General features: G+C 41.9%; 2 protein-coding genes across 3 annotated transcripts in view; both read right to left on the minus strand.

Moving 5' to 3' along the window:
- METAP1D (methionyl aminopeptidase type 1D, mitochondrial) overlaps window positions 1-29,264 on the minus strand; it is a 284,813-nt gene extending 255,549 nt beyond the window's left edge. For both annotated transcript variants that reach the window (XM_089690510.1, XM_089690509.1), the window contains exon 1: window positions 29,185-29,264. In XM_089690510.1, coding sequence (XP_089546636.1) covers window positions 29,185-29,224 — 40 coding nt within the window. In that variant the 5' untranslated portion in view covers window positions 29,225-29,264. The remainder of the gene's footprint in view (window positions 1-29,184) is intronic.
- Window positions 29,265-47,319: 18,055 nt separating this feature from the next.
- Window positions 47,320-113,349, minus strand: HAT1 (histone acetyltransferase 1). Its single transcript, XM_089690511.1, has 11 exons — window positions 113,266-113,349; window positions 102,497-102,568; window positions 99,717-99,792; window positions 97,621-97,741; window positions 84,830-85,009; window positions 80,694-80,815; window positions 80,083-80,187; window positions 77,166-77,272; window positions 52,992-53,143; window positions 50,162-50,278; window positions 47,320-48,008 (listed from the first exon to the last, which is right to left on the minus strand). Exons 1-11 carry the CDS (start codon window positions 113,270-113,272, stop codon window positions 47,841-47,843), a joined length of 1,227 nt encoding a protein of 408 aa, XP_089546637.1. The 5' UTR covers window positions 113,273-113,349; the 3' UTR covers window positions 47,320-47,840.
- Between the last annotated feature and the right edge of the window lie 8,547 nt (window positions 113,350-121,896).

Consider the following 121,896-nt stretch of genomic DNA (forward strand, 5'->3'; position numbering starts at 1 on the left):
TGGAAAATAAGGATTTGGTCACCTACAAACAAGCAAGATTTCTGGCTCTCATAGACCTGTACCTTCTTCTTTAAGAGGCTCCTCTGTCCTGCACTCATTACCTGTATCAATGGCACCTGTTTGAACTTGTTATCAGTAAAAAAAGACACCTGTCCACAACCTTAAAAGTCACACTCCAAACTCCACTATGGTGAAGACCAACTAGCTGTCGAAGGACACCAGAAACAAAATTGTAGACCTGCACTAGGCTGCAAAGACTGAATCTGCAATAGGCAAGCAGCTTGGTGTGAACAAATCAACTGTGGGAGCAATAATTAGAAAATGGAAGACATACAAGACCACTGATAATCTCCCTCGATCTGGGGCTCCACGCAAGATCTCACCCCGTGGGGTCAAAATGATCACAAGAACGGTGAGCAAAAATCCCAGGACCACACGGGGGGACCTAGTGAATGACCTGCAGAGAGCTGGGACCAACATAACAAAGGCTACCATCAGTATTACACTACGCCGCCAGGGACTCAGATCCTGCAGTGCCAGACGTGTCCCCCTGCTTAAGCCAGTACATGTCCGAGCTCGTCTGAAGTTTGCTAGAGAGCATTTGGATGATCCAGAAGAGGATTGGGAGAATGTCATATGGTCAGATGAAACCAAAATAGAACTGTTTGGTAGAAACACAACTCGTCATGTTTGGAGGAGAGAGAATGCTGAGTTGCATCCACAGAACACCATACCTACTGTGAAGCATGGGGGTGGCAACACCATGCTTTGGGGCTGTTTCTCCACAAAGGGACCAGGGCGACTGATCCATGTACAGGACAGAATGAATGGGGCATGTATCGTGAGATTTTGAGTGCAAACCTCCTTCCATCAGCAAGGGCATTGAAGATGAAACGTGGCTGGGTCTTCCAACATGACAATGATCTCAAACATACCACCCGGGCAATGAAGGAGTGGCTTCGTAAGAAGCATTTCAAGGTCCTGGAGTGGCCTAGCCAGTCTCCAGATCTCAACCCCATAGAAAACCTTTGGAGGGAGTTGAAAGTCCGTGTTGCCCAGCGACAGCCCCAAAACATTACTGCTCTAGAGGAGATCTGCATGGAGGAATGGGCCAACATACCAGCAACAGTGTGTACCAACCTTGTGAAGACTTACAGGAAACGTTTGACCTCTGTCATTGCCAACAAAGGATATATAACAAAGTATTGAGATGAACTTTTGATATTGACCAAATCCTTATTTTCCACCATAATTTGCAAATAAATTCTTTCCAAATCAGCAAATGTGATTGTCTGGATTTTTTTTTCTCATTTTGTCTCTCATAGCTGAGGTCTACCTATGATGCCAATTACAGGCCTCTCTCATCTTTTTAAGTGGGAGAACTTGCACAATTGCTGGCTGACTAAATACTTTTTTGCCCCACTGTAGCTCACATCCAAAGTCAAAATAGCTATAATTAATAAGAAAAGAGAATTTAAAAAATATAAAAGCAAAAAGGAACACTATCATCATGTAAAGTTACGAAGAATATAAGAGTATGTAAAAAAGGTAATCAAGGCTGCAAACACTGAAAACAAACAACAGGTTGCAAAAGAGAGTACGACAAAGCCCAAAAAATATCCAAATATATTACCAGTAAAAAGGTCAGGTCTGACCATTTAGGCCCTTTACTAGATCATTTTAAGATGGTGATTGGGGACATAGAGAAGGCAAATGTATTAAATACTTTCATCAGCTCTGTGTATATGATGAGAAATGGGTAAGCTCAAGTCCTTAATGGGGATAATAGTGATATAGCGCTTAATGATCCACAATGGCTCAAAATTGACATCATCTAGATACATTTAGGCAAAATAAAGGTGAATAAGGCACATCCAAGGACCCTCAAAGAGCTGAGCTCTTTTATATCCAAGCCATTGTTTTTAATTTTTAGAGACTCTTTAATGACTGGCATGCTACCACTGGATTGGCATAAGGCCAATGTGGTGCCTATATTTAAAAAGGGATCAAATTCTTTACCAAGTAACTACAGAAAAGTTAAACTTCTATAGTTGGGAAAATAATGGAGAGTTTAATAAAAGAACACATAGAAGAGCTTATGGTAGAAAATATTATTTTAAGTAATAGTCAGCATGGATTCACAAAAGACCGAAGTTGTCAAACAAATCTAATTTCTTTTTATGAGGAGGTAAGCAAAAACTTAGACAAAGGAGTTGATGTGGATATAGTATCCTCTTTAACCACTTGCCTACCGGGCACTTATACTCCCTTCCTGCCCAGGCCAATTTTCAGATTTCAGTGCTGTCGCATTTTGAATGACAATTGCGCGGTTATGCAACACTGCACCCATATGAAATTTTTAGCATTTTTTTCACACAAATAGAGCTTTCTTTTGGTGGTATGTACTCGCCACTGGGTGTTTTATTTTTTGCGCGATAAACATAAAAATAGAAAACATTTTGGAAAAAAAAGTTTTTCTTGTTTCTATTATGAAATTTTGCAAACAGGTAATTTTTCTCTGATATATATATATATATATATATATATATATATATATATTTGGGGATTCTAAGTAATTTTCTAGCAAAAAAATACAGATTTTTACATATAAACAAAAAGTGTCAGAATAGGCCTGGTCCTTAAGTGGGTATACTTGGATTTTGCCAAAGCGTTTGACACTATTCTCCACACATGGCTAATGTATATCAAAGTCTACAGGCATAGAAAATTCAGTTCGTAAATGGATAGAAAACTGGCTAAAAGACCATCTTCAGAGTGTAGTAATTCATGATTCATACTCTGAAAGGTTATTCCAAGGTCCAGTGTTCAGATCCTTACTTGTAATGTACAGATGGCAGAGTTTGGGATTAAAAGTACCATTTCAGTCTTTGCAGATGACACCAAGCTATGTAGTGGAATAACATCCTTACTCCAACTTGCAAGCCGATCTCAATGCACTATTAAAAATGGTTCTAAAGCCTAAACCTTTTTTTTACCTTAATTTAATCCTTAAGGTAAAAAGTGTTTAGGCATCAGTATTGACCCGTCACCCCACCCCATACGAGGACAGGGCCGAGTCCCAGTGTCTGTGTCAATGGACGCAGCAGCAGGGGTTTGGGAGTGAGCCCGCATGGGAAGCAGCTTCCTATCGGAGGCACTAGTCAGAGCTGGGAAGTCAGGCATGACAGGGGGGACCCGAAGAAATTCGGGGCTGCTCTGTGCAATTCTATTTCATAAAGCAGATAAGTATATACATGTTTGTTATTTAAGAAAAAAAATCCTTTACAACCACTTTAACTGGGAAACTACTGTATGTGGCAAATGAGGTTTAATGTTGATAAATGTAGTTATGCACTTGGGGACTAAACACATGCATGCATCATATATTATAGAAGAAGAACAGCTGGAGTCAGTGGTGGAGAAGGATCTGGGTGTTCTGGTAGGTCATAGATTTAATATTAGCATTCAATGCCAAGCTGCAGTTTCTAAAGCTGGCAAAAGTCTTTCTTGTATTAAAAGAGGGAGAGGAGGGAGAGAGAGAGGGGGGAGAGGGGAGAGAGAGAGAGGGGGAGAGAGAGGGGGAGGGAGAGAGAGAGGGGGGGGGAGGGGAGAGAGGGGGGAGAGAGAGAGAGACACACACACATCATTTTCCCCCTGTACACATCATTAGTAATACCTCATCTGGAATATGCAGTTCAGTTTTGGGCACCAATTCACAAAAAGAAAATTGGGGAACTGGAGGATGTATAGAGAAGGGCAACCAAACTGATAAGAGGCATGGAGGAGCTCAGCTATGAGGAAAGATTTACTTTCACATCAGTTCTGGGCAGATCAGTTGTTTAAAAAAAAAAAAAAGAGTTGGATGACAGTATTAAAAACCTGACAAAGATTCTAACTCTTTTATATACTAACCAAAATACACACACAAAAAGGCATTGGCTTTTTTCCTACTTAAAGGGCCAACAAATCACTGAAAGAGAATAATGCTTAACCATACACTAAACAATTTAAACACCCTCCCTATGCTGAGTTGGCTAAGCACTGTACTCAAGCTGAAATTCTGAATAATGAAGGGGGCAGTGGAAAAGGTAAAATACTTGGTCTATGCACAATAAAATATGGGCATCTATTTTCCTTTCTTCTCACTTGATATCTAATACACGTAGCGGTTGATTACTAAAACTGAAGAGTGCAAAATCTGGATGGTAGCCAATTCAGCTTGTTCAGTTAAAGGTGTTGTAAACCTCAGAAATTAAATATAAGCAAAGCATATCCCTCTATACTGTGTACTTGTCTCAATTAAGAGCACTAAGTGTCATCTCTGTCTACTGACTGGTTCCTCTGTTATCAGTATGAATCACTTCTGAAAAGTTTTCCTGACATTAAGTGAAAAATGGTGACAGGGGAGGGACCTACAGTAAACTGACAGCCTCAATTCTGTTCCTGTAAGTTATGTGGGGGGGGGGGGTCTCTTCCCTCCAATCAGCTCTCAGAGCTCTCCTCACTGAGCTCTGCAGTGTGTAATTTTAGTTCTCCACCGTTTTCTGAACTCTCAGATAAGCTGTAACAATTCTGCACTCTGAATGGCTGTAGAGAAGAGAATACTGCAGATAAACAGGTACAACCTATGTAAGAGAATATGTTTCATCTCTGTGTATCACCTGAGGCCAGTCAGTTTACTGGGTCTATGTAAGAGTTTACAACCACATTAAGCTTGGACAAAAAAACCTGGAAGCTAATTGGTCTCTTTGCAGAGCTGCACCAGATTTTGCACTCTCCAGTTTTAGTAAATCAACCCCATGACGTCAATACTTAAATTGAATACAGAAGACTTAAATGGACAAATGGTTTATTTTTGTGCTAGGAGTGCTGTGCTATTTTTTAGGTCCATGCTTCAATTCAGATGTTTTTGATGACAACTCCCATAAAATATCTCTCTAATCTGGGAGCTTCTCAGGCTCCATCCTGCGACCATAAAAACAAGAAAGTAAAAGAAAATTTAGAGAAAGTTCCAATAACCATTCTTGCAAAATAAAGTCACTAGTAAACGTCCGGTCAGATCAGCTGGGTATTCTATCAATGACATGACCTATGTTCTGGGAATTCTAACCTCTTCAGCGACACAAAGGAGCCAAGATTTATTGCTGAGCAGTTCTCATAAAATCGCAGCAGGCATGTAGCAATGATTGCGTTGCTGATTGACTAGACACAGCAAATCTGTTCTGAGAGGGTATCAATAGCAGGATTGGGACTGTGCTGAAAGATGCAGGCTCTAACAAAGCTCATCCCTGCTAGCGATGGAATGCTAGCAGATATGTAACTGATGGAATCTTCACCAGCCTGGCAATGGTTTCATAATAAATACAGCGTTAACCCAAAACCCTAAAGTGTATTATAGTGAACTAATAACCTCTGTAATCAAACATGTCCATAAAAAATCTTAATACCATAAAGTGTTTAGTTCAAATATAATTTCATAATATATCAGTAAAAAGAGCATAACATATTTTCTAAAAATTCCAAATGCTATTAAAGAAATCTGTATAAACAAGCAGGCAGTATTTTTGCAGCAATGAGTAAAGAACTTCCATCAAAGTGACTGGTTCTCTTACAAACTAAAAGTGGTTGTAAACCTCAGACACAAAATATTATCAAAGCATATCCCTCTAGTGTGTACTTGTTGCAATCATTTTTCTCAATTCTGACAGGTTTTCCTGACACCAAGAGAAAAATGGTGCCAGGGAAGGGAACGTCTGTGATTGACAGCCTCACCATTGTCCCTGTGAGATGTGTGAAAGGGGGAGGGGGGGTGTCCCTTCCCTCCAATCAGCTCTCATACCTCTCCTCACTGATGTAACTTCATGTCCCTGCTCCCTGCTTTTCAGAGGTGAAAGACCCTTTGAAAATTCTGCACTTTGAATGGATGTAGGGGAAAGATCGTTGTAGATAAACCGGTACAACTTATGTAAAAAGATTTGATTCATCTCTGTGTATTATTTGAAGCCAGTCACTTCACTGGGTATTTGTAAGGGTTTACACTCACTTCAGTCTAGCTATACACCACTGGATCAAGTTATATAGACCAGGTTGGTGCCGATATGGCCACCCACAGTTCAGTTTTCAGCCAATTCAGCAGCAAGCAGTGTACAGCCAATTTCAGTGTTAGTGTGATACCACTACACTTTTGATCAACCCACTCACCAGATTGTAATGACTCCCATTCGTTAAGAAGGTCTGATAGGCTGTGTGTTATACCTTGTTGTTTCCCAAATGCAGAATCTCAGCAACTCACATAGGAATATAAAAGGATCCTTGCATAGTATAAAACCTTTTTAATTTGCTAGGAAAATCCCAGTAAGACAAATAAACATGAGTGCTCTCATAGCACTAAGAATCGATAAACAGCATTGGTAAGAACTACCATTCACTTATGTCTGTATCTGCTTAGCTTGTGTGATGACATCACAGCGCTTAACCCCACTCCACGCATTTGGTTATATGCCAGACTTCATCAGAAATGATAAAGTCCTGATGAAGTCTGGCATATGATGAAGCACGTTGAGTGGAGTTTGGTGTAATGTCATCATGCAAGCCAAGCATGTACAGTCATAGGATATTCTTAGTGAAAAGGGGTCATTATAATCTGATGAGTGGAACTTTGGTGGAGGTTGTTTGCTCAGAGTATTGATACTGTATAAAGAAAAAATGATTGCAGTTTATAGAGATTTCTTTATTAGCACTTTGACTTAGTAGCACATCTTACTGATATATTATAGAAATTATGATTTTTTTAAAAAAAAAGTTTCTTATTTTGAACATAAAAATTAAGTAAAGCATTTTAACTAATTTTAAACAAAAATGGCTAAAACTGCCCCACGCTACCTCAAAAATCAGAATCAAATTTGACATTCCTGGAAATTAAAAGCACATTCTGAGATTTTCAGATCAACCTAATTCCATAAATATGTTATTAAAAGCACAGCCAGATAGTTTGAATGCTTTTTATTTTAAATACTCTTAGCTAACAATTTAGTCTTTTACAAGAGATAGTAATTGTCACGAGGGCTGGAGCTGGTGGAAGGAGAAGATGAATGGGACCATTGTATGGGCTGGGATGGCAGTCAGCGCTAAAGAGACAAGCAACAGTGGCCAGCGATGGATTAGAGGCCAGGTACAGTTATATCAAAGCACTGACTTGGAACAATGCCCCCTCCCCCTCAACTCTGATAATTAAAAGATAAGAAACATCTCTGATCCAAAAAGATCTTTCTGAGCCAATGAAAATATTTGCACACACATTTATCTGCAAAGAAGAGGAAAAAACTGATCCAAGCGGAAGTTCAGACAAATATAAACAAATGTCTTTTGATACTTAAAGAATATAAAAGTGTAACTTTTTTTTAATGCTAATTGTATAACTCTATGAAATGTATATCTATGTTCAGCAACCTGAATCCTCTGTACACCAGAAATCAGGTAAAGTGTGGGACAGGCATAAAAGTAACCCAGTCACATAAAACAAATTATCATTCTAACATGTTTCAGTCATTGGGGCTTTAGGTGTATAAGGCAGTTGACAGGAGGGGAGAATTGATTTATAGTTTAACCACTTGCCGCCCAGCTTTTGTATACGTACACTATATTGCCAAAAGTATTGAAACTCTTGCCTGTACACACACAAAAACTTTAATGGCATCCCAGTCATAGTCCGTAGGGTTCAATATTGAGTTGGCCACCCTTTGCAGCTATAACAGCTTCAACTCTTCTGAGAAGGCTGTCCACAGGGTTTAGGAGTGTGTCTACGGAATGTTTGACCATTCTTCTAGAAGCGTATTTGTGAGGTCAGGCACTGATGTTGGACAAGTAGGCCTGGCTAGCAGTCTCCACTTGAATTTATCTCAAAGGTATTCTATCGGGTTGAGGACAGTCAAGTTCCTCCACCCCAAACTCGCTCATCCATGTCTTTATGGACCTTGCTTTGTGCACTGGTGCGCAGTCATGTTGAAACAGAAAGGGGCCATTCCCAAACTGTTCATACAAAGCTGGGAGCATGAAATTGTCCAAAATGTCTTGGTATGCTGACGCCTTAAGAGTCCCCTTCACTGGAACTAAGGGGCCAAGCCCAACCCCCTGAAAAGCAACCCCACACGATAATTCCCCCCTCCACCAAACTTAACACTTGGCACAATGCAGTCAGGCAAGTACGGTTCTCCTGGCAACCGCCAAACCCATACACTTCCATCTGATTGCCAGACAGAGAAGCGTGATTTGTCACTCCAGAGAACATGTCTCCACTGCTCTAGAGTCCAGCGGCGGCGTGCTTTACACCACTGCATCCAACACTTTTCATTGCACTTGTTGATGTAAGGCTTGGATACAGCTTCTCACTCATGGAAACCCATTTCATGAAGCGCTCTACACTGTTATTGTGCTAATCTGAAGGCCACATGAAGTTTGGAGGTCTTTAGCTATTGACTCTGCAGACAGTTGGCGACTTCTACGCACTGAGCGCTTCAGCATGTGCTGACCCTGCTCTGTCATTTTACGAGGCCTACCACTTCGTGGCTGAGTTACTGTTGTTCCCAGTTGCTTCCACTTTGTTATAATACCACTAACAGTTGACCCTGGAATATTTAGTAACAAGGAAATTTCATGGATGGACTTATTGCACAGTTGGCAACCTATCACGGTACCACGCTTGAATTCACTGAGCTCCGGATAGTGACCCATTCTTTCACAAATGTTTGTAGCAGCAGTCAACAAACCTAGGTGCATTTTTTACACCTGTGGCCATAGAGGTGATTGGAATACCTGAATCCAATGATTTAGAGGGATGTCCCATTACATTTGGCATTATAGTGTATATCCTGGACAGCAGATAGTTATACCAGGCTCACAGCTCCAGAGGCATCGGCTATACTGTATATACAGTGCTCAGCATAAATGAGTACACCCCAACAGATTTGTCAGAAAACCTTTACTCTCTTTTCAGAATCAACATTTTCTATGGGACACTATACTACAAAAAACACTCCCACAAATGTGGGCAATTGATTGCAAACACAATTTGTTAATTTGCACATGCAAAAAAGTATTTTTCCTAACAAATTCATTCAAGACCATGTTGCAAAAATGAATACACCCCAATGAAAGTCTTAGGAGCAAAGCTAAATTTTAGACAGCAAAATCCTAATTAACAAGAATTCAACTACAGGTGAGTCTAATTATTCATTAAACAGGTGTCCAGCAAACAGTTGATTATAAAAAGGAGTTACTTAAAGAAAACCCTTTCCCATTTCATGCTGTCAGCAATGTCACCACATGGAAGAGATGTGTCACAAGGCCTGAGAGAGAACATTTCTTTACACAAGAAAGGTGAAGGCTACAAGATCAGCAAAGCTTTACTTATTAGTCAGCATACTGTAGCAAAAGTGACACAAAAATTTAACAAAGATGGAACTGCAACCATCTCATAGAGATGTCCAGGCTGTCCACGGAAGTTAACGCCTCAACAGGAGCGTCTTCTGATGACAAGGGTTGAGGAAAATTGCCATGCAAGTTCACAGCAGTTAGCTAAAGAAGTAGAAAGCCAAACTGGGGTGATTGTTTCCTGTGACACAATACGCATACTTTGCGGAGGAATGGCATGCAATGGTGTTGTCCATGAAAGTAGCCTCTCTTAACCACTTCCCGACCGGCCGTTGTATATAAACGGCCGGACGGTGGCACTGCAGGGTCGGGTGGCCGTCTATAAACGGCCTCCCCGCACCCTACTTGTGCGCGCTCCCTGGGAGCGCGCAGCACCGCGATCCGGTGCCCGCTGTGTCCTCCGGACACAGTGAAACACCGATCGTCGGACGGGACCTCTGTACGAGGTCCCGATCATGTGATCACTGATTGGCCAATCAGTGATCACATGCAAAGTAGTAAGCAAGATGTCACTTCTGACATCATTGCTTACTATGTGTGAAATCTGTGAATGATCACAGAGGTCACATGGTACAAGGCTATTCACAAAAGCCTTGTACCATGTGACAAGCTGTGACCAATCACAGCTCACTCTGTATTTCTCAATGAGTGCAGGAATGCACACAGAGAGAAAGAGAAATGATTGCTTTTACATCCTATATGGGTGTAAAAGCAATCAGTGTAAAAAAAAAAAAAAAAAATCTTTATCACCCCTCACAAGTAGTACAGTGTCACCATGGTGACACTGTACTCCTAGGGTGACAGTATGTAAAAAAAATAAAATAAAAATAAAAAATAATAATATAAAAAAATAAAATAAAAATGTAAAAAAAAATGTTTAAAAATTATAATTTTTGCTTATAAACTAATTTGGATTTTTTTTTTTTTTACTAAAAAGATAACGGAATAAATTTTGGCTAAGATTTATGATGAAATATTATTTATTTGCAAAATTTTATAAAAAAAACACTTTTTAAAAATTTTTTTGGACATTTCATTTACATAGCAAAAAAAATACAAATCCCAGTGGTGAATAAATACCACCAAAATAAAGCTTTATCTATCTAAAAAAAATGGTAAAAAATTAATTTGGGTACAGTGTTGCATGACCGCGCAATTGTCATTCAAAGTGTGATAGCGCTAAAAGCTGAAAATTGCCCTGGTCAGGAAGGGGGTAAAAGTGTCCGGTCTGGAAGTGGTTAAAGCCCATGCACAAAAAATACCACCTAGAATTTCCCAGGGCCCATGCTGAAAAAGAAGAATACTGTGACTCTGTACTCTAGAGTGATGAGACCAAGATAAATGTTTTTGGTACTGATGGCTTCAAAACTGTATGGCATCGCATAGGTGAGGAGTACAAAAAAATGCATGGTGCCTACAGTGAAACATGGTGGTGGCAGTGTCCTTCTGTGGGGCTGCATGAGTGCTGCTGGTGACAGGGAGATGCATTTCATTGATGGGATCATGAATTCACAGATGTACTGCTCTATATTGAAAGAGAAGATGCTACCATCATTCCATGCCCTTGGTTGTCTTGCACTTTTCCAACATGACAATGATCAAAACACACATCTAAAGGCCACTGTTGCATTTCTGAAGACGAACAGGGTGAAAGTGACTCAGTGGCCAAGTATGTCTCCTGATCTGAACACCTATGAGCAATTCTGAAGAGAGAAGTTGAGCATCACTCTCCATCCAGCATCCAGGCTTTAAAAGAGGTTGTTCTTGATGAATGGAAAAAGATAGATGTTGCAATATGTCACCAACTTGTTCATTCCATGCCTCGAAGACTTGGTGCTGTCCTTACAAATCATGGAGGTCATACAAAATACTAGATGTAGTAGTTTTCGTTGGGGTATATTCATTTTTGCAACAACTAATTTGAGTAAAACTGAAGATTTTGTAATCCAAGTTATATTATTAACCTTAGTTTCATGTAACGAGCTAAACAATCGTTCTATAAAACTCAGTTTTGTCAAGAATTTGGAAATTATTCTTGTGTTCATTGAGATATTGATTAAAATCTTACTTTTCAAAAGTGGCGTAATCATTTATGCTGAGCATTGTATATGGCAGATGCCTCTGAAACCTGAAAATCACTGCCGTAAACACCCCTATGCCAGTGATCTCCACTTGCTTCCGGGTCCCATGCTCAGCCTCCAGTCAGATGCATTGTGAATACAAGAGGTCAACTGCTCTACACGGGCACCAATCAGAGAATGCTTTGCATTTTCTGAATGAATACAAAGCATTCTCTGATTGGACAATGTGAAGAGGCAGGATAGTGATGTCACCCTCTCCACCTCACCCAACCTGAGAATGCTTTGCATTCATTCAGAAAATTATCTGAACGACGCATATGCTGAGCATCCGACCTTCTATGTTCACAATGCAGAAGAGCAGCTGCTTGGAGCAGGACCCAGAAGCAAGTGGAGGTCATTGGAGTAGCAGTGGCTACTTCAGTGATTTTCAGCTTCTAGGGGCATTGACAAGGTATGGTATATACATAGTTACATTGATCCAAACTAGGCCAATGTAACTAAGACATACATGCTGATGCATGGAATTCTTCATTAATAAAAATCAGACTGCTTTTAATTTTTGATTCAACAGACCCTTAACCTAATATTTTGTTGCACAATCACAGCAAAGCAGGTCCAAAACATAACCAAGCCTCCTCCATGTTTCACATGTTAGGCATAGTGTTTGTCAGGAAAGAACAAACAAATCTAAGCAACTCTGCCTGTGGTGAGATTGTGGGAGCATGAGCACATTGGTGCCAGAAGGGCTATTTAAACTTCACTAGTGCAGTGTGTCAGTGCCGTTTGGTCTATTAAATTCCTGAGTTCCTGTTATCAGTTCCTGTTTCACCTTTTGTCGGCTTCTAATTCTGCCTGAACGCCTCCTGTACTGACCCGTGGCTTGTCCCTGGATTGCGCTTCTGCCTGTTCCTTCTGCTCATCCATCCTGCTGTTACTAACCTCAGCCTAACTCCTGACTACTCTCCCACCTGCCCTATGAACCTGATCTGCTTGCTAGTTGCCAACTCAGACTGTGTGCCTGACGCCTTATTGCCATTCTGCTCCTGTACTAGCCGATCTGCACTCTTCACTAGCTCCAGTCCTTCTGTCAGTGTGTTTGTGTTTTGCCATCCCTGAGTTCCAGATGCATGCCAGCGGGAGAATTATAAGGCACTCGTGCCACTCTGTGCCCTGGCATTCCCTGTCACCTTCAGAGCTCCAGAGCCAAAGCTGTAAGAGAGGCCTTCCCCATCGCTTCAGGCTCCACCACCAAGTACGTTACAGTGTTCTTACCTTTGAAAGCTTAATTTTCTTTATCTGTGAACATAGAGCTGGATGTGACTTTCCAAAAAGCTCTGGCTTTGTCTCATCTATCCAAAAGATATCACACCTGTAGCATTGTAGTTTTCCAATATGCATTTTAGAAAATTTCAGTCTGGCTTTTTTGATTTTTTAATCAACAATGACATCCTGCTTGGTCTTACTCCTATGAGCCTACTATCACTCAAAAAAATGATGGATGGTGTGGTCAGATCAATAACTAGACATTGAAGTTCAGCTTGTATCTCTTTGGAAGTTTTCCTTGGCTCTTTCTACCATTTGTAATATCCATCTGTTCAATCTGGGTCAGTTTTCCTCTTGTGGCCATGTCCAGGGAGGTTGTCTAAACTCTTATGGACCTCAAATATCCTATATTATTTGCACCTGTAATCACAGAACCATTGGCTGCTTGGAGAAAGTTTTACAAACTTCACCTTTGACATGAAACATAGGGGGGCATGATCTAGCACGCACCCTTTATGGACTCTTAAAAGCCCAGTTCTGCCATAAATAGGAGATTAAGAGCACCTAGTGATCACTGTTTAAACCAAATATGAGCAAAATTGAGTGCAACCCACCAGCAATCAAGCCCTCCATCGACCCTGGAAGTCAGTTAAGCAGCAACATACAGGATATTTTCAGAACACAACAACCAGAGCCCCCAGTGCTTTCTCAAGCCTCTCAGGCCTCCATAGCATTTTACTTCTCGGAGACCGCACACACAAATGTTGTCCTGACACAGACATCAAGCTATTCTGGCTCTGCAGACCAAGTAAACTACCTACCTCGTATGTTGGATCATTTATCCATGGCACCTGACATTAAAAACAGTCTGACCATGGTGATAGTGGATCTCAGAGAAGACCTGCAAGCCATTTCTTCCCACCTCCACATAGTGGAACAAGTTGGCCATTGACAGGACACAGCTCTTCAGACCTTTCATGAGGTCTTCTGCTCCTAATGGACATGTATTATTGCACTAAAGACCTGGACAATAGGAGCAGAAGATGAAACCCATGGGTGCGGGGTCTCCCTGAATCAGTGGAGTCAGAAGCAACTCTAATCTGTTCCTTGGAGTCCCCCTTTGACATGGAGCAGTATCACAGAGCACTCTGACCACAAGGACAGGATAGTGAGCTGTCAAGAGATGTCATCTACTACCTCCTGACCTTTTAACTCAAAGCAGAGACCCCAAGGAAAGCAATAAGGCAAGACCATCTATCATACAATGGAGCGATGATCTAGATCTACCACGACCTGTCACAAATCACCTTGCAACATAGAAGATCACTGCAACCCTTGCTAGTATTCCTGAGGGAATGCAATATCAACCACTGTCTGGCAATCCTCCTCTCTGGGTCCCTGAATACGCTCCACGCAAGTTGCAGTTACTCCTCTTCATTACCCAATTTCAACAGGAACACTTCTAGACATCAGCTACGTACTGAGTGTGATCCTTACTGTTTTTTTTCTCTCTGTTTTACAATTTGCCACCCAAGCCATACATGTGCTTTTTAAAAGATTTGCGCCCTCACCATACTGTGCAAATGTAATGTTTAGTGTTATCTTTTTGCTCTCCGTAAACCCTAATAATAGTTTGTCCTTCTGGCCAGTTTTCCAACAATGATGTCAATATGATCACGGAGCCTTTACCTGCCCTGTGTGTTTTTATTCCAAACATGAAAGGACTGGAATGCTTCTCTAATATCATAATGTCATGTTATGCATTTTGCATTAGTGCATAGCCAGGCAATGCCCACCCTGCGGGAATTCCCACATTGGCTAAGCTACTTAACCCCTTTCTCTCTATCTCTTGGACTATCCCTCAGGCTAAATTTTAGAAGTCCCACCTTCAAGCAGCATCACTTGATCTTGGCATATTGTTAGAATTACCTGGCCCAGAGTATGATGAGATATCGTCATGCCTTCAGTAACCATATCTACCACCTACCAGACTGGCAGGTGCCTATTGGACTTCCTAGTACTATAACTGGACTTAGGTGTTCAAACTGCCTACCCATCGCATATCTGCGGCACAACACTGTGAGGTTATATAACCACTGAATACAGGCGACTAGATACTCCCCATTCTGAGGGGATGATTCACCTTGTTTGAGCTGCTCCAAACATCTGAAACCCTTGTTTTTTCATTAGCTACCACTCTGCTGAGGCACACCCCTCATGGCAGTTCTGCCGATACCTACTCACCCTATGTAAGCCACCTACTATAGTACCCTATTTCTACACCTTTTGGCTTTTACTGCCACCTAAGCTGGCTATGCTTCTTGCCTGCGGTACGGGTGTACCTGGGTACAAACTGTTCTCCCCTGATACTGATATATACAATTAGATGTTTGAGATTTACTTGACCTGATATCTCCAGGTTCTCAGCAACCACACCCCCACCCCCACATGCTCTTTCCTAAACTATTGTGCCTGACGACAACATATTTCGGTTTTTGAGGCAGTATGTCTCCCTGTACTGACTCATTAGCTTCACTGAGCAATCTGACTACCCTTTGACATTTTAAGATCTTATCCTTTACTGGCTGCCTTTTTAGAGATACAATGTTATTTCTTATACTAGTTTTTTGTGGTTATATCTAGCCTAACTCTTCCAGTTCCTCCCAGACCTTAGCATTACCTGTAGTATTACTTCTTTACATCAAGCCTCAGAGAAAATCTTATTATCTGATTTGCTTATTTACGTGCGATGTGTTATTCAACCAAAGCCTCATTATATACAGTACGTCACCCTGTCATATGCTTTAGTCATTTTTCTCTTAAACAGCTTTACTTTAGTGACTGCACTATGCATTTCTCAAACCTTATTTCTCATATTTGCCATACTGTTTTCTCTTGGATAAGAATAGATCACACCTTCTGCCTCAATTGAACCATAACAGGCTGGCTGACATCCTCTGGGCCCTGTATCTTGGTGCTTTTTGTTCAATGGTTATGTCTCACTGGGGTTCCCTTATAACAACTGCACTGCTTTCTTTTCTCCTTCCTATTAACCTTCTCCTTTTTCTTACTCCCTCCCTATTTTCACTCCCCCCCCCCCCCCCATCTCCCTTATTTCCTACCATTTCTCCTCCCCTGGAGCGGGAACTCCCAAGAGCATCTAAACTATTTTCCACTCACCCTTCACCACCTGATCTTGGTACACCATTATGCCTTTGCTACCTCATCCTTTCTCCATCTACAAAAGCTCCCTGGAAGCCTTTCTCTTTAAATGTCTGGGGCCTAAATACCCCCCAAAAAATCTCATCTCTGAGAAATTACACAAGGCACAAGTAGCTTTCACACAGGAGACATTTTAAATCATCTGCTAGCCCTACACTCTCAAACCCTTGCTATATTGTACCAAATCACATGACAAATGTGGTCAGTAAAGCTAAAGGTGTCTCTATTATCTTCTCCAAACATGCCTGTTTCCAGAAAAAAGATCAGCTAGCCAACCCGAACTGCCCCAACTCCAAGCAAGCTATTTTTTCTGCAGCATTAAGGCTTAACTACAAGGATTTGCGTCAGGGATCATCATCCTCGGAGGTGACTTTAATGTTCCAATTAACCCATTACTTAACTGCTCTAATGGGAAGTCCTTGCTTCCTTACTGCCTCCTTCGACAAATTAAACAGGGGCTATCACAATTAGCTCTCCATGATACCTGGCGTTTTCCTAATCCAAATATAAAAGATTTTAAAAGATTTTCAGTGACACATATCAAATACATATGGTTGGACTACTACTTATTCACAACAAGACTTACCAAAAATCCACTATATCACCATAGAAGCTAGGACACTTTTGTACCATGTCCTAGCAACACTGTCTCTTGCCCACTCCCACCCTGACCCTGTTTCGAAGGTATGAAGACTGAACCCAACCCTGTTAGCAGACTTGACATATCTCACACATAACACGAATTGGTTAAATATTTTCAACTTAAAAATACACCGGAAATAACACCCCTTACACTATGGGAAGCATGCAAAAAGTGTAATTAGAGAGGAGCTTAACAAACTGCAAGCCCATAGCAAAGCGGAGAATCAAAAACAAATTACATCTCTCCTGACGCAAATCATTCACTATGAATCTCTACATAAGCAATCACTACTACAACGGCACTTGGCAGTCCTCGTAGAGCTTTGACAAGAATTGCTCCGTCTTTCAGGCCAACAAATCAAGCGAGCCTACACCCTCCGCAGTATGCTCCTCTACGAGCACAGCAACAAAAGTGGTAAATACATGGCTCGATCGCAAATCAGTTAAGGTGCTACTATGATTTGCGATAGTCACCAGATTCAATGCCCTCCACCCAACATAGACTTGACAGGATAATGGCTTTTCTCACAATATGGCCCCCCAAACTTTCAGATTCTACTGTGAAAGCATTGGAAGTACTTTTTATCCATGAAGTTAAGTTTGCGGTCTTGCAACTCGAACTCAAAGTAGAGAAAAGCCCGGGCCCTGATGGCAACACCTCCCTACTGCTAAAAGACCTTTGTAGACATCCTTATACCCAAATGTATAACAGCATCATTTTCCCTACACTGCCAGACACTTACTTGAAGCCCACATTTCAGGTATAGTGAAAGAAGGCAAAGATCCTGCCCTTTGTTTGAGCAATAAACCAATTGCTTTATTAAACATAAATGTGAAACTCCATGCAAATACCCTTGTCGACAGACTGCTACTTCTGATCCCCACCTTTATACCCCTCAACTAAGTAGGCTTTGCCTGGGTCAGCAATCAAGGGACAATACCATTAAAGCTATTAATCTTAACCACTAGGCATCTACCAAGGGCATACCCAGCTTTTTCCTTTCCACTGACGCAAGAGTTTGATAGAGTGGCCTGGGACTATAGGTGCCTAACTTTACAGGATCTAGGTTTTCTACCCAAAATGCTTTCTTGCAATGACACTCTAAAAACAAACCCTACCACCAGAGTAAGGGTTAACAGCCACCAGATGCAATAGCACCAGGCAAGGGTGTCTGTTATTCCCATTTATTTTATTATTACATTGGAACTATTAAGAAAGATACAACTAAACCCTGATATCCATGGCATTCGAACTTCAGCCATACAATATAAAACATCTGCTTACGCAGATGACTTATTTTCACTCAACAAACCCCTGACCTTTATTCCCAACCTGCTCAAAGCCTTTGAAAAATTCCATTATATTTCCAATTTCAAATTCAACTACTCAAAATCATTTGCCTTGAATATCTTCCTTCCTCCCGAGGTAGTAACACGGTGAAAAGAAAATTTTCCCTTCACTTGGGCTTCAAGGTCCATTAAATACCTTGGGATTTATTTACCCAATGCCTTGACAGATTTATATGCGCTCAGCTGCTCTCACATTCACTCCTTCAGTTCATATTTGAAGACCTGGGACAAAACACAATTCACCTGGTTCAGCAGAGTGGCTATGTTAAATATGAATGTTTTGCCAAGGTTATTATATCTTTTCCAAACCATTCCAATACTACTCCCTCGCCACTTTTTCATTTCAGTTCAAAGATTATGCACCTTCCTCTGGCATAACAAGCAACCTAGAATAAGGAACAAAACTCTCACCCTTCCAAAATCCTGCAGGAGCATAGGTCTCCCTGATATCCAGAAGTATTACTGGGCCTGCCACCTTTCTTGAGTTGCCAAATGGTCTGTTCAGTTTTAGCTGAAATATTGGACAGGCCTCAGACAAGCTCTCTTTTATACTCCTCTTTATAACTGGCCCTGGTTTAGGAAGATCAACATATCCCACAAGCTTGACTCCCACCTCCTAATTAAAATCACCCTTCACATCTAGAGCACTGCAGCTTAAAATTGCCCTGGCCACTGAATACCTACCATTGACCCCTATGTGATATAATTTTTTTTATTTTTTGGAGTATAGATTTGTTTATCCCATACATATTTCAATCCACTTACTGTTAACTGACTCACCTCTGCTGAAAGTCTATTCCAAGCATCAACAACCTTTTTGGTAAAATAATATTTTCAAAAGATTAGTTTTTTGTCCTGCTAGTTTGAGGACACGTCTCCATGTTCTTGATCCTTAGCTTCATATTTAAAATACTACCCCCAACCTGAACCTCATTCACACCAGTCTAAAATTTTCTTTCTAATCTCATCAGACAACTCTCTCCTTTGTCTTCTCTAGTCCATGTTCACTGTGGTGTAAATTATGTTGTCAAACAACAGTGACTAATTTTCACCATCTAAATAGACTGTCCGATTACAAGAGGGAAAACATGTAATACTAATTTTAGAAAAGTTTGTTTGAAATTTCATTATGATGCAATTAATTATAACCTTTTCTAGGGGTACCAACATATGTAAGCCATTTTAGAATATCTTTGTACACTAAGCAATAATGTATCTCTTTTCACACTTTCATTGCTTTACTCTATGATATATGGATAGTTTAAACTATCATAACGATCCATTTTTTCAAATTTGTTGGGCTACCAACAAATATGTCCAATTCATCTTAGAATAGCTTTGTACATTAAAGTGATACTAAACCCAGGACCCTGCATTCAGTATATCTGGACTCCCACAGTACACAGAACATGGACATGCAATTATTTTAGTAAATATAAACTGATAAATTCCTTCTCTCATCAGCAGTATATAGCAGTCTTGTGACTTATATCAGTGTTTGGCTGAGCACTGGTTAATCCTGCAGGAGGAGTTTTCATTCTCCTCTAAATGTCCTATGAGGTTGCATGACCCCTGACCCTCCATCTGGACAGTGCTGATTGGCCCTGTGCTGATCACATGCACCCCCCCCCCCAAAAAAAAAATCTCTAGCAATACACACCAAACTGAGCATGCACAGAGTGCCTCCTAGGGCCCTGTACTATCAGCAGATGGATTGGGGACTGTGGAAGAAGGAGAGAATAAGGGAAGACAGGATCAAACAATGGATTTAGGTTCCACAGTGATTATAACAAGCATGCTTTACTGCATATACAAACTGATTTTACTGTTGTGGGTTTAGTAACACTTTAAACAATTTATATCTTTTCACACTTTCTTGGCTTTACCTTGACATACCAAAGGCATAAGACAATTGTTTTTAATGTCATTCTTTTCCAGAGGAACTGAATATTATTTCAAACAGCAGTAAGAATACCAACAAATTTGTCCATTTCTCTATACACACACATATACTATACACAGACACACATAGTAGAAAGAGAGTATGGAAACTGTATTGACATTGACCTCTAAAAAGAAAAAAAATTAAACATGGCAAAAAAAAAAACCCAGTCCCAATTAATCAAATGCCTTTCCAATAATATCCTATTGAACAGCCAAAATGTAGCAGATTTAGGCAGCACTGGAAAAGGACACAGACATTCATCATTTGAGACATGCTGTTACAGCCCAGAATGATCATGAAGATATAAAAGAACTCCAGAATAAACTTTAGGCTCCATTCACATTTGTAGGACTCCAAAGCTGTGTAACTTTGAAGTACAACTTTGACTCATTCAAGTAGAACTTTCATGCAACTTTTGAAGGTTAACATTGAAGTCTATCGTTGAATAAAAGTTGGACCAAAGTAATGCATGAACTACTTTGAAGTTGCTGCAACTTTAAGTATCACATAAATTAATGGTTATCACTGGAAAGCATTGGGTACGACTTGTCATGCAACTTTGATGTCCAGAGTCGCATGACAAGTTGCACAAGATGTGCTGAGGGGAGCCAACTGTGAAGCCACAAGGAATCACAGCCAGCTTCTGTAGATCATGCAAGAACTGGCCTGGGTGAGGACAGTGCTGGATCCCTGGACAAGTAAGGTTCCTTTTAATACACTACCTCCCTGTATCAGGAAAGCATGGAAAGTGAAGGGTTAACTCCACTGTAAAATGTATTTCCTCTCACTTTTATTCCATGCGACAATGGTCACTAGAGCAAATCGTGAAAGTAAATGCAGATGCCATACAAAGCAGTGTGCAGGAACTGACAGGGAAGAGATCTGTATTGTTTACATAGAGGTCTCTCCCCCATTGTAGATACCTGGTTATCACCGGGTTCCAGCGAGTAATCACTGGCCAGGACACGGTGATTGACAGCCAAGGATGTGAACGGTGGCGTGGGTAGGTCGCACGCATGCCCCACCCGGAACTGCAAAATCATGTATATATACGTGATTTTGCGCACCTGTTCCACCCCATAGCAGTATTTCTGCTATAGGGCAGCAGGGAACTGGTTAAAGAGTAAGGTCACCTTTTCACAAAAAATGAAAAGGTGAAATAACCCCAAATATCCACGATGGCTCACAATGGCAAGCGCTCATTGGTAAGTTAACCACATGACCGTGCTGACCAATGAGCAGCGCTTATTTATTCTGGGATACCTTACCAGAAGTAGTCTGCACTGACTAATGATTTCTTGCCATTGCAAGCATCATGATGGATAATCACTCCGGGGCTCTGTATTGTGGTGTATGGACTGCTGCTATGTGGATATCATGGCTGCTATGTGGATATCATGGCTGCTATGTCTGGAGCGGTGGATGGGATATTTGGAGTTTTTTTTTACTTTTTCATGAAAAGGTGAACTTATTCCTTCAGTATATCTGTATTTACAGTTTTCTCTTAGTTCCCCTGCAAAGTCTCACAAGAAGCTGTCAATCCTTCTGGTAAAACCAAGCTCAAGCATCTTCCTTTGATGGGGTCATAATGCTGATCTGAATTCAGAAGCAGTGCAGCAGTGTTGTCACCACATCACAGGAAGCATGAGGTTGACTTCAGCAGCAAGACAAACAGGCATTTGACTTAGTAGCCATTAAAAGAAACAACAGGCCACCATGAGGGAGCAGATATTTAACATACTCAACAGTTTAGGATAGCTGCAGAGGACAGAGATTTGTAAGATACGGACCTCTAGGGAAAGGGGTGTATATACATCATGTTCTCTTTTGGGGTGTCTTTGGTGTAGCTGGCTGCCTTTATTGACATTATTGCTTTAAAGATACTTTATATTTCATGGATCACCCATATTATTGATGAGGAAATTTCATATTTCCTTATCAAAGTTGTCTCACAATATCTAAGAAAGCCTCCAATATCCTAATGATCTTAGCTGACTTCATACCAAAGGAATGTCATTACAAACTACCCGTGTACTTGAAAGCTCATGTTGCTTGCAAGGGGAGATTGCCAGGGGTTGGCCATTTCCTTACACACAAGTCCTATATACTACAGCTATAACTTGGAATATTCAGTCACATCTCCAGAGCTGCATCATACATGCGTCTGGTCCGAATGGCTGTGCCATGCCGCGCAAGTGGGCGGGACTCCATGGCAAAAAGGCATCTTTAGTTAAGTATTTTTGTTATATTTTCTAGTATTATCTGTATCTGTCATTACTTAATTAAATGTTATACAGTGGGGATCAAAAGTTTGGGCACCCCAGCTAAAAATTTGTATTAATGTGCATAAAGAAGCCAAGGAAAGATGGAAAAATCTCCAAAAGGCATCAAATTACAGATTAGACATTCTTATAATATGTCAACAAAAGTTAGATTTTATTTCCATCATTTATACTTTCAAAATAACAGAAAACAAAAAAATGGCATCTGCAAAAGTTTGGGCACCCTGCAGAATTTATAGCATGCACTGCCCCCTTTGCCAAGCTGAGACCTGCCAGTGTCATGGATTGTTCTCAATCATCGTCTGGGAGGACCAGGTTATGTCAATCTCAAAGGTTTTAAATGCCCAGACTCATCTGACCTTGCCCCAACAATCAGCACCATGGGTTCTTCTAAGCAGTTGTCTAGAAAACTGAAACTGAAAATAGTTGACGCTCACAAAGCTGGAGGCTATAAGAAGATAGCAAAGCGTTTTCAGATGTCAATATCCTCTGTTCGGAATGTAATTAAGAAATGGCAGTCATCAGGAACAGTGGAAATTAAAGCAAGATCTGGAAGACCAAGAAAAATATCAGACAGAACAGCTTGCAGGATTGTGAGAAAAACAATTCAAAACCCACGTTTGACTGCACGATCCCTCCAGAAAGATCTGGCAGACACTGGAGTTGTGGTACACTATTCCACTATAAAGAGATACTTGTACAAATATGGTCTTCATGGAAGAGTCATCAGAAGAAAACCTCTTCTATGTCCTCACCACAAAAATCATCGTTTGAACTTTGCAAATGAACATATAGACAAGCCTGATGCATTTTGGAAACAAGTTCTGTGGACCGATGAGGTTAAAATTGAACTTTTTGGCCGGAATGAGCAAAGGTACGTTTGGAGAAGAAGGGGCACAGAATTTAATGAAAAGAACCTCTGTCCAACTGTTAAGCATGGGGTTGGATCAATCATGCTTTGGGGTTGTGTTGCAGCCAGTGGCACAGGGAACATCTCATGAGTAGAAGGAAAAATGGATTCAATAAAATTTCAGCAAATTTTGGATGGTAACTTGATGCCATCTGTGAAAAAGCTGAAGTTAAAGAGAGGATGGCTTCTACAAATGGATAATGATCCTAAACACACCTCGAAATCCACGGGGGATTAAATCAAGAGGCGTAAACTGAAGGTTTTGCCATGGCCTTCACAATCTCCTGACCTCAACATAATTGAAAATCTATGGATAGACCTTAAAAGAGCAGTGCGTGACAGACAGCCCAGAAATCTCAAAGAACTGGAAGACTTTTGTAAGGAAGAATGGGCAAAGATACCTCAAACAAGAATTGAAAGACTCTTGGCTGGCTACAAAAAGCGCTTACAAGCTGTGATACTTGCCAAAGGGGGCAGTACAAGATATTAACTCTGCAGGGTGCCCAAACTTTTGCAGACGCCATTTTTTTGTTTTCTGTTATTTTGAAAGTGTAAATGATGGAAATAAAATCTAACTTTTGTTGACATATTATACGAATTTCTAATCTGTAATTTGATGCCTTTTGGAGATTTTTCCATCTTTCCTTGGCTTCTTTATGCACATTAATACAAATTTTTAGCTGGGGTGCCCAAACTTTCGATCCCCACTGTACCTTTGCACAACTCAAAAAAACCTAAAAAATTAAAACTATCATGTAACCGTGATAAAGCAACTATGCATACTGGGTGTTTAGTGCCGAGCATGAAATCCCGGTGTTTAGGTGTGAGCGAAAACCACAGGAACACTGTCCAGCCCCGCTATCGGCAGCCTGTTAAACTCTACGGCAGGATGAAAGCTGTGTGGCTGGACAGGGGACCGCAGCAGTACTAACATTTAGTGCCTGTTCACGTGTATACGGATTGGATGCAACTTGAACAGTATCCAATCTGCATGATGTTAAAAAACATTGCTTCCTATGGTTCCTGTTCACATATGTCTGGTGCACTGGCAGTGTAGATTCAGTGCGGTTTTAAAAAGAGTCATGTACAATTTCTGAGCAGTGCAGTTCGGTTCAGGTCTGGATTTCAGGCTACGACTTCTACTTCTAAACCGCTTATGTGTAGGATTAGCTCTGAAGAAGTCCCGGAAGTAGGTGGGACGAAACGCGTCAGGTTGGTCACTTGCCCCCTCTCCTCCATTTTCCGCACGCCATCCCGCATGGTGTTTCGCTGGACCCCAACAGAACTTTATTAGCATGGAGACGACAACTTGTCCAATTTGTGTAGCCGGCAGCCATTCTGGGATCACAGTAGGAGCCTTCACAGGATCGGGCTACCACACAGGGACTATCAGCCGCAGTTTTTCCTACAAGACCTTGATGGTCCCACCATAGTGTGAGTACTGGCGACCCTGAGCTGTCACCTAGGTCATATCAGCTGTGCAGGCTGGACAGGTCACACACACTGAGGTTGCTGTGGCAGGTACTCATATTTACCGCACTTTAACTGCAGGCTGCCTGGGAATACACACCGCTTGATTTTGGCAACATCTTTGGTCACAGTGGACTTTACTACTGGATTACAATACAGACACACCCTCCTTTGCACTTGGTCTGGTTATACCAGACTATACCTGAACACATGTACCTGATTGTTGGATTGGATTTTGAGGCTGTGGCCCTATATACCACATACATGACCCTCGGGTCTTGATTGGGTTGTGATACATGCAATTAGGTTTTGACTCCTTTACCGTCTGGTTTATACTCTCTGGTGCATTCCAGGGTCATACACAGGTATATTGTTAGATGGAACTTATCATCTAGCGGGATCTGGAGGGTAGGGGGGCGATATAGGGTCAGTGGCTCACCTCAGCTCCTTTCTCTCCAATAGGCAGGGGGGTGGTTGGATTCCTGGGGAGTCACTGTGGGAGGAGCAGGGGGGCACCCTGTTAGCCATCATAGGGGGATTTTCTGTTAGTTTATGTTTTTTCTGTTTTTGGTTTGTTTAGTTTTTAGTTTTTATACCTCTGGGAGGTATAGGTGTGATCAGAACCCAGGGGACACTCCTAGTTATTACTGGTGTCTGTCACGGAAGGGTTCCCCATGCCGGGGGTGGGGGGTACTTGCGACTGTGTATGTACACCAGGTCTCTGATGCAATGTTTTTACTGTACTTGTGCTTCATGAATAAATCTGTAGTTGAGGTTAGCCTTCTAGGTGTGCAGCCTATTTTCTTTTCTCTTGGTTTTATGTTTTAGGTAGCACCCTTCCAGAATACTCTGGTGGCACCTCATAACCCTTTTCTGTATTTTTGTGGACTCCCCAGCTTTCCCCTTCCTTCTTTCTATTATTGAACAGGATAAGATCCTAAGCTGATCCTGTCCTGAACCTGATGTAAACCTGATATGAACCTGTGAACAGCTACTGTATCAATTAGCTGTGAAACCTCAGCTTCAATCCGCACCGCACATGTGTAAATCAGCTCTTAGGGCAGTATGCGCCCAGGGACAAAAGCCTGGAAAGGAGACATCTTGTCTTCTGGGCATTCGTCTGAGAGCATCCTGCCTCAAATGTTAGTTCCGTTCAGCACACCATCCACTTACAGCAGCTGTCAGCCTCTCATAGAGTTTAATGTAGAATTTAAGGATAACCCTGACTAATCTTAAAAATTGTCCCTATCCCCTCCTAACACCTAGTCTGACTAATCTGTGTAGGAAAGGTGTGTATACCTACCTATTCTTAGCCTGCTCCCGTCCAGTCACATGATCTCCCCTGTGTCAGCCAGAGGCAGCTGCAGGGGAGAAGAGAAAGTGCTCGAAAATGACTGGTAAACCCTGGGAGTGGTGATTTCACTCATTGGCTTCAATGGTTCATCTGTTGTCGACAATCCCTCTTCTCCCCTGCAGTGCTGCTGGCTGACACAGGGGAGTGGGGACTGAGATCACAAGACTGGACGGAAGCAGAGTTAAAATAGGTAAGTATATACAGGCGTACCTCGGTTTACGAATTTAATTCGTTCTGCGGGACTTTTCGTATTGCGAAAAATTTGTAAACCGAAGGGCAGTTTCCCATAGGAATGCATTGAAAACCAATTAATTCATTCCGGAGCTCAGAAAAAAGTTTTAAAAAGTCTTATCTGTTCAAAACTCTTTATAAAGTGCACTTTAAAGGCATAAATACTGTACAGGGACATGATTAAAGAAAATATTTGTAAATGCATTGAAAACCAATTAATCCGTTCGTATTGCGAAACAAATTTGTAAACCAAGCTTTTATTTTCAATGGATTTTCATTCGTATACCGAAAATTACGTTAACCGAGGCATTCGTAAACCAAGCTACACCTGTACATCTTTCTTACGCAAGTTAGTCAGAATAAGTGCTAGGGGGGGGGGAGGAGTGTTTTTTAAGATTCATTCGGGTTATCCCAGAATTCTTTAGCAGACTGCTGGCATTGAAGCTGAAAGAAGCACCCGTGCTTTCCATATGAACCTGAATATCGGGATCTCATGCAGCGGGGCTAAATGCCCAGTATGTATGGGGGAGAACAAGAAGCATGGTTTCATACACCTGCCCCCCCTCCCCCATTATTCAAATTGCGGGGTGCTTCTTGCTCTTCATAGGATTTTTTAAACTCATATGCATAGACCTGGCATCCATACACAAATACCCATCAATGAACATACTACAAGTCCCATCTGCCACTGCGGGGCATGTCATCTGCAGGGTTGGTTAATGTCACCACACTTCTAGTCCAGTCCAAACTTCCTCCAGCCCCATAACTTAAAACAGAACTTCACTCTCTCAATCAGCATTGATTATTCTTAATCCTCATGCTGCTAGCATTAGTAAATAGATGGGAGAGTATATTATATTTGCCTATGCCTAGTCAAATTATGTTATACATCCCAGGAGTCTTCAGAAGGAGAGGAGGATATTTCTCAGCTAAGGAAGTTGGAGTGCAAATGCCAGGGAGTAAATTAATCTGCCCTTACTCAAGATGGCCGCGGCCAGAAATGCCAGGAGCCATTTTTCAAAGTGATTTCTCAGCAAAATAAAAAATGAAGACATGGGTGAATGAATGGGTGAGTTTGCTTTGAATGTTAAAAATGAATTACAGTGTTTTTGGTTTGTGATGCTTAGATGCAGTGTAGTTCTTCTTTAACCACTTGCCCTCCTGAGGATTTACCCCGCTTCCTAAAAAAAATCCCAATATGTGTAAATGAATTGGTTTACGTGAAAGTTATAGCGTTTACAAAAGGCGGTACATAGATACTGGAATTTTGTTTTTTATTTTTACTAGTAATGGCGGCTATCAGTGACTTATAGCAGGACTGCGGCAGGCATATTGACACTGGGGGGAACTGACTTGGTGTCACTGACATCCCCAGTGACACCAATACAGTGATCAGTGCTAAAACAAAAGCACTGACACTGTACTAATGGCACTGGGCAGGAAGGGGTTAACATGAGGGGCGGTCAAAGGGTTAACTGTGTGCTGTTTAACTTGTTTCTGTGTGCTCCACTGTAAGCACACTGTGCTGTGCACAGCCATCCAAAGTAGTCTGGACGCACTGATGGAGAACTGTCTTGTTTACAAACAGTTCTCCTCCGTCGGAGATGCTCAGCAAACACCGGGCGGGACCTGGTGAATGACAGCCAAGGCTGCGAACGGCAGAGCGGGTAGGGCGCGCATGAACCCCCTACTCGGACATGCAAAATCACATATATACACGTGATTTGGCGCACCCGTGCCGCCCTGTAGCAGTATTTCTGCTATAAGGCGGTCGGAAAGCGGTTAATGTGTTACTAAACCCACAACAGTAAAATCAGTCTGTATATGCAGTAAAGCATGCTTGTTATACTTGCTGTGTAACCTAAGGAGTTAATCCTCTGCATTGTGTAAAAAGGCCATTTGATCCTGACTTCTCTGCTCCCCCTCTCGTTCAAATGTCCCCCTCTTATCTCCTAAGACAGACTGAACCCATAGCCACATGCACATGCTCAGTTTAGTGTATATTGCTAGAGAGGTTTTTTTTTTTGTTCTTGGGAGGGCACATGTGATCAGCACAGGGCCAATCAGCCCTGTCCAGACAGAGGTCAGGGGTTTTGCATCCTCCTAGAGCAGAAAGTAAACTCCTCCTACAAGCTTTAACCAGTGCTCTGCTGAAGTCACAAGACTGCTATGTACTGCTGATGAGAAAAGGTATTTAGCAGTTTATATTTACTACAATAATTGCATTTCCATGTTGTGTGTACTGTAAGAGACCAGCTATAGTGAATGCAGGATCCTGGGTGTAGTATCACTGTAAGGTCTGCAGGGGCGGGTGCACATGAACGTTATCGTGCGTTCCCACATGGCACATTTTTCATAGCCTGAATACTTCAATGGGCTGCCCTTTGTGTGAGAATATGCAGACTTTTCACATCATGGTGCACCAAACCTGCATGCTGCTGCGGTACCACGTGTTTTGGTGGCCGCATCACACGCTCAGTTTCTAGATGCATTTGAGGTGCAACAATGGCACTCGTACCCATCTAATGAGGGCTGTATGCTTCTATGTGGTGCAGGAAATATGCCCAGGAACACGCAGTTTGCGCACTGCACTTGCTGTGAACGTACCCGACCTCTGTACAGAGCTGGGCCTGAGGGTACACAATGCACACGCCTGTACACTGCATTTATCCTACCTATTCTGCAGGCCTGAGTGCAAACATCATAAACACACATTTCTGACGTCATCACTGGTGCACATATGACACTATCTGAGGTGGAGCACGCCTTGCAGCTGCACTCATACTTTCCTTTTATTGAACACTTCCATACACACTGGAGACATTCAACAAAATGATGTCTGCACACAGCAAGAGTGCCCGATAGTCGGGTATAAAATACATGAACAGTAAAGCACCAGCATGCAGCAAGTGTCTGACGTGTGTGTGGCGTGTGCACACAGCCGGTGTCCTTTCCGCTCTGCTGGCACTATTTCCCCAGCGTCTGACCCTTCCGCCGCCTCTTACCTCTCTGCACAATGCAGCGGAGGGCTCTATACGCCGGCATCGTGATCAGCGCCTCCAGTCAGGTGTGGTCACATGCTACAGACGCGCGCACACCGATTGGCTATTAACTCACTGGCGGAAAACGTGTCTCCGACGCTGGTTGCCGCCTACAAGTGGGCAAATCTGGCGCCAGCGACGGAGCGAAGCTGAACCAAAAATAAATAAAGCGCACAGCTTATCTGTTGTCTCAGTGATGGGATGTATGATTGGTTATGTAAAATCTAGGAGCTATCTTGAAAGTCTTAACCATAGGCCTATTGAGGGAAGGACACTGCTGACATGAGGAGATATCTATTTTGAGTACATTCTCATCTAAATCCCTGTAGGAAGGGCGTCCGAAGATCCAGCACCTTGAAAGGAAACAAACATTTAATACTAACCCCTTCGTGCCTAAGGGTAAAACAAATCTTAATGCCTAAGCACAATTTTGCAAGTTGACATGAGTTAGGAAAGCCGTACATATCATCACAACTACTTTGTGCTTCCGGGTGGATTATACCTTGTTTATTTTCAGGACAAATTGGGATTTCATTTGGTGGTAAATGGTAATGGATATCTCCTGATTTTTTTTTAGTACCAAAGGAAAATTGGCCCAAAATAGTAAAAAAAAACCCAAATTTTAAAAAATTTAGCTGTATACTTTTTGCTACTACCATAATCTACCACTAAATAACAACCTAAAATCATTTCTCCTGCTCCCAACGATTGCAGCGATGCCACATGTGTGTATCTTAGTTGTTTTTACCTGTAGTACAGCCCAGAAACAATAGTGCACAATTTGCTTTTTTCATACTGACACTGATACTAATTTAAATATGTAAAAAAAAAAAAACTGACCAAAAAAACAAAAACCCTGACCCAAACATTAACCATGATCAAACCTTGATCTAGGTATTTGTTTATTTTTTTATTATGATGTTTATTTATTCATTTTTAACACACTTTGGGGGGTTTTTTCTCTCTGAAAGGACAGAGAGAGATACAATGTACAATATATTGCCAAAAGTGTTGGGACACCCCTCCAAACATTGGCTTCAGGTGTTCCAATCACCTCCATGGTCACAGGTGTATAAAATCAAGCCCCGAGGCATGCAGACTGCTTCTACAAACATTTGTGAAAGAATTGGTCGCTCTCCGGAGCTCAGTGAATTCAGGCGTGGTACTGTGATAGGTTACCACCTGTGCAATAAATCCATCTATGAAATTTCCTTGCTAATAAATATTCCACGGTCAGCTGTTAGTGGTATTATAACAAATTGGAAGCAACTGGGAACAACAGCAACTCAGCCACGAAGTGGTAGGCCACGTAAAATGACAGAGCGGGGTCAGCGTATGCTGAAGTGCAAAGTGCGCAGAAGTCGCCAACTGCAGAGTCAATAGCTAAAGACATCCAAAGATGGTGTGGCCTTCAGATTAGCACAACATCAGAGCTTCATAGAATGGGTTTCCATGGCCGAGCAGCTGCATCCGAGGCTTACATCACCAAGTGCAATGCAAAGCGTCGGATGCAGTGGTGTAAAGCACACAGCCACTGGACTCTAGAGCAGTGGAGACATGTTCTCTGGACTGACCAATCATGCTTCTCAGTCTAACAATCCGATGGACATGTGTAAGGGACCGCCCGGCAGTACCACTAGCACTCCACTGAATAGGCGTCCCCAGCGCACGGAGTCTAAGTCCCAGGGTGCTTGTTCACCAGGGCCCCTGATGGTGGGGATGGACTTGGAGCCCCCTGAGACCAGGTCGTGGCTACTGGGTGCGTCCGTCAGTGGTAGTGGTATGCGCCAAGGGCTCCCACGGGAGAGAGTCTGATATGAGGAGGTCAGAAGACCCCACTGCGAGGGATGGGCGGATGGATGAGCAAGGTCAGACGGGCCGGGTCGGTAACAGAGAGGACGGTAAGGTACAAGGCAGCGGGCATAGAATGGTCGGGTCACACGCCAGGTCAGCAACAGCAGGTCAAATCCAATAGGGGGCATTCAGGAGAGAGGTCAGGCAAAGCAAGGGTCTGGGCAGGAGAATACAGCAGTGGTCAGGCACAATCCGGGTCAGCAACTTACTAGAACAGGTTCAGGTACAGGATACAGGATGCAGGGTAGGATAAGACCAGAAGGCACCAAATGACAGCTCAGGGCCGTTTAAATATCGCGCCCTGCGCTGCCATTGGTGCCCAGCGGGCGGCCGCGGCTTCTACTGCGCATGCGCGAACTCGCGCGCCGCGGCCGGCCCGGACCTCGAGCTCGCGTCCCTGCACAGGGCGGCATACTGCACCTGCGCCGGGACCATCGCGACGGGAATCGTGGCGATCCCTGACAACATGTCTGGGTTTGGTGGTTTCCAGGAGAATGGTTCTTCTCTGACTGCATTGTGCCAAGTACAAAGTTTGGTGGAGGGGGATTATGGTGTGGGGTTGTTTTTCAGGGGTTGTTCTTGGCCCCCCAGTTCCAGTGAAGGGAACTCTTAAGGCATCAGCATACCAAGACATTTTGGACAATTTCATGCTCCCAACTTTCTGGGAACAGTTTGGGGATGGCCCCTTCCTATTCCAACACGACTGCGCACCAGTGCACAAAGCAAGGTCCATAAAGACATGGATGAGTGAGTTTGGGGTGGAGGAACCTGACTGGCCTCAACTTGATAGGACACCTTTGGGATGACTTTGAGCGGAGACTGTGAGCCAGGCCTTCTCGTCGTGCCTGACCCCACAAATGCACTTCTGGAAGAATGGTCAAACATTCCCATAGACACACTCCTAAACTTTACGGACAGCCTTCCCAGAAGTGGTAAAGCTGTTATAGTTGCAAAGGGTGGGCCAACTCAATATTGAACCTTGTGGACTAAGACTGGGATGCCATTAAAGTTCAAGTGCGTGTAAAGGCAGGCGTCCCAATACTTTTGGCAATATAGTGTATCTCTCTCCTCCATTCAGAGAGAGAAAACAAGGGGGGCAGGCTGCACAGTGTCTGATCACTGTGATAGCCAATCAGAGGCTACCACAGCGATCAGGTGACCCGGAATTGGGAGTGACATTGCAGTCTTTGTGCTGGGAGCATGCCATGCGGTGTGCTCCCAGCAGAAAGACAGGTGCGCAAATTAGCGGTCCCATGGAAAAAAGCCCAGTTCTGTGAGGCCGCTAATTTGCATGTGGTCAGCGTGAGGGGGTTAAAATGATTCTAAAGGCCTATATATATATATATATATATATATACAGTTGTGTTCAAAATAATAGCAGTGTGTTGAAGAAAGTGACTAAAGCTCAAAATCCCTCTAATAGCTTTTATTTCCATACACACATGCATTGGGAACACTACACATTCTATTCCACATCAAAACATGAAGAAAAATATATCAAATTTGTGTTGTTCTTCTAAAAAAATTTAAGAAAAGTGAATATTAGACTGCTCAAAAAAATAGCAGTGTTTGTATTCTTCTTTACGAACTCAAACATTCACTATATAAACTGAAAAATGTTTGAAGATTTTGCTTTCCTTTGAATCACTTAATTAATATTTGGTTGTATAAGCACTGTTTCTGAGAACTGCTGTACATCTGTGTTGCATGGAGTCAACTAACTTCTGGCACCTGTGAACAGGTACTCCAGCCCAGGATGATTGGACTACATTCCACAGTTCTTCTCTATTTCTTGGTTTTGCCTCAGAAACTGCATTTTTGATGACACCCCACAAGTTTGCTATTGGATTAAGATCCGGGGATTGGGCTGGCCACTCCATAACGTCAATCTTGTTGGTCTGGAACCAAGATGTTGCACGATTACTGGTGTTTTTGGAGTCGTTGTCTTGTTGGAACACCCATTTCAAGGGCATTTCCTCTTCAGCATAAGACAGCATGACCTCTTCAAGTATTTTGATGTATTCAAACTGATCCGTGATTCCCGGTATGCGATAAATAGGCCCAACACCGTAGTATGAGAAACATCCCCATATCATGATGCTTGCGCAACCATGCTTCACTGTCTTCACAGTGTACTGTGGCTTGAATTCAGTGTTTGGGGGTCGTCTGACAAACTGTCTCCGGCCACTAGACCCAAAAAGAACAATCTTACTTTCATCAGTCCACAAAATGTTGCGCCATTTCTCTTTAGGCCAGTCAATGTGCTCTTTGGCAAATTGTAACCTCTTCAGCATGTGTTTTTTTTAACAGTGGGACTTTGCGGGGGCTTCTTGCAGATAGCTTGGCTTCACATAGGGGTCTTCTAATTGTAAGCGTACTCACAGGTAACTTTACACCTTCTTTGATCTTCCTGGAGCTGATTGTGATGTGAGGTATTTTCCAGGCTTTAGTGATAGTCTGTTTTGCATGGTTGAGCAGTCAGGATTCACGTTTAGCACAGGTGGACAGATATATGTTTAGGAGGGCTGCCCAAGGGCAATTCTCAAGGACACATGCTGGTAAAGTTTAGGTGATACGAACTTCAAAATTGTTTGCTTACAGGATAAGCCCACCAAATGTGAGGGTAACATCACCATTTTCCGTACAACCCCTGAAACAATGTGGACAAACAAGGACTCCAGCAGCACTTGATCTATGTGGATTGGCAAAAGTTACTCTCGTAACACAAGCTTATAGTTCATTTCAGAGACAGTGACATTAGTCAAGCACTCTCAGGTAGCTAGCCACATATCTTCCTAAACAGCAGGTGTCATCATAAAGTCCAGGTCATCTTCCTATTTCCATAGTTACAATATGTGGGAGAGGCAGAGGAGGTGGCAGAAATTATATATACAGTATAATGATGTAATTATACTTGGAAAGTGTGGGTCACTGATGAAAATTGTCTCAAAGGGGGTTAGTGTGAGTGGGGATTTCATATTCTGTGTAGAGACAAAGTTTTTTATCCGACTTTTTTAAAAGTTTCCAAAGATCTAACCCCTTGGAGGGTGAAATGGTCATAGGCTCTGCTAAAGTTGGCAGTATACCACTATCAGAGTTGGGATTCAATGTTATGTGATGGAGTTTGTAAAGTGTTGTCTATGGTAGGGCGGAAGTCAGAGGATAGTAGTGGCGTTGAACGGTGTTGTCAAGAAGGCTTCGAGGCTCACCCAAAGAGAAACATTGGATGTGGCATGGATAAGGGAAAGTTGGACAATTTGATCTTGTGGGCAATCCAAGATCTATGCGATCCCCAGACTTCAGGCTTTTACTCTGCAGTATACGTATATGTGGAGGAACCAAGATCGGGAGGACCCAAAATAAATATAAAGGCTTGGGAATAAAAGTCACATTAATTGCAGTCACACAGCCAAGCCAGGCAAAAGTTCCAGATAAGGAGGAGTTTTCCTATGTGACAAATGAGAGGAGGAGAATTATCACTGTAAATAGTTTTATACAGTGGGGAAACAAAATTTGATCCCCGAAAGATTTTGTAAGTTTGCCCAAGGGTCTGTCATTTTTATCATAGGTATATTTTAATCAGAACATCAATCAAAAATCCAGACAAAAACACACAATATGTGAATGAAATGTTATAAATTGAGTTGCAGTTCAGTGAGTAATATAAGTATTTAATCCTCAAGCAAAACATAACTTAGTACTTGATGGAGAAATCCTTGTTTGCAAGCACAGAGGTAAGACGTTTCTTATATTTGGTTATCAGGTGTGCATACATCTCAGGAGGTATTTTGGTCCGCTCTTCTTTACAGATCTTCTCTAAATCTTTAGGGTTTCTTGGCTGTTGCTTGGCAACTCAGACTTTCAGCTCCCTCCATAAATTTTCAATAGTATTAAGGTCTGGGGACTGGCTAGGCTACTCCATGACCTTAATGTGCTCCTTCTTGAGCCACTCCTTTGTTGCGTTGGCAGTATGTTTTGGGTCATTGTCATGCTGGAAGACCCATCCACGACCCATCTTCAGTGTTCTGGCTGAGGGAAGAAGGTTGTCATCCAAGATTGGCCCCTCAATGTGGCAAAGTCAACCTGTACTTTTAGCAGAGAAACAGCCCCAAAGCAGAATGTTTCCACCTCAATGCTTGACTGTAGGGATGGTGTTTTTAAGGTCATAGTCAACATTTTTCTTCCTCCAAACACGGCTAGTCAAGTTAATGCCAAAGAGCTAAATTTTGGTCTCATATGACCACAGCACTTTTTCCAAATCCTTCTCTGAATCATTTAGATGTTCATCGGCAAACTTCAGATGGGCCTGTACATGTGCCTTCTTGAGGAGAGGGACCTTGCGGGCACTGCAGGATTTCAGTCCATGGCTGCATATTGTGTTACCAATGGTTTGTTTGGTGACTGTGGTCCCAACTGTCTTGAGATCATTCACAAGCTCCTCTCGTGTAGTTCTGGGCTGATCCCTCTTTTCTCATGATCATCTTTACCCCATGAGGCGAAATCTTGCATGGTGCTCCAGACCGAGGGCGATTGATGGTTATTTTGTGTTTTTTCCATTTGCGAATAATCGCTCCAACAGCTGTTTCCTTCTCATCAAGCTTCTTGCTGATGGTCTTGTAGTTTACTCCAGCCTACTGCAGGTCTACAATCTTGTCACTGATGTCCATTGACAGCTCTTTGGTCTTGCCCATTATGGTGAGGTTTGAATGGAAGAAAGAGATTCTGTGGACATGTGTCTTATATACACATAACGAGTTGTCGTTAGGAGCACTTTCTTAAACAGACAGGACTAATCTGTGTACCACATGAGCACATAGCCAGTCTGTAGGAACCAGAATTATTGTTGGTTGGTAGGGGATCAAAAACTTATTTTACTCACTGAACTGCAACTCAATTAATAACATTTGTATCATGTGTTTTTCTGGATTTTTGGCTGATATTCTGTCTATCATTTAACATACACCTATGATAAAAATTATTGACCCTTCATTTCTTTGTAAGTGGGCAAACTTACAAAATCTGCAGGGGATCAAATTATTTTCACCACTGTAAGAGTCGGCTAAGATTGAATCCCAGGTAGGGAAGTTAACTGGGTACTCATTGAAATTCATAGGATTGTGATTGAATTAGGCTGGTAAGGATATACAGCATCACAAAGACTTTTACCTTTTTATACAGACACTGAATAGGGAGGCAAAGTTATGAAGTTGTATAAGATGTTTGAGGAGGTAAGTGGTAGGATTGGCAAGGAACTTAATGAGGTCATCAGCAAAATGAAATGCTTATAATGATGGCAAACACAACCGTTGAACTGAGTTTGGGGAGTTTTAAAGAGGTTGTAAAGCTTAATTTTTAAAAATAAACCTGTTATACTTACCTGCTCTGTGCAATGGTATATTGCACCTCTATACTCACAAGATTTGATTGAGAGCAGCAGGAGTCAATGCCTCCAGCTGCTGCCTCTCTGTCCTGTGAATGCAGGGAGAGAGCTACTACAGACTGGCACAGCACTGGATCGAGTAAGGACTAAGTATTTATGGGTGTGGCATACAAACAATGGGAAAGTTAACTTATTGCAGGGAATGCCTTAAAGCAAAACATGTTTAGCCTTTACAACCAGTTTACTGTTTTTCCATTGTGTGGTCATCTGGATGTAATACAAAGTTACCCTACCAGTGTTTAGAGTGAAGTATTTTTGTAGGGTCATGGTCAGCCAAAAAGAAGAGTCACTAAGTAGTAAGTCATTTACAGACCAACAATACACAGCTCAAAAAAATTAAAGGAACACTTTGAAAACACATCAGATCTCAATGGGGAAAAATATCATGCTGGATATCTATACTGATATGGACTGGGTAATGTGTTAGGAACATAAGGATGCCCCATCGTTTGATGGAAATGAAAATGATCATCCTACAGAGGACTGAATTCAAAGACACCCCAAAAATCAAAGTGAAAAAATGATGTAGCAGGCTAGTCCATTTTGCTGAAATTTCATTGCAGCAAATCAAAATGGTTGCAAAAAATAGCTTGTATGGCCCCATGTGCTTGCATACATGCCTGTCAACATCGGGGAATGCTCCGAATGAGACGACGGATGGTGTCCTGGGGTATTTCCTCCCAAATGTGGACCAGGACATCACTGAGCTCCTGGACAGTCTGAGGTGCAACCTGGCAGCGTCAGATGGACCGAAACATGATATCCCAGAGGTGTTCTATTGGATTTAGGTCAGGCAAGTGTGGGGGCCATTCAATGGTATCAATTCCTTCATCCTCCAGGAACTGACTGCATACTCTCGGCACATGAGGCTGGGCATTGTCGTGCACCAGGAGGAACCCAGGACCCACTGCACCAGCGTAGGATCAATGGGTCCAAGGATTTCATCCCGCTACCTAATGGCAGTCAGGGTGCCATTGTCTAGCCTGTAGAGGTCTGTGCGTCCCCTCCATGGATATGTCTCCCCAGACCATCACTGACCCACTACTAAAATGGTCATGCTGAACGATGTTACAGGCAGCATAAAATTCTCCATGGCTTCTCAAGACCCTTTCACGTCTGTCACATGTGCTCAGGGTGAACCTGCTCTCATCTGTGAAAAGCACGCAGCGCCAGTGGCGGACCTGCCAATTCTGGTGTTCAATGGCAAATGGCAATCGAGCTCTATGGTACCTGGCATTGAGCACATGGCCCATTAGAGGACGTCAGGCCCTCAGGCCACCCTCATGAAGTTTGTTACTAATTGTTTGGTCAGAGACATTTACACCAGTGGCCTGCTGGAGGTCATTTCTTAGAGCTCTGGCAATGCTCATCCTGTTCCTCCTTGCACAAGGGAGCAGATACCGGTACTGCTGATAAGTTAAGGACCTTTTACGGCCCTGTCCAGCTCTCCTAGAGTAACTGCCTGTCTCCTGGAATCTCCTCCATGCTCTTGAGACTGTGCTGGGAGACACAGCAATCCTTCTGGCAATGTGGCACAGATTTATGTGCCATCCTGGAGGAGTTGGACTGTCTCTGCAACCTCTCTAGGATCCAGGTATCGCCTCATGCTACCAGTAGTGACACTGATCCTAGTGAAATGCACGGCTAGTGAAAAACAGTCAGAAAAGATGAGTAGGAAAAAAAATGTAAGTGGCCTCCACCTGTAAAACCATTACCTGTTTTGGAGGTCATCTCATTGTTGCCCATCTAGTGCACCTGTTTTTAATTTCATGAACACTAAAGCAGCTGAAACTCATTAACAACCCTCTCTGCTTCTTAACTAACCAGATCAATATCCCACGAGTTTAACTGATTTGATGATATACAAGTAATGCAACATATGTCCACTGAAGAGATAGTGGGGAGGGACAAATAAGGAAGAAAGATATCGTCGATGTTAGAGAACAGTTGATGAGAGTGTGAGAAATCGGTGTAATCACCACGTCATTCAGGCCATGTTGAGTAAAGAGGTGTTTGGAAGGTGCATAGTTGAAGCTAGAGGACTGATGAACAGATTTGTCTCCTTTATCCAGGGAAGGATGCAGGGTAAGACTGGAGTCACCATACAGATGTAATCAGCCATGTGTGGGGGAGAAAAGTCTGAAGGAAATGAGTAAAGAAGTAGGGCTGGTCTAAGTGTGGGGTGTAGTACGTTGCAGTGGTGATCACCATACCTTGGATTGTACCAATTAGGATAAATCGTCTGGAGGGGTTTCAGATTGCTTTTTGACAAGATTTTTGAATGCTATTAATTTTCCTCTCTGTTTAGTGTCTGAAATGGTCATATAAAACCATGGATAGGAGAAATGAAGGAAGCAAGGGGCTGAGGTAGAGGATTAATGCAGCGTTTTTCAACCACTGTGCCGCGGCACACTAGTGTGCCGTGAGATATTGTCTGGTGTGCCGTGGGAAAAATTGCAATTTCATCCGTAACATGTGGCCTCGGCTCACAAATAGACCAATCATTAGAACAGCAATGGGCAAACTACAGCCCGCGGGCCATATACGGCCCGGCGGACCTTTTAATCCGGCCCGCGGAGCGTGATACTGTCAGGATGATCTGTCCCCCTCGACGTATCTGCGCATGTGCCGGAGATCGCCGATCGGCTGCTAATGCCTGAAACTGGCACATGCGCAGATACGTCGAGGGGGACAGATCCTCATGGGAGACAGATTTTCATGCTACACCGGAACGGCGAGAGGAACGCGCGGAGCAAAGGTAAGTGAATTGACACAGGGGGGGGCTTGGGGACTTAATATGGGGGATGAATTACTATGGGAGATGAATTACTATGGGGGATGAATTACTATATGGGGGATGAATTACTATGGGGGATGAATTACTATATGGGGGATGAATTACTATGGGGGATGAATTACTATATGGGGGATTAATTATTATAGGGGGGATGAATTACTATATGAGGGATGAATTACTATATGGGGGGTGAATTACTATATGGGGGGTGAATTACTATGGGGGATTAATTACTATATGGGGGATGTATTACTATATGGGGGATGAATTACTATATGGGGGATTAATTATTCGATTCCTGCCGGAATATCAGCTTTGTGTTCAGCCAAACAGGCCCAGGTTTCGCACTGAGTAAGTAAACAGAAATATGAACAATTATAAAATACTTTATTATTTCATAATAAAGTAATTATAAAATAATTTCTTTGTGTTTGATTCCTATTCAAGAGAATTACTTTATATATAGTCAATATAGGCACAGAGGTAAATTTTTTTAACATTTTCTAATGGTGGTGTGCCTCGTGATTTTTTTCATGAAAAAAGTGTGCCTTTGCACAAAAAAGGTTGAAAAACACTGGATTAATGGATCTCCTGTAAACACATCACAACAACCTGCAAAGTCCTGAAGTGGTGGTCTGTTTTGGTGGGGTATTAAGGTGGGACATTTAAGGATACCACCCAATCTGTCTTCAAGCATCCTCCAGCTTTTTTCTAAGAATCAAGTTTTTGGTCTTAAACTGTACTTTTCCCCACTCATGGCTTTCAAAATCTGTGGAATGACAGACATGATTCTAGTTTGGCAATTATGCAGTCCAAGTCTTGAATTTCCCTTTGAGATGTGTGTTATATATTGGACATACAGTATAATCCAGGGCCCATTGCAATAACATCTCAAACTTGTACAGGATCAAAGGGTGGACAAAGTGTGAGGACTGAGGAATTTGGCATCCAGCAAGCTCTTTAGGGAAGGCAGAATATTTTGGGGGTTTGCAGCAGCCATCCTTGTGGTAGGTTGTGCAAGGGCCTCCTTGATGGATTCATAACCTGTTTTCTCCTTAGCCTTCAAGCTGGTGTGAACAAAGTGTTTAACTTTTCTTGTTTTTCTTTTGCCTCCATGAGTTGTGATAAAGGCATCCCTTATTTATCCTAGATTGTAAGCTCCAAGGATCAGGGCCCTCCTTTCCCTCTTGTATTGAACTGTATTATTGCTGTATTGTCTCCCGTTATATTGTAAAGCGCTGAGCAAACTGTTGGCGCTATATAAACCCTGTATAATAATAAAAATGATTTTGCCTTAAAAGTTGGGAGATATGAATGGAGTATCACTTAATATGACCCTGTCACTTCTTTAAAAACTTTGAGCAGCTGCACCCTGTAATATGAGCAAGATAACGTTTCCTCTGTAGGTGAGACTTCAATCTTTTTCTCTCTTCCATCACTGCTGCTACCTTATACTCCTGTGTGTATTATAAAACAAGGTCCCTGCTTGGTGTCTCTTCCTGCCGGCTGCTGTATCACTACAGGACTTAGCAACAGGAGGAACCACTGAAGGGTTCCTTATGTCACAACTGGAAGTGTAGTATAGCAGTGGAGTGTTGCAGGCTGCTGAGGAGTTACATAATCATTGATCACCAGAGAAAGCTAGACATCATTTATCAGTCATTTAACCCAATCAGACCCCTCTCCTTGTGGAGACAGCTGTTTGAAACCCAGAGAAAAGGAAGTTTCAAGGTAAACCTGTCAGAGGCATTGCAGGCTCTTTCACCTTGGTCAAACTTGCAGGAGAGGTCATCAGAGGATAGACCGCATCTAGGTGGGCAATTGTTGGGTTGGTGAGCGGTCTTCTTGGCCACCTTTATGTGTGCTGAGATTTGATAACTATCTGAGAACATTACTGCTGGGAAGGGAATTAAAGGGAACCATTTGCCGATTTAGTAGCTGCTGGATTGAGACACTTTTACTCATGTGGGTTACAAATGCCTTCAGTTTGAAGGCTGAGCCCACTGCAAATTTGGAATTAAAGGGCCCAACACCAGCAGACTCTGAGATAGGCTTACGCACAAGCCAGTGGATAGTTAGGGCTAGTAGATTGTTGCTAGGCCCCTCTAGTTTATCTGAACCCTCCGCAACATACACCTATGTATACCAGCATATTCTACATTTGTTTTTCTTTTTTGCGGCTTAGAGTATCATCTCTTCTTCCCTAGCATGTTTGAGGAAAGGTTTCTCACAGGTGGCCAAGAGAATGAAAGCTCATCGTTCTCACTTCATCATGTACTTGTACTGCACTGCTATCATTGTCTTGTTGCAATTATTTCTACCATTGCTTTGGTATTATTTATCTGTAGGGGGTCATTCCTGTTTTAATAAACCCCAGATATCTGCTATTGGTGTGTCAGTATAATACTGGGTCCAGTTACAGGGTGAGTTATCACTAGAAATGGAAGCATTTCTAGCAGCTCCTTCATGGGTATTTCTGCAGTTAAAACTGTCAGATTTTTTTCTTTATTGAGGTTTTCCCTTTTAACTATTCTGGTGACTAGTGCCACCTGCGAGAGAAGTGATAAATTCAGAAACAGACAACAATCCATATCTAAATTAAGTTCCCAAGGAATTTCATACCATCACTGCAAATGTAGTTTTTCAAGGGAAGGGCATACATTATCAAATTTGATCATGCATGTAAAAATTCACACACTGGGTATCACACTGGGGAAATCAGAACAAGAAGGGACATTTTTTTCAGGTCTGGGAGTGGGGATCATGACAAAACTCCAAGAGTGTTTTTCAAGAACCCTTGGTATGGACCTGAGAATCACCCAAGGAATATTAGAAGACGAAGTTCCTGTGGATACTATCAATATGGGGGGAACCCCCATTTTAGGACAAATGACAGGAGTAGTCATCCCCCTTATGCTTAGTCTAAAGGCAATAATATGCCATGTAGAAGACCTTCAGTAGGAAGACATTTGGAAGGGAATATGCAACAGAAGTGAAGATTTTCGAATGGACAATACAGTAATCAGGGGAGACTTTCGAATGGCCAATGGGGGAATCAGGGACATTTTTTATGGGTAGGACCATCAAGAAAAAGACGCATCCATACAGAGGAACCCAAGGGGGGAAGAGGGTTCATAGGCCCCAAAAAAACACAAGTTTAGAAGCTAATGTATGTATGTATGGGGACTCTTCCTCCTCATTGGCTGAGACAGCAGCAGGTGCCCATTGGGTCTTAAAGAGCAGCGGCTCGGGAGCAAGCACACAGCAGTGCCACCAGGGCAAGCAGCTTTCTCTGGGGCACAGCTCAAGGGGTAGGAGCCAGAAGCGTCGACGGGGGACCTGAAAAGAAGAGGATCGGGGCAGCTGTGTGCAAAACTATTGCACAGAGCAGGTAAGTATGAAAATTATCTTAAAAGGTACAATGAGTCCTGACGGGTGTCTAGGTGAGTAATAACCCACACCCCAAGATTCACAGGATCATGCCTATGGATATAAGCAGAATCACATAATTTGGGAGCTGCTACTATTAAACTGCTGTAAAAATTAATATAAACTGTGACATAATTATACAAAATGACATAAAATAACCACAAATAATAGCGCTACCCTTAAGTAGAATAAATACAAGAATCATTGAATCCACCACCAAATAAGTGCATAAATGTGATAAGACATATATCAAATTAAGGGTCCTCATAGAGTCCATGCGCAAAAAATTGCTTATGAGCCTCAACAAATGAAGCCTTCCTTCACTGAAAATTCAGTGTGTTAACACCCCATCAAATTGAACACTCACCAAAAGCTGGTGATAAACCAGCATATCAATGTAAACCAGCACTCCTCTGCTCAGCTCCACCTTATGGATATCCAAACAGCTCAAAGCTGGTGATAGACCAGCGTATCTCTATTAGCCCAGCACTCCACAACTCAGCTCCAGCATAGAAATATCCACACAGCTCCATATAGTACATGCAGATATAAAGGATACTCGCCATAGTGCAATAACGTATAACAAAATTTATTCAAATACTCCCCCCATAAAATACACTCACATTGAGTACAAAAATATCCAGCATTTGGACTCCCTAAGATGAAGCCGGTGAAGGAAGACTTCATAGCTTCATTTGTTGAGGTTCATAAGCAATTTTTTGCGCATGGACTTTATTGAATGGACTCTATGAGGACCCTTAATTTGATATATGTCTTATCACATTTATGCACTTATTTGGTGGTGGATTTAATGATTTATGTATTTATTTATTCTACTTAAGGGTAACGCTATTTGTGGTTATTTTATATGTCATTTTGTATAATTATATCACAGTTTATATTAAGTATGAAAATTATTTTTTAAAACTAAAATAACGAAGCTTTAGTATCACTTTAGGTCGATTTTTTCACACACAATATATAAACAAAATTATTTCAGGCTTTTCTTTAATAAGAAATTGTGTATGTTTGAAGAAAAAGCTTACACAGCATTAAGTGAAGGCATGTTTTCAGAAGGCATTTAACAGCCAGTGAGGAGGCAATGGGGTTTATTTACTAAAGCTGGAGAGTCCAAAATCAGACTCCCTTCTGCATAGAAACCAATCAGCTTCCAGGTTTCATTGCCAAAGCTTCATTGAACAAGCTGAGGTTAGAAGCTGATTGGTTTCTATGCAGAAGGGAGTCTGATTTTGGACTCTCCAGCTTTAGTAAATAAACCCCAATATGTCTGTGTTAAAGGAGAAGTACAGCCAAAGCTCTTTGCACTCCTATGCACACCGCTGTTGGCTGACACTCAGCAGGTCCAGGCTGGGGAAGGATTCCAACTTAAAAGCCGGGATCCGCCCGAGTCCGGGAGTGGCCGAGGTGACTGACAGTCACCACTCTCAGCTCATAGCAGCTGTGAGAACTCAGCAATCAGTGGTCATGTGATCGCTAAGTTCTTACCCTTCGAGACGGCGGAGGACAAATGCATCATTGGACTGATGTTGCATCCACCTAGGTAAGTATAACCCCTATGGCCATGGCTCACTTGAATGGGTTGCGTTCAATAGGTGATAGAATTCCTGCCGCAAAGCAAACAGCGTGTCTGTGCTAATATACAACTTCCTCTGGCTGCTGTTGAGCGCAGAACTAAACTGTATCTGAGCACCACAAACTGAAAACACCATTTAATTCATTTTAAATATTCAAAGCAAACTCATTCATGTCTCCAAACTTTATTTTGTTGAGAAATCACTTTGAAAAACCAACTCCTAGCATTTCTAGCTGTGGCCATCTTGAGTAAAGGCAGATGACTCATATAGCATTTTTTGGAATCCATCTGTCCTTAGCTAAAAATATAAAAATAGGTAATGTTAACAGAGAGTTTACATCCACTTTAATGAGGGGCGGTAAAAGCACAACTCAGCCCCCCCCCCAAGTGGAAACGTAGCCATAAGTGAGAAGATCCAGCAATAGGCCTAATTAGCGAATATCAGCAATAGAGAAGCATCATGCTACAAATCAGCAGAATAATAAGCCTCTGCGACTTTATTGGAATCTTGGAGCATACAGTAAATGGTAGCCCTCTGGCTTTACACCAATTTAGAAAATATTGTTTTCTGATTGGCCAAAATTAACTAACCATTCATTCAGATTTTATTTCATAATAGTCAGTGAATATAGTGAGTTAATCAGTAAAATATTTACTCAGATTGGCTCATATGGGTTTCTGCACAGCATAATCCACTTTACCTTAATAAATGGGTCAATTTGAGCGTAAAGTAAAGAAAATAAAATTACCATTCCTGTCCCTCCAAATTGACACTTTACAACCAGAATGTACAATATACTAAGCCTTTTTTTTTTTTCCTCAAAGCCCTCAGTCAACCAAACGGCCAGTAAAGCAAGGTATACAGTAGTAGAATTTCCTTCCCACGATTTTTTGTTGTAAGAACGTTTGTTTATTTTTCTATTCATTAGTGGGGTCAAATCTACATTCGTTTTTAACCGCAGTGACAAGAAAATATGAAGGAGCAGCATGGAAAATTGTTCTTGAATATACGAATTTCTAATAAGGTATGTGATTTTTGTTCTGAAAGTCCATTCATTGCAAAATTGAATATTAAAAGCAAACAAAATCTTAAACTATTTTAGAACGACATTTGAATGAATTTTCCTTTGAAATTCTGCTAGCGTATAATCAGCTTTGGAGAATACTCTAGTATCTACCAAAAATGTGGAATAAAGAGACGCTGTCACTACAGTGTCAAAACTAAAATGAAGCCAACCTGTAAAACAAGATACCACATACCTACTTTCCAGTGACCTATGTGTGTACAATCTGCTGTGGTGCCGATTTCCAGCCACTGCTGGTATCCGACACTTCTGGGTGTGTTAAATACCTGCTCCCCTGCCACACACTGTGGATTCTTCCATCAGCTCATACATCTTATCTTGTAACAATAAAGCCACAGTGTGTGGCGGGAGAAGCAGGTTGTTCCCACCCACATCAGAAGTGTCAGGTACCTGCAGCAGCATGGGATCAGAAGTAGGAGCAGAGTTCTAACACAGACAGCTGGAAAGGCAAGTATTTCACATTTTGTTTTACAGGTAGCGTTTATTTTAGTTTCAAATTTATGGTGACTTAAGCACTTTCAACATTATCCGATAGAGTACTAATGGGGTTCAAGGATGTACTGAGGGTAGTAAATGATAGCAACCAGATTTTGGTTTACAAGAAGCCCGCTGCTATGGATTACTGCACTTTGTGCATAATCATGGCTCTGCACTGCCTAGGTGCTTTTCTTGTCCGCATTATATGACTTCTGGGAAGAATGTCACCGAGTACCATTCTAAATTACCCTTTTAAACAGCAAGAAAGCATTTACTTCTGTAAAATAACCCTAAGCAACCCTATTCACTCCTGGGCAAGTTATCTTCCTGCTGCTTCTCTCCTATGGTGTGTCTCCCTCCTATAGCCTTGAGAACTCCCACCATCGGGAGTCAGGATTAAAGGAAGACAGTGATAGCTCTGCCCAACAGTCCCACCTTCTGCAAAATTGTAATTAATGCACTCACATTAGTACATTAAGGCTGCATTTACAACTTTTTTTTCTATATTTAAGGATCTGAACACTGCTGCATTGTTTTCAACGGAGGCATTTACACAGGTGCATAAATATAAGCTACATTCAGATCCTTAACAGAAAATCCAACAAATGTGTCTGAGGACATGCGTATGCATTCTGATATTGAATAAAACAGGACAATTATACACATAAAAAAAAAATACGGCCGTGTGAATGTAGCCTTAACATTTATCAAATTTTTGCATTGAAGCCTGCAAAGATTTACAATTGCTATCAGGTGGAATGCACAGACTTTTGCACTGTTCACACCCCAGCCACATACGGAGGTACAGACCTACCGTTATGCGGCTGGAGGAAGTAAACAATGCACTACAAGTATGGCGACACCACCATACACTTGTGCTTCCCTGAGATCCTACCTCTCTGCTGCTTTGGCAGATGGGAGCCGCACACAGCCCTGCCAAATCTAAAATCAGAAGGATAAAGGGAGTAGCATCCCACTATTCAAGTAAATGGGTGGGGGGAGATGGAGAAAGTGAACATAGACACAAAGATGAGCTAAACCTTTAAGGCAGCACAATAATTTAAATGAATTGCCAATGGACCATAAAACGCACCTGCACCATTTTTCCCTGACACGAGGCACCACAAGGCATTACTGTACATTGTGGTGCACTTCAATATAGATGCATTCCTTTAGTGTGCTTGGGTGCCATTTAAAATGAATAGCACCGTGGCATTGACAATGTAATGCACAGGTATAAACCAGCCTTCGTGCCCATGAATATTAGTATGTAATCTAATTTGGAGAAAGTAAATGTCTACAGACAACTACTGTATGTATATTCTGAAGTGAGAATTTATATTCTGAGGTGAAAATTTTACCTCATCTATAAATCTGTAATTTAGAAAAAAAAGTTTTACAAAGACTACACAAATGCATAAAATAGCATTTCTTCTTTTATTTATAGTTTTAAGTGCTACTAAGTAAATATGGACTTTTGAATTCAGTCATCTAGAAAAATAAAACAATTGATAAGCACAGAAAACCAGAGAACTGTATTTATAGGAAACATGACCCGGGCAGGTAGTACATGGTATATTTACATGTGAAAATTGTTAATAATGATAAATGAATAACCTCAGAATTATACAAAAATCGCCAAAAACGCATAAAGATCAACTTTGCATCTTCAAAGCAAAGGCACCCACCAGATAATGCAATCTTCAACAAGTGGTGTTTGAACCAATAATGTGTTGGTTTATAGACTTTGTTTAAGCAGCAAACACAAACACTTTATTGCTGTTGTCTTTAACAGGTTACAATTGAATGCCACACGTCAATTTAATGTCCGCAATACAACAACAGTACTTCTAACAGTACTCAGTGGGCTTTGTATGTATTAGACTGCTGGGCAACATCAGGCTGTAAAGTAGTTGAGACAAGTTTAAAGAGCACTGACAAGATCTATACTTGGGCAAGCCTTTCCACTGTCCTCCTGTACTCTGTCACCAGCTCCTGATAGCTCTCCTCAAGCTGTTCATGCTGTGTTTTCAGATCTATTTGGTTCATCTGGTTTGTAAGCTCCTCTGGTTTTAAGCATCTCCTCATCTTAGCCATTTCTCTCTGATTTTTCTGTTAAAACACAAACAGAATATGAAGAACCACAAAATATAAAACAGATCTTGGAATCTGGTGCATCTGATTTAGATGTGGATGATGATATATTTGCAACACAAGAAGAACAGTAATAAAAGGCTCTCCACTCCAATTTCCTCCTCCCCAACTGCCAGGGATAAACCAAGCTGTCCTCACTCACAGATCCTATGCAGAAATAATACAGGCACCTTACACTGGAGGGATTACTATAATCCATGTTGTTTGTATACAACATCCACAGGTACTGTAATGACCTTAAGACAGCCCCCCTCTAAAGTGCTTCACCCAATGAGACTTAGGCTAGCCACAGTTTGAATCTCGGCTGGTGATTCGAACTATGTGTGTGCAGGCTGAATGTAAAAAGTCGATCGATCAACTTGGGTACAACCAGCCTGTCGGATTCACTCGTGATTATCACTAGTGTCTGCTATAGCCACTAGCAATAATCACTGTCTTCTTCCGGCGGGGGCCGCTTCCCCCACCTGGAGAAGACAACAGCTCGGCAGGAGTATGTCAGTACTGTCTGTGCTAATGGGGCAATTCTGCAAAGTTCTTTCCTGCAACCCAAGGCTGCTGAAAGAAATTTGCACCCTGAATGGCCTGCCTTAGTCATAGAGGTGGGTTCCTTTATACACATTACAACAAACAGACTCAAAGGCACCTGATCACATCTCAAAGCACAGTTCATCTCCTAAAGAAGTACTGAATGTGTTGGCAGTATTAACGGAGGGTCTTCGTGGTATACTGCCCATACAAAGCAAATATATAAAAACCTAACTTTTTATTAAGCCGCAATGTAAAGCCATTAATGCCTGAACGGCTATTTGCATCATATACTAAAGTTCTTTTTTTACCATGTTATAGTTTGGAATAAAACAAGATAAGAGGATCACTCTTATCACCATTCACCCTTTGTATATGGTGATAAGGACACAAGAAAAATGTTAACACCAGGTGTCCAGTTTGTGGAAAGATGAGCCCCTACCTAGGTAATAATGTTATCTCCAAGTATGTCTACCTCCAGGACAAGTGTTGGTACCTGGCTGAGTATTACAGGGATGTACAGGTGTGGACATTTTCAATACTCAAGTTGTGTTTACCTTGGGCGAGGACTACCAATACAATGGCTGTGGATGTGCTATACAACAAACATAGACCTTTGAAGATCCCTCTGCTGTGTTTTCTGCACAGGAAGAGTAGTAGTTCACACAATTCACCTAACTAAAGCTGGCCACAGATGGGTAGAATTTCAAACGAAAATTCCTAGAAAAAAATGTTCTAAGAAAGTTTGTTCGTTTTTCTAATCATTAGTGGGTCAAATCGATGTTCGTTTTTGATCATAGCAAGCAGAAAACCTGAAGGCACAGAATGGAAAATTTTTCACAAACCAATGTCTAAAGGTGTATGGAGTTTTTGCTCATTAAAGTTCATTGGAACCAAAATGAAAAGCAAAAAATCTTTCAACCAACTGTTGAATATTTTGAGAATTTTCATACAAATGTTCCTGAGACTTTTCCTAAGAACTTTCGTTCAAAATTATATCCATGACCAGCTTAAGCTACATTAATTTTTTTTTTTGGCACTGATAAAAAGGTTACAGTTGGTTTGAATATATTTTTAACATATAAAATGGCTTACGTAACATTTTTTTTACGAATGTGGAAATACACATCTAAAACAGGTTGTTTTAATTGTAATTTAATTTTTTTAACTTAACAAATATGGTTCCTTTAACGGTGAAGGGGTGAAGGGTGTATAATCAACTATGGACTGGAAACAACAGGAGTCCAAACAATACCACTTGGCAGTAAATAAGAATAGCATGGAACATATGCTCTGTGATACCAGCTATTGATTTTATTACCATGTATCTCCAGAAGTATGTATGGATAGAAGGTGTACATGTAATCTCCTAGATTGTAAGCTCTAACAAGCAGGGCCCTTTGTTTCCTCTTGTACCAAATTGTATTGTAACTGTTATGTCTACCTTCATTTTGTAAAGCGCTGCGCAAACTGTTGGCACTATATCAATCCTGTATAATAATCTACAATGGTAATACTCCTGGAGAAAAAGTTCACATTAGGCTTCCATCAAAGCCGCTATGATAGAGATTGCAAAACAGCCATACCTTATATGGGCCAACAAGTCTCTTTTTGATGTCTAGTCTGTAAGCCCTGGATTTTTCAGGATCACTCATGTCTGTTGCACGAAGCCGAAGAATTTCATAAACACGTCTTGCATGTTGCTAGTGATTAAAATAGGCAAATAATACAACAGAACAATGTTACAATCTTGTCTATTCACAACAGCATTAAAAAAGGACCTTAGTAAAAAAAAACAAAATAGAGCTTCAGAATCTATACAGAAAACTGAAAGAGTTTTAGGGATTCTGGAAATAACTTACTAGTAATGTTTTTCTCAGTGTCTGGAACTATAAATTTACTTCTAGTGGTACTTGTCACTGTAGGCAACACGCAGCAAAGCTTTGTGTTTATGTGAATGAAAGGCTTGAGAAAGAATATAATTGCACAAATCCTAAAGCTATGGATTGCACCCAACCTTCCTTCCCTAAAGAAACTTAGTTCACACACTGATGTTGCTTTACTACAGGAGTAGAAGCTGTTCACTGAAAAGTATGGAAGCTTTGCAAAGTGAATGACCGTACATAAAAGTAATAATTTTACTTGTGTACAGTCTAAATACCCATTCTGAATACATCATGTACAAGGGAAAATTTGTTATATTCTATGATTTTCCTAGCACATGACTGGCTGAGTTAAGCGATTATAGCTTCATCTTATTTACCATACTCAATGAACATTCACTTTGCAAAGTAAACGATCTCTAATCCTATATTAGATAAACCCAATCCTGTGGTTCCCCGAGATTAATATCTATGATAATATTTTCTCTCAGGAACCTTCCACAGTGCAGTTCACAAGGGGATGGATTTTAGGAACTTTTTGGAAGGCATAAAGACCCTTGCTTGTGGGTAGTTTTGGGTAGCAATGTGCAAAGTACTGTTGTTGCATGCAACTTAAAAAATAAGTTCACCTTTTAGAGACTGTTACACATTACACCCACATTTAGGGCGTAACTTGCTCCAGTACATGCTCCCCCACCCAAATCTCCCCCATGTGGAAGCAGGCGAGGGTTCCTCTCCCCACACCCACTGTCAAATTTCAAAATCAGCACAGCTGTGCTGGGCTCCACTGCACACATTGCTGACCTGTAAATGGATAGACTGTTTGCAGTTCTCAATGACCTGCGATGATGCCGATGAGCAGCCTTGTAGTTCATTCACAAGCCTTGCAGCTTTCAAATGGACAGAAATCTGAAAGACTTGTCTGCAGGAGCCTGACATTGCACCTGTGATTCACTGTCCATAGGTGCAATGCTCTGCAGGCTCCTGGGGGAAAAACAAATAAATGAACATATTTTTTTTTCTGCACAAATATGTGCGATTATTTATTTTTTCCCCAAATATGAACTTGACCTTTAAAGAATATATGTCAAGGCAAGAAATAAAATAAGACAAAAGCAAATGCAGTACACGTCTCTGTAATGCATGCACATTTTCCCTATGCTTTATCTTGCAAGCATAGAAAATACCTTTTGATTTGCCAGAAAAGCACTCCGCTCTTAAATCCTGATGTGAGCCGACAACACAGCATTTTTGCGGACTGAGAGGTGTCATCCCTACCCAGTTGCCTTTTGCTAATCTACTCAACTACTCCTGTTCTCAGATTTCCACAACATAAAGGCTAATCATTCTGTAGTCCATTTATAAAAGGAGGGCTATTTGAGATTACATAGGCAGTGCACACAGGACAGCTCTGAATTTCTGACAAGATATTTTGTTCTCTGCATTTATCCTACAGATGTATTTAACAGACAAAAAGAGAGCAAATAAGACCATTTCAGTGTAAGGCTTTACATGCACTTTAACAAAACCCTGTCACCACCCATTCATATTACTATGCCATGCACAGTTAACATGCCAGTCCGGGGATAGACGCCAGGAAATGGGGTGAGCACACCGCTGGATCGTGGGATAGGTGTGTGTCTGTTAAATTAAAAGTCAGCAACTACAATTCACACTTAAAGTGACATTAAAAGGCAATTTAAAAAGAAAACAACAAACATGTTATACTTACCTGCTCTGTGCAGTGGTTTTGCACAAAGCAGCCCAATTATCTTCTCAGGTCCCCTACTGATGCTCCTGAACCCCCCCAAACCCAGTTCCCCCAGAGCAAGTAGCTTGCTATAGACACCCCCAAGCAGGCTCGCATCCAAGCGGCTTCTCTGCATGTCCAATCACACACAGAGCCTCGTCTTGGCCTCACCCTCCCCCTTCTCTCTTCATTGGCTCACTGGCTGTGATTGACAGCAGCAGGAGCCATTGGTTCCTGCTGCTGTCTCATCTAATGAAAGAGTCCTTGGAGAGCTGAAGCTCTTGTGCACTTCCCTGGATCGCAATGGAGCTCAGATAGAATACATGAAGATAAAAACCTTAAGCATTTACGACCACTTAAAGTACACCCCATAACTGCATATCAGCTAGAGAGCTAAAATGGATGTTATTGTCTTATTCTTTAATGCTTGCAAATATGGCAGCTTCTACCACAGAGCATATTATAATCCCGCAGGTATAGAATGTGCACAGTGTACTCCCTTCAGCTTTTCTATCCATTTAAGGAAATTTAAAAAGTACATAATGTATATTTGTATCAGAATTGAAAGTTCATGCTTTTCCCACTATATGTCAGCATTTCAAGGAGAGTCGGCTAAATTCCCAGGAAAGCCAGATAATCATATGGAATAGTCTGCAGCATTCATGTCAGGAAGAAGGGGGAAATGTTCAGGGTTTAGGAATTTTTCCGAGTCAACAGCATGTCAATGTAAAGAGTAATATTGTGCTCACCAAGTCATCACAGGGAATGCTATAGCTAAAGTACCTTATTTATCTTGAGTTTCTGTTGAGCTTCTGTCACCATTTCTTGACTGAACCCTTCAAGAAGTTTTTCAGTAGAAAAACATGGCAGATTCTGGCAAAGCTTTGCAAGAACAAAGTCTCGGAGCCTGACAAAGTTTTCTGATGGATCTTCAGCTGGACAAAAGAAAAAAGAAATAAAACTTTCAAATATCTTTTTTTTCTTCCAAAATCGTATTATTCCTGTGTCTTACATTCTGTCAACAAATAGCTACACAAATAAGGAAAAGGCTTGAATGTAGCAATCATTATTGGTACAGCCAAAAAAACAATCCTCTGGGTGATCAATGTAATTTGCATGGATTTTAGAGTGTAAGTTAAAGCAATTTTTTTTAGTTTTGGATAAAGTGGAGGGATTAGAACACGTCACCTTTAGAATTAACCCTTTGTGAGTAAATCACCAAAAATAAAATTTTTATTGCAGAGGATGCTTAAAGTGGAAGTCTTTTTTTTAACTTGTACCTACAGGTAAGCTTATAATAAAGCACCTCCAGCACTGAATGTATTTAACAGAAAGGGAGGGTTGGATGGATGGATGTGCTGGAGGGTCTATTGTTGTTGGCTACTGGGGGTTCTATTGTCATAGGGAGGGATCTATTGTTGCTGGTGGGGGATATGTTGTTTCTGTGGGGTCTTATACTGTTGAGAGGGCTCTATTGTTGGTGGCTGCTGGAGATTCTATTGATGCCTGCTTCTGGAGGTTCTATTGTTGCTGATGGGGTTTATTGTTGCTGGTGTACATCTATCATTACGGGGGGTTATTTTGTTGTAGGAGAGCTATTTTTGCTGGGGCAATCTATTGTTACTGGCTGCAGGGGATTTTACTGCTTTTCCTATCATATATAATAAATTCCATACAAATTATGCACCACAAAATGAATGGTTCTGTATTCTCTAAAAGGTGCAGTACTGGGAGGTGGGTAGGGGGTGGAACCGAGGGATGGTGCTCAGAGTTGGGTAGGGGTGCTGGGACAAGGGGTGACTCGAAAGGGAGGAGTACCTATTCTCTGAGGGGAAAAAAGCTCTGCCTGTAGGTACAGTGAATATCTCCTAAACTTTCACTGTTTGGGAGATATTCACAGTGCATGCAATTGATGACATCACCAGCTCATGCGCTCTGAAGGAATGCATACCTGTACTGTTTCTTCAAAACTCCATGCAGCAGGAGTGACTTCAACGTGGCACAGCCAGTTAGAACCAGTAAAACCGGGTGAAGATAGATGCCCTGTCAGTGGTGAAAGTGCGCTGCTGGAGGGCTTCATTCTAAGGTGAATACTTCATAATCTGCTAGTATGCAATGTATACTAGAACATTATGCCATTGTCTTGCAGGTTTTTGTGGGGATTTACTACCGCTTTTTTTTTTGGAGGATGTGGTTTACTACCACTTTAAAATCTTGTATCTTAGTGCAGACTTTTGGTAAAAATCAGCGAGCCAATCACACATGCAGGAAATGACATTTCTGGGGAAGTTTTGTATACCGTGTACAGAAGGCCTCCAGGTTGCAGTATAGCACTAAATTTTACAGAAAGTGACAGTGCTACAGACTTAAAAGGAAAGGTAATTTTAGTAACATTCAATTACAATATCGTGTATGCAAAATGGTTTGCCATTTTTTTCCACGAAGTGGAATTACACCAAGTTTATTCTGTCTGTGTGTGTAAAACATACACACACACACACACACACACACACACACACACACACACACACTTTATCTCATATTTATATACATGTACACAGTACTACTATTCTAGGCACTTCTGACAAGTGAGAATGCTTTCAATAATAATAAAATAACTGTTTTAACCAACTGACCTCCGGCAGGTTTCACCCACTTCATGACCAAGTAATTTTTTGTTATTCAAGGGGTTAACTGTGTGCCTAACAATGTATAATGTATGTAATATGTGCGGCTTTTACTTTAATATATGGCTGTTTTTTCTCCCTGCCCAATGTGAATACCAGAATACAAATATAGAGACAAGCGAGAGAACAAATGTTGTTTTAAAAGGCAAAAGGTAAACACACCAAACTGATTTGATTACGTTTTTTAAGCTTTGATCATTAAATAAATATAATATATATTATTAAAATGGGTGAATAGAATGATGGGTAAATGAAGACAAAGTGAATGCTAGAGGACGGACAATTAAGAGCGAAGAGAATTGGCCCTGTGTAAGCTCTGACTGGAGATCTGACCTGGATTGGCACTAGGCCTTCTTTCTTCACTCCCTGTAGCTGAATATAGTGATAAAGAATATATATTTGTTGGAGGGGAGGAGGGACATTAAAGTAAACCTACTGCTTTGTCCTGCACTGGTAAAAGCACACGTTTGGATAACTTTGGGTGGAACCTGAACCTGGTTAACCTACCAGTACAGTTTGGGTTGTAAAAGAAAACTAGCAAAAGGAGGAACTCAAAGAAAACAAAATCACATGTAGGCAATGGCCCTTCTAGGAAATTAACTCAGAACCTCAGCTCATCTAAAAAAAACAGTGTTATCCAAGATGATATGCACGCCTGGACACACATGGCATCCCTAGGGACATTATCCTGTGTAGCACCTTTCAGTTCTACACCATTAGGCACATAACTGCCATTAAATAATATACAGAGCAACGATTTCAATGTCCTATCCCAAGCAATCTTGACAGTCACTACCTTCATACAACTGCTGAGGTCAAGTTGCAGCAACAAAAAATCAACATACACTGCAGCGTTAAAACTCATGTTCAGGCTGACTGGTTCCATGCTACTAGACTCAAAAATCATGCGCAGTAAATACATTTTGAATCTCCTGCCAGTCATCACAGTTACATTGTAGTGGACTGCAACACAAGAAGTGGTAAGCCCATATATAGATATATATATATATATATATATATAAATCAATCAATCAATCAATCATACTTGTCAGCCATAGAAGGGCAGCTAAAAAATGTATGTACAGATTTAATGCTGCACAGCATTCAACATATAACTTACTGATCGATCTGCTGATCTTTTTTACATTTTCTTCTTGCAATAAATTGCACCTTTCATTGTCTAATTTATATCTTATGCTTTCCCTTTCCCCTTGTCGTGCGGTTTTACCTTTCTCTGTCCTTTCAAGTCCCCATGGCGGCTCGCATATATAGCCCTAGCGATGTAGGCATGTACTGCACAAAAAAGTGAGATCTGTAACATTTTGCACTCAGTGGGATTTCATGTGTTTTGCAGGAGAGACTTCTGTCTAGACACTCTGCCATAAAGCCCAGATCTGGGGAGGGCTGCAGTGATGGTTGTCCTTCTAAAACTTGTCCCATCTCCACACAGGATCTCTGGAGTTCAGTCAGAGTGACCATCGGGTTCTTAGTCACCTCTCTTACTAAAGCCCTTCTCCCCCAATTGCTCAGTTTGGTCCGGCGACCAGCTTTAAGGAGAGTCCTGGTTGTGCTAAACTTCATCCATTTGAGAATTATGGAGGCCACTGTACTCTTGGGAACCTTCGGTGCAGCAGAAAATTTATAGAGAGGTGTGTGCCTTTCCAGATCATGTCCAATCAATTTAATTCACCACAGGTGAACTTCAATCATGATCAAGAAATATGGGAGGAACCTTAGCTAAATATCAAGTGTAGTTGCCAAGGGTCTGAATACTTAGGCCAATGTAATATTTCAGTTTTTTCTTTTCCATAAATTTGCAAACATTTCTACAGTTTGTCATTATGGGGTACTGAATGTAGATTAAGTAGAAACAAAATGAATGTATACAAACTATAGTATCAGGCTGCAACATAACAAAACTGAAAAAAAGTGAAGGGGGTCTGAATACTTTTATGAATGCCCTATATTAAAACACACACAAACACTGTGCCTTGTTATTCTATTTTAAACTAAATGGCTTGTAAGTGTTCATATATATTTTAATAGTGACAGATTGCCATGCACAGTGCATCTCACAGCAGCTTTTAGACCTGCCCACAAAACCGGAGAAAAAACTAAACATTTATAATCCTATAAAAACTAAAATGGCCACAGCCTGTAATAATTCTTAAAAAAAGGGAAAAAAAAGACCTAATAGAAATGTGCATGAGAAAACAATCTTTAGAAAGGAAAAGTGGAGTTTCACTTTAATAAGATAAAAAGCAAAATTAAACACTTGCATATTTCCCTTTCATATGTTAATTATACTTTGCCAACTCTGCCTTGTTTAATGAAAAGATCAATACAAATAGACAAACGGTCATTTTGAGGTGGATGGGTAGACAGAGAAATTTACACATTATATTATTTTGCTGTGTAAAGGGCTTTCTAATCTCAAGAATCGACACAGCTGCCTGGGAAAAGCAGTCTGGCTACCATTATCCATAGTCATTAGCCACTCCATTGTACTGTAAGCACATAAATACCCAGCATTTCAAAGAGAAGGAAACAAAAAGATTTAATTGTTCAGAAAAGCTTGTACCCTTTTACTGCCAAATCTCTCAGCCAATTCTGGCATCCTTAACCCCATGGAACATCAACAGGTCAATGAGAATGTCAGACCTTTAAATCCTTTAAATATTTACAATCAAAAAAAAAAAAAAAATCTTCCACACAGGTATCTACATGTATAGAAAGGAATTGGGTTTTTACCAAGCAATCACTTTTTTAAAATATGAAGGCAAGAAAAAACCCAAACACAGACTAGGGAACTCATTGAGACACACAAAGTCCTTCACATTCAGGATGTACTGCAACCAACAGAAGGTTTGGACACTGGCAAAGAAAAGCGCTGTAGACTAGCCCAGGATGACCCTCTCATTGACAACCTTCCTCAGTTTTGTAGTAAAGTTTTACAGAGAACATGATCATAATGACAAGTGTCTACCGCAACGGACTCCAAGAAATGAATTTTACAGTGAGTACTAAAATCTTATTGGATATCCAAAAGCAGTCCAACTGATTGGTGGGAAACATGGCTAACAAATGCTAACAGGCCGAAGAAAACAGAGAATTGGGGACTGCTTGCAGCTTAAAGAGATGCCTGAAGAACCTTACTCCAAAAAGGCTGGCATCAAATGAGGCCACAATGGCCACCTGGTGAAACTTTGAGAAGGTGTTAACAGGAGACCAGGTAACAGCCTTACAATCTAAGAAAACAGTTGCTTGATGCCACAAAACTCAAGAAGCTCTTACAGATATTAGTGTTGACCCCATCTAAACTTGGATGATAATGGTACATGCAATGATCATCAAAACAATGAACAGAAATTCAACGCTCACACAATATGAAATAGAATGGTGACAGTAGGCATAATTAAAGGAAAAATTAGGACTGACTGTACACAAGGTGTGATGACAGAGTGTCACAGAGTCAGTAGGTCCATGGGATGATCCAATGGAGGAGGATGTAGACCAAGGAACCAGGGCACATGGATTGAAGCTGGCAAATCCTCGTCATGGATGGTGAGGATCCTATGTAGCGGATGTGGTAACAGTTTGAAAGCAGTCAATGCATCCTGAGGATGAACAAAATGAAGAGGGGATGGACCAGAGAGGCAAAGCACCTAGGATGGAACCGGCAGCTCCTCATCAAGGATATGGGGATCACTCATCAAGCTAAACTTGGATGATAGTGTGAGTCACTTAGAGGTGGTGGAACAAGAAGCAGAAGGGAATCTTCTTTCTAATAAAAGCTGGCAGATTCTCACAGCACAACCCACATCCAGACAACATAAATGTCCTTTTTGAGGATATGGAACCAGAGAGAGAGATGGAAGAACAATGTATTGGTTGAGTTAAAAGGCAGAAACTACCTTGGGCAAGAAGGAAGTCCTAAGTCTTAATACCACCAAAAAAAGAAAAAAAAACCCCAAAAAACACAAAAGGTTCTTTGCAGGACAGGACTGACAGCTCAGAACCTTGCCTCACAAAAAGGTGATGGGTATAAGGAATACCACTGAAGAGAGTGGAATGCCTCTAATCAGTTTACACAATGGTTTCTTAAGTGCAGACAGAATCAGACTAAGATCCTATGAATTCATAGGGGAACAAACAGGAACTACACTGGGGACTCCCAGGTCTACAAAGGTCTTAATCTAGGAATGAGAGGCCACTGGCAGATGAAGCAATACAGAAATGCAAAAAATTGACGTATGACAGCGTTGAGAGCCAAAGGCTGGTTCAGAGCCAGCTATAGAAAGAGGAAGATTCGTCCTACTGAGAAATTCCTAGGCTGAAAGGTGAAAGACTCATACCAAGTCATGTATATCTTCCACGTCAGATTACCTTGTGGGAAGTAGATTACCTAGCTTTTAACATCGTAGGAATCACAAATTCAGAGATGCCCATTTCTCTCAGAACATATTAAAGCCAGGACCTGCAAAACAGGTCGATCAGTACTTGAGACAGAACATTTAGACAATCTGATAGAATCCTTGGAGGGTGCGCCAGGAGATTTACCACGTTGGCATACCACATTTGCCTAATCAGTCCAGAGCAATGAGAATCACTAGAATTACCTCTATCTCGATTGTGAAAAGCAAATAAGAAAGATGATTCAGCAGGGGAAAGGTGTGCTGATCCCAGAGCCACCACAGCATCCATTGCTTCCGATAGAGGATCCTTGTGCCTGGAGACAAACCTGACCAAGTTTGTTGTTGATCCTGGAGGCTAGGAGGTCCACATGTGGAGTCCCCCATTTGTGATACAGATCCTGGAACACCTCTGGCTGTAGAGAGCACTCCACCAGGTTCAGATATTGCCAGCTGAGGAAGTAAGCCTGTCAGCAGTCCATGTTTGAGATTTACACAGCAGACAAAACTTGAACCTGAAATTCTCCCCAGGATGGGATTGACTTCTTTTGCCACAGTGAGACTTCTGGTTCCTACTTAATGGTTTATGTATACCACAGCCATGGCTTTGTCTGGCTGAATCTGGATCCTCCAGCAGGATGGTACAACACTGCAAAGAAAGTCAAATCTGCCCACCCCTCCAGAATAAAGATCAGGTGGAGAGATTCCTCTGACTAGTCCCATTCACCAATAAGATGGCCAGGACTCCTCCCAGCCCTATAGGAGGACATCTGTCATGAGAGGGCAAAAAGGAGAAGGAGCAGACAGACAGATAAGGGATCAGGCTGCAGGGTCAGGACCAGGATCAGAATAAGAATGCAGGAAGACAGGTCAGGGGCACATGGACAAACAACAAGGCAAAGAGGAGAAGCACAGACAAGGCTTAAATACACTTCCTGTAACAAGCAGCAGGTGATGCCCGATTACCATCAGCTTCGGACTGCTGACAGACACCTGCTGGTGGATACCGGAACTGCAGTTATAGGTCTGGGAGCCACAGTGCCACCAGCAGGTGAATCCCTTCCTGACAGCCAGGGACAAACTGGTTCTTAGTTTCTAATGAATCATTCTGTCCAGAGAGCCGATTAGTCCCACGATGACAGGATGTTGCATTGTTAGAGGTCTGAAGTGTAACTGAGCAAATGGGACAGTCTCTGAGGAAGCTACTGTCAGATAGCCATCAGATAGACCCAATATTCTCAAGTATAAGCAGAGCGTTAGATAATTTCCTGGAATGGAGAGCCTGAATATGAGATCCCATAGTCTGACCATTCTCCTGTGGGATAAAGTCCCTGGCCTGAGCTGTGTCCAGGACTAGACCCTGATAATTCTAAAAATTCAGGATCCATCCGGACATCTGGTCAGTCAAACTCATTGTCTGACAAAACTTGTGCTGAACTGGTCCGTTGAAGTAGGTCATCTAGGTATCCCACAATGGGGATACAACAAGAGCACAGTAGGGCTAATAATGAAGCCAGCACATTGATGAACACAAGTTGCAGATAGGATGAAGGGCTCGGACCACAAACTAGTACAGGGGCCCTACATCAAATGAAGGAAACATTCATAAGCTGGGAAGATGGGGACCATGCAGGTATGTGTCCTTGATGTCCACAAAAGCAAGAAAGACAACAATATACCTGGTGGATTCCATGTGCAATTTCTGAGCTTGAATGAAGATATTGTGCAGACATTGGCACCATCAGTAGGCCTGTTACAGCCCTTTGAGTTTGAGCTGGAAGCACCCAGTACAGTGGGAATGTTCCTCTTGTGTCTGGAATCAGACAAGTTGTGACCATATAGTGGTAAGGCAACGTAACGCTCAGGGTAAAAGGCAAAACCTTAGGTACTCACAAAGCCTAAGCACCTAGTAGCAGTTGAGGGCAGACTAGTCAGAGGTGACCAAAGTCACTGTAAGTGGAAACTGACTGAGGACTGGAGTTCCACATGGCTCTTTGCAAGCATGAGCAGAAGTGGGAAAATGCTCCCTCAATGCTGTATGGCAGGAAAGAGCGCATGGAGTGCACACAATGTTCCACCCAGAAGATTGCATCAGCATTGAGTCCCAAAGCATTAACCCTTTCTGTGGTGGAAAAGTGTGAAAATGGAGAAAAGTAGGGAATTTAAAGGCACCCAGAAACCAATGTAGATGAAGTAGCTCCGCAAGATCAGCTTGACCAGCTTATTCATGAAGTGAGTTTTTAGAGACAGCACAAATGTCTAGATAATGCTGGTGGCTCTGTATCTGGAAAGTACTCCCTTTTTCCCAGAACAGAGTCTGGAAAGCGCTTTAGGCAGAATGCAGTGCCGAAGGTCAATTCTAGGCTATCCCTGTAATGTTCATTCATGCAAGGTCTGGATGCGGCACTCTAAAAGCCAGGCTGAAGACAGCCATGACAGATACAGTAGCTGTAATGAAAGAAACCAGCTCTAGCAGCAGTTTAGAGAAGAGTTGGGGGAGAGGAAACAGGAATTCAACACTACTCCAGGACAGGGAGAGGATAATGTGCTTTCTTATTAGCTTACTCTACTTATGGGTCACGGAGCTGGAACCAGCATGTATATTAGGAGTTACTGCTACATGCTTGTTCTTGCGCAGTGATTCAGAGAACAAAGGTTGAAGACAGCCAGGTAACATGAATATTTAAGTGAAGGTCAGACATGCCCAGCTGTTACCAATCCCGATGCTTGCCCACACTAATAGCAGGGTGAAGATCAAGCTCGTGGCTGGAACAAATAATATAAGGAAGGATGGTTGATGCCACAACTAGCATGTGCTGGATAAATCCTTTTATTTCACTTGCGTACACTGAGAGCTGCAAGCTGCTTACGCATTTCAAGCTTACTCATATTGCTGTTTGTGGCAATACCCATCTTTCCATGGATTATGTGGAGGTCAGAAAAATCAGACCCATTTCCCTTAGTACACTTTTCCTTTAACCACTAGCCTACAGGGCACTTATACCCCCTTTCTGCCCAGGCCAATTTCCAGCTTTCAGTGCTGTCGCGCTTTGAATGACAATTGCGCGGTCATGCAACACTGTACCCATATGACATTTTTATCATTTTTTTTTAGACAGATAGAGCTTTCTTTTTGTGGTAATCACCTCTGGGATTTTATTTTTTCTTAAACAAACCAAAAACCACTGAAAATTTTGAAAAAACAAAACAAAACGTTTTTTCTTAGTTTTCGTTATACAATTTTGTAAATAGGTGATTTTTTTCCTTCACTGATGTGCGCTAATGAGGCTGCAGTGATGGGCACTGATAGGCTGCACTGATGGACAATGATAGGTGGCACTGATGAGGAGGCACTGGTAGGTTGCACTTATGGGCATTGACAGGCATAACTGATGGGCATTGACAGGCATAACTGATGGGCACTGAAAGGCAGCACTGATACATGACACTGATAAATGGCACTGATAGGCAGCACTGACTGGCACTGATAGGCAGCACTGACTGGCACTGATAGGCAGCACTGGCTGGCACTGATAGGCAGCACTGATAGGCAGCACTGATAGGCATTGATAGGTGGCACTGACTGGCACTGATGGGTGACCTTGAAAGGCAGCTCAGATGGGCACTGATATGTGGCATTGATGTGCACTGGTATGCACTATGTGGCATTGATGGGCACTGGCATGTGGCACTGATGAACACTGACTGCTGGCACTGATGGACACTGACAGGTGGCACTTCTGGGGCCACAGTGATCATCAGTGCTCTGATGATCAGTGTACATGTCCCCTCCGCAGAAAGCAGATTACCGGCTCTGCTCTCTTCTCGAGCTGTCAGCGTGACAGCTCGAGAGGAGAGAAATGCCGATAACCGGCATTTCCGTGTTTACATGTGATCAGCTGTGATTGGACGCAGCTGATCACATGACCGAGCCGACCTCTTCGGCTCTTTCCGTGAACCGCTGTATCCGAGGGACACAGCGCACCGGCGATCGCCACGCTGCACGCTCCCTGAGTTGCGCATGCGCGGTGAGAATGGAAGGACGTCATATGACGTCCTATCAGAACGAGAGAACCACCTTGCGCCCGTCATTGTACTATAGGGCGGGCGGAAGGCGGTTAATAAGCCAGCAACATAATACACAAATGCACATACACAAACACAAACAAACAAAATCCTACCCAGTTGCTCACAACATACAAGGCAATATGCCATCATAGCAAAATTCTTAGGATGTAAGATCTAAAACATCTGGTGAACACATTTAACCCAAGACTATGAAAAAAATATCACATCGAACATATCCGGTGCAGGACATACTGTTGACATGCCTAACATTCTTTTAGAACACATACTTGCATTTCCCTGTCAACCAAATGATCAGAACATTACACACCCCATACAAATTTCACACAGAAGTTTATTTATCACTTTTGTCAAGTCTATTATAATCTGTTTTGCCTTGGCATAATTGCCAATGCACATACAAGTATGTACGTATCTAGCTCTGTTGCACCTATACCAAGTACTTATTAATCTGCCAGTGAGTGATTGTGAGCATGGGTATGGTTTAATTATACATATATATTATACATATATAAAAATCTAAATCATATTTATTTGTTCTAATATCTGAATTGGATTTCCCAAGCTATGCAAAGTAACTCAGAATTACCAGAAACGCCAAAAAGAATTTTCAGTATTACAAAAAAACAAAACAAAAAAAAAAAAAAACAACAATTTCTTGCTCAATCCATATATAAAACTACAGAGGTCTGTAGCCTTCCACTTTCAATGCATCCCCTTTGGGCAGAGAAATATATAATAAATACTTAAGTAGCACTTAAAATGTGCATAAAAATAGCTCATGCATGTTAATCATTTCAAAAATTCTACCTCTTCAACAAAGCCCAGGCAGGTCTTGTGAGTGCTCTTTCCCTCCCTACATTTACATCTGACGGGCCAAGATGCAGGAAGTGTGGGTACTGCCCACTCTGAAAAGTATAGGGGGGCATACAGCCACAAAGAGACATTCAGAAGGATCTCTTCACAAAAGGGAGGGATTTGTGCAGCCTGCACTGATTATACAGGGGACATGCAGGTGTTTGAAAAACTAACATTTTCCACACATTTACCTCTCTAGAAGAAAAAAAAAAATACTGATACATACAGTATTCTGTACACACTTAACCTCTATCCTTTATAGTTTTACAAAAAATTATAAATAAAAGTGAAAATGCTACAGATTTAGATTACTGTATATACTGGGATTAGTAGCACTCAAAAAACATACACAACATGTATAGTATGTTTACATAAACAGAATAAAGTAGATCTTAAGCAAGAACTCTTGAAAGCAGTATTACTTATGAAATGCCCACATAACTCAGAATTTTAGAAAATAAAAAAATCCCTGTGAAAAACACTTCTAATGTTGCCATGGCTCAGACATTCTCTGTGTCTATGATATTAATGAATGAGAAGGAACAGACATTATTCAGGCTGCCAGACACTGGGTTACATGTCAGTTGCTCTTCTATTACAAAGTCATGGAGAAACTTTTCTGTTATAAAAAATTATTTCAGCAAATCTGTAAAGCAAACCTCTCCTCTATTAACCTCCCTGGCGGTCTGATTATGTTAATATTTTAAAATGTCAAAGCGGTACATTGTTTTGCATGGAAATTTGTTTTATATTGTAGGCCTGTAATTCTTAGGAATAACTCACTTAAATCTGTCCGAACAAGAGTCTAGTAAACATCCCGGGTATAATAAAGTTTGAAACACGAAATCATAAATTATAATATAATAAATTATAAAAAATAATATAATATTAAATTTAATTCAATAATGTAATCAAACCAAAAAACACTGAAATTTGAAATAGAGCTCCAAGTTCGCACATCACTGAGCTCAGTCACAGAATCGTCGCTGTCGTCACTTTCAGTGTCTGATGACGAATTTCCCCACGGATCACTATAGCTCCATTCTGCAAGTGATTCTAATTTACTATCGCTGTTTTGCAGCTGGTCTAAAACCACTTTTGACCTAAACGGGATGCTTTTTGGATGCCATGGACATTCTCAAGTTTCCAGGCAGAACAGTAAAAGTGCAGGCAGGGCACTGGACAAAACAATAGGGACAAAACTTAGATGAAATGGCTTGAAACAGTAATGTAATCCTAACAGATTACAGTGTGTATGTCATGTTTTTACTTTGTTGAACCAATGCGACGCTTGCAGGGAAGGGAACCCGGGAGACGGATGCCAGCATCGGCTGGAGGACACAGCGGGAGGACATTGGGGAATCGCAGGACAAGGTAAATTACACTACAGTATAATCCCGAGTGTAGCTTTTGGTACTGAAAATTAACCCCGAGTCACACTCAGGATTACTGCTAGGAAGGTTAAATTAAAAACCTTTCCTGAGAGAAATGTGGAGGCATGTTAACAGCGCCAAGACATAAGACATGTTACACAGATCCAATGGCTTCAATACTTTCTAAATCACTAACCTGGTGCAAGCATGCAGATCAGTCAGTCAAAACTCCTTATCAGCAACTTGTTCTGGGTAATACCATTTAAAAATGACAAGTCAACACTAGAAAAGCTACAATTTCTGGGGAAATTGTGTGAAGTGTTCTTGCCTCCACCAGTAGTCTAGGGCTTGAAAATGAGGGAGTGATGGCAGTTTAGAAATCATGTCCTGATTTTTCAGCTCACACTCTAGCTTTTGTCACTCTACTGCCTGCTCACACACCTGGGTTCCTATGGCAACTCACTCTACAGCAAGGGCAGAGAAGAGCGGTTAAAAACAAACTGCTCCAACTTGCTCACTTCACTGGCGGTTGCCATCTTCAAACGGTTGTAGTTTAAAAACTAGAAAAGCTACAATTTCTGGGGAAATTGCGTGAAGTGTTCTTGCCTCCACCAGTAGTCTACAACTGGAGTGGGTGGAGTGGCTTGAGTAACTGTTGTGTGGTTGGAGTGGCTGGAGTAACTGTGAAAAGGTTGGACTGGGCAGAGTAACTAGTTTTGAACATTCCGCCATTCATTCCTATGGGACCAATTTCACCACAAAAACGCCGATATTTCGTGAACCATTCGGCAAAACGTTCCACAAAGTAATAGCACACCAATCGGGAACAATCCGCATGTTTCGGTATATTACTGTCTATGTAGTGTAAAAACTGTGGGAGGAGTTAGGGTGGTAAATTTGGCTATAATAAGAATATATATGTGAGATAGCAGTAAGTGGTCTTGAACACTTAATTATAAATCCTACACCGAAGAGCTTTATATTGTGAGAATTACAAGACCCAGACCTACATTTTGATGTGTAGTATGTCTCTGAAATATTAAAAATGAAGGCACAGTCGCAGTTTAGAAATTACCCTTCAAATTTGAGGTGGCTAGAGTGGAGTTTCAATGAATGTCAAGGGGGGGCGTGAGTTGCAAACAAATGGTCATATTGTGAAAACTATCAGGACTATGGCTTAGTCGTGGACATTTTTAGTGGCAGCAGGGTTAGCTGAATGTTTTGATATAAGATTTGTGTAGGTGGGCTTGAAAATGAGAGAGTGATGGCAGTTTAGAAATCACGTCCTGATTTTTCAGCTCCCACTCTAGTTTTGAACATTCCGCCATTCATTCCTATGGGACCAATTTCACCACAAAAACGCCGATATTTCGTGAACCATTCGGCAAAACATTCCACAAAGTAATAGCACACCAATCGGGAACAATCCACACATTTCGGTCTATGTAGTGGAAAAACTGTGGGAGGAGTTAGGGTGGTAAATTTGGCTATAATAATAGGAATATATATGTGAGATAACAGTAAGTGGTCTTGCCATGCAAGAACACTTAAATAGCGGCCTCCATGTTTCTCCCAAAAAAATGTTCCCTTTAAAGGCAAACTGTACGGAAAGAAATACATAGGCTGCAATAATAGACCTCTATGTGAAAATCATTCTCCCTGCCATCCAAGGCTTTGGTAATCTAAGTCACCCAGCATGTAGCGCATGACATCAGGATGTAGTCAGAAATCTACATACGCTTCCAGCTCAGTTATCCAAAAGCTATTTGTTTACAATTAGCATTTTTGAAAGGAGAGGTCAAAAATATCAACCTGAACACTTTTCTTCATACACATTATTGTTACATATGTAAATGTAAGCGTTATAGGGCTTAGGAGTTTCTCCTAAATCCTCAAAATTATTTTATTGCAATTTGGGAGCCCCCAGTCTCGAGACACCTCACCCATTTAGCCTAGGACTACATGAGAAATTAAAGAACTGCAGCCAAAGATTCTTCATCTAAAAAAATATACCATTATGCAGTTTAAACAGACATAAGCCAATTTAGCAATTCGTGGTGCAGTAATGCTCACATTTTTCAGCTGAAAGACCTTTTTTTATACCCCACACTGTTTATTTTGGGCAACTGAAGCCTGGTTGCACTATTCCAGGAAACACATTGTAGCTCCACTTGGCCAGCCCATTGAAATCTCACACATGCACTGCAAAATGGCTCCCAGCCGCACATGCGAAGGAAAAGAGCTCCCAGTCACGCATGCGCAGTAAACACCATGCACGAGCCCCACACATCTCCTCCTATGTCTGCCCTGGTCCAGCCCCCCATGGCTCTCCTTTGCCTTCCCACATCCCTCTTTCACTCTCCCCGCCCCCCTTCCTCGAGCAGCAAACTCTCACGTGAGTATGGGAAAAAAAGTGGTGACTCCTGGGATACGTGACAATTCTATGCCGGGTGTCAGCACGAATGCAGACCACGTCACTAGCCTAGACGAATGACAAGCTGACAAGTCAGAAGCAAATAATATAAGGTATTATACCAGCACAAAATTAACTTTTTGATTTCCAATGATGGCACATCAGCGGCAAAAAAAACTTAATGTACAGAAAGTTACAAAAATAACTACTTATTCCCCATTATCTCATTAGCAGCATTTGGATTTCAGTGCTGCAAATAAAATGTTTCAGTTGTAAGAAAGGACACTTGCTCATGTAACTCTAGCCTGATTTCTGCTCAGTTCAGATTTAAGCCCCATTACCTATTCAATGATCCTATGTTGTCTGTTCTGACAAAAGATTGTTAGCTCCAATGACACTAACTTGTTGAATAACAGGGAGCTAGGCTAAGCTGCAGTAACAGAACTTCAAGTCGGAGGCTTGTGTGGGTGTGTCGTCCATCTGGGATTAGGCACACTCAAATAAACCTGTAGGATTCAAAAGGTTCTTTGGTGGCGGTTTTCAGTGCTTGCTAATTTTACATCTACATGGGAAGAAGCCAGCATCAGAGTTCATCATTAAATTCTGAAAAGTTATTTTTAAGAATTATAAAAATCAAAAAGGCTCATCACAAAAAACATGGTAGAAGCCTGAGCTCCGTGATCCCCACAGGTTTCCTAATATTGTTGGTTATATATACACACTAAAAAGAAACATGTCAAGAAAGATATGGGGTTTGAGACTGATGAGATCTTCTAAAAATGCATACTGCCTGGCTGTCATGATGGTACTAGCTTCCATATTTTCTGAGCCACTGACCAGGAACAATTGTGCAGAACATGAATTATGACCTCATTGGTTGTCTACTTGTTTCAAGACAATGACCAGAAAGCAATGAAGCCAGAGATAGAGAAGTAACTAGCATTACTAGCTGCTGTCAGAGGGGTCTTCGCAGAGGTGCCGTAATATGTATGCAACAAAAACCTCTGTTTTCAACCTAAGAATTTAAATGGTTTCATATGGTACTTTTGTACTTCCTACATGCAGCAAATGCTGGGAAATGTTTGTATTGAGTGTACTACTCTAACCATGTACACCTTTCCTTTGCGAGTTGTAAACCGATCTGAGAGGTTGCCATTTTCTGCTTAGTAAAAATGCTTATAGCCACAAATACAGCATAAAAGTAGTACAAACCATATTAATGTGTTCTCGTTTACAGGTATATACAGTGCACTGAAAAAGTATTCATACCCCTTGATATTTTCCACATTTTGTCATGTTACAACCAAAAACGTAAATGTATTTTATTGGGATTTTATGTGATAGACCAAATAAAAGTGGAACATAATTGTGAAGTAAAAGGAAAATGATAAATGGTTTTCAAAATTTTTTTTTACAAATAAACATCTGAAAAGTGTGGTGTGCATTTGTATTCAGCCCCCTTTACTCTGATACCTCTAACTAAAATCTAGTAGAACCAACTGCCTTCAGAAGTCACCTAATTCGTAAATGAGTCCACCTGTGTGTAATTTAATCTCGGTATACAGCTGTTCTGTGAAGCCCTCAGAGGTTTGTTAGAAAACATTAGTGAACAAACAGCATCATGAAGGCCAAAGAACACACCAGACAGGTCAGGGATAAAGTCATGGAGAAGTTTAAAGCAAAGGTAGGTTGTAAAAAAAATATCCCTAGCTTTGAACATCTCATGGAACACTGTTCAATCAATCATTCGAAAATGAAGAGTATGGCACAACTGCAAACCTACCAAGACATGGCCGTCCACCTAAACTGACAGGCTGGGCAAGGAGAGCATTAATCAGAAAATCAGCCAAGAGACCCATGGTAACTGTGAAGGAGCTGCAGAGATCCACAGCTCAGGTGGGAGAATCTGTTCACAGGACAACGATTAGTCCTGCACTCCACAAACCTGGCGTTTATGGAAGAGTGGCAGGAAGAAAGCAATTGTTTTAGGAAAACCATAAGTCCCATTTGCAGTTTGCGAGAACCCATGTGGGGGACACAGCAAACGTGGAAGAAGGTGCTCTGGTCAGATGAGACCAAAATCAAACTTTTTGGCCTAAAAGCAAAACGCTATGTGTGGTGGAAAACTAACACTGCACATCACCCTGAATACACCATCCCCACCGTGAAACATGGTGGTGGCAGCATCATGTTGTAGGGATGCTTTTCTTCAGCAGGGACAGGGAAGCTGGTCTACTTGATGGGAAGATGGATGGCGCGAAATTCAGGGCAATCTTAGAAAAAAACCTGTTGGAGTCTGCAAAAGACTTGAGACTGGGGTGGAGGTTCACCTTCCAGCAGGACAACGACCCTAAACATACAGCCAGAGCTACAATGGAATGGTTTAGATAAAAGCATATTCATGTGTTAGAACGGCCCAGCCAAAGTCCAGATTTAAATCCAATTGCAAATCTGTGGCAAGACTTGAAAATTGCTGTTCACACACGCTCTCCATCCAATATGACAGAGCTTGAGCTATTTTGCAAAGAAGAATGGGCAAAAATTTCACTCTCTAGATGTGCAAAGCTAGTAGAGACATCCCCAAAAAGACTTGCAGCTGTAATTGTAGTGAAAGGTGGTTCTACGAAGTATTGAATCAGGGGGGGCTGAATACAAATGCATATTCTACATATAGCACTATCCTTTCACAAGTGAATCCCCACCAAGTTACTAACACAATCCTTCCCCTGAAGTACAAATATCATCGAATAAATTTTAGTAAACTTGATTTACCCTCTAATAAATATTAGTGTATACAAATAAAGTCCAAAAACCAACAAAAAAAATAAAAAAAATAAAAAAACAGAAAAACAAAAACAAAAAACAAAAAAAAAATCATCCAAAAAAACCAAAAAGTCCAAAATAAAGTCCCAAAATATTATTTCAAGAAAAATCTTTATCTGTAATATCTTAATTCTTCATATCTTCCAACATCTTTGTGATATACTTCAAACCAAATCTTCATATACCTCAAAGAAAAAAACTCAACATGTGTATTCCTAACATGTGACTCCTAAGGCTGAGGGTTTTTCCCTTCACGGTTGTGGTGGCACGTTAATTTTTTATGTGCATGAAACACGTGTGGCACGTTTTATATACCCCTCTTTTTGAAGATAATACACATGTTGAGTTTTTTTCTTTGAGGTATATGAAGATTTGGTTTGAAGTATATCACAAAGATGTTGGAAGATATGAAGAATTAAGATATTAGAGATAAAGATTTTTCTTGAAATAATATTTTGGGACTTTATTTTGGACTTTTTGGTTTTTTTGGATGATTTTTTTTTTGTTTTTTGTTTTTCTGTTTTTTTATTTTTTTTGTTGGTTTTTGGACTTTACTTGTATACACTAATATTTATTAGAGGGTAAATCAAGTTTACTAAAATTTATTCGATGAATACAAATGCATGCCACACTTTTCAAATATTTGTAAAAAATTTTGAAAATCATTTCTATTCTACTTCACAATTATGTGCCACTTTGTGTTGGTCGATCACAAAATCCCAATAAAATACATTTACGTTTTTGGTTGTAACATGACAAAATGTGGAACATTTCAAGGGGTATGAATACTTTTTCAAGACACTGTAAATGTAGATAAATGCAACCACCAGAAATTAGAAAGTCTTTGGCACACAGGTCAGCGTACAGTTTCAGGTATTTCCACCATCACAAAAGTATACATTATAATAAGGGAAAAAAAAGAGCCAAGGCTTGGAAACCAGACACTGTGTGGTGGCAAGTTAAAATCATATCTAATGAAGACTTTGTGAAATCAGCAACACAAAAAAACATCTGTTCTACAGAAAGAAGACCACCCCAGCTAAGTGTAGACTCCTCTCTGAACATCACTGCCATGAAACCACTGCAGGAGGCTCTCTTTTAGGTGGTAATTCAATAAATCTTGAAGGATACATTACAAGCCCTGGCTAGATCGCTTATGATAAACTACTGCTGCTAACTCAGCTCCCTGCCCTTAAAACCACTACTTTATATGTGCAAATATACATATTGCATTTATTATTTCTGAACACATTTCAAAACACCGAAACGAAAAAGCATGCAAGAAACTGGCAAACCACGTGCCAAAACAGTTCAAAAAGATAATTCCTCAGCTGAGAAAAACAGTTATAGAAAGTCATTCTGGAGGGCAGATTTGCTATGTCTACAGTAAAATATATACATGTTTACAAGCACAGGGTTATGGGGACAGATCTTATCTACGCAGAACATAAGCAAATGCTGCTCTCAAGAGAACCAGGCAAAAATGAGGCCCATCTGAAACGGAAAACATTACAGAACTTCAAAGTAAAGTGCAGTAATCGTATAATAAACTACAATGTAATCTGGAAAACATTTTCTTAAAACAGGCTTTCCTGATTAACATGACAGATACATTTCAGACAGGAGAATATTGGCGGCTTATCTTTCCACAACGGATCTTTTTCATGCTACTACATATGCTGCCTGCTTGGCAAAAGAAGCTGTAGTCTATGGGCTTGTGACAATCTGCTTTTCTCTTCTACCACACGGCGACACAAAAGAGTACAGAGTTGTAGCAAAACATTAGTACCCAATCATTTGTCTCTGAAATACATATCATAAAAAAGAAAAAAAAAAAAAAGTGGACAAAATTGTGGCTTTTTTTTGGGGCTAAATCTTCTGTCCTAGTGGCATGAAAAAAAGAACTGACACGCAGAGGGTAATGGCTCAATAAAGAAGTCTTGTTAGCATTGTTTTTGTTTATTAGGGTCCAGCTGTTTCCCCGAGTTACTGTGTGTACAACTTCAACCTCCACCATGAGAGCATTTTGCCTTCAACTGTTCCCAGAGTAACAGTCTTCACCATTCAGCCCTGCATTCCTATTATGTGGCCAGAACATCTGAGCTTCGGTTTTAGTATCAGTTCATTCAGTGAACAACCTATTTTTTTCCCCCTGACTAGCGACTGATACATTCTCCTTTCAATCCAAGGAACTCTCCAGTGTTGATTTTCCAGTGCCCAGCCTTCCAAAGGGACCTGCTTTTGCTGACAAATTATTACTGGTATGATAACAGCCCTCTACCAACTAACAATGACAGTGTGATATCCTGTTGACAATATAATACAGTCTAAGCACAACCTACTTCTAAACTGGTCACGCGACATACTCCATTGCTCAAAAAAAAAAAAAAAAAAACGTTTTCTGGGGTGAAGAAAAGACTTTTATGCAAGTCACATGCAGAAATATCAATATATTAGAATCTACTTTAACTGCTTTCCCGCCGCCCTATAGCAGAAATACTGCTACAGGGTGGCAGGGATGCGCAAAATCATGTATATATAAGTGATTTCGCATTTTTGGGTAGATGAAAATTGATTTTTTTAAAATGTCTTTATTGGACATTTAATAGCAAAAGGTCAAAAATATAGTTTATTTTCTCAAAATTGTCAGGTTTTTTTTGTTTATAGTGAAAAAATGAAAAAATGCACAGGCGATCAAATACTACCGAAAGAAAGCTCTATTTGTGGGAAAAAAATTTCATTTGGGTGCAGCGTTGCATGACTACGCAATTGTCAGTTAAAGTAATGCAGCGCCGTAATGCAAAAAATGGCCTGGTCAGGAAGGGGGTAAATCCTCTGCAGGGCAAGAGGTTAAAGCCAATCTGAACCCTTGTTGATTATTGATGTAATGCAGTCAGGCTGCACTTACAGTAAAGAGAAAGGGTTCAACTGGACTGTAAGTTTTGCAGTCAATCTGAAGCTCCCATTGCTCAGCCTTTCAGTTCAAAACTGGCTGCAAGATTACTACAAAGATCAGCCACTCAAGTTGCATAATTAAAAGATGGTGTGCCCTGATGTTATAAATGACTGACAGATGTCTTCTCCCCCACACTTTGTGGGTTCACATCTGTATGTCCAAAACTAACTTGGTAGTATTAATCTAGTAGCAGGGACACCTACATAGAAGAACCTATGTGGAGGGGATGAGGAATGGATCTACATACGCTAAAAACCGCTTTATGTTGCTGTTGCTATAAATATGAGACATTATCATTATCATTCCCCCCCCCCCCAAAAAACATAATTGTGCTATGGCAAAGGAAAATCTAATGAACTACAGAATCCTTATTACACTGGAAACCTATGCATGCTTATTACAGTTAGTATGGCCGACCTTCCCTAACTACAATATAAAAGGGCACATCAGAATCAATTTCAGAAGTTACTCACAAAACACAAGACTCCTGATGATTAAAAAAAAGAGGAAAAGTATACGATGGAAATGAGTACCATTAGACACTTCATATACTGTGCAAGAAACAGTGGCTTCAGAATTCTCTCTGCTCAAGAAACAAGTTCATTGTTCCCAAGTGAGCAGCCTCAATGTTCTCAGTGTTCTTCACTAAAGAAAGTTCAACCTCTTTCTAAAATAAGTCTTTACAACACTTCCATAGACCCTCTAATTACATTAAACTGTTCTATGGGCAGCAGCACTTAACGTATAATAGAGTATTATTCCACACAGCCTGCAAGAGGATACCGAGCAAGCTTTGGGAAGAGATAAAAAGTAAATGAAAGCGCCACAGAATTGACAACCTTGAAACAGGCCTGCATGAAAGGTTTCGGCCATTAGTTAGGATTCAACCTGGAACAACTTATTTTATTTCAATTGAACATCATAACATAACAAAAAATAAAGCTATCAGCAATCAGTTTGTCTAAACAAAAAACAAATCTCTGATGGTTTGGGTACATAGGTGCTTGTACTATGCGCACAGAGTATTTATTTGTATCAGTGCAGCTGGAACAGGCCTCCCACTAGCTGCTTTCAGAGCTCATAAACACAAACTGTATGTGTTGCGGTAACATGAATTTTACAGCAATGCACTGTACTTAGCGCAGTGCGATGCAATGCCATTTATCTCGAATGACACCTCCATGTAACAAAGACACCCTGCAATACATGTTCATTTTAGTACACTGCGAAGCACAAAAGTGAATCATCTGTGCAATATAGTGTACTGTGTTACAAATAATGGGGCAAGTAAATTTTCTGTGCATTGAAGTGCACCACCAGTGCATTCAAAAATAATAGGCTGCCTAAATGCAGCAGACCCCACACCACGTTAATGCAACGGATATTATGTAGAAGTTTGCTCTGTGTGGTAGAAGGCTCCTTGAATTTATGCAAATACAATGGAAGGATAGTAGACATGGAATATTCCAATACACATGGCTTCCACTGCATTCACCAAGAAGTTCAAAGGTCTGTGACCATGCTGTCCGTGGATTTTAACAAACCCCCCAAAAAAGAGCAGATATGACCATGTAATCACGACCATAGAATATCAGTATTTAACCAGTGGTTCAGGAGCTGGACGTGGTTCTTACAACCCTCTATACATTTGCTCATCAATACCTTAATGATCATAAAGTGTACACCTATGCAGTGAATTACCACACCATAACTGATCTGTTTTTGAAACAATGATCAGTCACAAATGTTCCTCCCTCTAAACCCATTACTAAGTATATCAAAAGATAAACCTCTGCATGACAAGCTTTCTAGCTGTCCAAACAAAAAAATCAAAAATGAAAAGAATAGCTGTAGCATTCTAAACGTAATTACTATTGTCACAAAAGGTGCTAATATATGCACGCTCTTTCCTTTAAAAGATATGGGGGGGTATCACTTGCAAGTAACGCAGAATCCGCTTCTGGGAGTACATTTCCAAACAGCCCACAGGGTACAACAGCAGAGATGTGGTCAAGCAATCTGTTGTGAAGCCTTGACTACAGACCCTTACAGAAGGTGGTTATGTTATTACTTAAGGTTTTTCAAGAATGTAGAAATAAATGAGACGCAAAGATGATAGAGATCATTGTAGTTCTGAGTCCAGGACTTGACTCTAAATGAAGTCTATTCTTCCCCATGTCTTCATGTTTTCTCCAGATGCTCCAGTTTGCACCTCACAATCCAAAAACATACTTGCAAATTAACTAGATTCATATTTAATTGCCCCAATGTATAAGTGCAGTGGAAACATTAGATTACAAATTGCTTCATGAAACAAGGACTGGTGTGAGTAGTTATATGAATGTAAAACAGCAAAATACTGTATGTCATACTATATAAACACTGCAAACAATGATCATTATTATGATACCAGGAGTTAAATGTTAAAGCAGAGTTTCACCCAAAAGTGGAAGCTCCGCTTTTCTGCCTCCCCCCGCCACATTTGGCACCTTTTTGGGGGAGCAGGTACCATGGTTTTGACAGGTATTCGCTCCCACTTCCAGCTGAGTTCACCTTGGCGAACTGAGCCGGAAGTTCAGCACCTCCCGCAGCCCTCTGGGACACTTCCAAGGTCCCAGAGGACTGCAGCCCATTCATAAAATGCAGCATACTTCCCGCATGTGCAGTGGGAAACCAGCAGTGAAGCCTAGCGGATTCACTGCCGATTTCCCTTAGTGAAGATGGCAGACTGAAGAATCGGCTCAGTCTTTCACCCTCCTTTAAGTTAAATACAACATAATATGCTTGTATTACATTTTATTTTATAGTGTGGAGACTGTAGGTCCCTATTTGCTGGAAAGAATGGTCAGAGAATAGACACCATGTAACAGCAAGCCAATACCAAAATTAAAGTGGAACTCCAGCCAATTACAAGGTGAGAATAAAAGTATGACACACAGCATGTTTAAGTTTTACCTGCCAAAGTTTGGCATTTTGGCCAATCGTGCTTGAACCCCCCTAGTCAGTAAACTCACTGTATCGGTTTACTGTTTCCGTGGTCAAAGCCATGCTCATCAGACAAAAGGTTCTAATGACACAGATCTGTCCAATGAGGATGCTGAAGGTAGAGAGGTGAAATAGGAAACTGGATTGCAAAACCAGTAAAAAGAAAAACTGCTTTAACCTGGAACTATTTATGTTACTCTTTTTTTGCTATACAACATTGTAAATCACAAGGCTGTACTTAGGTAAAAATGCAGGTAAACAGAATTATATATATATATAAATATATTTTTCAACAGTGTATTTAGCGGTTTGCCTTAAATTTGGCTTTAAAATAGACCGTAGCACAAAAAAATAAACACAATACCTGTAACATCCAAAATATTGGGAGAAGTAACATAGTATCTATGAACAGTCTCTAGCAGTTGGGCGCCATGTCCCTCGCCCTGGAATGGAGGCAAAATCAGCATCTGGCTGCAAAAAAAAAAATAAATAAAAAATGTGTATTTTCATCTTGGGAACCCAAATATATCTATATCGTTATGCAGCAAGTCAGGATTCTGTGAATACAGAAACTATAAACATATTCAGCACTCAGTCGTTTTTATTTAGTGATGCCAAGCTCAGACTGTATGTATGCATTAGCCTCAACCTTTCTGTATAAGAAACCTGGGATGACAGAAATACACTGCGCAAAAAAATTAAAGGAACACTTTGAAAATACATCAAATCTCAATGGGGAAAAATCTCATACTGGATTTCTATACTGATATTGACTGGGTAATGTGTTAGGAATGTAAGGATGCCCCATCGTTTGATGGAAATTAAAATTAGCAACCTACAGAGGACTGAATTCAAAGACACCCCGAAAATCAAAGTGAAAAAATGATGCAACAGGCTAGTCCATTTTGTTGAAATTTCATTGCAGCAACTCAAAATGGTACTCAGTTTGTATGGCCTCCACATGCTTGTATGCATGCCTAACAACGTCGGGACATGAGACAACAGATGGTATCCTGGGGGATTTTTTTGCCAGATCTGGACCAAGGCATTCAATGGTATCAATTCCTTCATCCTCCAGGAACTGCCGGCATACTCTCTCGACAAGAGGCTGGGCATTGTCGTGCACCAGGAATTACCCAGGGCCCACTGCACCAGCGTAGGGTCTGACAATGGGTCCAAGGATTTCATCCGGATACCTAATGGCAGTCAGGGTGCCATTGTCTAGCCTGTAGAGGTCTGTGCGTCCCTCCATGGATATGCCTCCTTAGACAATCACTGACCCACCAACAAAAGTCATGCTGAACGATGTTACAGGCAGCATAACGTTCTCCACGGCTTCTCCAGACCCTTTCACGTCTGTCACATGTGCTCAGGGTGAACCTGCTCTCATCTGTGAAAAGCACAGGGGGCCAGTGGCGGACCTGCCAATTCTGGTGTTCAATGGCAAATGCTAATCGAGCTCTATGGTGCCGGACAGTGAGCACAGGGCCCACTAGAGGAGGTCAGGCCCTCAGGCCACCCTCATGAAGTCTGTTTCTGATTGTTTGGTCAGAGATATTCACACCAGTGGCCTGATGGAGGTCATTTCGTAGGGCTCTGGCAGTGCTCATCCTGTTCCTCCTTGCACAAAGGAGCAGATACCAGTCCTGCTAATTAAGGACCTTCTATGGCCCTGTCCAGCTCTCCTAGAGTAACTGCCTGTCTCCTGGAATCTCCTCCATGCTCTTGAGACTGTGCTGGGAGACACAGCAAACCTTATGGCTATGGCACATATTGATGTGCCATCCTGGAGGAGTTGGACTGCCTGTGCAACCTCTGTAGGGTCCAGGTATTGTGTAGTCAGACTGACCCAGGCCAAATGCAAAACTAGTGAAAAACAGTCAGAAAAGATGAGTAGGGAAAAAAAATGTCAGTTGCCTCCACCTGTAAAACAACCCCTTCTGCTACTTAACTGACCAGATCAATATCCCAGGAGTATAACTGACTTGATGCTATACTCTGATTAAAAAGTGTTCCTTTAATTTTTTGAGAAGTGTATATAAACAGTCAAAGCTCTCCTTAAAAATGCTAGTTCTTTGCTTGTATTACATAACAATGGCTCCAATAATTTATAGGTCACTGAAATTTACTGGAATTTAGCAAAACGTATAAGGATTATCTAATATTATTAGCTGTCTGTTATGTGGCAGATGACAGAACTTGTGTTTTATTTATATTTTTGTAATTAAATCCTCTGAGGTGTGCACAGTTGTGTTTTTGCAACAATATTATACATTTGACAATGCCAAAATCTTGTACAATACCTTTTTCTCCACACTGTTAAATGACATCACAAATCTACCGAGGATCCCTAACAGCAGCAACAGTGCAGTAGTCCTCTGAGCCCACCTGCCTGATGATGCCCCCCTGGGGACTGGTCTTTGATTGGAGGAAGTGGACTTATTGAAGCTGGTTGTCATTCAAACCAAAAAACTAGGATATTTATTTAGTGACAAAAAAAAGAAGTCCTGTAGAGGACAGCTCTGGATTAAAGCACTACTAAACCCAACTGTCAGGTCTAGAACATTTTCAGTAAGTACAGAAGATACATGCTGATCTTGCCAGAATTGCGGTGCCCTTGTCACTTGCGACTAATCAAATGACCCTATGTACAGCAAGTATGCTGAAGTCCAGCCCAGTGGCAACTATGCCCTCCCTCTATATATACACAGAGGAACAAGTGAGTGTAGCCACCCAGGAACAGGAAGTGTGTTATTCATAATATTACAAGGCGAAAATAAAAAAAAAAATTAAAAATTAAGAAAACTAATGCAGCCACTACACCTAAGGACTGGTAAAAATATAATTTAAGAGTTAGTATTACAGCAAAAGCTAATTTTATGATAAATGTATAAATATAGTATTGACAACTCAAAATATTTTGTGCTTTCTTTAATGCTCCTATGCATTTTGTTTAGTTCTGCCACCGCTTACAGCTCATAGTGATGGGGAGAGAGAATTAAAAAAAAATCTTTAGCCTTTAATGCATCTTTTTGGATTAATTTGGCTTTGCACAATAAGACACAATTATGGTTTAGCAGATCAGTCCAGCTTTAACTAAACAGAATCAATCTTCACCCCTTTTCCCATTTGTACTCTATATATATTAAAAGAAAAAAAAAAACCCTAAACACAATTATAGGTAAGATTGGGAAAGTGAGTGAGACTCAATTGTGAAAGAAACAAAAAAAGGAGTTAAAAAAAAAAAAAGAAGAGGAGGCACGTGCATCGTTGGCAATTACCTTACACGTGGCCGGGTTTTGTCTGGGTACACATAGTAATTATAGACTGTCATGTAGCCTACAGTCGCAAAGAGTGTAGTCCCGTCCTTATTGTACTTCTCAAATCTGCAGATAAAACAGAAAGCCAAGCAGGTCAATTACAGGCAAGCTCCCATGCAGGGTCCATTTTCCTTTTCCATTCTCTCAGAGAGTTTCCAGTGTCAGCAAGCTACGCTGTGAGGGCCCAATGGGTACACCTGCTTTATTCTGAAATGTACAATTCACTTAATTGGTGAGCTCAACTTGGATAAATCAGCCCTCTTTGCATCACTTCAGTGCACTTGCCTATTGTGCACTTGAATGGGTGGCTAGTAAAAGGGAACACAGGCAAAGCTCATTTTACTCTTAAAGCCCACATTCAGAGCTCCCACAGACAACAGAGTTTAATTCCGTGCTATTCTGGAGGCCTCCGCAAACACAATGCAGGGAAACTGTGAGCCTTGTAAACAATAGTTTATCATGCCTGGGAAAAAATATCATTATACTGTTGCTGCATAATTGGTGTCTGCCAATTAAACCTCCAAGATTTGTTAAAAAAGGAGAGTCGAATGTTGATTTGGAAGGCCACTTACACCAAAAAGTAGTCCCATCGCTCATCATCCACATCAATGTAGCTGGCCGTTTCAATGAACCACATCAAGAACGTCTGGAGCCTTTCATGGTACTCTCTGAAGCCTGGACAGGTCATGTCAGCCTACAGCAACATGCAAAGTCAGGGTCAGACATCAAATATGGTGTGTGGCATCTCAAAACCGATATATTAAAAGTAAAACCATTTATAATAATGTTTCTGAATTTAAAAAAATCATATGATGACCAACAACGCCACCATCAGTCCCACCCCGCAAGCCAAAGTCCTAGATGTCACTCTAGACTCAAACCTGTCCTTCCAACCCCATATCCAATCGCTGGGCAAACTCATGCAGGCTCCACCTCCGCAACATCTCCAAAATACGTACATTCCTAACCCCAGACACTACTAAACAACTCGTTCACTCCCTTATCTCACGTCTGGACTACTGCAACTCCCTTCTCACCGGCCTACCCCAACACAGGCTATCCCCTCTTCAGTCTATCCTGAACTCAGCGGCCAGACCTTACCAACCGCTCTGCTTCTGCCACCCAGTCTGTCATTCCCTCCACTGGCTTCCGATTGCCCAACGCATTAAATTCAAACTACTAACATTGACATACAAAGCCATTCATAATGCTGCCCCAGACTACCTCACCGACCTGATACCCAAATACCACCCAACCCGTAATCTTTGTTCCTCACAAGACCTCCTACTTTCTAGCTCCCTGGTCTCCTCCTCTCACGCCCGACTGCAGGACTTCTCCAGGACTTCCCCCATCCTCTGGAACTCACTACCCCAATCCATCAGACTGTCACCTACACTCCTCACCTTTAGGCGCACCCTGAAAACCCATCTCTTCAGGGAAGCCTACCCCACCCTCACCTAACAGCCGATCTCCTCCACTCCTCCTACCACTCCATCCCCCACAGCCACTTCCTCCTGTACCACTATCCCCTCCCTCCTAGACTGTAAGCTCGAAAGAGCACGGTCCTCGAACCCCTTGCGTATTGTTCTGTTACTGTATTGTCTCATGTACTGTCCCCCACTATAATGTACAGCGCTGAGCAAACCTTTTGGCGCTATATAAATACTGTATAATAATAATGATGGCATTTTTATTGCATAGTGCACCTTTGTGCTGCAAACACACTATGAAATGCACCTGTATTCTTGCAATGACACAAATAGTACACGCACCAATTCAAACCAATTGTTTGGGTATTTAGACTGAAATTGTGCACATTTTGTGGTCTTGCTACAAAAAATAAATACATTTATATGTGTGTAGCCAGGTGCTGGTTATATCATTATGCCATTCAGGTACATTTGCAGATAAAGACTATGGTTAATCCTTTTCCCCCTAGTGCCCAGTACTGGGACTGCTACATCACTTCCAGTTAGAGTGGATTAGTTTTTCTACAGCAGAGGATCTTGGGACCTGTAGTCCTGTAGGCAATAAACCTTATATTCCTGAGTGCTGACTGAACTACAACTACCAGAGCTGTGCCATCCATGTGAATCGGTGAGCGGGCAGAAGCCCAACCACTTTCTGTCATCACTCTAGAGACTCTGGATGCAGACACATTTACACCTCAGTATAAGGAGATCTTTGCTTTGAGCAGAACCACAGCCTGTCTAACTTCATTGAATTACCAATATCCACTACTATTTATGGGCCCCACCATTGCTAGCAGAAGAAAAATGGATGCCACCCTACAGGAACGTTAAACATCGCAGGACTCAAGTTGCAATTCTAGTATAAGGGACCTAGAGGGAGATAAGTCAACAAGCCTTTTCTTCCCCCTCTTACTGCTGGTGTTGAAGCTTACTACTCATGACTGTATAATTTGTTAAACGTTGCTAACTGATTATTACTATTTTACCAGTATTCTAGTTGTATGTGTTAACTGGGGTTGTATATCTTAAACCAGAGTTTATCAACCTTTTTACCTTCGAGGACCCCCTGACAAAACATACGAGATTTTGGGTCCCTGAAATAATGTTTACCTCTACAACTTATGGAACATTATAGGTATGATCAGCAAGTTGTTGATAATTATTTTTTAGAACTAGCATTAAATAAAGTGATAAATATTAAACATACCTATTTAATATTAAACTTTTGCAGAGATGCTCCATTTTGGGTCCAACTTCAGATAAACATTGTGTGGGGGGGAGGGAAGCAGGGCAGGGTACAGTGGCTCAGGAGGGCAAACGACATGAGGGCAGAGCACATGACATGGGACAGAGCACCGGGCCATTTGTTTATAGGTCAGGCAGAAGCTCTCTTGTTCAGGGTGGACCTCATATGACATCCTCCCCCAGAACACGCCTCACGTGTGACAGATCACTGTACCGGCCCACTGTTGGTACCATGCGATTGCAGTGTCCAATCATAATAATCAAATTTCGATTTAGTTTTAATCGTAGTCTTTTGACTAACATGCCATTTTAGCTTTAGTTGTAGTTAAGTCATTTGAATTTAGTTTTAGCGTATACAAGTTATATATCACAATGGCTAAATCTGTGTCGTGCACATTCAAACCTTAATACCATAAGTAATAACATGTTATTGGATTTTATACTCTAGGAGTATATAATGAGTTCAGAAATTCTGCAGAAGTGCTTAAATAATGCATTATAATTTTACTAAACCTGTTATATTTAAGTCAACTAAAATGTATTGATTTCAATTTAGTTTTAGTCATAGTGTTTTGACTAAAATGTAATTTTAGTTTTAGTCATATTTTAGTTGGCTAAAATAGTGTTAATTTCAACAATGAAATTAACACTGGTGATTAAATAGCACCAAAAGAAAGCTCTATTTGTGTGATCAAAATGATACAAATTTAGTTTGGGTACAGTGTTGCATGACCACGCAATTGTCAAAGTGCGACAGCACTGAAAGCTAAAAATTGTCCTTGGCAGAAAGGGGGTGAAAGTGCCCGGTATTGAAGTGGTTCTAAAGGCTTAAGGTTTTTTACCTTTATGTATGCATTCTATGCATGTAGGTAAAAAACATTATCTGTGCAACAGCCCCCCCCCCCAATACTCACCTAAGCTCCATCTCGATCCAGCGATGTGCACGAGAGTCTTGGCTATCCTGGAACTCCCTTAACTCATTGGCTGAGACAGCAGCTGAAGCCAGTGAGCCAATGAGAGGGGGGGGGGGGTGAATGGACGCACAGAACAGCGGGTGCCCCCATAGCAAGTTGCTTGCTGTGGGGGCACCTGACAGAAGGGAGGGGCCAGGAACACTAACGGGGGACCCGAGAAGAGGAGGATCTGGGCTGTTCTATGCAAAACCTCTGCGCACAGCAGGTAAGTACAGACATGTTTGTTTTTTTTAATTTAAGCATTTAGAATCACTTTAAAGACTAAATTTAAATCCCCCCCCCCCTTTTTTTTTTTTTTAAATAGCACAGTCAAATTTTAGCTCATCCTCCTTCCTGTTACTGTAAACACTATTATAGTATTGACTAGAGTCTGCCGTTCTGCATCTTTAAGGAGGCACATTGTATCTGTATAGTCATGCTGCAATACCACATTTATTCAGAATATGAATACTAACTAAAGCCCAATTTGTCGAGTTCAGCAGGAACCGAAGAATTTCGGTACATGTGTACCACTGTCTGTTCAACAGACGCTGGTCTACTGACTGGCTTCTGATGAACAGTCATGCTGGAAACCCAACATTTGATCAGCCAATGGCTGCAAGCGCTGCTTTATGTATTCTGACAACGGAAGCCCACCCTGTCAGAATAGAGACACAGTGGGAAAGATCTCTGCATTATCATTTGTGCTGATGAGGGGATCTGTCAGGTTTTTTTTTCATTCAACCTGCAGGCTGAACTTAAACTGTGCATGTATAAGTATACCCTGCCTAACTCCTGAGCTCTGCAAAACAAGAAACTGCATTACTGTATGTAACAAGGAGATATAGGCGTTCTAAGATAACTAGAACCACTAGGACTGCCTTCTATGGAACAGATCACTTTTTGCATCATGTTCACAAAAAATAGAGAAACTACTCTGTCAAACTGACTCAGTCAGTTTTATAGAATTAGTTGTTGTAGGAGTGGAATTTCCATACCTGTATACAAACACAACATTTTTAGAAATAAAAGACTTACTTTACATATTTGGTAGGTGATTTCCTCCCCAGCTTCTTCATTAAAAATGTTATAGCTGTGAGCTATGGTGCCAAAGGGCTTAAAGTTAACCTCTTTTTCTAATAACGATATAAAGTCATCTGTACCACAGCAAAATCCTGGAGGGACGATTTCTCGAATTTTGTTTTCAACATCATCAGCCTGAAACAGAAGAGCGTTAACTATATTATAACAGAAATAAAGAGAACAGTCACCAAGTATCGAGTCTAATGTAAAAAAAACCACAAAGTCAACATAAGTATGGAAAGTGGAAGTTAAATTAGAAGCATCCCTTGATATACAAGATATATTTTTGTTGATACAAAAACGCATTGCTAAAAAGTTGCACACAATGATTTTTTTCTGATCTGAATATGTCTAGAAAATAATTCAAGGTATCCTTCAAGGTAGGCTTATCAGAGACCTCAGAGATTTCAATGGATAGGTGGGGTGTTTCTGCCTTAAATTCAAAGTAAGTGCAACCTTAGGCTCCAGACTTTATGAAATCTGAGAGTGCAGTTTCCTCTACCATTCACAACTTTTTTGCCAGAAATGACCTTGTTTATTAATAATTTCCACTGGAATACACTAGGGGAGATGGGTTTATCCATCTAATACTTATGGTCTTATGGGCCAGGAACAGTAGAAATATTGTGTTGTTGTGACCAGCGTTTTCCATCAAATAGACAAATCTCAGGTATACATGTTATAGAGAAGCTTAGAAAGAAGTCACTTGCTTCCAGAAATCAACTATGCCAACTGGCCAACTGTAAATGAAGTGCATAAAATCAGCTTGAGGTTGAGTGCATCACATGCAGTTAGGGGTGGTAATGCTTCCCCCTTTTGAGTACAGACTGGGGATTGATAGGTCTGATGGATAACAATAAAAATGTATCAAACTGCTATTTGCAAGAAAAACAAACATATGAAGAGAACATGGCCATGATGGAATGCAGAAATCTGTAAAATAAGGGGCGAGGTACTTCTCTTGTAATTTTGCAAAGGAGTACTTAACAACCTCAAGAGATGTCTTGCAGGATCACCCAGGGAGCCCTAAAACCTCTGGAGCTCAATTATAAAAATACCAATTCCCTTTACTTATGCTGAACTTTGGCTTTCCCCTTCCTGCCACACTATTGTTCTGTAACTATGAGCACCTTTAATGACCTTCACCGAGGCACAGGAAGAGCAGGGCACAAGGAATTCATGACCTAATGAGTATTTGCACAACAGAACCTGTATAGGTTTGACCTCCGAGTGGACTCCACAAAGTGCAGGCATTGCAGAGCGACCGTATCAGTTTAGAAAATTTGCACCAGTTTAGACAATTGTTTCTCAAGTTGTGCTCCATGACCATGCTCTTGGTGGTACCTAGCTAACTTGTTATATTATGCTGTAGAATGTCATTGGTGGCAAGTGGATTGGGCTTTTGTTGCTACGACTTTCAACCACCCCAAACTAATCATCATATATTGCCTCCCTCTCAGTAGCCAAATTGTCACTCCAAGTAGGATTAAAACTCTTGGTTAATACTATGCTGATCATACATGACAACTTGTATGTTCCATGAGCCAAGAGTGGGCATAGACATTTGGAGAGATAGGGTGTTTGGTAATGGTTCTGACAAGTGTATGCTGGTGTCTTTGGGAAAGATCGAGTCTGAGCAGTGACAAGAAAAATTAGAGCACAGAAGGAGAAGTTTAAGAAGGTAAACACAAAGACAATGAAGACCAGAGTATGTAAAGCCTTATAATACAAAGCAAAAATATAGTGAGGTGCCATATAACATCAACAACATGGGTTGGCAATGTAAGGGCATCTGGCCTTAGGTGACCATTTCTGTAAGGTAAACGGTTTCTGAAGGCAAATGTGGTTCACTAGATCTTTGGTCAAAAAAACATTTATCTTAGACGAGTGACAGATTTACATTAATAAAAATCGATCCATTTCAGTGCATCTTGTAATGAGTGTTTTTCCAGCAGTACATGTTCAGAAAATGTATAATTCTCTTCACATACAAGCAAACAAAAAAATGTAATTTACACAAGAAATAAAATTTAAAAAAAGATCTTTGGTGCAGTCAAAGTCTCACCCTCTTCAAGCAAAGACAGGTGCAATTCTGCTTTGGTGACAAAAGGGGGACGTGAAAGTAATAACAGAGCAAGGATTAACAGGGCTGAGGGGGTAAAATTAAATAAAGTACTCCCAAAAAGGTTGTCTAGAAGAGATTTAAATAAAAAAATAACAAAAATGTGTTTAAAGAAAACTGAAGTGTAAGTCAAGCTCCTCAATTTGGGATTACAAGGCATTACAAGTTCTGAACACGGCTGATTTTATGCAGATTTCCAACAATAAAAGAGGAAATCCTCTCAGACAAACCGTAATCAGAGATTATACGTAAGCTTGTTAAACAAGCGCTGTCTCCCTGTAGACTGTCAGCTGAGCAGACTTCATGTTTCTTTTCAAATCCCCCTAAGACCACTTGAATGAATACATTTACTACTTATGAATGTTTGATGAACTTACACAATAACATATTACAGCTTCTCACCAGGCAATAAAACTTAATGAATTGGTCTCAACTTAACAAAAAACGTGCCCCCTCAGTGCAGTCCCTAAAAGCCTAGCAGTGCATGGGACAAAATGAGCTTGCACTCCTATTCATGGACTTTCTGTTCTCACTGTGTAGGGGAGGGTGCTTAAACAATGAAGGCAGGTTTTCACTCAATGGAGTCTACAGCGTGTTCATCTGAAATGTTTGTATTGTATCTATTTCCACAAGGGCGGACACAAGAACACTCTGTGTTCACTTACCAATGGACCCTTTTCACACCGTTTACATGCATGATGAGTATTAGTTGAAAACCCACACTCTTGCTGCTTCCCATTCAGACAGGGAAATTAAGATGCTTAGTATAAAATACGCTACAAAAGGCTAATGCAACATGCCACTAATTCCAGTCCTTTCAACTATTATTCCTCCTAGTTAAAGCAATGCACCTGCAGTTGAATAGCACTTACATTGGCATTCACTTACCCCTGTAAGTTGCTGACTGAGAAAGGACTGACACACTTTATGCTAACTCTGCCTATTTTCTTATCACAGAAAAGGAACAAATGACAGACTCACCGATGACCCCATACTTTTTATTTTTGTGAACATTTCAAAGACTATTAGTTGCTTTCTTTATTTTTATAACCTACAGGATGGATTGATATGATATCATATAAGCTACTTGTTTCATTGTCAGTTGTTCTCAGAACACCAGCAGCACAACAATTTTGCACCTTTAACCACTTGCCCTCCAGAGGATTTACCCCCCTTCCTGGCCAGGCCATTTTTTTTGTGTTACTTTAACAGACAATTGCGCAGTCATGCAACGCTGCACCTAAATGAAATTTATGTCCTTTTTTCCCCCACAAATGGAGCTTTCGTTTGGTGGTATTTGATTACCTCTGTGGTTTTTATTTTTTGCACTATAAACAAAAAAATCCGACAATTTTGAAAACAACTTTTTCAAAAACAAAATATATATTTTTGACTTTTGCTATAAAACATATCCAGTAAAAAAATAAAATAAAATCTAATTTCGTCATAAATTTAGGCCATAATGTATTCTGCTACATGTCTTTGCTAAAAAAAAAAAAAAAAAAAAAATCACAATACGTGTAAATTATTGGTTTACCTGAAAGCGTCTACAAATGGCAGTATATATACACTGGCAAATGGCAGTATATATACTGTATTTTTTTGTTGTAATACTAGTAATGGTGGTGACCTGGGACTTATAGCGGGACTCCAGCAGGCTTTCTGCCACTGACACTAATACAGTGATCAGTGCTAATAAAAATCACTGACACTGTACTGACACTGGGCAGGAAGGGGTTAACATCTGGGGCGATTAAAGGGTTAACTGTGTGCAGTTTTACTATTTTGTCTGTGTGTGTTTTACTGTGTAAGCACGCTGCTTCGTATTGCTCTCCTATGCTTCGTATTGCTCTGCTATGCAGAGCAATACAAAGCAGCGTGCTGGTGCTGACAGTGGAGAGATCTGTATTGTTTACATACAGACCTTTCCTCTGTCAGTGTTCCTCGGTGATCGACGGGTGCCAGCGGGGAATCTCAGGCCCGACAGCTTTATTTAATGGCGGCATGTGCCCCCTACCCAGAAATACAAAAACATGTATATAAACACATGATTTTGCGCAGCCCTGCAGCAGTGCTTCTCATATAGGGCAGTTGAAACATGGTTAAAGGGTTGTTTTATCATCACTGAGAGGCCTTACCTTTTAAACAACTTTTCAAACTTGCTCTGCTCATTTTAATCCAGAACATTTAACTTATTACAGAAATATAAATATTCTATTAAGCTATACTCTAATACAGTGTTTCTCAACCTTTTTTCCGTCAAGGCACCCTTTAAAGTTATGGACAGTCCCGAGGCACCCCTTAAAATTATGGACAGTCCCGAGGCACGCTTTAAAATCATGGAGAGTCTTGAGGCACCCCATTCTAAAATGTGAAAAACTATTTTAATAGTTTTATATAACGCAGCAACATCCACACATGTAGGATACCCAACGATGGAGGTGATATATTTTTCAAAGCAAATACACTTCTGCATACTGGTACTGACTAGTATTCCAATGTTTCTCTTCTCCCTCAGTTTTTCTCCATCACTGAGCTAATGTGATCCCAGCACTGACAGAGAGAGGCAAGAGAAGGTCAAACTAGGACGCTGTGCAGGTGGCTAACAACCTCCTTATCAACTGATGATGTTATTGGCTGTCCGGATGCCTGCGGCTAGAAGGTTGTAATGATGCACTATGAAAACCTGTGGCTTTGTGTAACTAAAAGGCAGGCTTGTTCCACCTGCTGGCTTGTATACAAGTTTTAGGCAATCTGTGGACATTTTGTCAAGGCACCCCTGAAGAAACCTCACGGAACCCTGGTTGAGAAAGGCTGCTCTAATACCTTGGTGGCCATGCTATTTTAATGCCAAGGCTTCAAACAGCCCACAGACTAGAAACCAGCAATAAAATTTAAGGAAACAAAAAACATTCAGTTGACAACAAAAAAGGCTTAAAAATGTTTGTAGCAAAATGTATCTTTTAGCACCAAAAGTAACAAGTGTACACAAAAAAATAAATAAATAATATAAATAAGAGAACATCAAGCTAATGAACTAGTTGGAAACATAAGTGATGGAAATAGGACCTTTAGATGAGTGTGTGAAGACAATTTTTTTTTTTTTTTTTTTTTTTAAAAGAGTGTTTATTGCTGCCTGCATCCCCACGTTAGAGATTTACCCTTCTATTTGTACTGGTGACCACTGTCACTGATAGATTAAACATTTTGGATCTCTCCTCAATTTCTCTAACAATTCTTCCAATGGGGGCACACCTGTCTTGGCGACAACAGTAAAAAGGGGGCTTCCCCTTACTTTGGAGTAATTGGCTCTAAATTTCTCCTGTATCTTTTGGACAGACGTGAAGGACAAAACATACAATTTCTGGACTGTACGTGCACATGCAAGAACCAAAGAGTTGGAAGAAATAGACTAAGCTTGCTTGTGCAAAAAAAGGAAACCACTGACCACCATTGGAATCTGAGACCCTGAATTGAGATCAATCTCCACTTGGGTCGCATGGGATAGTAGCTGAAATCTTTGGTCAGCCAATCTCAATAGTAACAGAAATTGATAAAAAAAATGAGCGGCATAGTGGAAATGCCAGAAAGAAGCCTTTACTGTGCCAATGACACAAAAAATCCCAATGGGGTGGGTCAAGCTGTTGTTGGGCATATTGTGCTCCTGCAAAACAATCACATCGTCTTTCTTGCAGAGCAGCCTGTATTTCACCTGAGGTTACCTGTGGGTTTTTCTTTGTATCCCAAACAATTCTTTGTCTACCTGACCTTGGCTTGGTATCAAGAGATTCCTGAATTTTACACTACATAAAAAGTGACTGAACAGTACAGACTGGCTTTGGTCATCTTTTTAGACCCTTTTCCATCTTTATAAAGATCAATTACCTCGATATGCAGGTCTTTTGACAGTTCTATTCTGATGCCCATGGCTCAGTATCTAGCTTGCTCAGTGCATCCATGTAAGAGTTAAACTCATTGACTATTTATACACAGACACTAATTGCAATATAAAAAGTTTGGGAAACTAACCTTTAATTTCCATTTTACCTGTGTGTCTCTCCTTGTGTGTGTGTGTGCCAAGGCCAAACATTCCAGAGTATGAAAATTTTTTTATCAGGCCATTTGCATAATTTCTGTTATGATTTTAACAGGAGCCAAACAATTGTGTGATAATAAATGGCTTCATATAATCACTATCTTTAAATAAAAGACAAGGTTTTTTTTTTTTACATGATCAGTCATATTTTCAATATCAATGCCAAAATGTAATGATGTCTGCCAAGGTATGCAAACTTTTAAGCACAACTGTACAATATGTTCTCCCGAGCCGAGCAACATACTTAAAAACACACACACTTGTGGAAATGGATTTGTATAAGAGATAAAAAAATATTCTCTGTACTGAATTTCTTTTCCTTTTATATAGAATGAAAGAATATATTGAGACTGCATAGCAAACAGAGCATACTTGAGCTCAAGCAAACAAAATTACTACATTAGACATCAACTGCTTTAAAAAAACGGCAAAAGCAGCATCAGTTAATAAAAAAAAAGGTAACATTCATTATACCACAGCAGGTCTAATGCTAAATGAAGTAACTCTAGGGTCCAGGCTTAAAGTGTTCCTAAACCCACAGCAGTAAAATCAGTCTGTATATGCAGTAAAGCATACTTGATATACTCACTGTAGAACCTGAGGGGTTAATCCTCTGCATTGTGTAAAAAGGCTGTTTGATCCTGACTTCTGCCACTCCTCTTGTTCAAATGTCCACACTGATAAGAAAGACTGAACCTGTAGCCCTTCTGCACATTCTCAGTTTAGTGTGTATTGCTAGAGAAGTTTTTTTTTCCCTTGGAAGAGTGCATGTGATTAGCACAGGGCCAATCTGCACTGTCCAGACAGAGGTCAGAGGTTTTGCATCCTCCTAGAGCAGAAAGAAAACTCCTACAAGCTTTAACCAGTGCACAAGACTGCTATACACTGCTGAATGAGAAAAGGTATTTAGCAGTTTTTATTTACTAAAATAATTGCATTTCCATGTTGTGTGTACTGTGGGAGATCATACAGTGAATGCAGGGTCCAGGGTTTAATAACACTTTAAAAGTCATGCCTGATGTTCTATTCATGAACAGAGAAAACCTGGTGGTCTCCATTGTTGCCTTAGACTGCATGCACACTAGCTTAAATATGCTCCTAGCAGCAGTTTTGGGGCATTTTTATTTCTGCTTCTAGAAGCAAATAGTGTTATCCTATGTGTCCATGCACACTTTTTTTTACTTTCTGGGAGTGATTTGCCAGCAGAAAAAAAAGATGAAAGCTCCTAACTGCTGCTAAAAGGTGGCACAAAAATGTTATTTTTTATCCAGCGTTTTTCTGGCATTTTTTTTTTTTTAGCTTAGTGTGCAAGGCGCCTGAACCTGGCCAGAGATGGAATAAAATGAATCTGATTAAAGTAGAACCATAGGCAAAACTTTTGTTTTCATTTTGGATAGAGCAAGGGAGGGTTATAACCCCAGTCAGATTTTTTTTTTTTGCCATCTGTGTCCCATTGCCAAGATTTCCCTTAATTTCCTGTCCCATAGCCAAACAGGAAGTGAGAGAAAATCCCTGCAAATTAAGGGAATCCCTTGCGGATCCCTAGGTCACCAGAACTAGTGTCCTCATTGGCAGATTTCCTCCTCTATTACTTTTCTTGACACAACCCAAAATCGGTAATTTTCTTTTACTGTAACTCATAATAGTAAACAGGACAAATAGAGGGGATACATTTCCCTCATTGGGGCACAGGCAGCAATAAAAACTGACAAGTGTTCCAATCCCTCTCCACTCTATCCAAATCTAAAAAAAAAAAAAATGTTTTGCCTTTAAGCAGATATCGAACCAATCTAACAATTGACTTCTGTTGAATGGGAATGTTCGAAAACCTAAGTAGCTGCAGCTGCTGATCAACAAATCAGTGTATTCTGACAGTGGAGGAGTCCAACTGTCAAAATAAAATGGCACAGTAGGGAGGACTCCTCCATCCACCTCACTTCTGTGGATGTGGAAATCTGCTTTGTTTAGACAGTAATCTGGTAATTGCCTGACTTGTCATATCTCAGAGGTAAACAGTGAAGCCTTGCAGCATCACGGCCCTGGGTTCAGTAATGGTCACAGACATTATCTGTGTGACCTGTTTATGTTTTCTCCAACTCTGTGTTTTCAGGCACAGTGCAGAAATATACTAGCACAAGTCCTCCACCTATGGCTAATTTGCTAAGTCCACTACTGACAGACAGCAGAAAGAGGAAATAGAAAACATATTCAGATGCAGCGGCATCAGGCAAAATTATTACTGGGATGCAAGTCAGTATATGATTGGCATTGTTTATTTTGAACGTTGCTCAGTGTCCACAGTGCTCTTCAGCACCAACAGTGCCTGTTATCTTCACAGACACAAAAGTTAAACTATTGCAATCGAGAGCCACTACATTCATTAAAAACCACATACTACTGACATGGTGGGATACCCTTTCTTAGCCACCTCCTTTTGTCCATTTCTTCTAATCTATACCCGTTTTAACACATGAAGTGTTGACTGCTGACACATACACCTATCCATAATACTCGACAACTCCTAGACCTTAATGGACTCACACTTATTTCTACTACTGATCCAACCATTGGGTTTTCCCTCCAGAGGCTTTAGGAAGCCTATAGCTACTACTCTACTAAGTGCTTGAGTCTAATAGTTACAATTAATGCTTCTAACATTGATAGATATGGATCCGCAGCTGACCAACTTTTGATGTGTAAATTGTTGATTACTTTCCTTTCCCATTAAAGAAAAAACATTCAATAAAAACTCACTGAAACATACTACTGTTAAGGCTATTTGAGATTTGTAAATTTTTTTCTTATTTAAACTAGATATGCAATTTAAAAAAAATGACACCCTTGCCTTTGGCTACAACCAAATGAGTGTGGACTTGCTATCCACTTCTGCTGGCTCCATACTTGCTGCACCCTTGTCTACACCATGACAAACTATGGTAATTCCTGTATCAAATTTAGGACCTTGGGGTTGGGTTACAATGCGGAAAGGATGAAAATACATGCGTGTGTGAAAACTCCTGTGAAAACGGATTTTTCAATTAGGCATGAGGATGAGATGATGGATGTAGAAAACAAGTGCAATGAAACAGACACTGAGGGAACAGACAGCCGGGCAAAGATCACATTGCTAAACATCTGCAGTTATACTCATATTACTACTTTATTTGGAGGGAGTAAACATATTCCATGCAGGCACATTCATGAGGTACAAATAGATTTGTGATTTTTGCAATGTCTAGCCTCTAGGCAAATTCATCAATAGCTCGTGTCACCACCAATTTCAACAACTAAACAATGACAAATATTTTGCCTGGAGGGCATTACAAATATGGCTGTTGTAAATAATAACTATGATTTAAAATTTTCGTCTTTTTAGTTAAAGAAAGTACAGGGGATGTCACTGCTGGCCTCCTGAATAAATGCTAGTGGCCTGGCTGTGTCTGACTTACAAAACATGAAAAAGTGTGCTAACTCACAACACCCTCCCCACAACATTGATCTCTATGGCACTTCTGCTCTGCTGTACCCTTCTTTCTTTCCTGGGATGGCCCAGAGCAGTTCTCATTGGTCAGTGCCGTCACATGCAGGCACAGACCAATGCTCACTCACTACCTGGATGGTACCCACCCAATGAGTTGTGTACTGCATTCTTCAGATGCCCAGACCACTACACTGGCTGCGGGGGCAGCAGAAGATATTTAAGGAAGGAAAGAAGTGCAATGGGGACACAGTGTGTGGGGAGCGTGTAGCAAGTTAGTTCACCTTTTTTGTGAAAAGGTGAACTATCCCTTCAAGCACTTTGGAATCACAGAATGGAACATGCATGCTTTAAATGAATGTCAGAAGAGTGCCAAAATTTCTTACTACTATATTTGGTCAAAGTCAACAACTCAGAAAAAAAAGAATAGTTCAGCAATGGCAGCCTCCATGACTCTTAAGTACAAAGTAACCATTAGCACAGACGTTGCTCTACAGGCAGGCTAAGATCTGTGACCTGGCCAGATTGCGCATTTCAACTAGGAAATAAAAGATTTTGGCAAATGTCCTCTCTTCTAAAAGGCCAATGATGCCAAATAGTAAGGCTCTGAAGTGCTGAAGGACCTTTCCATGGTGTCAAAACAGCTTTAAACCTTATTTTTAATTGAAAAAAAAGAAGATTAATCCAATTACAGAAGAGCTGTAGAAACTAGCATCCTCCACATCAACTCATTTGTTCAATTTTCTGCTAGGAGGGGAAAAAAAACAGAGGCACAACTTTACCAGATATTGAAAAAAAACATCAATTAACACAGGTATGTGTACATTAGAATCCATTAAATTCATTGATTAAAATATAACTAATTGCAGAACATGTTATGGAGAAAATGTAATCCAAAACACAAACACCATGTGCCAGAACATAACTGCCTACTGTATAGTTCTAGATAAGATCCATAGCAGTCCAGTGGGCACTGTAACAAATATTTCATTCCTGCATTTTTTTTTTTTTTTAAAGAACACAAACCAGTGTTCACATCCCTGCTGCCCAACCCACTTTTTGTGCAGCACTTGAGGCTCCTCCACCAATCTGTGTTTCTCTAGTCAATGTCTCCTGAAGCATATCCCTATTCTACAAAGCCTCCTGTACCATGTCCGCAGCCTCCGACCTTCTCCTGTACCGTGCCCGCAGCCTCCGACCGTCTCCTGTACCGTGCCCGCAGCCTCCGACCGTCTCCTGTACCGTGCCCGCAGCCTCCGACCGTCTCCTGTACCGTGCCCGCAGCCTCCGACCGTCTCCTGTACCGTGCCCGCAGCCTCCGACCGTCTCCTGTACCGTGCCCGCAGCCTCCGACCGACTCCTGTACCGTGCCCGCAGCCTCCGACCGTCTCCTGTACCGTGCCCGCAGCCTCCGACCGTCTCCTGTACCGTGCCCGCAGCCTCCGACCGTCTCCTGTACCGTGCCCGCAGCCTCCGACAGTCTCCTGTACCGTGCCCGCAGCCTCCGACCCTCTCCTGTAGCGTGCCCGCAGCCTCCGACCCGCTCCTGTAGCGTGCCCGCAGCCTCCGACCCGCTCCTGTAGCGTGCCCGCAGCCTCCGGCCCGCTCCTGTAGCGTGCCCGCAGCCTCCGACCCTCTCCTGTAGCGTGCCCGCAGCCTCCGACCCTCTCCTGTAGCGTGCCCGCAGCCTCCGACCCTCTCCTGTAGCGTGCCCGCAGCCTCCGACCCTCTCCTGTAGCGTGCCCGCAGCCTCCGCCCCTCTCCTGTAGCGTGCCCGCAGCCTCCGCCCCTCTCCTGTAGCGTGCCCGCAGCCTCCGCCCCTCTCCTGTAGCGTGCCCGCAGCCTCCGCCCCTCTCCTGTAGCGTGCCCGCAGCCTCCGCCCCTCTCCTGTAGCGTGCCCGCAGCCTCCGCCCCTCTCCTGTAGCGTGCCCGCAGCCTCCGCCCCTCTCCTGTAGCGTGCCCGCAGCCTCCGCCCCTCTCCTGTAGCGTGCCCGCAGCCTCCGCCCCTCTCCTGTAGCGTGCCCGCAGCCTCCGCCCCTCTCCTGTAGCGTGCCCGCAGCCTCCGCCCCTCTCCTGTAGCGTGCCCGCAGCCTCCGCCCCTCTCCTGTACCGTGCCCGCAGCCTCCGACAGTCTCCTGTACCGTGCCCGCAGCCTCCGACAGTCTCCTGTACCGTGCCCGCAGCCTCCGACAGTCTCCTGTACCGTGCCCGCAGCCTCCGACAGTCTCCTGTACCGTGCCCGCAGCCTCCGACAGTCTCCTGTACCGTGCCCGCAGCCTCCGACAGTCTCCTGTACCGTGCCCGCAGCCTCCGACCCTCTCCTGTAGCATGCCCGCAGCCTCCGACCCTCTCCTGTAGCATGCCCGCAGCCTCCGACCCTCTCCTGTAGCGTGCCCGCAGCCTCCGACCCTCTCCTGTAGCGTGCCCGCAGCCTCCGACCCTCTCCTGTAGCGTGCCCGCAGCCTCCGACCGTCTCCTGTACCGTGCCCGCAGCCTCCGACCGTCTCCTGTACCGTGCTCGCAGCCTCCGACCCTCCTGTACCATGCCCGCAGCCTCCGACCCTCTCCTGTACCATGCCCGCAGCCGCCGACCCTCTCCTGTACCATGCCCGCAGCCTCCGACCCTCTCCTGTAGCATGTCCGTATCCTCCGACAGTCTCCTGTAGCATGTCCGTAGCCTCCGACCGTCTCCTGTACCATGCCCGCAGCCTCCGACCCTCTCCTGTAGCATGCCCGCAGCCTCCGACCCTCTCCTGTAGCATGTCCGTAGCCTCCGACCCTCTCCTGTAGCATGTCTGTAGCCTCCGACCCTCTCCTGTAGCATGTCCGTAGCCTCCGACCCTCTCCTGTAGCATGTCCGCAAGCCTCTGACTGTCTCTTGTATCACGTCTGCAGCCTCTGACCGTCTCTTCTATCATATACGTAGTCTCTGACCATCTCTTGTATCAAAACTGTAGTCTATGACCATCTCTTATAAGTACACATCATATAAAACGAGCTTACACAGATCATATTGAATGAAGAGTGAAGCAAACAGTAAAGGGATTTACCTGAACACCATCAAATTTGTCATCAACCTTGGAGCTATACTGTACACGGAACATGGTGGAGAGGCTCCCAGCACTGTAGTACAGCAAGATCTTCAAACCCTTGTATCCAAAAGCCACTTCACTGATAAGACAAACAGAAAAGGTTTTTAGCAAATGTAAAAAAACGATAAGCTATTTAACCACTTGAGTACCAGGTGGTACCTAAAAACAACACTAGGATAGCGGCTATTTGTGCAAATGTTGATTTTAAACAGCACTGGGATTCAGCAGCTGCAGTGGGTGCTGGATGCTTTTAGTGCTGTCAGTGGCAACTGGGTTCCAGCGCTAAGCCCAGGAGCTGAATTCCTCAGCTCCTGGGCTTCCGATCTGCTAAACAGAGCATTATATAAGGGCTTGACAGTTGCATGCTGGGATTCCTTATGACAGCTGAAAAAGTTTTAGTAGAATGCTTACTGTGATGAGTCTTTCTTTGATTGTCTACAAGTTACTGATTTAACAAATCCACCACCAGAAGCCTCTAAATAGTGTGTGGATGAACAGGTCTGGCACAGCACAGTCAAGTTATGTACACACTTTCTTTCTCACCTCCTCTGTGTGCTGCTATCTCCTGTCAGCATGCTCTCAGCCCAGGATGGCAGTTGCCCATGGGCACAAACGTGCAGCACCTGGGTGTTAAGGACCACCCATCCAGCCATTGCATGTGTACATACGGCCAGTGGAAACATATTGTTACTTTAATTTTGTTTTAGGTGGTGAAGCTTCTATTAGAGCCTTTCAGGTTTTTGTGGGGGAACAATGTCCCCAATAGTGTCACACAGAAATACAAACGTGACAGAAATTTTAACTCTTAACACTTCCAGGAATTCACACACTTTGTAAAAAGTGCAGACACGCTATGAGTTAAGTCCAAGGAGATCCATAACACCTCTTGGAGTAATTGCTATTATTTACATCTGACAGGTTTATGGCTCACAATCAGGGCTGTGAAAGTAGAAAAGCACACAAAGCAGCTATGCCCACCTGTTCATTCACAGAGGCCTTTATATTCTGTGAATTAGTTCACATGAAACAAAGGCTTCTGTGACTGACTAGGAGGATGGAAAGGGCGGGCATAACAGCTGCTGCGACTCTACGGTTGAAGATACTAAGACCAGAAGGGTACAGCGTCAGGCTCCTGGAACTATGATAGTTGTCTTTGGGGAGTTCTGAACAACTGTCAGATGTAAACAATAGAAATAAGTCCTTGAGGTTTCATGCACCTGGTTGGAATTAACCCACAGTGTGCCTGTACTTTTTTTTTACAAAGGAGCTGAACTCAGCTTTAACCCTTTCGCTGGTAAGTCCAGACTCCTGCCTGTCAGGTGGGAACATTCAGGCAGGCGCACCGCCACTTGATTGCTTTACACACACCCTTGGTAACGTGGTCTGCATTCAGTGGAGCACAAAGGAGACCCTGCATGTCTCATTAAAAAGAACCTGTCATCAAAAAAAATTCAAATTTAGAAATTTTGAGGCCCCTAGCTCCACATACATACATATGAATGTAAATGCATGCGTTGGGGGCGCCTACGCATGCAAACATCAATTGTGATACACATTGTATATCATCGCACATGATAGAGTGAGAGCAATAATTCTAGCACCAGACCTCCTCCGAAACACTAAACTGATGACCTTAGTGGGCTTTTGCAGTGTCGCCTATAGAAAATATAAGCTTGTCTCCATTTCACGGACGCACACGAATTGAAGGTTTAACATATTGGGTATCTATTTACTCGGTGCAACCTTGTCTTATATATTTTACAAAAAGTTGGGTAATTTATTACATTTGCTTGCCGTAAAATTCACTTTGTGGTTTTTTTTTACTGAATTTGCAATAATATCGCATGACATAAACAATTGGAACTACCACTATTTTATTCTGTACGGTGTCTGCTTTCAGAAAACATAACATTTTGGTGGTTTTATGTAATCTTCAGGCCTAAAATGATTTTTTTTTTTAAACATATGTGCAACAAACAAACACAGCTCTGGCAGCGAAAGGGTTCATATAAATTTTTGTTTGAAAAATCGTATATTATAAATATCCTACTTACTCATCTCCAAATATCTGGTGACTGAACTCTGGATTAAAGGTTGTGCTATCATCCTCAATATCTTCAGGAAAGCGCACTAAAATAAAATAGGAAAATATGTGAATATATTTTACTGAGATTAAAACAAAGTTTAATTCTGATCCAGTATAGTGGCAAATGTGATCTAAGTTGCATCAGTTTCATTTAGTTTATTGCAGTGTGGATGGCAATTGTTGAATCGTAAGTGTAATTAAATTAAAAAAAAAAAAAAGAAAAATCAGAATAAGCGACACTACTGTCAGCGTGATCCCTAGTACAGATTTGATTTGAGCAGTTTGCACAAGAGTGAGCCAAACTACCTGTTGGCAGGTACAGAAGTCTAATTGAGAGCTAAAGAAATCGCTTGTTTTCAGTGATTGCTTCACAACGGCCCTTTCAAACTGATGCGTTCTCTTTGACTTACAATGGAAGGTGTCGTCTTTTGTTGCACTTTAGAAAAACTGCACCAAAGATGCAGCATCCAGGACTTTTCAAAGCACAGCGCACCTGCAGTGTGAAGAATTACATAGGATTTAAAGTGTTACTAAACCCTCAACAGTAAAATCAGTCTGTATATGCAGTAAAGCATGCTTGTTACACTTACTGTGAAACCTAAGGGGTTAATCCTCTGCATTGTGTAAAAAGGCGGTTTGATCCTGTCTTCTCTGGCAAGTCTGCACATGCTCTGTTTGGTGTGTATTGTTAGTTTTGTTTTTTGGGGGTCGGGGCAGGATGCATGTGATCAGCACAGGGCCAATCAGCACTCTCCAGACAGAGGGAGCTAAAATGAAAACTCCTCCTACAAGATTAACCAGTGCTCAGCCGGACACTGATAAAAGTCACAAGACTGATCTAACTGCTGGTGAATATTTAGCAGTTTATATTTACTAAAATAACTGCATTTCCATGAAAAGATATTTTGTTTCTAACAAGCAATAAAGTGTATAATTAATCCCCTTTAAACTAGTGAAAGCAGCTCACACTACTCGCAGACTCATAACCTGTGCGTGAAAACAGAATGTAAATATACAGTGCAGCGCTTCCCTATTCACATAAACCAATTCCATGTGCAAAATATAATGAACATATAACAACTGTGAACATGCATTAATAAAGTGAACATGTGTTAATGCAAAGTCTCTCAAAATTTGTTCCACTAAAATGAGCAATCTCTCTAACTTGAATAAACCTTCTGTCTTCATATAGATTAAATCCTTCACCAAACAACCACCAGATGTGCCCTCACCTGGAATTTTTCCCCCCGAGGAAGTCACATGACCCTGTGGCGTAACACGTAGGGGAGGGGCTGATGACGTTACAACACTCAATACATGGATTGATTTGGTATCTCAGCAGATAAGCGGAAGATGGTACATGTACACTTATGCTGACCACGCTGTTTTTATGTGTATTACACCTGGAGTGATGAGCACCTAGAAAATGTGAGTGGCCACTGTTTACATTTTTAATAAAATTTAGTTGTTTTAAGGATAAAGCACTATTGTGTTCCCTATTTTTCATATCATATATGTGGAGTGGAGGAGCTCTTTAGGAAGTGGTGATCTCTGAAGGAAGATCCTGCAGTGTGGATATGTACACCATTACATGTCCATTTCTTGGGACACATGCGTTTTTTGGTCTGACGTGATGCGAGGTCAAAAACTCCAGGTGAGGGCACATCTGGTGGTTGTTTGGTGGAGGATTTAATCTATATGAAGAGAGAAGGTTTATTCAAGTTGATTGCTCATTTAAGTGGAAGAAATTTTGAGAGACTTTGCATTGACACATGTTCACTTTATTAGTGCATGTTCACAGTCGTTATATGTTCACTATATTTTGCACACAGAATTGGTTAATGTGAATAGGGAAGCGCTGCACTGTATATTTCCATTCAATTGCATTTCCATGTTCTGTGTACTGTGGAAGACCGAATATAGTGAATGCAGAGCCATGGGTTTAGAAACACTTTAATGGGGAATAGTTTTCATGCACTTTTGTCCTGGAAAAGCGCAGCAAAAGCACATCAGTGTGAAAGGGGCCAAAGGTTAAAATTCCATCATTTTTGTCCATGCTATTGTTATTTGTTTTATTATTACAAATATTCTGTTGAATCAAAAACAAAAATCAAAGTGTGTTTATTAAAAAAAACATGGAACAAACAATTATGGATGCCAATAAATTCGGTCAGTCTCAAGTTGTTTCAGAGAAAATTGTGGGTTGTTTTTTGTGGAAGGGTACAAAAAACCTGTTCGCAGATGGCAATGGACAAGACAGCATACATTCAACAGATCTACATAAAATAACAATGACTTTATGCATATATATAAAAAAAAAAAAAAACACCCCCAGAACATCATGTCACTGGCAAGAACAAGCTTTAGAATAAAGAAATAAATACAATATTTAAATAAGTGTATTTAACATAACCTGTAGTTGTTACTACATCAAACTACCAGAAATACCTTCACAAATAAAGACGAGGCACAGCCTGTATTTATCGATACCACTAACTGATAAAACACTGTTCTAAGCAACAGCACAATTAAAAGCAGGGCCTAAACAAATTATTCATGGGGGTTCTAGGTATGTACTGTAGAAAGCTAAGCAGCAACATTTCTGAAACCAAGTCATTGAGTACAGTGAGGCTGTAGGATTGAGTTGCTCCCATTGTGCTGTGCAGAACCCGGTCTATGTATGTAAGGGTCCTTCCAGTAGTTAGGAGTGACAGGCTTGATTTAAATGACAGCATCTAATGAACACACCTAATTTTATTTTAATGGCTTCATTTGTATTACACTTGTACTCAGCAAGCTTCTTCTCCATAGCACTGAGACCTAAAGAAAAGGAGATGAAAAATACATCACTGAGAAGCATGATTACGTTCAGGTATAAAACTAACATAGCAAGATTGAGGCTCGGTTCACACTCCTGCGACCCATTTGCGACTTTTATGACTTAACATTGCAGTCTATGGCACTCAAGTCACACCAAAGCCGCAGAAAGTAGTGCAGGAACCTGCACACATTACAGCAGCACCAATTAAAATGAATGTTTTGACTTGTCATTCAACTTTATGTGTCACTAGTTTCCTGATAAGTCACAACAATGTGAACTAGGGCTATGGCCCCATTCACACAGGTGTACCACTCTGTACATCCACTTGAAGGGCTCTCTTTACAGGTGTTCAGTGCAGCCAGCCTGTTCAAATCAATGACAGGTGACAGCAGCACATACCTGCAGGTACATCCCAGAGTGTAAATCTGTGCAGGTCCAATGCATGAATCAGAATGCCGTGTGTATTGGAGATCCATGCAACTAGCCACCTGTCACTGGTTTACAATGGCTGCCTGTGCATCCCCTGTGGGTGAGTGTTCGAATTGGCACACATGTATAAATGAGTCCTTATACATCAGTATAACCAGACTCTTATTACTAGCATTAAAGTAGAATTACACTCCCAATGTTGTTATTTTAACACATTTGGCACAATAAAATAAACATTTACCAGTAAAATATTTGCTAAAATTCTTACACCAGCCTTCACAGCTTTTAATATTGCTGGCTCCTGCTCTCTCAGTGCCACTTCCCTGAATTCCCAGTCTTCACAGGAGAGAGTTAATAGTGGACAGTACAGTCTCCAGCCTGTTAGCTTGGAGAAAAGAGAAGGAAGGAGGAGCAAGGAGTACCTTGCCATCCTAGGCTACAGGGCTTTGTGTTTCAGTTTCAATACATTTTTATTAAAAGTTTTAAAGAACATTAATTGTCATGGGAAATTATGGAGATACACAATTAACAGTTACAATAGAAGTGCAGAAATAGTAAAAAAAAAAAAAACAAAAAAAAACATACTTGCCTAGATGACTGCAGAACCGATTCCAGCTGCAGGTGTCCCCTGCTGCCTCTACACAGAGGACTGAATGATCAAAACACCACTGATTGCTCAATTCTCTCCACTCTGAGCAGAGAGCCATGAGCGTCTGTCACTGGCTCTCTTCTCTCCTCCTCCAGCACTCACTGGAGCATTGGAATGTGGAGGGGGTGGGTGCGGCTGGCTCAGGATCTCAGTGGCATGCCGAGAGGCTGCGCTAGCTGCTGGTCCAGGCTTCTGGGTGGATCCCAACTATTAAAGTCAGGATCTTTGCAGAGCCTGGACTGGCTGAGTGACGTCAGCCAACAGTGGACCACTGTCGTCCGATAATAGGTCACAGGAGTGTAGAACAAACTGCACTCCTCAGATCCATAGGAGAAGTAGAGCCAAAATAACTTTGGCTCTCCAACAAAATGTAAATTGTGAACAATAAAGTGGCACATCCGTGTACATGGAAACAGGAGGCTTACAAGAAGTAATGTGCCCAGGATACAGTGTTCACATCTGCTAAGGCTGTGGCCTGAGAGGCGTTAACATAAATCATCTTATCCAGGTAAAGGAGGGAGGTTATTTTTGTTATAGTTAGGAGCCACCATGAAACAGGTAATGTGGGGCACCGGTCATGGCATCAGTTTAAACTAGAACATAGCCAAGGATTGAAAGGTAAAGAAACTGATATTCAGTAATTGATTAAATCAGCTGCTGAAAGGGTTTAAAAAAAATGTAGTTTATTATTACTTTATTGGATGCAGTTGTCTACCACATCCCAGTAATATACAAGTACACTATATTGTCAAAAGTATTGGGACGCCTGCTTTTACATGAACATGAACTTTAATGGCATCCCAATCTTATTCCGTAGGGTTCAATATTGAGTTGGCCCCGCCCTTTGCAGCTATAACAGCTTCAGCTCTTCTGGGAAGGCTGTCCACAAGGTTTAGGAGGGTGTCTACGTGAATGTTTGACCATTCTTCCAGAAGCAAATTTGTGAGGCCTGGCTCGCAGTCTCCACTCTAATTCATTGCAAAGATGTTCTATCGGGTTGAGGTCAGGACTCTGCATGCCAGTCAAGCTCCTCCACCCCAAACTCACTCATCCATGTCTTTATGGACTTTGCTTTGTCAACTGGTGCGCAGTCATGTTGGAACAGGAAGGGGCCATCCCCAAACTGTTATCACAAAGGTGGGAGCATGGAATTGCCCAAAATGTCTTGGTATGCTGATGCCTTAAGAGTTCCCTTCACTGGAACTAAGGGGCCAAGGCCAACCCCTGAAAAACAACTCCACACCATAATTCCCCTCCACCAAACTTTACACTTGGCACAATGTAGTCAGGCAAGAGCCGTTCTACCTGCAACCCGACAAACATGTCCATCAGATTGCCAAACAGAGAAGCATGGATCGTCACTCCAGAGAATACGTCTCCACTGCTCTGGAGTCCAGTGGCAGCGTACTTTACACCACTGCATCCAATGCCTTGCATTGCACTTGGTGATGTTAGGCTTGGATGCAGCTGCTCGGTCATGAAGCCCATTCCATGGATCTCTCTACACACTGTTGTGCTAATCTGAAGGCCACACAAAGTTTGGAAGTTCTTTAGCTATTGAACAAACAGAAAATTGATGTTGCGCTAATCACAATGCCACAGACATTCCAAAACAAATAATAAGATGAGAAGACAATAGATAATACACCATAACATAATCAGTAAATAGAAGGAATATGGGAGTGAAGGGAAAGGTGAAATAATAAAGGTCCAAAATGAGGACCAAAATGTGTAAGACAATAAACCGTGACTGTGGGCAAAACTCACGGAAATGATCGGGGACAAATAATATATTAACTAAATCACAGTAATAGTGGGACATACGAGTCCGTCATAAGAGCGGAATGTGGTGACGTCATTTCTGACACGAACGGCCGCAGACATATTGGTACACCCAGTACACCCATATCAGCACGTGATTGATCTTGGATGCATGTTTGATCTGTTCCCATGGACAGTAAGTGCACATTTGTCTTTACAATAAATTTGATTCATTTACAATATTACACTATGGAAGCACTTTTTTTTGTCTCCCTGGGAGTGCTCCCGGTCAGGAGTTCTGTGCGCTGGCTCATTTCCGTGTCCAAAGGTGAAAGATATATTACCGCCGCTGAACAGTATGGTCCACCAGTGAGGGGGATATCATCCCTATATCGCCGTTTGGGATTCCACTTTAAGGGCCCCTGCAGTGAGTGTCCTGAAAGCCTTTTGGCCCCTTGGGGTCTGGGCATGGAGGTGAGCAAGGCATTTTAGCTGCTGTGGGATTCACTAATCATTTACCTATCCACGTTGTTTTTTTTTGGATGCGTTTTTTGTTGGATGTTTTTGCACATGGACTTTGTCGCATTTATGATATTTTTTTTCTCTTTTAGTCACGTTATTTATTTCTTCATTGTATTGTATTTTATGGTGCATAGTAATACATTCATTTGGTTTCACTGTGCGTTTGTATCACTATTTTCTGATTTATATTAGTTGCAGTCTATGTATGTTTGCCACATTTATTTATGGCATTTATATGGTCACTTAGTCGTTTTATGTCACATGGCCGCTTGATGCACATTGTGTTATGAGCCTTTAGTTGCATGGTCAAATTTTTTGGCCTCCCTGAGCGTTGTTATTGTCATTCTTCTGTGATAAGTGGTTTGTCCACTTCATTTTGCTTCACTCTCTCATCAGTTGTATTCATGTTATTTCATTTATGTTATGACGGACTCATATGTCCCACTATTACTGTGATTTAGTTAATATATTATTTGTCCCCGATCATTTCCGTGCGTTTTGCCCACTGTCACGGTTTATTGTCTGTTACAACTTTTGGTCCTCATTTTGGACCTTTATTATTTCACCTTTCCCTTCACTCCCATATTCCTTCCATTTACCGATTATGTTATGTATTTTGTTGTTTGTTTTTTGCTAGTGGTATAGCCAGATGTGTGCTGCTGTCCCAATAGTCCCATCTTTTCTAGTAGCGGCACAAAAAGGTTTTTACATATTCTTTAGCTATTGACTCTACAGACAGTTGGCGACTTTTGTGCACCTCGGCATGCACTGACCCCGCTCTGTCATTTTACATGGCCTACCACTTCTTGGCTGAATTGCTGTTGTTCCCAGTTGTTTTCACTGTATTATAATACCACTAACAGTTGACCATGGAATATTTAGTAGGAAGGGCATGGATGACTTATTACACAGGTGACAACCTATCACGGTACCACGCTTGAATTCAATGAGCTCCTGAGAGCAACCCATGCTTGATTTTATACACCTGTGGCTATGGAGGTGCTTGGAATACCTGAATTCAAATGATTTGGAGGGGTGTCCCAATACTTTGGCAATATAGTGTATATAGGTCAACAGAGAGAACACTGAACCCTGTGGGAAAGGAATGGTACTATTACACCCCAACACTAAGCTGGAAGGCTGGAAACACAAGACATAAAGCTGTGTGCAGTCTAGTTATTATATTTGAATACACCACACATGGATTCTGTGGTTGTGAAACTGTACATATAGTGAGACTTTGAATTGCACCCACAGTGCGGGGCAGTAACACATTGGTGGCCTACACGGTGGGACAGGATTGGATGAGACGATAGCTGAATCAGGAAGTGGCTCAGACTGTAGAACGGAAATACTGGAGGCAGTTTTAATAAACATTCTTCTATATTCCTTAACCACTTGCCATCCTGAGGATTTACCCCCTTAATGACCAGGCCTCTTTTTGCTATTCGGCGCTGCACTATTTCAACTGATAATTGTGCGGTCATGCAATACTGTACCCAATGAAATTTACATCTTTTATTCCACACAAATAGAGCTTTCTTTTGGTGGTATTTGATCACCTGTACGCTTTAAATTTTTTGCGCTATAAACAAAAAAAGACCGAACATTTTAAAGAAAAGCGATATTTTCTAACTTTCGGCTATAAAAAATATATAGTAAACTCAAAGTTAGTCATACATTTAGGACAAAATGTATTCTGCTACATGTACCAATAAGTGTATATTGATTGCTTTGTATGTCAGTTATAGCGTCTACAAACTATGGTATAGATACTGCAATTTACGCCATTTTTTTGCTATACAGCGATGCACTAGTTTAACCTCCTCCCATCCGCCATATTTGGAAATGACGGGCGCAAGGTGGTTCTCTTCTTCTGGGAGGACATCATATGATGTTCTCCTACTCTAACCACATGTGCGCAGCTCCGGGTGTCTGCAGCGCGGTGATCGGTGGTGTGCTGTGTCCCTCGGACACAGCGGATCACCGATCAACAGAAAGAGCCGAAGACGCCGGCTCTGTCATGTGATCAGCTGTGTCCAATCATAGCTGCTTGCATGTAAATAAGGAATTGCCGGTTATCGGCATTTCTCTCCTCACGAGCTGTCATGCTGACAGCACGTGAGAAGAGGGGAGCCAGTAATCGGTTACTCAGAGGGGACATGTACACTAATCATCAGGGCACTGATGATCAGTGTGCCCTGATGATCAGTGTAGACCCAGCAGTGCCACCTGTCAGTGTCCATCAATGCCAGCTGTTAGTGCTTACCAATGCCACCTGCCAGTGCCCATTAGTGCCACATCAATGCCCATCTGAGCTGCCTTTCAGTGCCACCTCAATGCCAGTCAGTGCCACCTATCAGTGCTGCCAGTCAGTGCCGCCTCATTAGTGCACATCAGTTAAGGATAAAAATCACTTATTTACAAACTTTTATAACAGAAACTAAGAAAAAAACTTTTTTTTTCCAATATTTTCAGTTGTTTTTGGTTTGTTTTGCAAACAGTAAAAACCCAGAAGTGATTAATACCACCAAAAGAAAGCTCTATCTGTCTCAAAAAAATGATAAAATTTTCATATGGGTACAGTGTTGTATGACCACGCAATTGTCATTCAAAGTGCGACAGCGCTGAAAGCTGAAAACTGGCCTGGGCAGGAAGGGGTTATAAGTGCCCTGTAGGCAAGTGGTTAACTGAGAATTGCAAGGTCATGAAATACGGTACATACATTTCTGTCAAAAAAATATCCAAAAAAACTCAAATTTCATCATAAATTTAGGCCAAAATGTATTCTGCTACATGTTTTTGGCAAACAAAATCCCAATAAGTGTATATTGATTGCTTTGTGTGAAAGTTACAGCATCTACAAACTTTGCTATACACAATGGAATTTACAAAGCTTTTACTTTCTGACTGCCTATCGCATTTCTTGAGGTGCTAAAATACCAGGAGAGTACAAACACCCACAAATGACCCCTTTTCCGAAAGTAGACACCCTAAGCTATCTGCTGAGAGGCATATTGAGTCCATGGAAGATTTTATTTTCCCACAAGTTTTTGGAAAATGATAAAAACATTTCTTTTTTTTTTTTTTTTTTTACACAAAGTTGTCATTTAAATGATATATTTCTCACACAAGCCATGGGTATATGAGGAGTTACACCCCAAATTACTTTCCGCTACTTCTACCGATTATAGGTATACCACGTGTGAGACTTTTCACTTCCTCACTACCTTATATCACAGTTTCGGAGGCCCTGAAATACCAGGATAGCACCAAACCCCCCCGCCCAATGACCACTTTTTGGAAAGTAGACACCCCAAAGAATTTAAAAAGAGGCATGGTGAGTATTTTGCAGATCTCATTATTTCTCACACGGTTTTGAAGTATAAAAAAAAAAAAAGAAAAAATATGTTTATGTTTTTGTTTTCTTTCTTCGTTTTCCAAAAACTTGTGGCAACAAACGAGATCTGCAAAATACTCACCAAGCTTCTTATCAAATTCCTTGGGGTGTCTACTTTGGGGGGGGAGTTGGTGCTATCCTGGCATTTCAGGGCCTCCAAAATTGTGATAGGTAGTCAGGAAGTGTAATGAAGAAATAAAGCCCTTTAAAAGCCTGAAGGTGCTTATTGGGTTTTGGGGTCCTGTACTGGCTAGATTGCCAAAAAGTCTCACACATGTGGTATCCCCATACTCAGGAGAAGTAGCAGAATGTATTTTGGGGAGTAATTCCACATATACCCATGGCATGTGTGAGCAATAAATCATTTAAAAAAAAAATTTTTTCGCCATTTTCCAAAAACTGTGGTAAAAAAATAAATTCTTCCATTGATTCAACATGCCTCTCAGCAAACAGTTTGGGGTGTCTACTTTCCAAAAAGGGGTCGTTGGGGGGGGGGGGGGGGGGGGTATTTTATGCTCAGCATTAGAAGTTTATGCCACACATCACTCACTCTAACCACCTGAAGATCAAGCCTTTTCTGACACTTTTTGTTCACATGAAAAAAATCTGTATTTTTTGCTAAGAAATTACTTTGAACCCCCAAATATTATATATTTTTTAAAGCAGACACCCTAGTGAATACAATGGTGGGTGCTGCAATTTTCTATGTCCCATAGTGCTTGCGCAGCAATTTTTCAAACACAAATTCTTTTAAGAAAAAAAAACACTTTTTTTAAATAATAATGCACAAAAGCACAATATATTGGCCAATTATTTGGTAAAATATAAAAGATGATGGTATGCCGACTAAATGGATACCAAACATGACATGCTTTAAAACTGTGCATGCCCCATGCAATGGCGACAAACTGCATACATTTTTAATATCCATAGACAACGCTTTAAAAGCATTTACAAGATACCATTTTAGATTTAGAGGAGGTCTAGTGTTAGAATTACTGCCCTTGATCTGACATTCACGGCGATACCTCACATGTATGGTGCAACCGCTGTTTACATACTGGCACAGGGTCAACGCTTGCGCACGCAGGTGTATGTGCGCGCGCAGAGGGGCTTTTTTTTTTTTTCAAAGTTATTTTGATTTTTTTTAATTATTTTTACACTGTCCCTTTCATTTTTTTTTTTTTTGATCACTTAATGCTATCACAAGGAATGCAAATATCCCCTATAACTTCAATGGATATTGTCATATATTCTTTTTTGAGAAATCTGGGTTCTATCAGACCCTAGATATCTCCTCTGCCCTTACATTATCTAATCTCACCAAGATCGGTGTGATCAGATGCTTTCCCAATTTACAAATGGCGCTGTTTATATCCTGCGAAATTGAAGCAATGAAATGCTCGTAGCTTCCGATTTCTTAGACCATAGAGATGATTGGCACCATACTGGTCTTTGATCAGCTCTATGGTCAGCTGGCAGAAACATCGGCTGCAGGATCTGGGATCTAGTTGTGGTTTATTCACTATATATATAATTTGTGTTTATTTGTCACTGTATGATTGACCTATTGTAATTTGGCCCTGATTATATTGTTTGTTCACGGTATAAATAAGGGAAAGATTTCGAAAAGCGATACACCAATCATTTATATTTTTATGTTTTTCACTTTGGGTAACAGGTGCAGGTGTTAGCAGCTTTTTTCAGTATATTAGGGTTGAGTGCAGGAGGTTTCCCCCTTATGTATATGATATCATCCTGGTATAACCAAAGTCCAGTGATGTACCAGTACGTCGCTGGTCCTTGTTGGGTATATATGCTGTCACAGTCCCCCCTCCCCTGCTCCCTTTCTCCCCCCCCCTCCTTCCCCATTGCATGCCCCTGCACCCGCACGTAGCCCACATAAAGTGGTGAGGTGGGCGCCAGGGAGCTGCCTCCTGCTGGGAGTCCCCACACCTTTGCACAGCCGAAAGCCGAGGAGTCTGCCGTCCCACTGTGCCTGCATGTGGTTTCCCCACATGCAGGCCGCCAGGATGTCGCCGTGCGCCCCTGCCTGTCTAGGCGGGCACAGCGTGGCCCCGATGTTCCAGCACTCTGCACCTGCCGGAGATAAAGGCCGCACTCTCTGTGCGCGGGCGGAGTGAGGGGGCAGGGCTTGTTGCCAAGGCAAACCGACGCCAGGACTATCATTGCCTGGCAACCAGGGAGCATCCTGCTCCGGAGATAAAAGACCGGAGCAGGACCCGGGCAGGGGTATCTTCCCCTGCTCGCAACCCAGGGTGCTGTGAGAGGTCCTGTGCTCAGGCCAGACCCTACAAGCCGGACTTAACCCACTGCCTGCCAATCTGCTTTCTGCTGAGTGCCCTGGACTTAACCCAATGCCTGCCAGGCTGCCTTCTGCTGTGTGGCCCCTGGACTTAGCCCATTGCCTGCCTTCTGCTGTATGCCCCGGACGTAACCCATTGCCTGCCCTGTTGTGTGTTCCTTGTCATGTGTCCCACCCTGTGGTACGGACTGAACTGCTGTGTTGCCAAAACCTTGCTATTCTCACCATATGCCCTCAAAATCTTTCAATAAAGGCCTTGTGTGCCCCACTGCTCTCCGCGTGTGTTCTGTCCCACCTACACCTCCATCACATATGCTATGTTTTTTTTTATGCAGCCTGTGGGCTGAATGAAAAAAAAAAAAAAAGAGAAGAAATCTCTGCCAGAAAAAGTATGTGGTATGCCCACCATTAGAATATACCGCCCTGCATCCACCCACTTCTAATGATGGGCACACATTAGGTCACACAGTGCCACAGGCACCAATTCCAAGACTGTACAAATGTCTACATAGTGGCACACTTGAATAAAAATTGTCCACGTATAAGTGGTACCCCAAATGGAAAAAGGATGACACCAAGTCCCAAACTATCTTGCCACTGCTCTCCATGTAGTCTGGGCATCTGGCGGGCTCCACGTGACTATCTTTTCCCTCATAGATCCGAAACTTGTATGTACAGCCTGTTGCCCTCTCACAGGTCTTATACATCTTGACCCCATATCTGGCACGCTTGCTGGGGAGAAATTGTTTGAATGCAAGGCGGCCAGAAAAATTAATATGCATTATACCAGCATTCACATTATAGTGTCCCCAAAAATGCAGCATTAGCGGGATCAGCACCTGCGTTTAGCGCCTACGCTTACCCCCCCCCCCCCTTTCTCCACCAGCAAGAGCAGGGTCAGTAGGTCACTGTCACTTGATATGTTGCACACCCCCTCAGACAGTGTATACAGCATCCCCTCTGTTGGTAGGACATGCTGGGCCCTGTAGTCCCCCCTCAGACAGTGTATACAGCATCCCCTCTGTTGGTAGGACATGCTTGGCCCTGTAGTCCCCCCTCAGACAGTGTATACAGCATCCGCTCTGTTGGTAGGACATGCTGGGCCCTGTAGTCCCCCCTCAGACAGTGTATACAGCATCCCCTCTGTTGGTAGGACATGCTGGGCCCTCTAGTCTCCCCTCAGGCAAAGTACACAGCTTCCCTGGTTGGTAGGACATGCTGGGCCCTGTAGTCCCCCCTCGGGCAGTGTATACAGCTTCCCCTGGTTGGTAGGACATGCTGGGCCTGTAATCCCCCCTCAAGCAGAGTACACAACTTCCCCTGTAGTCCTCCCTCAGGCACCGGACACAGCCTCCTCTCTTTTGGCAAGACATGCTGGGTCCTGTAGTTCTCCCCCTCCCCGGCCTGGCACTGTGCTCAGCTCTCCTCAGCCAGCAGTGTGGATTTGGCGGGAGAATGTACAGGTGGTCGGGTGGTGTTCGGTGTCAGTGTGGAGCCCCGACCCCTCCCCGCACACAGCACCGCTCTGTCCTCTCCAGTGTCACCCTCGAGGGGATCCCCAATACTGTGTCACCCGCTTACCAGCCACACATCACCCGCTGCAACTTACCCGCCATGTCGGATCATCTACCTCACTGTCAGCCACAGCCAATCAGCCCGCCCGCATCGCCCCTGACGTGTTTCCGCTTCCATCACAGCCTGGTCCTCCCTCTCTGTACAACACTGATCCTATACAACCCTATACAACCCAGTGCAATTGGTGTACAGAACACCAATTGCACTGAGATCCCATACACCCCACTGTACAACACTGACTGCACTGAGATCCCATACACCCCACTGTACAACGCTGAGATCCCATACACCCCACTGTACAACACTGACTGCACTGAGATCCTATACACCCCACTGTACAGAACACAAACTGCACTGAGATCCCATACACCCCTCTGTACAACACTGAGATCCCATACACCCCACTGTACAACACTGACTGCACTGAGATCCTATACACCCCACTGTACAGAACACAAACTGCACTGAGATCCCATACACCCCACTGTACAACACTGAGATCCCATACACCCCACTGTGTACAACACCGACTGCACTGAGATAGTATACACCCCACTGTACAACACTGAGATCCCATACACCCCTCTGTACAAGACTGAGATCCCATACACCCCTCTGTACAACACTGAGATCCCATACACCCCACTGTGTACAACACCGACTGCACTGAGATCCTATACACCCCACTGTGTACAACACCGACTGCACTGAGATCCTATACACCCCACTGTACAACACAGATCCCATACACCCCTCTGTACAACACTAATCCTATACACCCCTCTGTACAACACTGAGATCCCATACACCCCACTGTGTACAACACCGACTGCACTGAGATCCCATACACCCCTCTGTACAACACTAATCCTGTACAACACTGAGATCCCATACACCCCTCGGTGTATAACACTGCACTGTGATCCTATGCAGCACTGACAACCCTGACCGCGGAGTGATCCTATACTGCCACCATATAACTGACCGCGGAGTGATCCTATACTGCCACCATATAACTGACCGCGGAGTGATCCTACACACCTACCATATAACACTGACCGCGGAGTGATCCTACACACCTACCATATAACACTGACCTGGAGTGATCCTACACACCTACCATATAACACTGACCACGGAGTGATCCTACACACCTACCATATAACACTGACCTGGAGTGATCCTACACACCTACCATATAACACTGACCACGGAGTGATCCTACACACCCACCACATAACACTGACCACGGAGTGATCCTACACACCTACCATATAACACTGACCGTGGAGTGATCCTACACACCTACCATATAACACTGACCACGGAGTGATCCTACACACCCACCACATAACACTGACAGCGGAGTGATCCTACACTCCCACCACATAACACTGACTGCAGAGTGATCCTACACTCCCACCATATAACACTGACCGCGGAGTGATCCTACACTCCCACCACATAATAATGACGGCGGAGTGATCCTATACACCCACCACATAACACTGACTGCGGAGTGATCCTACACTCCCACCATATAACACTGACCGCAGAGTGATCCTATACACCCACCATATAACACTGACCGCAGAGTGATCCTATACACCCACCATATAACACGGACCGTGGAGTGATCAGAGTGATCCTATACACCCACCATATAACACTGACCGTGGAGTGATCGGAGTGATCGGAGTGATCCTACACACCTACCATATAACACTGACCGCGGAGTGATCCTACACACCTACCATATAACACTGACCACGGAGTGATCCTACACACCCACCACATAACACTGACCGCGGAGTGATCCTACACACCTACCATATAACACTGACCACGGAGTGATCCTACACTCCCACCATATAACACTGACCGCGGAGTGATCCTATACACCCACCATATAATACTGCAGAGTGATCCTACACTCCCACAATATAACACTGACCGCAGAGTGACCCTACACTCCCGCAATATAACACTGACCGCGGAGTGATCCTATACACCCACCATATAACACTGACCACGGAGTGATCGTATACACCCACCATATAAAACTGACCGCTGAGTGATCCTATACACCCACCATATAACACTGACCGTGGAGTGATCGGAGTGATCCTATACTCCCACCATATAACACTGACCGCAGAGTGATCCTACACACCTACGATATAACACTGACCGCGGAGTGATCCTATACTGCCACCATATAACACTGACCGCAGAGTGATCCTACACACCCACCATATAACACTGACCGTGGAGTGATCCTATACACCCACCATATAACACTGACCGCGAAGTGATCCTACACTCCCGCAATATAACACTGGCTGCGGAGTGATCCTACACACCCACCACATAACACTGACCGCGGAGTGATCCTACACTCCCGCAATATAACACTGACCGCGGAGTGATCCTACACACCCACCATATAACACTGACCGCGGAGTGATCCTACACACCCACCATATAACACTGACCGCGGAGTGATCCTACACACCCACCATATAACACTGACCGCGGAGTGATCCTACACACCCACCATATAACACTGACCGTGAAGTGATCCTACACTCCCGCAATATAACACTGGCTGCGGAGTGATCCTACACACCCACCACATAACACTGACCGCGGAGTGATCCTACACTCCCGCAATATAACACTGAATGCACAATGCAAGTGTACAGATACAGTCAGGTCCATGAATATTGGGACATCGACACAATTCTAACATTCTTGGCTCTATACACCACCACAATGGATTTGAAATGAAAAGAACAAGATGTGCTTTAACTGCAGACTGTCAGCTTTAATTTGAGGGTATTTACATCCAAATCAGGTGAACGGTGTAGGAGTTACAACAGTTTGCATATGTGCCTCCCACTTGTTAAGGGACCAAAAGTAATGGGGCAATTGGCTTCTCAGCTGTTCCATGGCCAGGTGTGTGTTATTCCCTCATTATCCCAATTACAATGAGCAGCTTAAAGGTCCAGAGTTCATTTCAAGTGTACTATTTGCATTTGGAATCTGTTACTGTCAACTCTCAAGATGAGATCCAAAGAGCTGTCACTATCAGTGAAGCAAGCCATCATTAGGCTGAAAAAAACAAAAAAAAAACATCAGAGAGATAGCAAAAACATTAGGCGTGGCCAAAACAACTGTTTGGAACATTCTTAAAAAGAAGGAATGCACCGGTGAGCTCGGCAACACCAGAAGACCCACAAGATCACGGAAAACAACTGTGGTGGATGACCGAAGAATTCTTTCCCTGGTGAAGAAAACACCCTTCACAACAGTTGGCCAGATCAAGAACACTCTCCAGGAGGTAGGTGTATGTGTGTCAAAGTCACCAATCAGGAGAAGACTTCACCAGAGTGAATACAGAGGGTTCACCACAAGATGTAAACCATTGGTGAGCCTCAAAAACAGGAAGGTCAGATTAGAGTTTGCCAAACGACATCTAAAAAAGCCTTCACAGTTCTGGAACAACATCCTATGGACAGATGAGACCAAGATCAAGTTGTACCAGAGTGATGGGAAGAGAAGAGTATGGAGAAGGAAAGGAACTGCTCATGATTCTAAGCATACCACCTCATCAGTGATGCATGGTGGTGGTAGTGTCATGGCGTGGGCATGTATGGCTGCCAATGGAACTGGTTCTCTTGTATTTATTGATGATGTGACTGCTGACAAAAGCAGCAGGATGAATTCTGAAGTGTTTCGGGCAATATTATCTGCTCATATTCAGCCAAATGCTTCACAACTCATTGGACACCGCTTCACAGTGCAGATGGACAATGACCCAAAGCATACTGCAAAAGAAACCAGAGTTTTTTTAAGGGAAAGAAGTGGAATGTTATGCAATGGCCAAGTCAATCACCTGACCTGAATCCGATTGAGCATGCATTTCACTTGCTGAAGACAAAACTGAAGGGAAAATGCCCCAAGAACAAGCAGGAACTGAAGACAGTTGCAGTAGAGACCTGGCAGAGCATCACCAGGGATGAAACCCAGCGTCTGGGGATGTCTATGCGTTGCAGACTTCAGGCTTTAATTGACTGGAAAGGATTTGCAACCAAGTATTAAAAAGTGAAAGTTTGATTTATGATTATTATTCTGTCCTTTTCCTTTTGGTCCCTTAACAAGTGGGAGGCACATATGCAAACTGTTGTAACTCCTACACCGTTCACCTGATTTAGATGTAAATACCCTCAAATTAAAGCTGACAGTCTGCATTTAAAGCACATCTTGGTCGTTTCATTTCAAATCCATTGTGGTGGTGTATAGAGCCAAAAATGTTAGAACTGTGTCAATGTCCCAATATTTATGGACCTGACTGTACTTCAGCACTGCCTGCACTGTGATACTATACACCGACCATCCATAGTATTTTAACCACTGATAGAATAAAGTAGAACTAAAGGCAACACTCTTTTCCCAATTTAGACAGAGTTATGGCCAGTTCACACCACAAGCAGTCCAGTGTGTTTTTTTTTTCTCTTCCTCAAAAACACCTGCACAGTGTTTGCCATGTATTCCAAGGGCCCTAGTTCACACCAGTGCAGTCAGTTCCATGGCAGTTCTGGTGCAGAAAACAAAAAGATGAACATGCTGCATTTTTTCTGCACAGAACAGTACTGGAACATAGAAACATGTATCAAAAACACAGCAGAATGGAGTGTGGTGTGAACTGTATGCAAAAATGCATCCAGAGTGTGTTTTTGTGGTGTGAACTGGCCAGTGAGAACTCCTGTCAGTTATTTTTTGCCATCTGTGTCCATTGGAGAAATTTCCCTTCACTTCCTGTCCTATAGCCAAAACGGAGTGAGGGAATCTCTGGTTGTCAACAGAACTAGTGTCCCCATGGGAAGATTTTCCCTCTATTCCTGTTTTGGTAACAACACAAAATGTGGGATTTTCTTTTATTTTCACTCTCAGTGATAATGGTAAACAGGAGAAATATAGAGGGGGATTCTCCCTGACAGGGACAAAGACACCAATAAAACCTGACAGGTGTTCTAATCACTCTCTATCTAAAGCTAAAAATATGCTATTAGTGACAGGTAATGTGAATAATATTGATTATTTTGTTACACTGGTATCTGAATGTCGGTGGGATATATTAGGCAGCAAGTAAACATGTTGTCCCTGAAGTTGATGTGTTGAAAGGAGAAAAAATAGACATCGTAGTTTGTTGTGTATGGAGCATGTAGCTGTAGACCAATCAAGGGCCTATGCTGATCCGTGCCCACAGCCAATGGGCATCAGAACTGGACCACGGAGCAATGGAAGAAGGGGGCTTGGTCTGATGAATCAGGTTTTCTTTTACATCATGTGGATGGCCGGGTGCGTGTGCGTCACTTACCTGGGGAAGAGATGGCACCAGCATGCAATATGGGAATAAGGCAAATTGGCAGAGGCAGTGTGATGATTTGGCCAATGATCTGCTGGGAAGTCTTGGGTCCTGCCAGTCATAAGGATGTTACTTTGACACATACCACCTACCTAAATGTTGTTACTGACCAAGTACACCCTTTCATGGAAACGGTATTCCTGATGGCAGTGTCCTCTTTCAGCAGAATAATGTCCCCTGCCACACTGAAAAAATGGTTCAAGATTGGTTTGAGGAACATAAAAATGAGTCTGAGGTATTGACTTGGCCTCCAAATTCTCCAGATTTCAATGCAATCGAGCATCTGTGAGATGTACTGAAAAAACAAGTCCTATCCATGGGGGCCCCACCTCACAACTTACAGGACTTTACCACCCCAAGTCCTGACACTTTCACCCCTTTCTAGTCCAGGTCAATTTTCAGATTTCAGCACTATCACACCTTGAATGACAATTACTCAGTCATGCAACACTGCACCCAAATCACATTCTGATCATTCTTTAAGACAGATAGAGCTTTCATTTGGCGGCATTTAACCAGACTGCCCCCTAGCACAGCTAAAAATGCAGAGTGGCAGCAACGGTGAGCCACTCCAACCACTCTGCATTTTAACGCCTTTTCAGCGTGAATTCACCCTTAAAGTTCCATGCAGTTTTGTGATTATTAAAAGTCAGCAGCTACAAAAACTGTCCTGGAGTCCAGCGATGTTCTCACCCGCGCGGTCCCTTCATCCCTTCTTTCCTCCGCGGCACCGGCATCTCAACTGTGGGCAGCAGGCTATGACAGCTTGCGGCTTCTCTGCACCTCTTCCAGAAAGTTCCCTAGGTTTCTGGAAGGGTGGGAAGATCCCAGAAGGCCTGACCTGTAGAGTCTCCCAGCCGGTCCTGAGGTGACCTCGCTACCTCACTCTCAGGCTGCTACTCAGCCTCTATCTAAAAAAAGAAAAAAAACCCTATCTAGCTAAACCTAGAGGGTGTTACATCAGCATCAGATATATACAGAATTTTACATTTTGGGGGGAGTAAATATGATTTTTTTGGAAACACATGACAATGGTTATTTTCTGCATATTGTACACCAATTATTAGTCATGTTGTGGAGTGCATAGTGATAGCACAGGGTTTTATGCCTACACACTGCTGGGTTTATTTCATTTAACAGTTTTGGTATTTAGCATTGGAGGGGACCAGAGGTCACTGCTATGCTATGGGTGAAAGGTGGGGGGCAGAGGACACTACTGGGGAGGGGGGGAGGTGATGTGCAGAGGAAACTGCTATGAGCAGGGCCGCCCCCATAGCAGTGTCCTCCACCACCCTTCATATCACCCCCCACACACAGTAGTGTCCTTTGCCCCCTTTTGCCCCATAGTAGTGACCTCTGGCCCACTTCCCCCCCAGCAATGTCCTCTGTCCCCCTTCCCCCCCCCATAGGAGTGACCTCTAGCCCCCTCCCCCCCCCCACCAGCAGTGCCCCCCCCTTCCCCCTCATGGACAGGAATTTTATTTTAAAAATCTGATTTCCTAGCACGTGGCTGGGAATTGGGATTTTTCTGCCCCACCCACCCTGATGCCGTAAGGCAGCTAACTAAGCAGCCTTATCTTGGCGCCCAGGGCCACTGTTAGATATCAAGGGGCCCCGTACAGCCTACCTGACAGGGCCCCCCCCACCACCAGAGAAAATATCAAAATTATATTTATGGTAGAAATGCACTAAAAACTTTATTAATGTACACAATCTCAACAAAAACCAGAGTTAGGCTTACCGGTAACTGCAGGCCTCCATCCCCAGTTTTACCCAAGAACTACCGGAAGACACTGAAAGACACAAACACTTAAGTAACCACATACAGTATACATTACTTTTACATCCTCAGGGTGGGATATCACGGCTGTCCTGGAAGACTCGTAGAAAAGGAGTTACCGGTAAGCCTAACTCTGGTTTTCTCCCAGCGTCTTCCAGGACAGCTCCTTGAGATGATAATCAAGTGGTTTGTTTATGTGGCTGGAGCCACTTGGAGCTGTTTGCAGACAACCTATGTTACACTATGGAAATGCTGCAGGTCCTAATTTGACAGGCATATGGGTGTAGGTGTACAGCCCTGAACTCAGTGAACATTCAAGGCCACTTCCCCACACCTGCACACCTGTCAGATTAAAACATGTGTTCATACAGCTGCTGTGTCCCCATAGTGTATCAGGTGGCTCCAGCCACATGAACAACCCACTCATTCATACTGTACAAGCCAGAGGACCTGTGTTAATGGGGCATTTTTGACAAATTTTTTTTCTCAGCCCATTAATTTCAATGGGGTGCCTAACATGTGGGAACATGCAAAAATATTGCAGGCATATTATTTTAAAAGTGTGTTGCACCTAACCACACAGTAGTGTGGTACCATGCGTTTTGGTGGCTGTGAATGCATTTGTGTTTGCTAGATGTGTGGAGGTGCAATTAAGTATTCATGGTACCTGCGCACATCTGCAAAGGGCATTGCATTTCTTTGCTGTGCAGGAAAATGCATGCGTTTCTGCACCACAAATGGTGTGAACAAGTCCTAAGGGCCGGTTCACACTATAGAAACGCAGTCTAGTTGTGTTCTGGAATGCGTTTTTGCATGTACATTTGTTACGCGTTTTTAGCACGTTCCGGTGCATTTTTTATGCCTTTTTGATGCATTCCAGTGAGTTTTTGATGCATTACAGTTCATTTTTCCCCCTCTCTTTTTCTTCAATTTAATTAGGGACATGTGGATTCCAGTGCATTTTTGGTGCGTTTTTAATGTGTTTTACCGCGTTCCAGTACAGTTCTGTGCAGAAAAAAATGCAGCCTGTTCTACTTTTTTTCTGCAACCGGAACTGCAAGCACTGATGTGCACTGTACAGAGAATAAATGATGTGGCACTGCTACAACTAATACTACCTAAAAGTGGAAGATACCGCATAAAAACATAATATAAATAATTATATATAAGTGAATAAACATAAATATGAACCTCCCAAGTGATACAAGGTGAAATATAACACAAGTAAAAAGGTGATAAAAATTATTCCACACAAATGTATGTGTGCACATAAATAGTGATACAGACCAGAAATGTCCAATAAAAGGACTAATTGTGCCCAATTGATCCTAAAAGGATCTAAAGGTGTAAGTGAACCAACCAACTAGTCCAAATAGAACTATAATTGCTAATGTGCTCCAAACTCACAAATAGTGACAAACGCACAAAGTGTAAACCTGTTAATGCAAAACGCA

This window comes from Staurois parvus, unplaced genomic scaffold (genome assembly GCF_062004578.1).
Source record: "Staurois parvus isolate SC_StPar_1 unplaced genomic scaffold, SC_StPar_1.0 ptg000530l, whole genome shotgun sequence".
Taxonomy (NCBI): domain Eukaryota; kingdom Metazoa; phylum Chordata; class Amphibia; order Anura; family Ranidae; genus Staurois; species Staurois parvus.

Excerpts from the sequence above, each read along its gene's own strand:
- HAT1 (XM_089690511.1), bottom strand. Across the intron at positions 97,742-99,716 it reads CACCAGATATTTGGAGATGA|TGAAGTGGCTTTTGGATACA; the intron begins GTAAGTAGGATA and ends TTGTCTTATCAG. Across the intron at positions 85,010-97,620 it reads ACAAATTTGATGGTGTTCAG|GCTGATGATGTTGAAAACAA; the intron begins GTAAATCCCTTT and ends CTTCTGTTTCAG.